The following is a 121,896-nucleotide window of genomic DNA, read 5'->3' as shown; positions in this document are numbered from 1 at the left end:
TGCGCAAGAATCGCGCATGAACGTCTACGTGGAAAATAAAACGATGCCTTTTGCACGAACTATTTATTCAGCTTCCCTTCTCCATCTCCCTCCTCCATTCAAATCATCTCACTCTCCTCCATCGGTTCTTCATTCTCACTGTCCTCCATCTCTGAAGTGTAGTAAGAGCCAAGATGGGTTTAGAGCCCGAGAGCCATCTCCCTCCCTCCTCCGTGTCGCGACCCGAGAGCCATCTTGATCCCTCAAAGGTACTCTTTGTCTCTCTCTCACACACACACACACACAGACAGAGGTTGATTACGTTTGTTCTTATTTAATTGTTAGCTATTTTCTAATCAATCTTTCACATAACCCTGAAAAATGTCTGCTTAGACTTAGTCTTCATAGCATAACTTCTATTATCCCTCTTATTTGTTGGAATTGAACTTTGTAGATTGGGTTTATCGGGAGATTGGACTACCAGAAAGGCATTGACTTGATCCGGTCGGCTATTTTAGAAATAATTGAAGACGATGTACAATTTGTAAGTGAATCTTTTGTGAAGATTTTCAAATAATTTGGCTCCACGTTGAAGTCATGCTCCCTTTACATTGCTCATGCTTTCTATATGCTTGAGATTATGCTTGGCTCTAGGGATCCGATGTTTGAATATTGGATGAGAGCAATTGATTGCAGTTTTTTTTTATGTGGATTTTTTTTGGGTAGCAATTGCTTGGCTCTGGGTTGGATTTTGTTTGTTTTGGAGATTGGGTTGGATTTAATGTCCCAATTTCTCATAAGATAATTGCAGGGTATTTCAAAATTTCTTTTTCATAGTTTATATGTTCGTTCAAGAAATTATGGCACCAACTCATTATGGTTTTGGAATGATAAGCCATGACATACTATTGATGCCCTCAAGGTTTGAGCCCTGTGGGCTAAATCAATTTGTATGCAATGAAATATGGAACTGTGCTTGTGGTTCATGACACTGGAGGACTCGGAATAAGTCTAAACAACCAAGAAATTGATTGCAGTTGTTTTTTATATGTATTATTTCTACTCAATCCTCCTCTTCTATTTGCTCAGGATAATACTGTAAAAAATTTCAATCCATATGCTCAAGAAGGCAAAGGTGAAGAAGGTACAAGGTATGTATGCCTCTTTTGGGCTCTTGTCTGTATGATTTTTTTTTTACAATGAGAGAAAAAAGAAATGTAGAATATCTCAACTTCACACTCAGACTTTCCCAATTATACACAGATGGAGGATAATAGAAGGGGCATCTTCTAGACTAATGCAGAATAAATTCAAGTACTAAGTTATAATGTTGTAATCATCGTCACCAAGTTCTAGTTTTATAGCCAATATTTCCTGGACCATTTGGTAATCTTACAATTATGTGGTGGACCCATTTGGTTGATATTGGAAATTGAGACTTGGGGTTTGGTCTGAGTCCAGATTTAATTCCTTCCCTTTCATCATAAATGGGCAGGGCATATTATTTTAGTTGGTGATGAGATATGTCCAAATATTATAGTGCTTTATTATTGAAGGTCAGAAGATATCAACTTGCTTGCTATTTTCTGCAGCTTATAATTTATACCAATTATTTTAACTAATACTTGCATTTTCTTGTACAGTTCATTTCACTTGGTTTTTTGCAGTGTGACAAAGAGAAAAAGAACTGATGTGTTTACATTTTCTTGTACAGTTCATTTCACTTGAGAATAAACCAATGGCATCTGATGTGTTTGCCATTAAAACTCATAGCCAAATGATTTGTGGGGTTGGGATGGCCAACAATTATATAAATTAACTTGCTTTGTTGACATGGTGTTTGTTTTTACTGGTTGCATGCCTAAATCATGGATTGGAAGCTTCTTTGGGCAAAGGGAGAAGTGCTTCAGAAAATAGGGGAAGAAATTGTGAAGAGGGAATTGAAAACTTGAAAGTCCACAACAAAGAAGTTGAAATTGGAAAGCAACAAGCATACATTCGGCTTGAACGCACACTACTTTGTGTCTATTGGGTTATTACCATACTAATAAACATGTACTTCATACAATCAAGATGAAGCCCCACTTAATGGGAACTTTGTACATTATATGTTAGGGACTATTTGGAATGTTGTGTATTACGGAACTATTTGAAACGTTGTGCACTATGAGAATATGTCACTGGACACAGGTTGATTTATAGAACCACAACAAAGCTTCTTTCATTTGTAGAAACTGATAAATCTTATATAACAAAAAATTTATCATCTTTTTTACAATCACTTGCTCACAATTTAGATATTGCAATCACTCACTCACATATTGTTTACAATCACAATACCAAAAGAGAAAATACACTCAATAGATCTCAAAATCATAAACCAAAATCTCCAAGATCTAGCAGTGCTTCACCCTCATTATCCAGCTGACTTTCATCCACCCAAAGATGCATCTATGAAGATAATAACACAAAGTTTAGCAGTTATAAACTAGAGATGAAATAAAATCAAGTACCACAATATGAAGTAGAGATGAAACAAAATGGAATCATTAAGTACACTTTCTTGAGTCGCAATCACTGGTTCGCCAAACTGGGTTCCACTAGAGTAAAAAATCTTAAGGATGTTTCCACGTGACTAATACCAAAAAAGTAGATGAAAGTAGCCCAATTACTTTCAAATAAAAATAAAAATGAAATATAATTTAAATATGAAGAGTTTGTAAACCTGAATGGGAACACTCTCTTGTGTCCCAACCAATTATTCGCCAAACAAATTCGTGTGTCAACAACTTCAATATCTCCTTCACGTGGCTACAAATAAAAAACAAAACCATGTTATATTTAAAAAACAACAAAACAAAATCTATAACAAAAAGTTAAGGATTAATTACTTGTCTACGTTTTCTCTTTTGTGTACCCTTTCTCGTATTGGCCTTGCACACTTTCTCCATTATGGAAGCTCTCCTCAGAGATGGTGGTCAGCCTTTGCTTCTCACCACAAGGGGACTGAGTACTTTCTTTGAACTCGTAACTATAGTTGTATCTACAATTGGAACTGCAATATTGGAACAATTTTGGATTGGTGGCTTGTCGGTGAGATAGACTTCGTTCATTGCATACAACTTGTCAATCATATTATGAGCATGTTCATCACATGAAGCTGCATTATTTGCGATGTCGCCGCATATCTTCATTATACGTGAATATCTACTCACGTCCGACCTCGCATTAGCTACGTCATAACTGCTACTTATCATGGTGTATTTTCTTTTTGTCTTTCCTCCATCGGTCCAATATGTACTTTTTAGGCAGCGAACGAACTTGGTTATCCTTCAAAGTGGCAAATACATGTCTACACAATATATCTCTCATCTCAAACAATCCGCATGAACACTTCACCTCGCACTCAGCTTCATTAAAGAACACAGAATGGGTAACCTCCTTAATGAAACCATCAAGGCGGACTTCATCTTCTACATGGTACATTGCAATTACACCATCTTTTTGATAAAAATTGGAAGACAACCAAGCATCCTCATTACTTCTTGTTGAAATTCTCTAAATTTAGAGTTTGTGTACAATTTCTGAAATATCTCCTCGAATGGAGAGACAGATACGAGTGGGATAGTGAAGTTGAATGAGTGGAGGTCTGCCCCATTTTCATTCTCATATTCTTCCTCAATGCATTATCGAACTGATCTACAAACTCTTTTAAGTTTATCTTAGCATGAACATACCCGTCGAAGAAAGCATTCATGCTCTCACTTCGTTGGGTTGTACTCATTCCAACCCTGAAAAAATCTTTAAGGAATACCAGTGTCCAATAAGTACGCTCCGTATATAATGATTGCAACCAGACATTCTCCTGCAAGTTGTATGTTGTAATTAACACATCCCAACATTTCTGAAACTCCTCAATGGTCTGTGAGTCATACACACACTTGAGCAAATGACTTTTCAACCCGGTTTTGTATGCATTGTGGGAACCCAACTTCTCAAGTACTTTTTTTAATATGTGCTACAAGAAAAATCTATGTCAGCTATTTGGAAAGACAACAACAATGGCATTTTTCATTGCTCTATCTTGGTCTGTGATAATAGCCTTTGGGGCATTACCATCTATACAATTCAACCAAGTCTCAAACAACCATATAAATTTTTCAGTATCCTTACTAGAAATCAATCCTGCCCCCAAAAGGATTGATTGGCCATGATGGTTTACACCCACAAATGGTATAAAAGGCATCACATACCTGTTTGTCAAATATGTGGTGTCGAATGTGATGACATCGCCAAAATATTTGTAGGCTATCCTACTCCGTCCGTCTGCCCAAAAAACATTTTTCAACCTGCCGTCATCATCCAAATCCAAAGAATAAAAAAATCCATCATGCTTGTATTGCATCCTAGCAAAATACTCACAGAGAGCTCCAGCGCCACCTTTCCCAACTCGAATGTGACGTGCCTTGTCAATATAATTACGACAGTCTTTCTCTAAAAATGACAAGCTTTCGTACCCACCCGCTCCTTGCACAAGAGAGGCAAAACTCTTATTCATTCAGATCCCCACCTGATCATTTGTATCTAAGACTCTCTTTACAGACTCACTCAATTCTCTATTACAGCGAAAGAACCTTGATTTCTTTGGACTTAGGCCATGGTTGTGCTCATTGTGTACACTCAACACTTTCAACATCCCATCAACAAACGTAGCATTTATCTTTACCTTACATTCTGTTTTTTTATGTCGGACGTGGCCTCGTGACATTTGACGTCCGATTCCGTGCCTTCCTTCCACGAGCACAACCAAGTGTGACATATCTGAGAGTTCCATCCTTATACCTCTTACTACTTTGCGTACTTACCCAAAACCACATTGTTTCCCATATTTCTTATAATAAGAATGTAATTCTTCGGATTTAAACATCATCCCAACTTGGGCTCCTCAATACTACATCCGCCTCAGTATGCACTGTATTCTGTGTCTCAAATTCATCGTCATCTTGGGATTCAATAGTATTAGGAACAGTTGGCGTAGACAAACTTTCAACCTCTCTAGAGTCAGGTGTGGCACTTTGAATTTCTTCCACATTGCTTGAACTTGCGAAGTGTAAACCAATAAAAAGATTAACTGATAAGTGAAATGGGGGTATTAGATTTTCCTGCAGTTTACACCAACAAAACAAATCAATGTTTTAAATTGATTAGAAGCATGGTGAAAAATAAGCGCACTATTTAAGAAACAAACTTATCACCTGAGTAGTCCATGTAGATGGGTTGGCATCAGGACGAGGAACACAGGGTGATAACCACACACGTGGCATTGGTGGATGGCAACCATGCGTATAGTTTGAGAAATACGAATAAAATGGTATTGGTATCACCTAACATTGAAACTAGTAATTATTATGAAACAAATATGTAATAATATAAATGTAGACATTATGTGTTCCAGTCAAATGAACTTGATTTAATATTCAAAATACCTGGGTTGCTATATTAGTTGATGGATTTATTGATGGATTTGCGGTATAAGGTATTATAGGAAATACGTGCTCCTTCCCTTTCTCCATCTATTTAGAGGATAGTAATGAGAATCTAGTAAGCTCATCAAACCTACTAGTTCAGGTATAAGGCTCTTTGAGCTGACATAACAATGATTCCAGTGACATATATCAAATTCATGAATGCAGGAGTTTTTGTAAAACTACACCAAGAATAAGGAACATAAATAAAAGAAGAATAGCTAATGATAAGATTGCAAAATAGATAAGCTCACAAGACCTGCTTAAAAAGTGCTCTGATGTACGATGCATAGAGTTATCAAACCATCTCCAAGGGCTTATAAATAAAATCACAAGTTCAAAGGAGGAAGTATGGCTTTGAAAATAAATGCTCAGAATAAATAAATGACAACCACAACTCAGGGAAATGACCATTATCGTAAGATCATAATACAAGATTTTTATCACATTATTCAAATAAAAACAAAACTGAGAAAACAAAAATCTAAATTTGAACCCTTCAAAATCAAAACATTAACATGGAATGTTTCCATAAGGATTCCTGGAAAAAAAAATTAAAAAAATTGTGGAAACCATTTCGTTTCTCAACGCAAACCTATAGCATTCCTTTAATCGAGACAATAAAAAAAAAAAGCAAATCCCATATGAACTAACAAAACCAACCCCTTTGGAAATGCTACAAATTAGGAGCATCATATCTATGAATAAATTTTTAAAGCAAAAAGGGAACCATTTAGACAGAAACAAAAGAATAATAAAGGAAAAACAGGTTGAGAGATTACTGACCTTGGGTGGAGGAGGAGTACAATGCAGCCCAGCTGAGGAACGAGTCGCGGAGGAACAACAAATTTGAATGAGTTTCAGAAATGTGTTGTGAAAATCAGTATTTTTGAGTGAATGAGAGAGAGGAACGTGAATGACAAGGAAATGCAATTCTTTTATGGGAATGATGAACACCTCTGTTCGTGTTTGTGAGTTTCACCTTCCCAGTTCAGTTCGTGGGCAATTGTCATCTCTCTCTCTCTCTTATTTTTTTGAGTTGTATGTGACGTGGCATAAAGACTTATTCGTGCGCAATCCCCTACGCCAACTTACCTGCCCGTAGAAGAACTGACAAAATATATTTAAAAGTTGTGAAAATGTTAAAAATGATTGATGTCATTTTTCCCAAATGTTCATGATATGTTTGGAAGTTTGAAAATTTTAAAAAATGATTGATGTCATTTTTCACATGTGCATGATATGTTTGAATGTTTGAAAATTTGAAATTTGAAAAACGACTAATGTCATTTTTTCAAAAAAAAAGCATGATATGTTTGAAAATATTGAAAAGTGAGTTATATTATTTTTTTTACATTTGTTAAAATAGAAAGAAGCTTTTAAATGTGAATAAGAAGTCCCTCTTATGTCTATAAATAACTTATTTGAGATTTTCTAAAGATACATGACAATTACAAACTTTTCAACACCCATTCATCGAAAGCTCTCAGTCCCACTTTTCTAGTATTGAGGTTTATCACTTATTCATTTTGAAATATATATAGTTTGCACTGTGTCTTTTCATTTCACTCACTGAACAGTGTACTCTAATGCACATTATCATCTTTTGTGTAATTGTAAAAGAGTGTGCATAATCTTTGTGATTATAGTATGAGTTCTACACGTAAAAACTGTTGAATCACCACTCAAACGGTGATTGTAAGTGTAGAATATATTCTACGAGAATTCCTTAAATCATGATTGTTTAAATGTGTAATAAGAAACCATCTCCACCTAATCTCCTTGAGGCAAGGACATGGGTAGTGGGGCTGAACTTTTTAAAATGTTGAGTTTCAATCTCTCTTATCCTTACTCTTTAGATATTCAACTACTTAGTATTTTATATTCATATTTTTATCATAAGAAAAATTCTCAACTCTCTCTCTAGAAGTTCAGAACCAAAAGTTAGGCGATTCTTGAAGTGAAAGATCTCTCTAAACTCGAGATAAATAAACTTATTAGGTCACTTAATACCCATGATACATTAAAAGGACGAGATGAAGAAGGCAAGTTGAAGAAAAACTTGACGCTGAAAGTTATTCCGCAGGAAAGCAAAAGTGAAGAAAATGAAAAAAACCATGACAAAGATGAAGATATCTCAATGTTAAAAAAAAGATTTTAGAGATTCTTGAATAGAGATAAAGACCTTTTCCAGAAAACTCCTCAAAGGTATTTTTCAACATATTAAAAGTATAATAAGTCTGGACATACCAAGACAGAATGTCCACTACTAAAGAAAGGTCAAAACAAAAGCAAAAAAACCAATGAAAGCTACTTTGAGTGATGAATCAAGTGGATCAAACAGCGAACCAAGCAATTAAGAAGCGGCAAATGTTTTTATTATGGCTTCAGATGACCTTGAGGTAATAACTCTTGACAATATTTTAATTGAAAATCCTTCGTATGAGGAATTGCATAATGCTTTTGAAGATGTAAATGAGGAACTTAAAAAGTTGGATATTAAATACACTGTTATGTAAAATAAAAACTCTTCTTTAAGAAGAAATGAAAATACCATTTCAGAAAGTAAAGATCGTGACTTAAAGAAAAATGTGACAAAATTAGAAAAGATTGTTGAAAATTTTACTGTATAAAAATAAATTTTGAAAATTTTCTTGGAAATCAAAGGATCATCTTGACAATGTAGGTCTAGAATATATGCTAAAACAAAAATCCAAACCTTACAAAACTTCTTTAATAAATCTTGTAAATCAAATACTAATACTCAAAAATCTCTTTATAAAAAAAAATTCTTCAAATAAAGATATTATTAAAATTATTCATGTTATTCATATATGTTACAAGCTATCTGCAGTTTTAAAATAAAAAAATAGTCATAATTATCAGGTAACTAAAAGAAACAAAACATGACTATTATGATTGTATGGGTAGCTAAAAATATATTTCTTCTAAATACTAATAAATGAAGGACTCAAAAGATCATGTGTACTAAGAAAAATCATTTAATTATTTTTGTGGGTATGCGTGCAGTTTTCTATAAGCAGAAATAAATAGTTTCTAGACTGTGGATCATACTCAAGACCTTTGACCAGAGATAAAATTAAATTCATCACTCTTAAAACCAAAGGTATGAGGCACTTGACATTTAGAGAAAACTCGAGAGGAAAAATTGTGAGAATAGGTAAAATTGGTAAAGAATATTCTCTCGTAATTGAAGAGGTACGTCTTCAAAAGGATCAGAATTTGAATTTTACTTACATTTTTGTGATAACTTTAAGATCCAGTACAGTGGTCGTTAGACTACAAATATATTTATCTTACTAAATAACTATAAACAACTGTAAGGGATACCGAAAGAGAGACCTCCAAACAACTCACACAACACCAAAAGCGATGGCATTTTTGGTAAAAGGACACACCTGAAAACTCATCAAACAACAGGGTAGCGATACCAAAAATTACAAAAAAAAAAAGGAAAAATTTGTTGCAGAACACTACAAAAACCATTAAAGACCTCAAGGGTAAATCCATCCATTCTATTACATGAATTACTACTAAGTAGGGAATATACTCCTTTTTTTTTTACAAGTATAGATATATCATGATGCTCTTACTAGTAACAAGAGCGCAAATGGGTGTTTTGACCAGACATGTACCTATAATTGCAGAGCTAAAGCCTAGAATCCTATTAGTGCAAGAAGGAATTGATTTGACAATGTATTTACTTAGCATAGAGTTTGCTTTTATCCATGCTAACTCTATTGATGATATGGTCACTATAGAGGTTGTTCCCATTGATTGTATCCGCCCAAGCTTAGTCTAGAAAAGCCCTATTTGAGTTTACCCAGACGCTCAGTTTAACCACAAAGACTTGGAGAAAGCTGAAGCCAAAATTGGTATTGACATTCACAGTGCTCTGACTCTGCTCTCTCAGGCTAATGGTTATCGACATTCCACCTTAAGTTTTTTTTCTTCACTTTACCAGTTTTCCTTTAGCGACTCTGTTCTTCCCCTAATAATACTAGATCTATCGTTAAGGAGTGAAATAAAAATTTTTCAGAAGGAATCCATGCTTTTCTTTGGTCAAAATGCCTTTCTCCTTCTTTTCTTTTCCTCAAACAAAAAATTTCTTTTCCTCAAACAAAAAATATATATAAGTAAAGTAGAGTAGCTAATAAAGAATACAAAAAAATGAGCTAAGGGGGATCAAATTCATTATGAGTCAACTATAGAGAGTCGTGTGACTGGGTCTTGGGTAAAGATGTTACATCGGAGTGAGTTAGTAGCCCTTTGAGCAAGCTCATGTGCCTTATGGTAGACACTCTAGGAAACATATACAGATCTCCAATCCTTGAGATGCTTGATATGTTGTCTACAATCCTCAATGATGGTTAGGATGGACTAATTGACTTCTTCAAATTAGTTGCTAAGAGCTATATGAACCAATAGGGAGTCTCCTTTTAGAATAATGAAATTGCCTTTGAGCACCAGAGCCTTTTTGATAGCTAATATTGCTGCTTGTGCATCTCCATAAAGGGGGGAGGATGCTTGGATGCTTTTGGCCCAGGACTTGAGAGAATATGCTCTAGCTGCAAATACATGTTATGATGGTTAAGCTTTCTCGAATAGCAGCATCATAGTTAATCTTCATAAAACCATGAGAGGGGGGGGGGGGGGGGGGATGGGGTGGTTGTCCATTGTGTTTATTGGAGAATTGAGAATTTTGGGTTTTTGCAACCAGGCTAGGGTATGTTATTTGGAAATGCAATCGACTTTAATTGAAATATCAACAGTAGAAAGGGATAGTTTGCCTTTGGTTGGTTTTGTTTTGGAACATCCAAATTTGATCCATGGCTATGGATGCAAAGATTTGGAACTAATGGATCAAATCAGGGGGGAGGTTTAGAGTGGGATTGGGAGAGATGATAATATTGATCCAAGTTTTGAGTAAAATGTATAGAGAAAGGTTCAATATTGATTGGCCATGGGGATTGGCGCCAATAACACAACAGTAATGGCAATTTAGAAAATTTTGTTCCAAGGTGTCTGGGGAGATATGTCACAGGGGACACAAGATGTCAGAAGTAGGTGGGAGTTGGAGGCGAGAGGCTATGTTGCTTTTTTTACGAAGGGAGTTCCAGTTGATTTCCCAAAGTAAGAGTTTGAGGTGAATTTGAACTTTGAGTTTCCAAAGTTTTTCCAGTGAGTTGTGTGGTTATCTAAGGTTTGAAGAGGGATTGTATGATTGGTGATGAGGTTGTAGGTGGATTTGATAGAAAACTTACCAGAGAAGGATGGGGCCCAAATGAGTTCATCATTGTTGTTATGTTGAGGAAGATGAATCTTGAGAATTAAGTTTACATCTATCTGATTGCTTTAGATTGTTTTGAAGGAAGGTAGATACTAAGGTTGAGGTGTTTGGGTTGGGATTGAGAGAGTTTGGAGGGAATTGGGAGATCTAATTGTCGATTAATGCTTTAATAGAACGATCATTCTTAACAATGTAGTGGGCTCCCTAAAAGATAATGGGCTTGGTTTTGCAAAATCCGAAGGCTTGACTTTGGATTCTAGGAAGTGTTCATTTTTTATATTGGTAGCCCAAAGTTTATTGCTACCTACATTGAGCTGCCAACTAAGTTTTGATAGGAGAGAGATTCAAGTTTTGCATCTTTTGAATACCTAGACCGTCCATTGGTTTTGAATAATAGATAAGAGTCCCAACTTTTTAAGAAAGGGTTCTTTTCATGGTCTAATTTGTAACCCCACCAGAATCTCATGAGAATAATATCTAAATCATTGCAAAAGCTATTTGAGTGAAGAAAAGAGGACATACAGTAGAAAGGAATGGTTGAGGCTACTGAGGTGATGAGTGTGGTTCTAGCAACTTGGGAAAGTAGTTTTGCTTGCCAACTTTCAAGTTTTGAAGTGATGAGATTTTTGATAGCTTTGAAAGTTTCATCTTTGTTTCGTGCAAGGACAAGGGGTAATCAAAGTTTTTTTTTTTTTTTTTTTTTTTGCGTGTAATTTTTTCAGATGCATTGTGTTAAGGAGGGACAAGGCTGTCTGGGGGAGCGTTGTTGCTGATGAAGACAATGGATTTGCTATTGTTGATGCTTTGACCTGACTATGACATGTAAATGAAAAGAGTGGATTGGATAGTGTTTGCTTCTTGCAGGTTGCTTTCACAAAGAGGATGAGATTATCAACAAAGAGGAGGTGACTGATAGAAGGGCATGATGGTGTTATTTTGATTCCATGGAGAAGGTTTGAAGTTCCTACTTTGGTGAGTAAACGGGATAAAACTTATGTTCCTATGATAAATATGAAGGGGGATAGAGGATTTCTTTGTAGAATGCCTCAAGAGGGAGAGAAAAAAACAAAGGAAGAGCCATTGAGGCGGATGGAATATTTGGGGATGGCGATGCATTTTTTAACCAATTGGGTCCATTTATGGCTGAAACCAAGGCATTCTTGGGCATAAAGAATAAAATCTCATTTCATTCTATCAAAAGCTTTCACCATGTCCACTTTAATAGTCATGGTTACACGTTTGTCTTGTTTGTGGCGAATTTTGTGAAATATTTCATGAGCTATAATAGAGTTTTCTTAGATTACTCTCCCATGGACAAAATCTCATTTCATTCTATCAAAAGCTTTCACCATGTCCACTTTAATAGTCATGGTTACACGTTTGCCTTGTTTGTGGCGAATTTTGTGAAAGATTTCATGAGCTATAATAGAGTTTTCTTAGATTACTCTCCCATGGACAAAAGTAGCTTGCAAAGGAGAGATTATTTTGTGAAGCACTGTTTTGAGTCTGCCCCCATGAATTTTTTAGATCATTTTGTAGGTGACATTGCACAAGCTAATAGGGCGGTAACTACTCACATTGATTGGGGCTTCATTTTTGGGAATGAGAGTAATATGAGTATGATTTATCTCATGTAGAAGATGGCCATGTTGAAAAAAGTATTGCACATCAGCTATGATTTCTTTGCTTGTGATCTACTAACTCAATTTGAACAAATTTGTTGTCATACCATCGGTCCAAGAGCTTTGTGATCTCCTTGATCTCAGAGCTTTTTAGGATGCTACAAAGAAAAGAATTATCAGTTATATCAATGACCGATGTGAGGAGCAGAGAAGATTTAGGGTTGCTAAATGTAAATATCTTTTTTGAAGTGATTCAAAAAGAGTTCTCCAATGTCAGTGCATCCCAATCTCCAATTTCCTTCTTCATCCTTGAGCATATCAATGAAATTTCTGTATCATCTTATCACCGTGGTTGCATGAAAGTATTTGGTACTTAGATCACTAGATGAGAGCCATTGCTGTCGTGACTTTTGCTTCCACAAAGCTTCTTCTATTTTTATCCATTCTTGGAGGGCTATCTACAGACCTTCTTCTCTGGCTTTGTTATCATATATGGGGCCCAATCACTGAACGCAATCTCTAGATTGAGCACTTTGATTTTCTGTTTATGTGACCAAAGTGATTGTAGTTCCAAGCTTTAATGGGTTTTTTAACCGCATGGAAGTTTTTCCGTGAGGATATAGATAGGGGTACCATGAAGTGGGTGGATTCCACGCAATGAATATGGTTGTTAAACAACTTGGGTCTCTGAACCAGAAGTCGTCATATTTGTTTGGGAAGGTTTGCAAGTAGGGGTGTTAAAAAAATATATATATTAAAAAAAAAAAAAAACTGGTTGAGCCGAGCCAGACCGAACCCTCCCAGTTTGTAAGCGGTTTGGGGCGGTACTAGTTCTTAAATATTGAAACCGGTCCTAAATCGATGTGGTACCAATTTTCATATTTTGAAAATAGATTTAAACCGAATCAAACCAGTATATATATTTATAGTTTTTTATATTATATATATTATATGCTAAATTGTTAATTAATATAATATATAAATTTTAATCTTAAACATAACATAAATATTAAGTTATTAATATAAATATACTTTAAATATATACATATAGAAAGGATAAATACATTTTTGGTATAATAAATTATAATATATACTTTTTTTGTAAATACATTTTTACACATTTGACCATATATATAAAATGTCTAGAACTTATATAGACTCTAGTTAAATTCAATACTATACTAATATATGTTAATTAGTATAAAATAATGTACTTATACTATGAGATAAATAGACTAATTATTTAATATATGTAAACATCATATTATTCTAACATATATAATCCGTAAAACTGGAAAAATAGGACCGAAATTGAAAAAACTGGAAATTCAAATTTCGCTAGTGAATTAATCCGGCATCGGTTTTTAAATTTAATACCAGTATATACCGGTTCGATTCTAAAAAATGTATAAAATTGAACTGATTACGCTCCTATTTGCAAGAGTACTGTTGGTGTTGAGAAAACGAGGTGATGGTCAAAATGAGGTCGTGGGTACGTGGGTGATATTGGTGTTGGGGAAAATACTCTCCAATGGACATTTGCCAACCCTCTGTCTAGCCTCTCACTGATGTTGGCCTTCCCCTCATATTTGTTAGACCAAGCGTAAGGAGAGCCCTGAAAACCTAAGTCTATTAAGCCTTCTTTATGGATAAACTTCGTTAGGTGTTTATGAGTTGTGAAAGGGGAGAGGCAACCTCCTCTTTTCTCATTTTGGGTGCAAATATCATTCATATCTCAAATACAAATCCAGGGCCCTAAGTAAGATTTGGAAATAGCTGACATGTTTTTCCAAAATTGATCTCTCAGTTGCCAGTAACTGGACCGTAAACCAGGGACAAGAAGTAACTAGAAGTATTTACACCATACTACACCAAAACATAACTGATAATATTATTAGAAATGTTTACTACATCAAAGTGAAACTCAGGTCTCCAAAAAAATAGGAAAATGATAGGATTACTACTCTTCTACTATCCATTTACTACTCTTTTTATATTCGATTTTTTTTTAATTTTTAATTTTATTTAATGGTTAAGAAAGTGGCTATTAGTAAAATTATATATTTTTTTAATTTTTTTTAATAATTAAGGATGTTAAAAAAATACTTAAAAGAAAATGATAAAAATATAAAAAATTTCAAATATAGTATAAGTAGTAAAGGAGTAGTGAACTGGTTGCAAGGGTATCATTACCCCTCCAAATAAGCAAAAGCCCTCCATGTTTTCCTTCTGGATGGGTATATTAAAAAATAAAAAATAAAAAATGAGAACCTATGCTTCTAACAAGCTCTTCGGTTTCCTCAATAGTGGTTTTGGTTTCACTCAAAAAAATAGCATCTGGATCATAGTCCCTAATAAGAGCTCGTATTGTTCTTGTTGCCAAGGGGTGAGCTAATCCTCGACAGTTCTAGGAGACTAGCTTCATGTCTCTGATGGGGGCATTTTCTGGTTTGCCCCTGCCACCATTTCAGTGATTTTCCATTCCACTGTAGTCCCTGACTTGAGAGTATGAGCTGCAGTTGGAAATTTCCTTTTGACTCTATGAGTGTGTTTTTTCTGTGCTCCACTTTTCTTCTTAGTTGAGTATTTTTTTATGCTTTGTAGAATCTTATCTAGATGAATGTTTTCGCTTTTGAGTCCTTCCGGTTCCAGCCTTCTTTTCTTCCTGGCTGGTTGGGGACCCTCCTCCTTTGCTCCTCCATGTTCTTTGCATTCAGTGTGTTGCTCATGGCAAAGAGGTGATGGCCGATTCAGGGGATGGGGAGTTGATAAGGGGTCGTGATGTCAAGTGTTCATTGGTGGTGTGTGCTGGCAGCATTTTACTAACATTAATGCGAGGGGAAAGCTGACTCACCAAGTTGGAGGAGAGTGGAGAGGGACTCGAGTTGCACAATAGGCTTGGTCATCAGTGGAACAGTAGAGTGGCTCATCTCCATTCATTCCTCTATGAATTTCTGGTGATGGTTTGTTCCTGTCCAATGCTTCTTTGAGGCTGTGTACATTGATGGGGCTGTTTTTATCAATTTGCTTGGATGGACTCGGTTCCCAGCAGCAAGTTACTTATTCCGAATCCAACTGTGATGTAGAAGCTTTTCCCTTGTCAATCGACTTGCATTGTACCATGGGGCCGGAGGATGAAGTTGAGTAGCTATGGTGATTCGGTTTAGTTCCAAGTCCTTCAGCCTTCATCCATGGCTCTAATTCTCTATCCATTGCTGAGAATGGCTCTTAATTTCATACATGTGTTTCGGGGAGGCGCTAGAGAAGGAGAGTCACTTCAAAATTTTAGCTCTTTAGGGAGTTTTTACTATAGATGCCTCTCTACTTGGAATATAACTCACCACCTTGCTTTTGAAAAGTTCATGTCATTTTAAGTTATTTTTGGTTTAAATACCACATAGACTGGAAAGTATTGTATTTTGTTATGTAGATTCCGAAGTCATGTCATTTTACTGCTAATTACCAATGTAGGAGATTCAACAACATTTTATTTCCTTCTCCATTTCCAGCATGGCAAAAATTTCAACGCCAACAATGACAATAGAAATTAGGTTATGCGAGTAAATTTGCAAGTATCATACTATTAGGTTATGCCAACAAAGACAAATTAGAAATGTGTTGGGTTTGTAAAAATGCTAATAAATAATAGCTTTTTTTAATTTGCAATAATTCCTTTTGAGGAAAAAAACATAAAACTCAAACCTAGAATGAACGATCAAGAAGACAAAAATGCCAAATACTTGCATTAGTCTAGAAAATGGGCACTAGGGCTAAGCAAAAAATCAAAAATTCAACTCCTAATCCAATTCTACTCCATCTCCAACAAAACGGAGTCAGAGTTGGATTTTTTTTTTAATTTTTCAATCGAAGTCGAAGTTGGAGGTGTCGCTGGACCGACTCCAACTCCGATCCAATCCGACTTCGACTTTAGGCTTCGACTCCGACTCTAACTTCGCCCTCTGAACTCGACTTCGGCTCTGATATTGTACATATGTTATAAAAATATTTATTTATTTATATATTTATCATATATACTAGTATATTTATATAGTTATATAACTAGAACTTATATAGTTAAACTTAAAATATACTAGTATGAGCTAATTATTATAAAATAATATACTTATACTATAATGTAAATACACTAATAATAGTTTCGTATATATAAACATCATAGTATTACTACTATACATAATCAAGTATAGAAATAAGTTAGACACTAATATTGAAATAAGCCTAGTATAATAAGTTAATAATACAAAATACTAATTTGACAAAGTATAATAACATGTAATTAGACACTAGAAATAAGTCTAGTGTAGAAAAAAATTATAAATAAGTTAGATACTAGTATAATATAATAACATGTAATACAATAGTATAATAACATGTAATTAGACACTATAATATAAGTCTAAGTATAGAAATAAGTTAGACACTAGTATAGAAATAAGTCAAATATAATAAGTTAATAACACATAATACTATAGTATAATAACATGTAATTAGACATTGAAATAATATGTAATACTATAGTATGATAAAATGTAATTAGACACTATAGTATAAATCTAGTATAAAAATAAGTTAGATAATTAGTATAGAAATAAATTAGCAATCAATGATTTATTTGTAGTCGTTAATTTTTAGAAAACTAAAATTTGAAAGCTAACAAAAAATTCTTTTTTAAAAATGGGCTAAATATGAAACTAAAAAAGAAAACCCAAATCCGACTCCGCTTCGACAAGTAGGAGTTAGAGTCAAATCGGAGCCTATAAAAGTCGAAGTCGGAGTCAGATTTAGGAAAATCCAACTCCGACTATGTCAATACTCACTGTGCACTACACAATGAGAAAATTTCACAAAACTCAAATATGAGTTTTATCTGCTCGACCTCTGAGGTAGATTTTGGAAAAATGAATGTAAGCCCTAGCACATTTAATGATGTCCAACAAATCATATCAAGACTCGAAAAAAACGGTTTGATTCAGGCCAATTCAAATTGAATCGGTCAGAAATCAAACCAGTTTTAGTGAACTTTTTAAATCGTTCACCGAACCACTTCAATCGACCGATTCAAACCGATTATAACCAATTGAACCAATTTCAACCAATTCAAAACTATATATATTTTTTAATTGCCGGACAACTAAGTTTTCTTTTTAATTTCTTGTACAACAATACGATAGAGCTAACATATATTAACTATTTTATTATTGTATTTAATAAGAATCACAGAAAAATTGAAAGATAAAATATGTAGTTCTTTATTTTCAATCATACTTTATCATTATAAATACTATGCAATAATTGGTGGATTCACAACTATCAAATCTCTCAAAAAGTTAAAACCATCTTATCTCACTTCAATATTTGAGAGGAAGCTTAAACATGACTTTTCGGAATCTGAGATGTTCTTTTTCTCTCTATAATTTTTTTTTAAAATCTCAATTATTAATAATTCATAACTCGGATCATGTAATTCCAAGATGCAAAATATTATCATGCACCATTGGGTTAAGAACAAACCATGTTCAACCATAAACAGTATGCAAGTCAAGACTTGTTTTTTGAGCTTGCTCTACATACCACACGTCTACAACGTTCAAGCTTGAACTTGTTATTAACCAAGCCTCAAAGACGTTTTCACTTGATCGTTCAGAACGTACCACAAAGTACTACGTTTATTTATAGCCCAAAAGATGCATATGTGATTTGGTCTAGAAGGGAAAATATCATAATATATATATATATATATATTTATATGTAAGAGGAAAATCTCCCAATTATAGAAATGGAAGTCGGGAATCGAATTCATAATAGGACCCTACTCTTTTATAAGATGCCATGCCACCACTAGGACTCGAACCGAGATGCTCTAGCACTGCTTTCTAAGAGCAGCCTGTCTACCGATTTCAATGATGTTTCATAAAATCAAACGAACTAGACACATTTCTGTGACCAGATAACAGTACATGTCTACTAGCGTTCACTGCATTTGAGTCTCCTCAATCCCTCTGAAACTGAGCAGCCATCTTAGGTCCTGATGCTCCTTTAATAAGAACCCTCATACAGGGCCTGCTGCCTCCATAAACAGCTTTAATTTCAATGTTCCTCATAGCTTGGCTTCCCATTTCAGCCCATGGCCCATTTTTTTATGAAAAAAAGTATAGTATACTTGGATGCAAATTATATTTGTCTACCACCCAGCCTGCAGCGAAAGCTAACACAAAAGGCTAGATCACAACGTGAAAACAGTTGCAGATCCCTCCAGAATGAAGAGGAAATATGAAATCTTTTAATAGGAACAAATGAATCGTATAGCAAGTACTCTCTTGCTTAAATAAAAGCTATATACACAGTAAGGAATCAATTAATTTATGATTACAGCGGGAAACAGTGTTAAAATAGAAAGCAGGCAGATGCTCACACACAATAATCAGAGATTAATTATTTGAGAGGAGATAGTAGTACATTGGAAGAATTCCATCCAAAGCCCCGAAAGAAACACCGATCATTGAGTCTCTCCACATCAAGTTAGAATTCCCTTCTGCTAGAGTCTGATGTAGTCGAGTTAATTTTCCGGTCCCCAATTACCAAAGGCAGCTGCATGCTGAACAGGAGGGAATCTTGTGGGCCAAAAGATGTGGCCATAGCACAGAAATTTCATCACCAGCGATTTTGTTTCCTTAAACATGCCCTGAGGGTCCTGTCATAACTTTGAGTGTTGTCTCCAAGGGCACCCATCTTCAAAAGCCTGCTCCAACACATCTTCCATTTGCTTAGCAAGTAGTATCTGCAAAAAGCAGGATACAGGCATTACTCATTCATATGTTTTCATACAACAAACACAAAGACCTAATTTGATACAACAAATTATGATTAATGCATGCAAGTTTTGGGGCATAATTTATTGCCTTCCAAAAGTTTATATAAATGTAATATCCTTCTTGCATGCACTCATACGCTATTTCTCAAGTTAAGGACCAAATAATTAAAACTGGAAAATGCATTCCCACGATGATGTGTGTTTTGATTCACACATGCAGTAAAACTTGAAGATGACAACTGGCCAAAATGAAAACAAGATTACCTCCATATTGGCAAGAACTTCAGTTGGTACTTCAACCAAGTCTTTCAAATTTCTCTCTGGCAGGATAACTCTCTTGACACCACAACGGTGTGCTGCCAAAATCTGCAGTGTATTCAAATAAGTAATTAGAAAAATGAACTTCGGTTATACAAAGATTTGTTTCAACTCATTGACTACAAACACAAACACCTATATATTTCTATGCATGTACATATGTCTATAGGGATGTATGTCTCTACAGTTTTTGCCGTTAAGTTCCATAGGCAAGAGATCTAATTCCATTGAGAAGGGGGAAAAAAGTCTTCATTCAAGTTTATGACAAATGACATCATCTCATACGGATAGATATAGATGTGTGTGTATATATAGGTACATATGTACATATGTATGTTTGTATACATGAGTTTCTAAAGTTCATTTTCACACATGGTGTACAACAATAAGCTTTGAATTATCAACGGTCACCTGTGCAGTCCCCCAAGCCATGCTTTCACAATGAGCACGTGTCAGACATGCACATGGGGCATAAGGTGATGTATGCATAGAATGAACGAACATGTATTCATTAGATGTCTACAAGCTATTTCACATTGATTAAACTTCATGCGTCTCATTTCAAGGAACTCTGAAAGTTGAAACAAATTTTGCATTTTACACATAATCTCCGATTGTTATGAAAAGAAATTCAAACCACTGAGCTATCTTATGACTAAAAGAAAACGCAATGAATTTACATCTTCCCTACTTATCAAAAAATTTACATCTTCCCAACTGCTTGGGTGGATGATGGTTAAAAAACCTTTGCAGAAGAAACAGACCTGACACAAGTAATTTGACTGAGACATCATTACGTGCCGTTCAATAGTGTGGATCATATAAAATGAAAAAAGAAAAGGTCCAACAACAAGTAATAAAGACCAGGATATTACACGAGTTTCCCCCTTTGGAAATGAGAATAAAAGGATATGAAAGGCATGGAGTAACAAATACCTTATCCTTGACACCTCCAACAGGTAGGACAAGACCCCTTAAAGTCATCTCTCCAGTCATTGCCGTATCTGCTCTCATTCTTTTCTGACTGAATAGTGAAACCAGTGCTGTTACCAAAGTCACACCTGCTGAAGGTCCATCTTTAGGGACAGCCCCAGCAGGAAAATGTATATGAACATCCCGGCCCTCCAAGAGACTGATTCCTTCAGAAGCTGCTAATTTAAGATCGGTCGCCCTAGCTCTTACCTAAGAAAAATGAGAAAAAGTTCGAATGTCCATAATTTTAAACAACCATTTGAATGAGTAGGAAACAGGTTGCTTATCAGTCAAACAGAATTTCATAAGTACAATCCGCAATCAGAGACTACAGTGCACATGGACACATGCTACCGTTTAACACTATATTTGGTTCACAGCAAGAGAAGGGGTTGAGCAGGGATGTTTTTTTTTTTTATTTTCTTCCTTTTTCTGGTTGTGGGCAAGGGGAAGGGGGGATTACAAATGTTCATTAGTAGTCATCAGTTATCTCTAGGTAATAAATTTCAGAAGCGTACACAATTGTGAGATAGGAAAAACGGCAGGATGCCAAAATATATCTAAGCAGTCACTAAGTTCAGTGAAACAGCCATACATGTGGAACCCCCAAAGCTTCAGGAAATAAGCTGTTCAGTGGATATTGCCAGTGGTAAATTAAACAAAAAAATGAAGGGGGAATAGTTTTTGCTCATCTCTCAAAACAAAATGACAATAATCTGAGAATATAATATTTTTATGATGATAAAGAGAAGGAAAACTTCTGCAAAATCAGTTAGAGATGTTATTTGAGAAATTTACACTAGATGCAATTGATCTTGAAGAGTATCAATTTGGATTCTTCAAAAACTCACCTATTATACGGTTATATTTACATATATATATATATATATATATATATATTATATTTACATTGGTTATCATAGCTTATGAAAACACATACTTTGGTTATTATAATTAATTCGAACATCGGATATATATAAATAATCAATCAAAACAGTTTAAGAGCACTCGAAAGGAAGAACAACAAGACTGATAGCTGGTTAGGAACTAAATAATTTACAATGCAAGTCAGAAGAATAGATTACCCATGTTAGTGCTATTTGTGCTGATTCTTTGATAACATCACCGAGTTGCCCAGTGAGATGTAATTCTCCCTTTCCCACCGTAGCTGTAGCCTCTACAAACTGGACCTCTCCACCAAACGCAGTCCAAACAAGCCCAACAGATACCCCAGGAGTCGCAACCCTCTCTGCTGCTTCTCTATCATCAAACCTTGGAGGCTGCATTACAGTACGAACAAACCCAAATGCTATTTAGAAATCAAGAAAATCCAAAAGTAGTTTATAGCTTCTGGACTGCATTAAACATGATGTGCACATGCCTATATCAACAGAATAGGGCATGATATGACCCAGAGCAGCAGAGAAAAATAATGCTCTAACATATCTTTTTAGCTACAAGAATTTTTCTTCAATCCTGTGTTGAGGTAAATTATATACCACACCAGCTAATAACGGTTTTTAGACACCAAACACATTCTACAGGCCACAGGAACAAAGATGAACCACCTATATGCCCACAATGCATTTCCCATCCTTCAATAAATGTTTTCCTCCAAACATAAGCCTTTTTATAATTTATTAAACGTTGCAAAATACAGATTAAAATTTTTTTATACCCAAAAGAAGGTTACCTAAGCAGCCATCTAAGTTTAATGATCTTCAAATTGAGCCTGCTGCAAAGACTCATCATCATCAAGAACAACTTCAAAGTGAAGTTGCAGCAATAAGGACTTAGAATACCCATCCACACAGTTCAGACCAGTCCAACGGTGCATGATCCAGTTTGAATGTGATACAAATTGACTGACTAGTTATGAGTTCTACAAAAATCTAACTTAACCCAAACATGAAGTATTTTAATGATGGAAAAAGAAAGGAACAAAAAAAAAAATTGAAACAATGATAAGATCATTACCCCCAGTACTTTTTCCAGCATAGCCTCATCCACAACCAAGGGTGAAGCAATCCTAAATGCACTTGATATCTCATGATTATTTACAGCCATTGGAATGACCTCCATTTCCACTTCACCTCCATCAGCAAGCCGGTTTTCCAGCAGTGGCGAAGCAAGCCGGTTTTCCAGCAGTGGTGAAGCAAGCCGGTGCACATCTTTGCTTAGCGGGACAGCTTGCTCCTGCTCTGCAACTCTCACTGCCGCTGCACGAGCCAAGGCAGCCAAGTTCCTTTCGAGATTCCTGACACCAGCCTCTCTGGTGTACCGCTGAATGACATGTTTCACCATAGCCTACCACAACAGAATGCTATTGATAACATATACAGTAGAGAAGTCTACGGAACCAAACAGAGACTGTAAAAGATGATAATGGTATACAATATGATCTTGTAAAATAAAAAAGCTGCTGCTTTTTCATTCTGAAATAAGATGTGATAATCATGGGAGTAAAATTTTTAACCTCCATGTTACTCGATAACTATATAATGAGTTAATTACCTCTGGAATTTGAAGTAACTCAGAACTCAACCCATGCTGCTCCAGAACTCTGGGAATTAAATGTCGCATGGCTATTTTAAGCTTTTCTTCAGGTGTATATCCAGGCAACTCAATGACTTCCATCCTGTCTAAGAGTGGTGGAGGTATAGGCTGCAGCCTATTTGCAGTTGCCACAAAAACCACCTTTGAAAGGTCAAATGGAACATTCAAATAGCTATGGACATTCAGTTAAGGAATCGTAAATACTGTACAACAATAAGGCTTTATAGTGTGGCAATGCTTTCAGCACATCTATAGTCTATATGATGCATCACTGTAGAATTTACATAGTTTTTTCTTTTTAATGTCCATAAAATTTACATGGTTAATTTTGTCGTACACTATATCTAACATTTTAATCGTCTCATGAGTTCTAACTTTTTTAGCAGTTCTATAACATGATACCCTGTATTGAGATTAGTAGCAAGGCAATATCAAGCAAAAAGAAATTGTCAAAAATCATAATGGCAGTTGAAAACTACAAAAAAGATTGGGCAAAAGTGCCGTTTTAGGTTTGTACCAACAGATCCGTAAAACATTTTTTTTTTTTATAAGTAACAGATCCGTAAAAAATTAGTCACCAAAGTCGCAATTGGAGATCACACAATATTTGTAAGACATATTCAAGGGTTGGAAAGCAAGATTACATTTTTTTTCAATCTGACCTATTATCAGGTCACTGAAAAAATGTAAAAGCAAGATTACATTTTCTCAGTGACCTGATAATAGGTCAGATTCAAATAAAAATATACACAGCTAGCTACTCATAAGAAAAGCGCCACAGAAAATAGGATACTGATCATTAAATGCATTGTTCTGTTCTGGATCAAGAACCTCCAGTAGAGCTGAAGCCGGATCCCCACGCACATCAGAACCTGTTTTGTCAATCTCATCCAGCAGCATGACCGGATTACAAACTGCTACTCTCTAAAACAAAAAAAGAATAAGAAAAATTTCTGTCTAAGTCAATCTCATTAAATTGAGATTATTAAATAAAAGAAGGAAAAAACAAAACTGAATGGTAAATCATCACTCTGCATGGTAAAAACCATCACATATAGACACCTTGCAGCTCGATGCCCAGAACTATACATGGTCCAAAGACAGGATCTACTTATCCTCATTAAACTGTCAAATCCAGATAACTTGTTCATATAGAACAGCTCCAATGCCAAACTAAACCAGGTTTTCATATGGCACATGGATGTATTACTCTAAGCTGTATAATTCCAAATATTGAAAAACTAAACAATCTATCTGTAGATGATACAAATCTGAACAACCCATTTCATTCCTCAGCAGTTTCCAAAGAAAAGTTTCTTCGACCGAGTTGTAAGCCCCTCTGGGCCCTGTCAATCCTTGACATGTAAATAAGGGTGCAACAACTTTCCTCCATGGTTGTACGAATAGAAATAGAGAAGTAAGGATACCTTCATGGCTACACATATCCTATTGCCTGTATGACTAGACATGATATTTACAGTAGGCATTTACAACCTCTAAACTGAAAGAGGAAAAAAACTAAGGCTTGACGATCAATGTATAAATCAGAGCTGACAACAATTACAATGAATGAACAAGGTTGAGTATGAAGATCACTAACTAGAGAGAACAAAGCTCATTTACCCATTCAGTAGTTCTAGAGTTTTCCGAGGGTGAATGTGCTACACATTTATCAGTACTTCCATAACGATCAGCTGCTTGTATACTTTGCACAATCCTACATTGCCAAATAAATAAAATCTGGGCATTCTTCAATCTAAACCATCTGCATTATATCTTTCTAAAGGTTGGGAGGATGAACCTAGTCCTAATTTGAAGATGTTGACTCACTGCAGTTTTTCTTCTTCTTTTATTTTGGTGGATTTCCTTATTTTTATGTAAATTTTCTCAATGCTGTAGGCCCACTTATAATTTAGAAACAGACAATTAAATTTCCTCAAACCATTGCAGGCATATGATTAAGCATAAAATAAGTAGCAAGAAGTCCAGGATACTATTCGACTTAAAAGAAAATTACCTTTAAGCCATCAATCAGACGCCCAGGCATGCTACCAATGTATGTTCTCCTATGCCCTCTAATATCAGCCTCGTCCTTAACACCACCAAGTGATATGCGTATAAACTTTCTGCCCAAAGCAGCAGCAATAGATGAAGCCAAAGATGTTTTCCCAACACCTGGTGGGCCAACAAAGCACAATACTGGACCTCTTGCATCTGGTTTAAGCTGCAACCACCCCCCAAAAAAATCATTCCAAATAACCATCAAATTCAAGAAGAACTTCAAGCCTTAAAACACTCATGACAACAAGACTTCGATGATTGTTAACCTTGCGAACAGCTAGATATTCAATAATCCTTTGCTTGACCTTGACTAAACCATAATGGTCGCTATCAAGATGTTCTTTTGCAGCTTTCAGATCCAACTCATGTTCTTCACTGGCCTTTTGCCAGGGCAGATCGGCTAGAAGCTCCAAGTAAACACGTGAACTATTATACCCAGGCTGCTGAGGTTGCATCTTTTTAAGCCGCCTGAGATTTAAAAAAGAAATGGAGAAAAAATTGAAAGTCTGACACTTCTGACACGGGCATGCTTAATGAGTGAAAATTTTGAGCTGTTTTGTATTGGGTTTTGTCAAAGTTAGGAAAGAGTAATTTGGGAAAAACAATTATGCGTTTTGAATTGGGGTTTGTGAAAATGGGTAGGTAGATTTGAGAAGTTGTTTGGATGAAATTTTTGTAAGTTTTTTGGGAAATTGTAATGGTTTCTGTGTTTCTTTGTTTTTTTTCTTGAAAAACCTACGCCAATGATTAGATGAAATTGTTTTTTGAGAACTAGAAATCTTTTTTTGATGTCTAAAAGATGTTGGATTAAAATTGATTTGTTCTTTGAAAAAATTAAAAAATATATTGGAAACCAAACATGGCCTTAGTTTCTATAAGTTGAAATATGAGAACTGTGTCACTTATCAAAGAAGAGACGGTATGTGAATATAGAGACAAAAGTAAAAAAACATCAGGAATTTTTTTTTTTTTTTTTTTTTTTTTTTTTTTTTTTTTTTATCGGTAAACAAATTTTTATTGATCAAAAGAGAGACATAGAGTGTCCAAGTATACGGGACATATACATGACATCAGGAATTAAGCAGAGCTAATCATACCAGGTCCTTTAGATATGGTATCTTATGATATTTCAAAAACTTAAGATCCCTTACAAAAATTCAATTACTAAATCAAGCTTACCAAACCATCCCAAGGAAAGTAGGCAAATCTTTCTTGAGTGAGAAACAGATGTGAGCAATGTAAATTTAAACATAACCATTAACTAAAATTATTTTCATTACATCTTGAGGTAGCTGACAATTATAGGTTCTCAACCAATATAGACTAGTAAATTGTTCAGTATGATGCTTGCATAGTAAGTGGAACTTCATAAAGAACTAAGTAGTGTGTTGTTGGAAATTTCTCTCTTTCATAGGGGCGAGCTAGACTCCAAATATCTGACCCAACAGGATACCAGCCAAAATCAGTCAGTTACCAACAATTGCAGGTCAACATTAGTTATGCAAGCCAAAACACCAAAGCTGTTGATTCATTCATCAAAATTTTGACGAATTCTGACCCAACCAGCACCTTACAAGAAGTACCCTTCTTAGTCTTTCTCTTCTCATTTCGAACAAACAGAGACCACCTTCCAACTTCTTCTTTTGTGCCAAGCTCACTATCAGATCCAAACCCTCCCTCCCTCCTTATGACGAACCACCAACTAAACTTATCCTACAAAGTCACATTGGCATTGGTGCCCTCACAGCCTTCCACAACATCTGGCTCCTGAAACAGCTCTCTCTCACCTTCATGGCATTTCAATCTCTCTTACTAATTCTCATCACTCACTTTCACAACCTGTCAAGGCCCCAATCTATGGTGATTGAGCTTGTGAAACATCACCAATATGTGAAGGGTGTCACTTACATCTCTAGCTCAATGTCAATCTGTGAATTCCCCAATCCAAGATCCAGCAGTTCAAAAGCACCTCCTAGTGTTGCCACCACTCATCGAGATGGTGAATCCACTACTTTGCATGCTCCAAGCTGACTCCCCCGCCTCCCACTGGATCAAGGTAGACAACCACCAGGTTCAACCATCAAGGTATGTTTGCCCATCTCATAATTTAAAGTTGAAGATCAATGCTACATAGGGTCAATACTAGCAACAGCTAACAATGGGAAGAATTGGCCGGAATCCTTAGTTGGTGGGAATTACCAAGTTGTATAGGGGGAGACTTCAATGTATCTCGTTTCCCGAGTGAACGGTCAGGTACAACCCACATCACTCCCGCTATGAGGGAATTCTCTAGTTTTATTTCAGAACAAGAGTTAATGGATATTCCACTAATGGGAGGCTTATATACTTGGTCCAACACTCGAGATATCCCTTGGTCGAGAATCGATAGATTCTTGTTAACTTCAGATTGAGAATCACACTTTCCTGAAGTTATTCAAAGACGATTACCTAGAGTTTGTTCCGACCACTTCCCTATCCTTTTGGATTGTGGAGGCATCCAAGGAGGCAGAAGGTATTTCAAATTTGAAAATATGTGGCTTAAATCTGATGGTTTTGTAGACAGGGTCAGGCAATGGTGGTCTTCGTATGAATTTCAAGGATCTCCAAGCTACATTCTAGCAAGGAAACTAAAAGCGCTGAAATATGACTTGAAGTTATGGAATGAACAAGTGTTTGGCAATATTATATTACAGCGACGTTCCCTTACGGAGGAGTTACAAGGCCTGGAGGGGGAGGAGGAGGCAAGAATTCTGAACGAAGCTGAAAAAGTTCGCAAGAGACAGTTAGTTACAGATCTTGAACGAGTATTACTAATGGAAGAGACCTCTTGGAGACAGAAATCTAGGGCTTTATGGCTTAAGGAGGGAGATAGATGCACAAAATTCTTTCACAGGGTGGCTAATTCGCGTTGGAGGATCAACGCTATAGATACTTTAATGGTTGATGATGTAGTTTTTTTGGATCAGCCAAGTATTGAGGAGCACATGGGACAATATTATGAACATCTCCTAACCGAACAACAATCTTGGAGACCGTTAGTAGATGGGTTGACTTTCTCAGCTTTAGATCAAGAGGGTGCGGAGTGGTTGGAGAGGCCCTTTGAAGATGATGAAGTATGCAAATTTGTTCGTGGCATGGCTAGTGATAAGGCCCCTGGCCCTAATGGTTTTACCATGGGTTTCTTCCAAACTTGTTGGGAAGTGATCAAAGGTGACCTTATGCGGGTCTTTCAAGAGTTTCATTTTTATGCTAGTTTTGAAAGAAGCCTTAATGCCACCTTCTTAGCACTCATACCAAAAAAGGTGGGGTCAGTGGATGTTCGTGATTATCGTCCTATTAGCCTTGTGACTGGGATATATAAGATTCTCTCCAAAGTGCTAGCAAACCGATTGAGTACGGTGATGGAGAAGTTAATCTCGAAGCCACAAAACGCATTTGTTAAAGGTAGACAAATCCTTGACTCGGTTCTAATTGCAAATGAGGTGTTGGACGGACGTCTCAAATCTCGGGAACCTGGGTTAATCTGCAAACTAGACATGGAAAAAGCCTATGATCATGTCAACTGGAAATTTCTGCTCTATTTACTTGAAAGATGTGGTTTTGGAGAGAGATGGAGGAAATGGATAGAGTTTTGTATCTCAACAGCTCGATTCTCTATCTTGGTGAACGGTTCTCCAGTGGGCTTCTTTAACTCCTCTCGTGGGTTGAGACAGGGAGACCCGCTATCGCCATTACTCTTCCTATTTGTCATGGAAGCCCTCAGTAAGATGATTGTAGGTCTTGTGGAAGGCGGCTCTCTCCACGGTTTCCCGGTGGGGAATGGTTCTCTTAATATTTCTCATTTGTTGTTTGCTGATGACACTCTTATATTCTGTGGAGCAAATCTTGGGCATATCCAATCTTTGAGGGCTCTACTTCTTTGTTTTGAAATCGTTTCGGGTTTGAAAGTTAATTTGGCAAAGTCTGAGATGGTGCCAGTGGGTAATGCTCCTGATGTGGCAACTCTAGCCTCTCTCTTGGGGTGTAAGGTATCTTTTCTACCTCTTCAGTACCTTGGATTACCATTGGGTGCCTCCTTCAAATCAAAGCAGATTTGAGATCTAGTGGTTGAAAAAGTAGAGCGTAGGCTGGCATCTTGGAAGAAGTATTTATCGAAAGATGGTAGGCTTACATTGATTAAAAGTACTCTCTCTAACCTACCCACCTATTTTTTATCATTGTTCCCACTCCCAGCAAAGATTGCCAACCGTATTGAGAAATTACAACGTGATTTCTTGTGGAGTGGTTTGGAGGATGAGTTCAAGTTCCATCTGGTCAATTGGAACACGGTATGCATTCCAATTTCTGGGGGTGGTTTGGGTATTCATAATTTGATGAAATTCAATCAAGCTTTATTGGGTAAATAGCTGTGGCGGTACCAACAAGAACGGGGGTTTTTGTGGAAGTCTGTTATTGATGCACAGGTTGGGGAAGCATGGGGTGGTTGGTGCTCGAATGAGGTACGTGGTTCACATGGGGTAGGGTTGTGGAAAAACATTAGGAAGGGTTGGGAGATTTTTAGGAGACAGACACATACTGTTGTGGGCAATGGCTCTCGCGTCAGATTTTGGCATGATAAATGGTGTGGTGAAAGTTGTCTCAAAGACACCTTTCCCACTATTTTTGAGTTAGCACGAGTAAAGGATGCAGCGATAGCTGACCTTTTGACTTTTTCTAATGGCTCCCCTCAATGGAATGTGGACTTCACTAGGGCAGCCCAAGATTGGGAGTTGGAGGTTATTTCAGACTTCTATGCAGCTTTGTATTCAGTACGTATGACTGAGGGTATGATGGATAGGATATTTTGGAGCCCTTCCAAAAAAGGTAAATTTACGGTCCAATCATTTCACAAAGTTTTATCAGACCGGGGTAGGCTCTCATTCCCATGAAAGAGCATCTGGCAGACCAAAACTCCTTCAAAAGCAGCTTTTTTTGTTTGGACAGCAGCTTTGGACAAAATTCTCACCACGAATAATCTCAGGAGACGTCGATTAATGGTATTAGACTGATGTTATATGTGCAAGAAATATGGTGAATCTGTTGATCATTTGTTTCTACATTGCGAGGTGGCTAGGACTCTTTGGGATGATTTTTATACAGGACTTGGTTTATCATGGGTTATGCCCGGCAGATTGTTGGACTTTCTAGCATGCTGGAGAGGCCTTCGAGGAAATACACAAGTTGCAGTAATATGGAAAATGGTCCCTATATGTATGTGTTGGTGTATTTGGCGGGAGCAAAATGATAGAAGCTTTGAAAACCAAGAGAGAACAATGGAGGAGCTGAAAGTTTGTTTCTTTAAAACATTGTTTTCTTGGGCGGGGGCTATTGTTTGTAATGGACTTAATGTCCATGATTTTCTTCTTTCAATTGTAAATTATAGATAGATATTTCTCATCTTCCTGTGTACTTGGGCTTTGCCTATTATTATGAATAAAACGTCTTGATTACTTATAAAAAAAAAAAAAAACAGCTAACAATGGGCCCAAACAGGCCAAGATAAAACCAAAACTCTACCCAAACCAACTAACGGACCGACAATTTACCAGCAGCAATTTTTTTTTAAAAGTAAAATAACAATTTATTGAAAGAAGTAAATAGGCATAGTCCGAGTACACAGAAGGTAAACAAGCAGCATATACCTAATTAAAATATTAGGAGCTAGAAAGTGATACAAGAATATCATTTAAGCAAGCTCCATTAGAAACACAAGATGAGTTCCAAAGAAATAAATTATGGAAGAAGAAACTTCTAAGCTCATCTAGAGAACGCTCCTTATCTTCAAAACTTCGACCATTCCTTTCAATCCAAAGAGACCACATGATGCATAGAGGAATCATTCTCCATACACCTGCAATAAGTGAATTGGTCTTACACCCTTGCCAACAAGCAAATAAATCAACCACCCGCTTGGGCATCACCCAAGTAATACCCATTCTATTAAAGATCTCCACCCATAGCATCCTTGCCATCTCACAATGAAGTAAAAGGTGATCCACTGACTCCCCACTCTTCTTACACATATAACACCAATCCATTACGACAAGACCCTGCTTCCTCAAATTATCCAAACTCAAGTTTTCCCTAGAGATGCAGTCCAACCAAAGAAAGCAATCTTTGGTGGCACCTCACTTTTCCAAATACACTTCCAAGGGAACAAAGAATAATTTTGACTTGACAAAGATCGTACAGTAAACTTCCTACTCCCTGTCCAAAGCATCCTATCCACCATATTATTACCAGCAGCAATTTGTGGCGATGCAATTTGTTCATCTCATCTTCATCATGGCCCTATTGGTTCAGTCTGGGAGGACATTTCCAATGGTCTACACCATCAGTTCGACAATTAGAAACAGCCATAAGTTAACATGACCATAGTGTTTAGGCCTACCCTTTCATTTTCTCCTCTTGATGTCACTTGAAGATTTACAAAGCAACAAGATAATAAATAAAAAGGAGGAGAGCTCCTTAATGACAAGGAAATGGAGAAAGTACCTATAAAAGCTATTTATGATAGCTTGGCTCTAGAGGAGCATCACAATCCTGCCACAAGATCACTCTATAAAGGCCTAATGTCTCCCCAGAATTGACTGATTACAATATCCTAGATGATGAAAGTATACAATTAATGATGTTCAAAAGAGAGTTGTGCCGAATTGCGATATGCACAATGAAAGGCCATGTTTGGTTAGCTTTTTTTTCAAAATTCTTCAAAAAAAAAAAAAAAACAACTCCAATCCAAACATCTTCCAATCTCAAAAACCTTTTCTATTCAACTTTTAATCCAACCATTTGCATAGATTTCAGTGAAGTAAAATACACAAAAACCAAAATAATTTCTACAAAACCAAAACAAAAACTACCCCAAAAAAATTTAGCCAAACAACTTTTCAATGTTACCCATCCCCTCTTACAAACCCCAAGACAAAACATATTTCAAAAAAAAATTATATATTTAAATTTTCCTATCTACTTTCACAAAATCCAATAAGCAATACATCTCAAAAAAATTCTCAAAATTTCTCTCAACCAAACACACCCAAAGACTGTAGTCAAAGCTCAACTAATTAATATGCATGGCCTGAAACGAATCTACTACTTTTATTGCCACACTGTAACGTTATTTGGTCCCTTGTCAGAAGACTAAAGTCCTCTTTATACACATTTCTTCATAGATCATACCTTAGCTCCCTCTGTGCATGCTTCCAGATATTTGAAGGCATTCCTGCACTTTGCATCTTTCTCTCCAAGGCAGCCACGTCATCCTCATCATCATCATTGTCACCAAGCTCCTCTTTTATAGCTCTCATCTGGAATATGTTTCGGATGAAGTAGCCAAAATAGAGGAATAATTAGGGCAGATAAAGAAAAGTAACAATATAAATATTTTCTACTGCAGAACTAAAGATAAACAAATACAAAATAGAAATGTTAATAACAACAATGATAAAATAAAATAAGCCAAAAATGCGAGGTTGCAACATACTGAAGGGGATAAGTTTAAGTTACTCTTCTCTTGTGTCCTCTGTAAGTATCAGTGGTCTTGATTGCAATCTTTCGTCAAGAGAAAGTTCATTCAAGCTTTCTGATTACGGTACAGGGCCCCACTAAACTGTCAACAAATGGCTTTTGGCCTGGGATCTCATGAAAGTGCACTTACTTTCCTTTTAACTAAGCCTTCCCGCTCTACTTGAAAACATCCTTTATCAGAAATCTCAATATCACACAGGTTTTTAGTTTTGCTCGATCAATCGAGAAAAAGAAGGTCCACAGGTAATCAACTATCAGATACATGTGTCACACATACCTATGAAAAATGGAACAATACTGACTTTAAGTAGGCATGTAAGAATTTTGTCCGGATGGAAAAACCAACCAGACTGACCGGTTTCAATTGGTCTGGACCGGACTGGTAGTTATATAAATTGAAAGCAAGTAATTATATAATTTTCTTCTAACCTAATTGTTTATGCTTAGATTATATAAAATATTAAATGTTATGAATTTTAAGATAGGCTATTAACTATTAATTATTGATGATACACATGCTATTAACATTATTAATTTAGAACACTTAATTAAAAACTTAATAGTTAAGTATATACATAGTAAGAAAACTTAGACTAAATCTCTCACTTAATTACTTTTTTTTATCATTTTATACAATTTTTTGTCAAAAACTTGAACAAAAAAGGGGGAAAAGTAGCCCGGACCAAAATACACCAATAAGACTGACCAAACAGAACCAAAGTGGTCCAGTGCAGTCTTAATGCCTTGACAGTCTGGTTCGGTCTTTTGGTGGACCAAAAGAATCGCTCCAGTCCAAATTCTCCTCCAAGATCGATCGGGCTGGACAAATTACACCTCTAACTGTCAGCTTTCATCTTTCAAAGTCCATTTCTTTTTTTTTCAAGAGTTAAATACTAAACTTAAATTAATATCATTTAGAAAACAAAAAATTAGAAAAAAAAAATAGAAAAAAAAATGGGCAATCCTCAAGCATTGCCTGAGCCCACTCAAGCGTGCGCCACACCTAGATCACACCTAGGCAACGTCTGGGTTGTGCGACCCAAGTAGTGCCTGGGCATAACCTACAGTATCCCACCTAGATGGAAAGTCCCAAGCCTTTTTTATTTTTTCTAATATTTTGAAATAATATTATTAATTTTTATTTTTTTTCATTTTTACACATGGCACCAATCATTGGTGCTGACATGGCATTTTAAAATGTACCAAGGGAGGGACTAAAATGATCAAAATTAAAAGCATAGGGAGCAAAAAGTTCAAAACTAGAATATAGGAACCAATCTGTCCCAAGGGTAACCAATAGGGATTATTTTAGTATTTAACTATATTCTTAGCAAGTAAGGCAAATGCTGAAAAGTAAGTTTGATACATGTATCTGATAATTGGATGTGTGCCTTAAGAGATATGGGAACTCTTATGACTATATATTTTTCCTAAAACTTCTATATGGGGAAAACCTTCACCCATATTAAGACATTAATAATAATGACTAAAAAATAAAGTCGAAATAAAATTATCCTGCAACCGTTATGGGGATGGGCACTGTGAGGTAACTTCCATTAAGAAATGTTGGCACAAAACTAGGGAGTGTGGGGGGCACAACCTTGTAGATTTTCACATATATTCTTTCCACTCCCATGTCTGCATTTGAAAAACAAACTAAAACCATAATTTCATGAGAGCTAACCTGCTGACGCAAAAGGAATTCTTTCTGTGATTTTGATAACTGTCCCTCGACCTTCTGTGTAATCTTCTCTGCCACACGTATTGACTGTCACAAGTAACCATTATCGTGACTAAAAAAAGCTGAAGGAAGCGTCAAAGTGACCAGGATGCAAAGGCACAAGATGTCAACCACAAATGAGTGAAGAGTACCTGTAAATGCCTATCAACTAATTCAATAGCTTTTGAAAGCCTTACTTTCAGATCAACTGAATCCAACATGGATAGTTGCTCTTCAAAACTTATCTCAAAGCTGGCAACAAAGATATCAGCCAATTTGTGAACAGGAACTGTCTCCAAAAGAACTTTTGTCCTTCCTTCTGTTTTTTGTTTCTATGAGCGGATATAAAGACATGAATTATTGACAGATAGAATAATAACATAAATGTACATGCAGGAAATAACAAGATGATACTTTTTCCAACTTTGAGAAAAGAGAAGTGCTACATGCACTTCTAATTTTATGTACAAGCCTAATTTTTTTATTTTTCTTTCGAAATTCAAATTTCATAATTCTCATTATATTAATAGTTGACAAGTGGAGAAGTTTTTTGTAAGTTTTTTTTTAAGTACAATTAGCATTTATCTTGAGCAAAATCAGGAATCTTACTGAATACATCATACAGTCAATAAATCAACCAAGAGTATAAATACATGCATATTTGTGTGTGCGCGCGTGTGCGCGTACCAGCCAAGAGTATCTACATTTTCCATTGTCAATGCTTCTCCTATTGCTGTCAACATCCAGCAAAGAAAAAAATCATGGAAACCAAAAGATAATTGGCCCAAGGTCTTGTGCTCCCCAGCCTCCATAGATGGTTTAGGTATAAGTTGATTACATTCCAACCAAACCCTATTGAGGAACTGGCTATGGTGGCAATGCCAGCAAAAGAGAGCCTCTGGAGAGCAGTTAATCATCTCGTAAATCTCATTTGCCGATGGTGATAGACACAAAGATGGTAGTGTTTGGGGTAGATGGAGCTCTAATGAGGTGAATGAGGTTTTTGAGATTGGACTATGTATAAACATAAAAAAAAAGGTTGAGAAAGATTTCCCAGCACAGCAGATATGAGGTTGGAGTTAGATCCATGAAAAAATTATGGTATGATATGTGGTGTGGAGATCAAAATCTTAAAATTTCTTCTCCGGATTAAGGATTAAGGATTCATAGGCGGTAGATAATTTACAGCTTTCATACAGTTCCCCTCGATGGGAGATGGACCTATATAAACACATTCTATGCTCGGGTGTATTCTGCTTGCTTGAGACAAGACGGGTTAGACAAAGTGCATTGGGCCATATACAAGAGAGGAATGGTCTAAGTTGAATGGTTCTGTAATACATTGATTCCTTACAATAGTATCACTTTCCACGGAAGTGCATCTTGAGGGACAAGGTCGGTCCCCTTGAGAGCGGCTTTCTTTATTTGAATGGCTACACCAGGGAAAACCCTTATCTTGGTGAACTAAAGTAAGAGACTTCTTGTGGTAATCATGGGGTGCTGCATGTATAAAGGGCGTGGGAAAACCACCGATCATCACTTACTCCATTGTGAGATAGCTAGTACTTTGTGGAAAGATGTTTCGGTCCTTTTAGGCGACTGGGTGAGATGCCTAGATGGGTGGTATACCAATCAGCATGCTAGAAAGAACATTCGAGAACTACCGCATGGATATTTGGTAGAAAATGATTCAAATCTATTTAATGCGGTGCATACAGAGAGAAAGATATGATCAGAGCTTTGAAGGCAGCACGAGAACAATGGAGTATTTCAAGGCTTTCTTTAATAAATTTTACTATAATGGTTGGCCAATTATGTTTCTTTAGCTGTAACTTCCAAATTTGTCCGAGTCTCGTTAATTTCTCCATTTAGGTATATCTGATGTATTCTCCAAGTGTGCTTGGATAGTTCTTCTGTTTCACTCATTAATAAAGCTTATCTTACTCATAAGAAAAATACCCACATGGATCTCTAGCTTTAGCTCCTTGAATTTTCAGGACTTCTTTACCTTCTCTGTTTTGGTATATCTGATGCATACTCCTTGTGCGCTTGGATAGTTTTGCTTTGCTCATTAATAGAGCTCATCTTACTTAGAAAAGAAAATTACTCCACCAAACAATAGATCAACCGGTGATGACATGTTGGAAAGTTTCCAAAAATCTGCCTAGTCAACTCTGCTGTATTCTAGGAGATATTGGCTGTAAATGTGTGAATATTCTAGGAGATTTAGTTTCCTTAGAAGTTAGCATTTAATTTATTCTTTCCTTTTTTTTTCTTCAGCTGTAATCTATATATATTGCCTTGTACCTATATTACGAATTAAATGAGAATAATTCCTACAAATTACTCTCTCATTCTAGATGGTATCAAAAGCAAGGTTCCTTTTCTGATTCATCTAAAAACCCTATTCCCTCTGGCAGCTCAAATCAGCCCCTAATATCTTGGGTTTTTCTTCCTTCTTCATCTTTGCCTTTCTCTTATGTTGCTGTCAAGCCTTTTTACCATAGTTGATACTTCAAACAAGGCCAAATCCAAAAAAAAAAAAAAAAACCAAAACCAAAACCTACTCATTCTGAACCCTACTCTGTCCAAATCACAAACATACGACTGAATGAGGCTAACTTCCTACGATGGTCACAATCAGTCAGGATGTATATTCGAGGGAGAGGGAAGATAGGGTACTTGACTGGTGAAACCAAGGAGCCCGAGAGAACAGACCCATCCTATGCTGTATGGGATGCAGAAAATTTCAGAGTGATGGCGTGGCTTGTGAATGCTATGGATGAAGAAATTAGTGCCAACTACATGTGCTATTCGACTACAAAGGAGCTCTGGGACAATGTTAGTCAGATGTATTCTGACCTTGGAAATTACTCTCAGATATATGAATTGTAGCAGAAAATCAGCAATACTCACCAAGGAGAAGGCAGTGTGACCAGGTATTTCAATGTTCTTAAGGGACTTTGGCAGGATTTAGACTTATTTAATGATTATGAATGGAAAAATTCTGATGATTGCAATCATAATAAGAAGATGGTGGAGAATGCCAGAATTTTTAAATTCTTGGCTGGACTTAATGATGAATTTGATGAAGTTAGAGGAAGGATTCTAAGGAGACAGCCATTACCTCCACTTGGAGAGGTATTTTCTGAGGTGCGAAGAGAAGATTGTCGTCGGAATGTCATGATGAAAAAAAAATGAGGATGAAACTATGGAAAACTCTGCATTAGTTGCTGCCAACCCTGCTCCTTATTGTGCTACTAGCACATATATGTCCACTGCCAATATTTCTACACAACGGTCCTATTCTAACCAAAGGAGGTTTGAAGATAAGCCTCGGATATGGTGTGATTATTGCAATAAATCACGCCACACTAAAGAGACTTGTTGGAAACTCAATGGAAAGCTTGCAAACTGGAAGAGCAGCAAATCTAGAACCTCTGGCAGCAACTATATAGCCCCTAGAGCCACTGAAGCAAAGGCTAATTTCCTAAGTGCTGAGCAGGTGGACCTATCAATGGACAGCTTTACTGTCCATATTTGTTTCCTTATTTATTTCCTTGATTTACTCTTCTGTACAATTAGCATAATATTTGACAGATTGTATAGGGATACAATTAGCATATACTTATTTTCTTTCCATGTATAGAACTCTTGTACAATTTACATAATAAACCGAGATCACAAGGCCAATTGATTCGGCCATTCATACATAACTTTGACTTAATTTGACAGGATCATCGTCTTCAATTGCTGAAATCCACTCCTACATCCGGTCCTCATACTGGTTCCTTGGCCCAAACAAGTGATACCCCCTAGTACCTACTCTTGTAGCTTAACTCTTGCACCATGGATTATTGATTCTGGTGCATCCGACCATATGACTAGTACTTCACAATTTTTTCAATCTTATTACCCTTGTTCTGATAATAAAAAAGTTAGAATTGCAGATGGAAGTTTCTCATCCATTGCAGGAACAGGTTCTGTCCAAATCTCTAACAAAATTGAACTAAAATCTATCATTCATGTTCCTAAACTTGCTTGTAATTTGATGTCTGTTAGTAAACTCTCACGGGATTCTAATTGTAGTGTCATATTCTTAGATTCCCATTATGAATTTCAGAACCAACTCTCGGGGAGGATGATTGGCAATGCTAGGATGATTGATGGACTCTATTATTTTAATGAGACCCTATTCAACATTAAACAAGTTCAGGGTTTGAGTAGTAGTAGTACTAGTTCAATGCATGTACGAGAACAAATTATGCTTTGGCATCTTAGACTTGGACATCCTAGCTTTCTCTATCTAAAACATATGTTTCCCAGCTTATTTAAAATTGTTGATTGCAACTCTCTTCATTGCGATACTTGTCATTTATCCAAGAGTCATCGGAACACTTATCAATCAAAAGGTTATCATGCTTCAAAACCTTTATATTTAATTCATAGTAATGTTTGGGGTCCCTTAAAAATCACTACTGCATTTGGAAAAAAATGGTTTGTGGCGTTTATTGACGATCATACACAATTGTGTTGGGTGTATTTGATGAGTGATAAATCTAAAGTTGAAAAATTATTCAAGGATTTTTATCATATGGTTGAAAATCAGTTCCAAACACAAATCAGTATTCTAAGAACTGATAATAGTACTGAATACTTTACAAATGTTTAGGAACTTTTTTGTCAGCCAAAGGTATTCAACATCAATCTACTTGTCGTAACACCCCACAACAAAATGGTATTGCGGAGAGGAAAAATCGTCATTTATTAGAGGTTGCATGTGCCCTAATGTTTTATATGCATGTTCCTAAATATTTATGGAGTGATGCTATTTTGACTGCTTGTTATCTCATTAATAGGATGTCTACTCGTGTTTTAAAATACATCACTCCTTTAGCCTCCTAAAGGAGCTTTTCACTACTTGTCGAGTAACATCAGATTTAGAACTAAAAGTTTTTGGGTGCACTATTTTTGTTCATATACCAACCCATCTTCGGTCCAAACTTGACCCTAGGGCAGAAAAATGTGTTTTCCTCTGATATGCTCCTAATAAGAGAGGGTACAAATGTTTTAACCCTATTACAAAGAAAACTCACATCAATATGGATGTCTTTTTCCTTGAAAAATAGCCTTACTTTAGTCATAACTATCTTCAGGGGGAGAAAGAGAAAAGTGAAGATGAGTTCTGGTAAACTTCTAAATCTTTTTCCTAATGTTTTCATTGACATTGACATGAACATCCATATTCCTTTAAAAGGTCCGGAAACAGAAAATTTATCTAGTGAAAATAATGGAATTTCGAGTACCTGTACAAGGCATAAGTGATTCACAACCAAAGGAAGAAATACTACCAGATATTACCTCATCTGAACTTCATGTTTATACTAGAAGAAGAGATCGTCAGAATAATAGAAATCCTTCTTCCAATCCGGAGCAAAGCCAATCATCATCACTTCTACAAGTTGGTCCTTCCAATACACCAGGTAACTCTTCCACTCCTGCTCCTTTTAAAGACAATTTTGCTGATCTAGACTTACCTATAGCCCTTAGGAAAGGAGTTAACCTGCACCACACATCCTATTGCCAAACATTTATCCTATCATTGACTCTCTGATATTCATAAGGCCTTTACATCCAATATTTCTCACTTGTTTATTCCAAGAACTATTCAGGAAGCCTTGGATCACCCGGAATGGAGATTGGTTGTTCATGAAGAGATGAATGCACTAATTGCTAATGGCACTTGGGAAATTGGTGATCTACCAAAGGGGAAGAAGACTGTGGGCTGTAAATGGGTATTTACAATCAAATTCAAGGTTGATAGTAGTGTAGAGAAGTACAAAGCAAGACTTGTGGCAAAGGGGTTCACTCAAACATATGGAATTGACTACCAGGAAACTTTTGCTCCTATAGCCAAGATGAACTCAATCCGTGTGTTACTATCCCTAGCAATCCATTCCAACTGGCCCATGTATCAATTAGATGTGAAGAATGCCTTCTTAAATGGAGACCTAGAAGAGGAAGTTTTTATGGATCTACCACCAGGATTTGAAGGCAAAGAAGGCAAAGGGAAGGTGTGCAGATTGAGGAAGTCTTTGTATGGACTCAAGCAATCTCCTAGAGCTAGGTTTGAACGCTTTGGGAAGGTGATAAAGAGTCACGGCTACTGCCAAGGTCAAGCTGACCACACTATGTTCTATAAACACACTGGTGGAGGCAAAGTAGCTATACTTATTGTCTATGTTGATGATATTATTCTGACAGGGGATGACAACAATGAAATTTGCAGATTAAAGAAGATTCTTGCTAAGGTGTTTGAAATCAAAAACTTAGGTAACTTGAAATATTTTCTTGGCATGGAGTTTGCAAGGTCAAAGAAAGGTATATTTGTTTCCTAACGAAAATATGTTCTTGATTTACTTGGAAAAACAGGTTTATTAGGGTGTAAAGCTACAAAATCACCTATAGAGCCGAATCTAAAGACTCCAACCAACTAAACCTGAAGAAGTAATCAATAGAGAACAATACCAAAGATTGGTAGGGAAACTCCTGTATCTATCTCACACACGGCCTGACATAGCCTTTGCAACAAGTGTGGAAAGCCAGTTTATGCACTCACCAGGACCTGAACATTTTGATGTATACAAAATCCTAAGGTACCTAAAGGGAACTCTAGGTAAAGGCTTATTGTTTGGAGGTTATGGGAGTTTACAAGTTGAAATATACATTGATGCAGATTGGGCTAGAAGTGTCACTGATAGAAGATCAACTTCTGGCTATTACACATTTGTTAGAGGAAATTTAGTAACATGGCGCAGCAAGAAACAGAATGTGGTGGCAAGGAGTAGTGCAGATGCTGAGTTTAGGGTTGTTGCTCTTGGAATTTGTGAAGCATTGCGGATTAAAAGATTGCTGGAAGAGTTGAAAGTTACTAGTTCATTACCAATGAAACTGTATTGTGATAATAAAGTTGCAATAGTTATTGCTCACAATCCAGTTCTTCATGACAAAACAAAACATGTGGAGGTAGACAAGCATTTTATCAAGTAAAAAATAGATAGTGGGGTAATCTGTTTGCCCTATATTTCTACAGCTGAGCAAGTAGCAGACATACTTACAAAGGGGCTTCCTAAGAAACAGTTTGAAAACTTAATCAACAAGCTAGCTATGGAAGACATCTTCAAACCAGCTTGAGGGGGAGTGTTGGAAAGTTTCCAAAAATCTGCCTAGTCAACTCTGCTATATTCTAGGAGATATTGGCAATAAATGTGTGAATATTCTAGGAGATTTAGTTTCCTTAGAAGTTAGTATTTAATTTATTCTTTCCTACTTTATTCTTTCCTTTTTTTTTTCTTCAGCTGCAATCTATATATACTCCTTGTACCTATATTACGAATTTAATGAGAATAATTCCTACAAATTACTTTCTCATTCTAGATGACAGGATCACGCATTATTCATGATAATTTCATTACACGGTAAGCAAAATTCATAAAAAGAAGGGAGTCTTGTGAAAAACTAGATACCATATAAAAGATCCCAAACATCAGATTTAGTACAAGAGATATCTGTCATCACAATTCATAAGCTGCTAATGATAATACCAATATCTTAAAAATTTCCAAAAACACAAAATCAGGATAAACATTATCATGGAGAGTAACTGCTTCCAGAAGATTCCCCTGAGCATGCTTTTAGGATTATACAATTATATAACACAACCAAAAGAGAAATATTCACAGACATTTGCAAATTTCACTCTCAACAGAGTTTCCAGAGATGTGAAAAAGAATCTAGCCAAAAGTCTACCTGCTCAAGAATAGAAATCAACTCTGTGGCAGCTGCTTTAAATTGACGAGACAATGTCATGAAATCTGGATCTTGCCCCACTTGCTCCATCTCTAGTTAAGATTTCAGCATTCGAAAGGAATTCAGCATTCCAGCAGACAAATAATAGTGATCTCATCAGAAGCTTAAAAAATTTTGTGACTGGGAATAAAAGCATAAACTGCACAGTGGAATCTAAACAAGAAGTGAAGTAGGCAGGATATACTGCACAAATCACCCATCCTAAACAGTAAGCAGCTAGCATCTTAAAAAATTTTCATGTAAAACCATGAGTAAAGAAACATACTGTATATTAACAATTTGAAAACCCCTTTTCTAATCTATGTTTCATGTTTGGACGTCCGAGTATAGAGTTAGAAACGGTCAGGATTGGGGAAGGCCTTATTGGGTTAGACAAGGGAACAATTCTGTTCCAATTATCTGTCAGTATGTCAGGATGCTCTTGATATCCAATGCTAGCCTACTTCCTAATAGTTTAGTCTTTTGGGACGGATGGTTTCCAACATTTAGAACCAGTTTGTAGAAATTGGTCTTGTATTCCAAATAGGGGGAACCTCCCTTGTCAAATTCTATTATAAATATTTGTCTATTGCAAATTCTGATCCTGATCCTATTCCTGTTTCAGGGTCCATGTAAAGTTTGGGCATGCACATGAAGGGAATTAGGATGTTGGTGTGCACTTGATATGCATAGACGCCATGTGTCCAGATAGTTTAAACTTATTGACGCCTAGCTAGCCTTTAATTTGTGACCATATATGAACTCAAAGCGAAATTCTTCCTTTAAACCACGACTAAAGAATCATAATGTTTGCAACAGTCAGCTTTAGGGCCGACGCTAGTGTGTCACATTCATATGCAATTATTAAGTTTATGAAATGATTTAACATATTATCAAAGTGATGATCGTTAATTCAAACTCCAACTCCATTCTATACTAATTAATAGTCGAATTCACCTCTTCTATTCAAACTTTTATAATGATTGGTGATTAATACACAATATCAACAAGTGTGTGTGTGAGTAATTGCGCGCTTGCATTTGCACACTAGAAAGATTATTATGGATGCCAGGAAAAATAAAAGTAACAACACATTACTTATGTGTTAAACTTGATTTTAACCATCAATTTAACAGCCAAAAATTAAGCATAGGAATAAAACCAGGAAAATAAAAGTTAAAAAACAAGAGATTGCTAAATATTATTATCTTTTATCTCTTGTGAAACAAAAACTTACCAGCCTTTGTCATTTCAAGAGGAGATATCCGTGCAGTGTAATACGTTCCTCTGGTGCTAAGTTCCTGGACACTGAATCTGCACAAACCTTCAAGAACGACTATGTATGTAACTCTACCGCTTGGCTTCTCCACTCCTCTTGACAAATGTAAAGCACGAGCTGCGACTCCCTGAGAAATACGATATCAAAGCACTATGAGCTCACAGTTCACATTCTGGTTTGTGTAAACACCTAGCTTTATCACAGTTAACCAAAACATTTCCAGTGCAGCACAAATATATGCCAAAGTGAACCATACCTGGTATGCCAATGCATATTTTCCTGCTGATTCTTGGCATCAAGCCTGTGAGAATCGGATGCGCCAACGTGAACTCTCGAGCTTCTCTCACCAGAATCACTTCCGACATCTAACAATTCAACAAATAAAAACAAAAAAAAACAAAGAAACATAATTGTTTGTCATCAAGCAACAGACGGACAAGTATGTACTCAAAGAATCAATGGATCAAAAGATCACCTTGAGATAGCACGGGGCCTATTGCTGTTGTTGTCTCGGCAGCATCACGAACTGGAAGAATACCAATCAACCCCTTCTCTTCCCGCTGCCACAGCTCTTGCTCCACCAATTTCACACTACATATATCAACACTCACATTAAGCGATATATCTATATATACATATATATGTTCCTCCACTCTGATTGCATAAAGAATGTGAGAAAATCTAAGAAAACTTGGCCAATCACAAAAAATCCTCGTTGAAATTAGAATTTTTAAGTTTCACGTTTTCTTTCTATCTCCAATCACTGCCGAGCAATCAAAATCAGAATTACCGCATATCTCAACGACAGGGTTTCAAATACAGAAAATCAAACAATCGACTATTGAGAAGTGCTTTTCACCAGGGAAAAAAAAAAAAGGAAAACCATGACCACCATTTGATTTCCGAGAAACCCAAAGGAAAAGAAAACGAACCCAAAAAATTAAAAGAAGTTGACTTCGAAGCCGATTAGTTGTGTTACGCCCAGCTTACCGAAGCTGGAGGTCTCGGTTTCCTCAAGTTCCCACTCGACAAAGAAAAAGTTTGAATCATCGACAATCTAGTTTTTCCAGAAGTTCCCTCAGCAACCAAACGGAAAGTATAATAAAAAAAATAAAAATTTTAAGCTGAACATAAATCCAGCGGAGAAATTTGAAAGCAAAAAAAGAGAGAGGGAGGGAACCTGCTGGGTGAAGTGCATCGAATCCGAATGATGGCGCCAGGCAAGAGAACCTTGTTACGGAAGGGAAGGATGCCGAGGCGACTCGGGAGCTCTACCGACTCAGCCATGTTTGCAGCTCAGGACAGACTAGAGAGAAGAAAAGAGGAAAATGGAAGCTGGGGGTACGTAACGAAACCGCGTTGAGTTGGTTGAAGAAACAAAGTAGAACCTAAATAAACAAGCTTTTTCGATTTTTGTGCACAATTTATACTCAATTTGCCGTCAACCCCCTTGTCTTTTAAGGGTATATCCATTTACCCCTCCACTTTGAGCTTTTTTTTTTTTTTTTCTTCTCTCTCATGTATAATCCCATGCCACCTCACCTTAAGGGGTAAAATGATACATATGAATACAATTATTTATTTATATAAGTAGAAGAGTAAGATACTAAGATTGGGTGGTGGCTTCCTAGGTATAACAATTACAAAAGGGGTGGGGCAGTCTTTGTGATATGAGAGTGCATCTAGCGATATCATTAGAAGTCATTTTTGCAAAATTATGTGCAAGAAAAGTGACACCATGATTGATCTTAGTCCAATAGAGTTGGTGTTTTTTTTTTTTTTTTTTTGAACGGAGCAATCTTCCAATTAGATATAGATGAACGATGTTAACGACATTAATAGAATCATTTTCAGTGATGAAATTATCACTGTGTAACTTATTCACATTAGTGAAACGACTGGATGTATAAGGGAAGTGCACGTTTGTGAGACCTTAGTCGGGATGCATAGGGAAGTATTAAAAAATATAACTCATCAGTTTAAAGTTTATTTAAAAGTATCAGAAATTTAATAAATTAAAGACATGATTAAATTATAGTAAATATGTGAACGTTTCATGAAAATTTACTTAAAATAAATTTCAATAGAGTTAGAAATAGGTGGTATATGCTTTTACGTTGTGGATTGTGCATAGGGGTACGATTATTACCCCTTGTATTTTAAGTAATCAAAATTACCTTAGAGCTAACTATTGAAATAAGTTACATGTATGGGAGAAAAAGAGACTTCAAAGACGTTGTAAAGTTCTTTCCTTTTACCATGTTACATATGGGGTACACTAATCAAACAAGAAATTAGTAAATTGTTTTCAACAATTCCATTATTCACCAAAAGTTTAAAAACACAAATTTATCCACCGATATTTATAAAATCCTATCATTTTAGGAGGATGATGCGATTGACATAAAAAAAAATGCTACTACATTAGGACGAATTTTTATAATAATGTTATATTTTAAAACATCCGATGATATGTAAAGTTGGAAAAATTATTATACATTAACCCGCGGTTATGGACCCGAACCCATTAATATGGAATATTTTACTTGGAACAAAGTAAAATTTCCTAGTATATGAAAGAGTGAAAAAATACTTTTATTATGTCGAAATGGTCATTTGATCTCTTGAAATATAAATCAAGAGATGTGTTATAGGAAGTATGAACTCTCAAATTTTAATGGAGGAAATAAATTACAAATGATTTATAATTTAGGAATGTAAATATAGGTTTATCCATAAGACCCAAATAGAGAAATGGTAAATTGACAACCAAATAACAACTTGTATATAACTCTGTAATAAAATAATATTTTTTTTTAATTTTTATTTGAACTTTTACTTTTAATTTTATGTGTTTAAATATTTTTTAAAGAAAAACTAATCATTTTATTTTGAAAATGTCTACTTAAGAGCACTCTCAATAGATGTTGTAAAATATAGTTGTCTTTAAAATATAAAAAAAATTTGTACAAAAGTGAGGTCCAATGGATCTTTATATCATCTTTATTTTGGATTTTGCTACAGTAATTTTGCTACATATAAAGGACAATATTTATGGCTATAAACATTTTAAATTAACTTCTCTCTTCAGCGGCTGATTTTTTCCATTTCTTCCAAATTTTTTATTTTCATTTCAGGCCCCTTTTTCTCTCTCTCTGTTTCTCTCATTCCCACGCTTTCCTCTGTGTTGACTTGGGTGACTCCAACATTCGGTCTATTTATATAAAAGCAAGCTGCATATAAATAAAAATAAATAAATAAATAAATAAAAAGCTACATATGACTCAAATAAGAAAAAAAAAAAAACTGCATATGACTCCAATCAGTTTGTATATCCTTATAGACGTGCAACAATCCCATTGTATATACTTTGAGAATATTTTTATTATATAATATTTTTTTAAAAATTAATTTATATTTTGATTTAGTTTATAAATTTAGATTAATTTAAAATAAGACATAATTATATGAAATTGTATATGGAGAGGTATTGTAAATATTAAAAGATATAAAAATATTATTGGTAATTAAATAATATATTTGAAATGAATAAAAAATATTAAAAAATATAATATTTAAATGATATAAAGAAAAAAATAGATAAACTGATGGATGACATATTATAAAAGTTAATATGTAAAATATAAAAAATAAATTTTGATAATATATTTTAAAAAATAGGATGAAAAATAATTAAAAATAGTTATGAATGAGTCGTTACTCTTCCACTGTTAAATGCCTTTTTCTTGATAAGTATATAAGAAAATGGTGTTGATGAAAGTGTGAAAAAATCCAGAACTTTCCCCTTGAGATTCTCTTAGGTGGTAGTGGCGCAATATCCCAAAGACAATGGGGTGCAAGAATATTAGAATAACAACAAGAATGAGGGTTCTTATGAAAATAGAAAAAAGGAATAGAAAACAGCAGACCACATGAATGATTTCAATGGGGATAATACGGCAACGTCGTCGTCGTCTTTGAACAGTTCTGAACGGTCGGATCCCCGGATAAGGTGGATGATACGCGTCAACGTGAGGGTGGGGGTAACGGGCTTTGTTGCATCAACAAGGCCGACGTCAGCTCTGGACGCGTTAACTGTTGCGACGGCAAGGTAAGTTACGACGCAACAAGCTCGTCTGCAATGGGCTACGTGGCAGATGAGGATAGGGAATGTGAGGATACAAGAAGTAGTAATAACAAAAATAAACTAAAAAAAAAAAAGCACTTTGCTTTAGCGACAAGCTATTGGAGTAACATCATTATCATCTAGTTCCCTTCAAAACTTTTTATAATTTAATTAAAAATTATATTTTTTAAGATTTTATTCATCTTTTAAAAATCTCATAAATCTCATTTCTTATCATTTTTCTCTATTATATTAAAATAATATTTCTCTATTATTTTTTTATTATTTTTTTTCTTTCACTTCTATATATAAACTTGACTACTCAATATTTTTTGTTATGTTTTGAACTATTACTCTAGTGAATATTTTAAACAAAAATTTAAATTATTTTTCGGATATGATTATATTTTTAAAATTAATTTTTTTATATTTTCGTAATTATTTAAATTATTATTTAAAATTATTATTTAAAACTATAACAAATATGAATATGACAGAAAATATAGATGATTGAAAAAAGAATTTATTTTATTTATTAGAATAAAATATTGATAAAAAATAATTTAGGAGATGAATAATAATTTCTTATATTGGAAAACCATTATTCATCCCTTAAACATTTTCTTTAAAATAAGAATTTAGATGTATGGGAGATTTTAACCAAATCTCTAAACTTTTTCTCAAAATATAGAGAAAATATACCTTTGTGGAATGTTCTAAAAAGTAACGGATGTGCACCTGTGGCGTATTTGTTTTTTTAAATAGTAATGTTTATTATTAAAAGTTTAATTTTTTTATACGAATCTTATATTTATTTAATTTTTTTAAAAATAATATATATAATTTACATATTTTATGACTGCAAATATCATTTCTCCTAAAATAAATTGAGCCCCTCGACAATCTTTCTTCACGGTAACACAATGGGATAGAACATATTATCAAAACTAAAAAATAAAAGTTTTTTTAATTTTTTTTTTTATAACACTGGCTTAGAATCTTTAGAGCAATGCAAATGCTTGAATAAACTAATGTTAAAAAATTATAATATGCATGTTTATAGTAATTTAATAATACCTTATACTTGCCACCTCCGTAAGTTTTATTGAGAGGAAAAGATATCATCATTTGGATGAGCACAATAGAGAAAAAAAAAAAAGTGCTCGATATCTTAACGAGCATTGTACATGTGAAACCTGTCACCTCAACAAGTAACGTAGAAAAAGAAAGTGCTCGCACCTCAAGAAGTAATTGCTCGTCACCTCCATGAACAACGTAAAGGAGCATGAAGCTCACCATTGATCCCAGCAAGCAACATTGAAAAAAAAAAGGTGCTTGCCCTTGGGCCAAATACTATAAAGAGCACCACATGAAGCAAATTATTCACCACCTAGACGAGTACTGTGAGAATAAAAGTGCTTGCCACCTCGACGAGTACTTAAAAAGACAAAATATTCGATACCTCGGTGAGCATCAAGAGGCAAATTACTGATCAGTCAATCAATATAAAAAAGAAAAGTGCTCGCCTCCAAAAGATAAGATCGCATGTCTCCAATGAGTATTGCTATAAAGCAGTTATTGTAGTTGTATACACATTGTATACACTATGTGGTTGCTTCTGGTTCTTTAGTTTTTTTTTTTTTTTTTTTTGTGCAAAACGCACCAGACCTTCCTCTCTCTCTCACATATATCTCTTATCCCTCTCTCTCATTGACTTTCTCTCTCATCTCGGACTCTCTCTCTCATCGACTCTCTCTATCATCTAGGTCTCTCTCTCATCTCGATTTCTCTCTCTCATTGACTCTCTCTCATCTCAATCTCTCTCTTATCAGCAGCTCTTGTATACACATTGTATACACTACGTGGCTACTTCTGGTTCTTTAGTTTTTTTTTTTTTTTTTTGGTGCAAAATGCACCAGACCTTTCCCTCTCTCTCACAGATCTCTCTCATCCCTCTCTCTCATTGACTCTCTCTCTCATCTCGGATTTTCTCTCTCATCGACTCTCTCTATCATCTAGGTCTCTCTCTCATCTCGGTTTCTCTCTCTCATCGACTCTCTCTCATCTCGATCTCTTTCTTATCAGCAGCTCTCTCTTGTTGGGTCTCTCTCTCATCTCAACTCTCTCTCTCTACAAAAAATGAATTCAAAACGTCAAATGGATCGTACGTAGACGCCAGTCAGTTACTCAACGAAATGCACCATTTCGGACACGTCAGGTGGATTGTATGTAGACGTCAATTAGTCACTCAACGAAATACACAATTTCTGACACGTCAGGTGTGCACCGAATGCAACTGCACAGTAACTACTCTCAAGATTTATCCGTCTCAAATTGGAGTTAGAATTCAAAATAGACTTGAAACTCTCTTGGGAGAGAGAATTCAGAGTATTGGACACCGACTCCAACCCCAGGTTTCTCGTCTTTATCTATATTCTTCTAGAGACATTGTGAAGAAATACTGGCCCATCGTACACTCTCCCTCTTGTCGTGTACCTGGAATTTTTTTCCCCTCGCAAAAATCAACATCATCTAGTCTCCTTTTTTAAGAATGAGTGGTATAATGTACCATGATATGACAATTGACAAGGATAAATTATTTATTTTATTTTATATAAAAATTTAAAAAAAAATTACTAATTAAATGATATAAAATAATATAAAATAAAAATCATTGAGAAAGCTTGAAGAGTCATGAGTTTACATGAAAATAAGAGGGATGCTAGCTCCAACTTATTAATACCAACCTCTTTTACATAATAATTTAATAGTAACCATTAATCTTTATATAAGTACAAACATTACTAATTATTTTTCTTACATATTGGCCGATTTCTAAATAATATTAGTGAACAGTTAGACGTTTAATGGAGGTCAGTATTAATTGTTTTACGAAGAAATAAGGGAAGAAACCAAAGTAATAATTGGTAAATCTTTCCATTCCTTCCACGAAACTTCCGCTGTCTAACAATAATAATAGATATTTTAATTTGCACTCCGAAATGCCGACATCATTTGATTTGTGGCTGCAAAGAAATCAACGCACCAACGTTCATAAAATAATTAAATAAACGTTTCTAACTTTTTTATTCTCTCTATTGGCCGCTAAAAAGAGAGGCATCTTTCGCATGTTTTTAGTGATGTATATTGAGTTGAGTAAGGTTAGAAATTAACTAGGGTCACGGTCTCTTTTTGTCGGCATGTTGATGTCTAGTCTATAGATTTTTATCATTTTTAATAAAAATATATTCATGTAGGTTTTTCCTTATTTTGTGAGACTTATCATGTTTGAATTATGAAAAACAATGGGTTTTAGATAGTATTGGTGAGAAATGGGTTGTATCAACTCTAAAATTGAGAAAGATGAAGCTCTTCGTCATGTAGAGAACATAGGAGATTCATCAAATTGGCCATTGATTCAAGGCACTTCCTTATAGCTACGAGAATCAATTTCATTTCAAATGGCTCCCCCAAGTTGAGAAAGAAATGTGCTATTAATAATCAGAAGTAATATTTGTACTGCAGGTTCAATCGATACCAATTAGTATATTGGTGTGCTTTATATATAGAGAGTTACAGGTTTATTCAAAGTACATAATAGGATACGGATAAGGACCTCCCTAGATACAACATCAAATCAGTGCAGAATTTAAAAGTGTTTACATTAACTACAAATATGATAGGTATTATCTAAAGGTTTAAACTTTAAATAACAGTTATCATGATCTTTGATTTGAATCTTCATTAGGTGCAATAATCTCGGAGATAGTTGTAGCTTTAATCTGACTGAGATGGAGTTGATCATCTATGGAGAGTAGTGTTTGAACATTATGGTTAACATCCCTTTGTAAGATGGGGAGTTGGCGCACCATTAGCTTATCATGTAACTGTTAAAACCAAGAGGTAGTGAGGCCCTTGGTGATGCTATATTAAGGTTGATAGACAATGGAGATGTAGTGTGCAAGAATATCTTCGTTAAAAGCTCTCTTTAATGAAGTGATAGTCCACTTCATATGTCTTACTGAACAACTAAGGCCATCACAAGCCTAATTGTGGCAGGCTTAACAATAGGATTAAATGTTTCTATAAAACTGGTTTCCCATCCTCTTAATCAAAGCTCTTTACAATAAGTTTGGCTTTGTATCTTTCAATAGAGTCATCTGAGCATTGCTTGAGTTTAAAAATTCATTTATTGCGAACAATATGTTTATTAGATGGTCAAAGTGTCCAAGTTTGGTTAGTAAGAATGACAGTGTAATCCTCTTACATAGCAGCAAGCCAGCTAGGGTCCTTCATAGCCTGTGAGAAAGTCTTTGGTTCCAAGGGAAGTAGAATGGGAGATAAAGCTCTGATAGCGTGAAATTCCTAATTTTTTTCATGTGTTTTAAATCCCTAGTTTTTATTTAATTGTATTGTTTTATTTTATTTGTGTTATTTATTTATTTTATTTATGTTATTTTAATTTTTATAGGTGTATTTTCGATTTGGCATTTGTTTTTGTAGTGTTTTTATTTTTGGTAGGCTTTGTGTGTGTTTTTAATTATGTTGTGTGTGAGGAGAAGGCCAGCCCGTGTGTTTTATTATTAGCCCTTTCGGTTTTGACCCAACTCGTATGGTTTGAAGGCCCAAAACGTGTGCAAGCAAAGACCAACCCATGCGCCATGCAGGGCCCAACCCGTGTGATTCATTCCAGCCCTCCCCTTTATTTCAAACAGCGTCGTTTTGGATGGAACTTAGGGTTCCATCACTTTCTCCTTTGCGCCGTGCACCACTTTCTTCTTCTTCTTCTTCCTTCTTCTTCTTTCTGGATTCTTCTTCTTCCAGCAGTTGTTGCCACGCTGTGTGGTCTTAGTCGCGCACTTCACACTCAAGCCATCACCTCCTCCTTCCATTTTCTTCTCGGTGTCGTTCGGCATGGGACTCCGAAGGCTCGCTGTCCAGCTGTCGCTCCACGCGGCCACCATCTTCCACCTCATTCTTCCACTTTCATCTTCGTGTCGTGCGGCAGTGAACTTTGAAGAGTTGCTGTCCAGCTGTCGTGCCACACGCCTGGGCCTTAGCCTTCCTCTCCTCCACGGCTTGTGCTGTCGTTTTCACCTATCTTCTACTCGTGTGACACGCATGCCTCGCAAATTGCCGTGCTTGGCCTATAAATAGGCCACGGCTTCTGCAAATAAAATCTTTTGAGATCCTCATCTTCTCTCTCTCGCTTAAGCTTTTCACATCTCTTGGCATTTTGAGTGTTGTTCTATAATTTTTGTGTTGAATCCGTGAGCTTGTGAAGATTTGCCTAGCTCTGTTTGGTTCTAAAAACTATGAATTTCACTCGATTTCTTAGTTAAATTATTGGTCTGTAGTGAGTTGAGTTGAGTTTAGTTTTCCATCCACTTGTAATTTTACCCAAACCCGTGAGTTGAGGGCTCTTTTTGGGCACTGAACCGCCGTGTACCGCCGTTGTGCTGCCGCCTTGAGCAACACTTCCTTTCGCGTGATCTTTCAGAAAATTTCTCATCTTCGTGTGTCTGTAATTTTTCATCCCAACTCAAGTGATTTAAATTGGCTTTATAACTGATTTAATTGTAAACTGTTGGTTTGTTGGAAATTGGACCTTAGGTCGTTGAAGTGTTGCGTTGTAATTGTAATTGGTGTTGGTATTGGACCTTGGACCGGATTGGAGGACAGGATTACGCGTGTAGTTGGTTGTAAATTGTATTTTTATAATTAGTGTGAATTTGTAAATGAGATATTTAAATGTATTCCAATAAACTGTTGAAATGCATATTTATCGTTTTTAATAAATTATGCTGTGATGTCACGTTGTTTGTTTGGAATTGTGACTGATTATGTGGGTGCGTGTATATCACGACCCCAAGCAAGATGGGGCATTATCTCGGTGGAGCTCTTCTGGTCACTCGGGAGCGTAACAGACTGACGTGACATCCCCTGAGTTGTCGCAGGGCGACAACAGGAACGGACGAGACGGTAATGCTCTCGTACCAATTCCGTGACCTTTTGGCTAGCGAGGTTAGAGAATGCTTGGCCATGTATGCGCTCGTTACGAAGTCTCATGCACGGACGTTATCCATGATGTGACGACGAGAGCTAGGTGTGTGCGGACGGTTCATAGGGGAGATCGTGGTGCATGCGTAATTTTGTAATAATGATTATGATTGAGCCAAAAAAATGAGATTTTTGGCGTGAGTATTAAAAGTGTATTTTTGGGAATAAGAATGTGATTTATTTTTCTGCATATTTGTCCGTATGGGGACGTGTGATTATATTAATGTGTTTTAAATATCTTGGATGTTGTTTTGGATAATTACTTGCTGAGATGTTATAATCTCATTGTGGTGTTTTACTCTACGGTTCCGTCTTATGGTGCCGTAGAGTCTGACGCAGAGCCCGAGTATGAATTCGATGGATCAGCTCCGCCATAGGTCTGAGTTGCTGAGATATTGTTTAGCGTTATGAGATTTTTTTCCCTTATGTTATTTCCTATCTTTAATTTATCTGTTGGATGACTGTATAATTATTGTAAAGTTATTTTACTGTTTTTGAACAATTCTGGTATTTAATAAAGAAATACCTTTGTATTTCTCCGCTGCGAATATTATTTTGTACACTTATTGCATATTGTACACACTCTGAGCACTAGTCATTGGGGTGCGTGATCCGTGTGGTCAACATATCGGTGTCACGAACTCTACAAAAATAACACGTGGAGGTCGATGGTGCCACAAATAGGGTGTCGAGTGGACTTATAAAGTTTGAAACTCAGGAATTGTTTAGGCTTAAGAGAGTGGTTGGGAATGAGTAACAATATGGTTAGAAGTAAGAAGAGGTGAAAAAGCTGGCAAGAAAATATAAGTGTAAGATTTAGAGGTAGTTGCATGCTCGGTGATAAGGGGTTAGAAGAGGAAGAAGAAAATGGAGAAGGATTGGAAGTGGATGCTATGTTTGGATAGGTAAAGGTTGACAAGGGCTGTGTAGTCCGAGGAGTAACCTCAATGGGTGAAACAAAGGGAGTCACGAGGGAAAATGCAAGTGGAACATAAATAGAAAGAGAGGAATTACATGTTGTACATGGATAAGAGTTATCCTTTGAGAGTCGAGGGAGGGGAGGAATACTTATTGTACCTGAAACTTGAAAATTTCTTTCATAAAAAACTATAAGTCTAGATACCTATACCCTTTTTGGTTAGCAACATATCTAATAAATATACATTTTTTGTTGTGCTAGGATAATTTATTTGAAATGTATGGTCTAAGTAAAGGAACAAGGTAAAATGAAAAGTCTTAGAAAGAGAATAGTCGGGTTGTTGTTTAAATAACTTGAAATAAGGTGATAGACCATCCAAAATAGGTGTTGGCATTCGATTGATCAAATAGACAATAGTGAAGAAGGCATCAACCCAATGTTCCCGGGGGGGGGGGGGGGGGGGGGGTTTAAGGGGGTCAGACTTGTCTATGTGATATATCAATGTTTTCTTTTTGAAATATCATTCTGTTATGATGTGTATGAGCAAGAAAGTCTATGGAAAATGCCATCGATGTCAAGGAATGTGTTGAAGGAGTGTGAGATGTATTCTCCTCCATTGTCTCTTTGCAAGAGAATAGATTTTCTATTAGGCATTTGAACTTAATGAAACATAAAGGAACATCAGATTTTTGCTTGAGGGGAAATAACCAACAAAATTGAGAAAAATTATCAATAAATAGGACATAAAATTTAAACCACTATTGGACATTACAAGAGCGATCCACATGTGAACAAGTTCAAGAGGTTGTGTTGTCCTGTGTGTGGAATCGACAAAGGGAAGCTTATGGCTTTTTGCCATCTAGTAAGACTCACAAATGCTAGTTAATTTAAAGGATCCCAAGACATGAATGGAGGAGTTGTGGATAGGGTTTTGCACTGTTGTTATTAATAGATGGCTTCATCGTGGATGCCAAACTTGGGCAGGTGCTAAGACTCCTAGAAATGCAGTAGATGATAGAAAAGTTTTCTTGGACGTTGCCTTTTTGGACTTTAGTTGTTGCAGGTAAATAGGGTATAATCTTTCTTTACTCGGCCCTTGGAGAATTTCCTTGGTTTGCAAGTCCTTAACAATAAAATGTGAATCAATTAGGAGAAAATAGTGCTTATTGTCCTTACAAAAATGTTGGATGGATAGAAGATTATAAGAAGCATTGGGATAATGTAGGATGTCTTGTAAGAGAGAAAATTAGTTTTAGGAGTCAAAATGAGGGAAGAACTCGTGTAAGTGATAACCAAACCTCCACCATTGCCAACTTTGACTTGATCATTGCCTTGATATGGTTGCTTGTCAAGAGTGAGATTTTCAAAAGCATAGGTAACATGATTGTTAGCCCCACTATCTAGGTACCACAGTTGTCCTCTTGGGTGGTACGTGTGTGAGCGGCCATTGCTGCAAGTTGTGAGGGTGGATGAAGCCTTTACAAGGAAAAAACGATATGATGATAGCAGTCAAGAGCTTGATGGTTTGTCCGTCCACAAATTTGACAAGGGGGCCTGTTGTAAGGTGAATTCTGGGGTGGTCTGCTGGGTGAAATGAGGAGCAACGGTATTAATAGACTGAAGCCTCAAATAAGGTGTTTGGGTTTAGTCTTACGGTGTGTTTTATAAGGGAAGGAAGGCAGCGTGATGATGCATTAAGTGAAACGTTACGTTTTGTCTTAATTATAATGAAACATTGCGTTTTGGATCTTAAGTGTAGATAGTGTGTTTTTCATTCTTAGTTAATATTTTGAGTTGTATATAAAGATGAATAGCTTGAGAATTTTATCTTGATCGGACTTGTGATGAACTGAAGTGGGAGGTAGGAGATTCCTCAAAAATCTCTTCCAAGAACAAAGATGAAAGTTCTTGGATTTTTCTTTTCTTTCTTCTTCTTGCATTCTTCCTTCCATCTTGTTCTTGTTGGTGTAAGGGAAGTGAGACCATGACAGTTGATATCAGAAAGTTTTATCCTCTTATGGCAGAAGGCACACATGTAGCAGCTTTGAAGTTACAGCATGAAGCTTCCCAGGAGCAATAAGAAGCATTTCAGAAACAATTGGGTTATCATCACAACGCCATCCAAGGCATTACCGACAGGTTAGACTAGCTAACTGATATGATTAGAACCATTGTTGAAAGTCGCCAAGTGAATTCTTCGGAAGAAAGTTCTCATGAGGCTAGAGTAGTGAATAATGAGCAGAAGAGTTTAGTACTACGTGGAGTTAGGCTGGAGTTTCCCCATTTCGATGGTAATAATCCTGCTAGGTGGATTTTTGAAGTCATCCAATATTTTGAATTCTATCAAACACCTTCAAACCATAGATTTTTTATGGCCTCTTACCCTATGGAAGTTGAAGCCTTGGTACGGTACCAAAATGTCATGGATTGTGGGATTTTCACTAGATGGGATTCATTTGTGAAGGCCCTGCAAATTAGATTTGGGCCAACAACATATGATGACCTTATGGAGGCTCTAACTCGCCTCAAGCAAACCTCTTATGATGCTGCCTACAAGGCTCAATTTGAAGAGTTGTCTAACAGATTAAAGAGTTTGTCAGAAAGACATAAACTGAGCTATTTCTTGAGTGGATTGAAGGATAAGATTCGTTTTCCTATACGAATGCTCAGTCTTATCAATCTTAATGCAGCTGAGGATTCTGTAGTGGAAGGGTTGAATAACTTAGACGAGGGACCAGAGGGTGATGATGAAAACTTAGAGATATCCATGCTATCTCGTGTGTCCTAGCAATAATGTCATGAGATTGCTTGGAAGGATTGGAGCATGTTCAGTGGGAATTTTGGTGGATTCAGGAAGCACTCATAACTTCTGCAATCCACTAGTGGTTCAGACAGCTAAATTGAGAATCAAAATGATTCCAGTTTAGAAGTCAGAGTGGCTAATGGAGATAAGGTGTTGAGCAAGGGAAGATATGAAGAAGTGATCAAGATCCAAGGCTTAAGTTTCTCAGCTCCTTTTCGTGTGTTGACTATAGGGAGATGTGACATTGTACTTGGGGTTCAATGGTTGAGAACTTTGGGGCTAATTAATTGGGCCTTCACCAGGATGTCAATGAGTTTTGTAGTGGAGGAGACAGGTGTGACCTTCCAAGGACTTGATTATAAAAATGTAGCAATGCAGACAAAAGGGAAACGTTTGAGGTCCTCTTTTGTCACAAGGCAATGTTGGTTCTTGCAGTTAGTAATAGTAGATTAGGGGAAACAAATTGAGGCACATCAGAAAAAAGTAACAGAAGTCATTGATGAATTTCAAGAAGTTTTTAGAGAACCAGTTGGGCTGCCATCCACAAGAACTTTTGACCATCAAATTCTCATGGAAGAGGGAACTTCTCTTGTGTTAGTCAAACTCTATAGGCATCCACACTATCAGAAAACAGAATTTGAAAATATTGTACAAGACTTGCTGAAGTCTTGGGAGGTGAGGCCAAACCAAAGTCATTTTTCTTCACTTATTCTATTGGTGAAAAAAGGCAAATGGAAGCAAGAGAATGTGTGTAGATTCTGAGCATTAAGTCAAGAAACCATTAAAGACAAGTTTCTCGTACCTATCATTGATTACTTGATGAGCTTTTTGGAGCAAGCGTGTTTTCTAAGTTGGACTTGAGGTTGGGCTGTTATCAAATAAGAGTTAAGGAAGAGAGTATCCAAAAGATAGCATTTATAACTCATGAGAGCCATTATGAGTTCTTAGTAATATCTTCTGGCCTTACAAATATCTCTGTTATATTCTAAGGGTTAATGAATGAAGTATTCAAGAACCCTTTATAAGGAGATTTGTATTAGTCTTCTTTGATGATATCTTGGTTTATAGCAAGAACCTTTATGAGCAATTGGTGCATCTAAGATCTATTTTGGAGGTATTGAAGCAACATAGTTTGTATGCTAAGTTGTCAAAATATAGGTTTGGGGTTGCTCAAATTGACTACTTGGGTCATATCATTTCTAACAGTGGAGTGAAGGCTAATCCATCACAAGTTACCTCATAAGTGGAGTGGCCTATACCTACCTCATTAAAACCATTCAGACGTCTTTTGGGCCTCACGAGTTACTATAGAAAATTCATAATGCACTATGGATCTATAATAGCCCTAATGACTGTGTTGTTGAAGAAAAATTCATTTGTTTGGTCTGAAAAAGTAACCAAAGTTTTTCTCTAACTGAAGCAGACTGTCACTCAGCCTCTTATTTTGAAGTTGCCTAGTTTTTCCAAAAACATCACGATTGAATATGATGCTACTGGGGTAGGTCTGGGGGCTGTGGTTATGCAAGAAGCCTAGCCTGTTACTTTTTAATAGCAAGGCTTTGAAGGGAAAATCTTAGTTGGTATCAACATATGAAAATGAGTTGTTGGCTTTGGTGTTCGCGGTCAACAAATGGAGGCCATACTTGTGTTGGGGCAGATCTTTAAAATTAAAATTGATTAGTAAGCTTTGAAGTATTTGTTGGAACAAAAGGTAGGGATTGAGGCAACAAAAGTGGATATTAAAGTTGATGGGATATGACTTTAGAATTGATTATAAAAGATGGAAGGATAATGAAGTGGCTGATGCACTTTTAAGGAGGGCTAAAGAGGAAACAACTAATGTGGCTTTAATTTCATTTTCCAACTCCGCTGTGGATAGAGGAATTAAAACAAAGTTATTTGATGTCTCCTAAAGAGATTTACTCCTAACTTCTGCAATGTGGAAAGGGTCCAAAGTACTATTCACTACAGCAAAGCTTATTGCTAAGAAAGGAAAAGTTAGTGGTGGTTCCTTCTTCACCATTTAAGACTAGAATATTGCAATATATACATAATAGTCCACAGGCAGGACATGTGGGCTACCATAGAATATTGTAGAAGGCCAAAATGGATTTTTGTTGGGAGGGAATGCATAAGGACATTAAGAAACTTATCAGGCAATGTGATGTGTGCGAAACTAATAAATATGAAACCTTCCATCCAATTGGATTATTGTAGCCATTGCCAATTCCCAACTCTCCATGCTTAGACATTTCCATGGACTTCATTAAAGGCCCCCCTCTCTCAAAAGTTTCCCATTTTTTTTCCTCTTTCTCATCCCTATACAGCAAGTAAAGTGGCTCAAGTATTTTTATCTGGAGTTTTTAAACTTTATGAGATGCCCAAGTCCATTGTCTCGGATAGAGACCTAATATTTACCAGTTCATTTTGGAAGGAGTTATTTCATTTACAGGGGATATTATTGGCTTTCAGCTTAGCTTATTATTCTCAGTTTGATGGACAAACTGAAGCATTAAACAAGTGTTTAGAGAGTTATTTGAGATGTTACAGCAGTGAAAAGCCAAAGAAATTGAGCATGTGGATTCCTATGGTAGAATGTTGTTATAACACTACAAGTCACTCTTCCATTTGGGTTTATTCCTTTGAAGCACTCTATGGCTATCCTCTACTTAAGTTGCTCACTTATATTCTAGGAATAACTACTAATGGTGCAATAGATCAGTAGTTGAGGTCAAGGGAGTAGTTTCTACCATTACAGAAAGAGAACTTGCACAAGGCCCTCATAGAATGAAATTATTTGCAGACAACAAAAGGACTTAAAGGAGTTTTGAGGTGGGAGAATAGGTATTTTTTAGGCTACAACCTTACAGGCAGAAGACAACCTTAATGCGCCATAATTTGAAGTTAGCCCCAAGATACAATGGTCCCTTTCAAGTGGCTGCAAAAATAGGGATTGTGGCCTATAGATTGAACTTACCCTCCATTTCTAGAACTCATCTAGTTCTCACGTGTCATATTTGAAGAAAAAGTGGGACAATAGATCAATCTATTACCTACATTACCTCCACTGTACCAACTGGGGCATATTCAACCCGAGCTTGAATCTATACAATAGAGAAGAATGAAGAAAGTTGGAAATCATCCAGTCACCAAGGTTCTTGTTAAATGGTTGGGAACACCAGTAGAGGACAATTCTTAGGAGTATCTGTTGAAGCTATGCAACCTTTACCCACACCTTGTGGGCAAGGTCCTTTAATAGAGGGGAAATTGTAAGTGGCCTTGGGGTTAACGACCTTAAGGGGGAAGGGAAAGTAAGGTGAATTCTGGGGTGAGTTTTGGAATGGCCTTGGGGTCAAGAGACTGTGGCATCTATTGTTAGAGAAAAACAGAGTATTGGAGGATGAGGATTTACCAGACTGCTGGTTAGGTAACATGGTTTCTTTGAGTAGTTCTGCTTGTTTCTTTGAGTAGACTGTGGCATCTATTTTAAGATTTCCCTTGTGAAGAATATAACATGGTTTCTTTGAGTAGTTCTGCTTGTTTTTCTATGTGAAGAAGACAACTTGCCCACTTTCAAGAGGAATAGACTTTTGTTGAGAATCAAGGAGCTGCTCATAGTTTAGTAACTTCGTTTAGAAACCATAAAAGGAAATAGATGTTTCTCTTGTGGCAAAACTAAGAGAGGTGATGAATGGATGATGTGAGGAGTTGAGACCTCCAACAACATAGGAGATTAAGTCTTCTTCATCAACAAGTTTGCCAACGACTATAAGCTGTTTAGAATAGCTCTTAGCCTTAAGCAAGTAATCAGTACAACTTTTGTTGCCTTGGTTCAAGGCATGTACCTGTCTTTTGAGATGAGAGATTCTGGAACGAGAGTAAGGAGCAAATCGATTTGCTAATGTTCTAGACCTTTCGAGAAGTAGCTTGTCCGTAAACTATGGACAAGGTCTTCTTTGCCAATGTGGCATTAAGCCAAACTAGTATAAACTGGTCTTTCTACTACCATAACAAATAAGCAAGGTTAGTAGTAGAAAAGGGATTACCATCAACATTGGCAAGAAATTGTGAAGGACATAGTTCCGAGCCAACAACAATATTGAGTAAGTCGTGGCTTCTTAACACCGGTATAAATTGTGTAGTCCAATTGAGATAGTTTGTGCCATCAAGTCTGACAGAAACTATCTTGTTTATTTTCACAACTATTCTCATTTCATCTCATCTAATCATTACAACTTTATCAAATTTTCATACAAAATAAAATAAATAATTAAACTTTTTCAAATCTCAAAACAAATATAATATTAAAAAAATATATTCTAACAATATTTTGTTTAACTTTCAACTTTTATTTCAACTCATTTCATCTCATCTGCAAAAACAAATGAGGCGTAAATGGATAATATTGGGGAAGACAGAGGTGGAGGCAGCAGAATCATATTTTGAAGAGGCCATAATGATTAAGCAAGGGTGTGAGCTGCTTGTGGCTCTGATACCAAGTCATAAATAAGATTTGTACTAGTTCAATTGATACCGATTAGTATATTGGCGTGTTGTATATATAGAGTTACAAATTTATTCAAAATACATGATAAGATGAGGATAATGACCTCCCTAGATACATATCAGATCAGTATAGAATTTAAAGGAGTCCAAAGTAACTACAAATATGATTAATATCATCTAAAGGTTTAAACTTTAAATAACATTTGTCATGATCTTTGATTTGAATCTTCATTAGGTGCAATAATCTCGAAGACAACTATAGGTTTGTTCACCTATGGAGCGTAGTGTTTGAACATTATGGTTAACATTAATATGTCCAATTGAGTCATTCATTTTCCCGAATTTTTATTTATTACTTGACGAAAGGTCCTTTCTATTATGAGAAATACTATGACGATAAAGTGATTACATAAAAATAATCCCGCAAACTGACATGGCTTGATGTGATTTGTCAGATTGTAAAGTTAATTTTATTATAAAGTAGATCTAACGGATCAGATAAAGCCACGTCTGTTTGTAGGATTATTTTTGTGTAATTTTTTTGTGAATGTAGCAATCCTATTTTATTATTGCTTGTAAGTGACGTTCTAGTATTGACCTTCATTGCCATGTTAGTCTACATGTAGCATTATTTTTCTTGTTGAGAAAAGAGTAAAAAAGTTACTATTTTGAACGAATCATACTTTCAAGTTTTTGTACACAATGAAATTCAACTTACGTAGGCCTCTTATATGGTGAAAATACTTGAGAAATATATAGCAAAAAATTGCTTTGATAACAACACTTATATTCAAAAGGAAATTACTAATCTAGTAGAAAATCTTATTACTTAATTGCTAATTAAAATATTGCTACCATGAATACCTTATTACATATTTTATTATTTAATACTTATGTAACACCCCCTTCCATTGGGTTAGGGATGTCACATGCTTACGTACATATAGCCCGATAAGAGAATTCATGATTTATAAATCAAACTAAATAAATAATTAAAACCTGGAACTAAATCCAATTGTTCCATCTAAGCCTAGCCCGCCTGGTTGTACTAATCATCCTCACCCGTGTGGTTAAAAATATAAAATAAAACTAAAACGAGTCAAATACTCAATGAAAAACTCATCACAACGTAAACATCATAAACATAAGGTTTTTCTTAGAAGTTTCATGTTGAGAGCATAAATTATGATTGCTCATATTGATACTTATGTTATGCATGACTGATTTATTTGAATTAACTGACTAATCTGATTGGCCAACACACTTAACCCTATGTTCGAGGTTATGCACCAGCCCCACATCCCACAGCCGCATGGGAAGCCGCTGATAGTATTCTAGCATACTATGGTGGACCACGCTTGAGTATGTTGCTTGCACATCCACTCTGAAATTGCATTAGTATCATGCATCTGAATGGTCTGATTAAATTGATCTGATCTTGAACTTGAACTTAAGATAGCTTACATGTCTTATGCACATAAGATGCATGACATAATACATACATAATTATAATTTATGAATCTGAACATGATGTGGAATGACGTCATTGTGTGTTATGCTGTATGACATGTTTGCATAATCATGACATGCGAGATACATAAACATTGACTTTCAAGAATTGACTTTAATAATAATTTATCTAGGCTGACATGTGATTATTCTAATTCGTGATCAAATTACTTACCTCGCTGTATTGCTTCTTGAATCTCACTTCGTAACTCATCTATACGAAATATTAAACGTCACTAAATCTATCTAGGAAAATGTGTCCTAATATCCCACTTCATTAAATTCATACCGTAAAAAATAATCAAATGAATATTCTATTTAATACGAAAGCCAATTAATACTGATATCTTAAATTATTTAAATAATAATAACATAATTTCACTTTCAAATTATAATTTAGTAAAGTATTTAAACTTTTTACAAATCCATTAAATAAGTCATGAAATCTCAATTCGTAAAATGGGCTAGATTTTCTTATGAATAATATAATTATTCAATTTTACAAGAAGTCTAATAAATAATAATATCATCTAGATATGCATAACATTTTTCTTTATTTTCTAGTTATAACTATAATAGAATCATTTTATTAAAGTGGACAAAATAACAACGGATATTTGTTCTTATAATTAGCTTAATTGTATTTAAAATTCAAATACTGGCAAAACTATTATTAAAATCTATCAATAATTTAACACTAATAGCATATTATAATTTAGTAGGAAATCATATTTGATTTAAATCTATTAAATAACACATAACTATTTTTTTTTTTTTTTGCCCAAAAGGAGGAAGGTACCTCTGACACTTTATTAATAAAGCCTCACTTATGGCGGAGGAATACCGTAGTACAAATAAAACTCAATGAAAAACAAAAAACAAAATTAACCAAATCTAACATACGGAAGACTCATCTTGTCCATCTTCAACATTCCTTCTAATAAATGAGGAAGTAGTGAAAAATCCTCCCAAATCATACAATTACCTTATACACCCATTTGAGCCAAAAAAATCCGCAGGAGCATTACCTTGTCTATACATGTGTAAAATAGAGTAGTTCAACGTACCAAGAATATCAATAATTTCTTCTAAAAAATATTCAAAATATCACAGACCACAATGAGATTTCTACACCCACTGGAAAACAATCATAGAATCAAGCTCAATATCAACATGAACTAAATCTAGGCTTTTCACAATTCGCAAGCCAAAAAGGAGTCCCATCCCTTCGTCATAATTACTCGAACCGAGGCCAATATGTTCCGCAAACTCTCTAATTAAATTCTCACTATGATCTCTGATTATCCCTCCAACACCCGAACGGCCCGGATTGCCTAAAAAACTTCCATCCACATTCAACTTCACACGACCTTGAAAATGTTTCAACCACTTGACAATGCGCATAGGTTTTGTTTTTGGAGGTTTCATAGGAATAAAATAACCTCATCATCATGAGCTATCGGGGACGTACATGCTTTCAATTTTTTGCCAACTCATCCGATCCAGTACAAGATCTCTCACCAAATTACACTGATCGAGTTGTTGATACATTCCATGCGGCATTTACATCTTCTTAGCTAGAGTCACCAAGTGATAATCATAGGAATTAATCCCAAAAGCTAGCCAAATTGAGAACGCGTAGAAGCCTTACGGAACCACATGGAAATAATGTTATGCCACCCTTGCCTAACAACATAATTCAAGCCGACAAGCACAACAACTTTCTTCCACATCTCTCAAGCAAAATCCCCGCTCACCAAAACATGGTTTTGATCTTCATAGCAACCATTCACACAACAATCACACTTGGAGGCTATGGAGATGCCCACCTTTCTCAACCGATCATCAACACTTAAAGAAAAATTGAAAGCCTTCCAAGCAATAACAAAAATATTATGGGGCAAAATAGAATGTCAAACCTAGTGTGACCACTGTACCTTGGGAGACCGAACTCTGAAATTGTCTCATGCATTATGAGTAGAAAATTTTCCATAAAAAATACCTGTCCACACTAAGATGTCTTCCCTTGCTTTTACATTACATAGCGTATGAAAAATGACAGTCGAATGTCGCTCTCCAATTAATCTTTGAAGCAAAGAGACATCCCAACCAGACTCCATTCTACAATCCTTCACTCTAAGATTCGGAAAATTAGAAATGAAAAATATTTTATCAAATTCTGTAAAATAACTGTGGAAAATGTTCAGCGCATGAATAGACTTAACAATACTTAATATTAAAATTCTTGTAAACTATTACTATGGTCTAATAATAATTTAATACTTGATAATATAATTTAAAAACCCTTAAATATTTTCTGTAAAAAGTAAAGTTTTTAGGCTAACACATTTATTCAATTAAAACTAAGCCCAACATAAAATAATGCTTATATCTCTTGAACATAACCTGATAAAAACATGGTTTAGTTTAAATTCAAACCCAGTCCCATGTATAAAAAAAGAAAAAGAAAAAAAAAAAAGAACACATCTAATAGCATACTGGTTGCACTCAGGATATGAATGTAATTAGAATAAAAAAAGTCTACCCTTATGTAAAACACTAGGGTTACGGGAGGGAGGTACATAAGTCCCTTTAGCTTGAGGGCAACAGACGTGAGGAGGAAAAATTGTTGGGTGATAGAGTCTTATCGTGGAAGGGAGAGTGCGGCGGAGTGGTGGTTGGGCTAAGGTCGATGGTGGATCTGGGAGGCCGGATGTGATCGACGACGAGGAAACCTTCAAGAGAAAGAATGATATGACGTCGTGAGAGGAGGACAAAACTCGTGGTTAGCCACGTGTGGCGTATTCTGAGTTTCGGTGGCGGCACGAGACTGATAGAGAGTGAACCAGTGACACTTTCTATGACTGTCCCGATGGATTCTGTCGTACGTGGTGATCAACGGAGTTTCAGGTTGCACAATTGTGCTATGTTTTGACAAGGAAGAATAGGGGTTACATTCACGTTGGTCTCTTAATGTCCATGGCGATTGCAATGATTCTAGGCTTCCCTTGACGGTGGTTGGGGTGTGGGTTTTCTAGTTTGCATGATCATCAGTTAATGTGTTGCTTTGGTTTTACATTGGAATGTTGCCGTGGGGGCGCATGGTTGGAGGGATCGCGAGGTGGGGCAAGAGTGGTGTGACTGTTGGTGCTCTTCCGTTCATTGCATCTGCAATTTCCAACACGGTTTGAGAGACGGTTATACCACCAGAACGTGGTAGCGCGTGCATGGGTTGGCCTAAAAAGGACATTGTGACTCTCGGTTGGCTTGCTGTGTAAGGCTTGATTTGATGTGCTAAGGGCTAAGGGAGGTGTCGTTTTCAGTGGTTCACGAGGACGAACACTTGTGGCTAGGTTCATTGTAGTGGAAATTGGTTTTCACTTTAGGGGTCTGGCCGTGAGAGCTTGTAAACGTGTGGGAGGAAATTCACGAGAAAATAAAAGATTTATTGGTGGAGGTTGCAGCTTGTAAGTCAGTTACAAATTAGAAAACCCTTCGAAGTAATAGATCACTCGATTATGTGATACATGGAAGAGTGTAATGCAGTAACGGTCTGACGAGGATACGAAAGCGATTAGGCCTTTTTAATGGTTTTGGGCCGTGGGCCTTAGGCTGGCCCATCACACATATGTGTGGGCTATGTCCAATAATATCTTTGGGCTCGTAAAATTATTATTGGATCCAACAAACTACTAATACACCAAAATAAAGTTTGGGTCCATGGTTATCCAGTAAATTGCAATTGGGCTTTCCAATATAGCCCATCAACTGTTATCTAGGCCTAATAAAAATTAGGCCTGAAAACCGATACCATGGGTACGGTTTTTATCCAAATTGAAACCACAGCGATAGTTGTTAAGATCTCTGATGCTGACCAAAACTGGCCAATAGGGAGGGAGAGAATTGGCTAAAATCTTACGGCTGATGTTGATTGGTTCGATAGTCAGTTTGTTGGTGATTAACCCATCCCCAAATTCACATCACAGATTCAAAACAAATCAACTCAAGATTCACAAAAGATTAAAAAATGTATAACAAATTAACTCGAAATTCACAACAAAATCACAAATTAAAAAAAAAAATGGACCTTCAGTCGCAAAGACATTGGAGATGACGGAGAGATGAGAGAAATTTGGCGATGCGTGGGTTTAACAAATTGAGGGTAGCGGCGATGTGGGGTTTTGCGGGGCTAGGGGGACGACTTCAGTTTTGTTAAGGGGAAGTGAGACAGAGAAACTGAGAATCGGGAGGGAGCTGGGACTTGGGAGGGAAGTAGAATGATAGGAAGAAGAAGAAGAAATTTGGGGCGCGGGGGGGGGGGGGGGGGGGGGGAGGGTTATTAAATCCTACTTCGAAATAGCATCGTTTGGTTTAAACCAAATGATGGCGTTTTGCCTTATTTTTCTTTTTATAAACTTCATGTCTAAAATGACACCGTTTCACTTAATTAAGTGAAACAACGTCGTTACATATATTAAAAAAATATATATATATCTACTATCAGCTGGTTCGACGGTTTGACATTGGTTCAAACAGGACCAAACCGCTCGACGTCAATTTTAGCAAATTCCTATCGTCGGCCGACTGGTTCTCCACCATCCGATTCTTGACTTCGACGACAATTCCTGTCGATGACGGTCGTTCTGGTCAGTTCTTGTACACCCCAAATAAAAATTATCCTTATCATTATTGGGCTGGGTCATTACAACTTATATTTTGGTAGGGTCATATTTGAAAACTAATGAGCATACACATAAATTTGGTTGCAATTAAACAGAACCCATTCAACAAAGATATGCAATGACGAGATATTCATTGGGCAAATTAGCAAGGATAATGATACACCCCCAACTATATTATAGCTCAACTACTATTATATATTAAAATATTAATATTTTCTACTTTAATTCATAATTTCTGTACTTGAAGCAGTTTAAAGTAAATAAAATAATAATTTTTTATACTTAGTTGTAAACAAATTGTAGTATAGTTGTTATTATATCATTTTTTGATTAGCAATTATTTTATTTCCACATAAAATTTTGGGTAATGATACACCTACAAATTTTTTACAATTATTTTACAGCTAATTTTAAATCTGCCAATGTAATTGTTCCACTTCATTAAAAAATAAATTTAAATTTACATGACTACCCTTCGCCTTAAGTAGAGTTGTAAAATAGTTAAAGAATAATCGTAAACTTATCATTTTCCTAAAATTTCTCCATATTTTGTCAACATATACAAGTGAGTTTTTGGTTATATTTTGAGTTGCACTTAGTCACGACCAGACTGCTAGCCCATTGAAAACCGAAATATAGTTTTTCAAAATCTATTAAAATGGAGCCCAATTGTTTTAAGCCACCATGCACCTAACACCATACTACCATAGTCTATCATAGGTAAAGTGGCAATGTCTACTATCAAATCTACTTTGCATCAGTGCTGACTAAAGAAATAGTTATTCTTTTGGGTCATTTTTTTATGTTTTTACAATTATGAGTTTTGTACGTGCAGTGTACTTTAAAAAAAACAAAAAAGAATTTATCATTAAAAAGTTAATTTTTTTATATGGGTCTCATATTTACTCATTTTTTTTAAAATGGAGTGTGTGGTACTTGCGTATGTACTTTATAACTGCAAATATCATTTCACTTATCATTATTAATAGTTTGAGAGAATAATTCCAATTTTGATAATAGTTTCATGGTGATATCATGTGTATTTTCTTCTATTGATTCAAAGAGATAATTAACTATTTTGATGACGATCACAAAATTAAAAAATAACAATGCAAGTTATCAAAATGTGGTGTAAAAACCCTCTCATGAAAAGTTAACACCTAAAAGTGTGATGTTTGACGTCAAACCACTTTAGTTTGTAGGTATACTTTTGTATAATCTCTTTGTAGTTGAAGTATTTTCTTTATATGGTCACTATGGATGCGTCGATGTAGGCTGCGAATGGAGGAGAAAGACACGTCGCTTCAAGCTTGTTGGGAGCAGATTACCTTCTGGTTTAGAAAAATATCTATTAAAATGAAGAGGAAGAAAAGACTCACTTGCGGTCAGATTGATATATTACAAAGGTGTCAGATACCAGTAGTTGAAGTATATAGTCGGAGGCTTGGGTCGGTTTTGTAAATTTTTATAGCATTGTTAGTTTCTTTTGAGAAGTAATAAGTTTATATTGTATTTCTTCACCATAAGTAAGGTTTTTTATGAATAAAACTGGGAAGGGGTCACTATTGTACATATGAATCTAACTCTTTATTAAAAAAAAAAAGAGAAGAAGTATTTTCTTTACGTAAATAAAAATAAGGAATTTGCAACCATTTGTTGATAGATATGTAAACCCAGATGCAGATCCTTAGCTATATCCGAGTTGGCGTTTGGATTTATAATGTGGTCTGGGTACTTGCCCAAGTTAACCTAGTTATAATCTGGGAGGGTACCAGGTTATAAGAATCTGGATATCCAAGTTGTAATTGGACATCTAGATTTGTCAAAAGACCATTTTTAATAGAAATGTTACAAACACGAAACCACGTCGTTTTGATCTTTAAAATGACTTCATTTCATCTCTAAATCAAATTTTATTTTTTAAAATGTGAAATCAAGTTATGTGTACCTAATATCCACAGTATATAACCATACCCACATTCAGATAGGGGTAGATACGAAATCTGAAAATTGCTAAGTCAAAAAAATGGGTCCATATAAATACCGTTGAATGGTTTGATCATCTTAGAAGTTGTGACCACTACTCTTCAGAGTGGCCACTTTAGGTTGTGTATGAGTAGTGAGGTATTCTCAGGTATTTTATGAATAGTAATGAAAAAGTAATGAAAAAATATTAAATAGTAGTGAGTAGTAGTGAAAAGTAAGTAAAAAGTAATAATAAAATAATAAATGGTAGTGAGGTATTATGAGAAGTAGTAGCCAAACTACTTATTCACCTTGACAGGCAAGGCGAAGTTTTTGTTGCCATCAACCAGCGCGTGCTAATTGCTAAAAGGGAGCAGCCTTTCCATCTTCTATCCGAAATTATTGTCTCTCAAGTAGGCATCTTGTTTATACATTTGATTTATGTCATCCAATCCATTACGAGTTGGTGCCCTTCAATCAATAACTGAACTGCTTGTGTGGAACATTCAACCCTCCAAATGTGTTGTACCTTTATCTTAGATCTCCTAAAATGAAAGGAAGTATCATGTGTTTATACTCTAAGAGTACCTAATAACTAGGGGTGTAAGCAAAAACTGGAAAATCGGTTGAACCAGACCAAACCAGACCTTAGTCCGATTTGTAACCGGTCTGGTGCGGTACCCATTCTTAAAAATGAAAACCGGTTCTAAACTGGTGTGATACCAGTTTTCATATTTTGAAAACTGGTTTAAACCGATCCGGACCGGTACATATATATTTTTAATTTTGTATATTATATATAACTTCTATATTATTATATATATATATATTATATGCTACATTTCTAATTAATATAACATGAAATTCTAATCTTATTATTCAAATCTATTGATCTTATAACATAAAATTAATATACTAGTATAATTAAACACTAATTATACTATTTTAATTTTATTATTCAAGTTTATTAATCTCACTAATAAGTTAGACACTACTTATATCATACTACTATAATTGAACATTGAATAATTAGTATTTGTTAATAATAAATACTAAATTCTCACAATTAAGTTTAGTATTAAAAAAATTATAATATTAAACATATATAGTGTCACACATGTAAATGGTAAACTGGACCAGATCGGACTGAAACTGGAAAAACCGAAAGTTTCAGTTTTAGTAATGAATCGGTTTGTAAATTCTCAAAACCGGTATATACTGGTTTGGTTCAAAAATTTCTTTAAAACCAAAACCAAACCGAATCAGTTACACCCCTATTAATAACTACTAGTACTTGATATGAAGGAAAAAAACTTGAGGGAAAACCAAACGTCTCATAAATGCTTGCAATCCTTGACTCTAATATCAATTCTAAATAATCCCATGGTAAAATTTTAAGTTCTATACCAAAATTGTAGCACCAAGAGAAAGAAGAACAATGTTTTCCAGAACGAAAGGGTCTATGCCTCATTATTTTCAATCAATGTACATGCAAAGAACAAAATTTTATAAGATTAGCAAGAGTCCTAGAAAAGCCAATATATTTGGTTATTTATCTTTTCCAATCTAAAGAGATAATTAACTATCTTGATAACAATAAATAAATTGAGAAATAGATGAAATTACATTACACATTTTTCATTCATAAACTATCGGTTTTTAAATTTTTTTTTTTTTACTTTGTACCTCAAAAGTTTTTATTTGCATGCCAAACTATCTATGCTTTTAATTTTTCTTTAAATAATAATAGAATAGAAATTACATTCATTAATAAAAAAAATCTTTTCAGCCATTACAATAGAGTTGGCACACACATGCACGACCTCATCCACATCAATAAGTTCCTCTTCCAAACTTACATTTTTTTTTGCTAAAGAGTGGACTACCATGTTTGCTTCCCTTCTGTATTGGAGATATTAATGTTGCCCTTGAATTAACTCATTTGCTCCTCCAATTTGTTGGCCATATGGACATATGTTCACTCTTGCTTCCTTAGTGCATTAACCACCTGTAACACATCTCCTTCCAGTATTACCTTTGACTAGAGCTAGATGGCAGGCCCTCACAACCTGACCCACCTAGGTGCCAGTGCGGACGAGTGCCTAACTAAAAAATACACATGCAGGTAGGGGCCATGTGGGTACCCCACCTGTGTACCCACCTGTCAAGCATCGTATAATATATATAAAAACGAGTTTAAATCTAAAGGCTATTGCAAAATCCATCTAGGAAAAAACTCTTCTGATCCAGAGTTCAACCCCAGATGCGGATGTTTCAACTCCAAAAATGATTTTTTGGAAAGATATAATTCTTCCCAAAGAATGGATTTTGGATTTTGGATGATGAGGTTCCTCCTATTCCTCGAAACCATGTTGACAGTTACCCAAGTAACATTCAACAGTATTTGGATAGAACCATTAAAATTAGTTTTGATCAGACTAGATCTCCAGGGCTAAGAAGAAATTCTTTTGCTGGATCTAGTTCTTTTGCAGGGTCAGAAATTCCAGTAAGAAGATACCAAAATCTCAAACAATTTCTGGAAGATTCTGTTAAAACTACCTAACTAGTTAATCCTATTTTAAAACTGAAAGGACTCTCTACGTCCTCTCAAGTTACTTCTGCTTTTTACTCTGCACAGGATGCTGGATCCTCTAAAGACCAGCCTATTCATAATGAAGCCGGTAAAAAAGATGACTCATCTTTATCACCTACAGCTTCAGATATGGTAGCTCCTGTTGCACCACAAGTTTATCACAGTTTAACTGTGTTGAATAAACTATTTGCGTATGATCTTGTTTATCTTTTTGAAGAATACAAACTTTCAAAAAACAGTACTAGGCGAAAAGCCTACCATGCAAAGTATTCTAAAAAAGAAAAAAGTCCCACATCGGCTAGTAGTGATCCTGCTAGTGGCTTTATATTGAGAGAGGCACCATCTCTTGCACAAGCGCTTTTATAGGATGAGTTCTACCTCAATTGGGACCAGTCCATTTTAATTGTTATCCTGATTTAACACTTGCTCTTGATGATAAACATATTTTAAAATGTTTAACCTTAAACATTTTAACTTCTGGATATGATATGCTTAAGGGTAGCAAACCCCTTACTTTGATTTACAGGATTTATTATCGTCTTTTAAAAACGAGTTTAAATCCAAAGGCTATTGCAAAACACATCCAGGGAAAAACTCTTCTGATCCAGAGTTCAACCCCAGATGCGGATGTTTTAACATCGACTAGTAGTGATCCTACTAGTGGCTTTATATTGAGAGAGGCACCCTCTCTTGCACAAGCGTTTTTGTAGGATGAGTTCTACCTCAATTGGTATCAGAGCCAAAATCGATATCGCTGGGGGGTAGTAGGGCCGCTCCTGGTAAGGGTCCCTTGGTTTGGTAGGCATGTGGGGCCGCTGCAAGGGACTCCCGAGGGGAGGGTCGAGTATGCGGGCTGGGATAGTCCCACATCGGCTAGTAGTGATCCTGCTAGTGGCTTTATATTGAGAGAGGCACCCTCTCTTGCACAAGTGCTTTTGTAGGAAGAGTTCTATCAAAACAGGGGAAAGAAGGAAAAGCCGAAGCTGACTGAAGAAGAAGAGAAAGAAGGGAATGGAAGAATAAATTGCACAATAATTAAATTATGCAAGCACAAAATAAACAGGCGGTTAAACCAGCCATATGCATGTATGAATATGCAAAATTAATTGTAAAAACATATAAGTTTTATTAAAATTAACAAGTTTAAAGTAATTACAGGTACAAGGTAGTGCAGATTTGCACTTACAGAAATCAGGATAAATAAGGAGACTCAAGGACAGGGTAGATAGGATCAGAAGTGTTTCTCTCGAGTGAGTTTTGGTTTGAGTTCTGCCTCAGTTCAGAATAAGGTTCTCCTTTTATAGCATAAGGAGTTCCTGTTTACAATTATTAAAGTAAAACAGTAAATCAATTCGTGAGTGAACAGTGAGATCTGTTTAGGCACGGGACTCAGGGTATCATCATTGTGTTTCTCCAACTGTCTTCATGGGTGGCTGCTTTAGGCACAAGGTGACAAAATAGCATTCGGTCGTCTCTGTGTCTTCTAGCTATCTTTGTGGGCGGCTGTTTTAGGCACAAAGTGACGAATATCTCAAAGAGGACTATGATGGTCTTCTTTGAACTTAAGTAGTAGTCAGTCATCTTCCGGCTTTGGAATGCCTTCTGAATCATGACCGAATATATTACTGTATGAAGCCTCTGAGAATGCTTCTAAATTCTCATCATTTTCAGAATTATCACTCGTAGACTTAGACAGTTGTTGCTCCAATAATTTTATTAAATCTTTTTTGCTAAGTCTGTTAAGGATATTATCTTTAGCAGACTTAGAAGATTTCTTTGAGGATGAGCTGGTGGTTTTTCCTCTTGATGAAGCAGTTGGTGAATTAGGGGCCCGAATTATTAGGGGATATTCTGGAACTGGTGAACCAGATTTGATTGCTGGGAATTCTTTCTTGTCTTGCAAATCAGGGGCGACTTGAGGGAAATATTTAATCATCTAGTTGATCACTTTTTTAGTATATCCAAACATATCCCACCATTTCGTGAAATAAGCTCGGTCAATTGTATCAGTATTTTTCTCATAAGTCTGTTTAAAGATCCACGGTAATTTGTAGTTCTTGCAAAAATGGAGCTCATAAGGAAACATCTGTGAATGCCGGTTCAGCTTTGTACCAGCAACCTGTTGATAAAATGTAAAAGCTCTGGCGAGCTGCTCAGGAAGATTCTGTGGAATTAATCCGAATTGGTCCCACCATTGGAGAAACCAGTAAGGAAAAGTTCCTTTGAATCTTGTATCAAAATTGATGAACCATGAATGGCTCATATTAGGTACCTGAAAGAACATGAAACATTTCCAGGCAGTTATGTAATCAAAATAATTATAACTCAGTGCAGAGTCTGAGAGTTTTTTGGGAGTCTATGAGTTTGTTCCCCATTCGGTCTCTGTCATGACTCGGAGGATATAAGCACTGTGGTAAATTAGTTTGGTGGAGTCATTCTTATCATAAATGGATTTTATGATAAGAAAGTTGGTGAGAATTAAAATACTAGAATAATACTGGAGATTTTTGGAGGAATCTTCAAGTATCCAGTGGAAATTAAGGGGAAATAGGAAGATGCTATTTTGAATGGATCTATTAAATTAGAACGGTTAGGTTCTATATGAAACAGATGAGTAATAAATGGCTTCTTCAAATATTCAGATTTTCCTTTTGGGAGGAAAAACTGAGGAGTAATCAAAGTAGGACCTTTTTGATGCAATTGCTTTCGCATATGTGTCAAAATGTGTAGAAACCGTAGACGCGAAGGTCGCCGGTTGTACAATTTTACCAAGAGGCGTGAACCTATTGGCAATATCCAGTGCTGTTGAGGAGACACTGGGCACAATGGAAGATCCAGACTCATTCTTGATGAGTTTTATACTCGGTATTGGAGGTGGGGGGTTCGCTCTCTGTTTCTCTTTTCCTTTCTTCTTGCTTACACTCATGGTTGGATGTCCGCAAAAACTCTTTGGTAAGAAAATCAGGGATAGAATTATCAGTGCCTTTGATATATTCAATATCAAAATAAAAAACACTTAAAATACATTGCCATCGTGCAAAAATATATTTTGATGCAATGTTTTCAACATCTTGTTCTAAAACAAATTTGGCACTCATGCAATCAATACAAAGTAAAAACTTCTTGTTTAACAAATCAGATTGAAATTTAGAAATACATAGTACTATAGATAAAATTTCTTATTTAATGGTACTATATTTTTCTTGTGCAGGATTCCAGGTTCCAGAATGGAAACGAACAATTTGTTCAGAAGAACCTGGTGAAACAGATTGTTTCAGAATGCCACCATAACCAATGTTTGAGGCATCTGTTTCTACGATTTTAAATGAATCAGAAGTGGGGATACCAAGGCACAGAAGAGTCTTGACGTGTGCTTTGATTTTCCTCACTATTTTAGTATGGATTTCTGTCCAAGGGGGAGGATTAGAAAGAAGTCGTTTGAACAAGGGACGACATTGTTTCCTCATATCTTTGTAGAAATCAGCAACATAATTAAGAAATCTTAAGAACCTCTGTAATTGTTTTTTATCAAGAATGACATCAGGAAATTTGTCGACAAAATCAATGGCTCTTTGGATGGGCCTGATTTTCCTTTCAGAAATATCATAACCAAGGAATCTGATCTTGGTTTGAAACAGTTTGATTTTTTTCGCAGAAATGACAAGACCATTGATTCTAATGATGTCTAGAAACGAATTCAAATGTTTCCAGTGTTCATCAATAGATTTAGAAAAAACAAGGACATCATCTATATAGACGATGGTAAAAGCAGAGAACGAGTTGAAGACATCGTTCATGATATGTTGGAACTCACTAGGGGTATTTTTGAGACCGAATGGCATCACATTTCATTTGAAATGACCAAAGGGTTACAAAGGCTGTCTTGTACAGGTCTGACTCGGCTATCTGGATTTGCCAAAAACCAGATTTGAGGTCAAATTTGGAAAAGACTACAGCATCATTCAACCTATGAATTAAGTCATTTTTGTTGGGAATAGGGTACCTAATCCACTGCAAGACTTTGTTCAAAGGTTTGTAATTAATGACTAGACGAGGGGTACCTCTTTCTAGTTTAGCATTTTTTCGGACATAAAAGGCTGGACAAGACCAAGGGGACTTGCTATCCCTAATTATGCATTTTTTTATAAGATCTGCAATTTCCTTTTTGCAGAATTCTAAAGTTTGACTATTCATCTGAATTGGTCTGACTTTAGTGGGGATGGTGCTTTCATCAAAATTTTTGATATAGGGAAGATAAACAATGTGTTTCTTCCTATGCCAAAAAGCATTTAGTAAATCAGAACAAACATAAAAAATAAGACGCTTGTTAAAATCATCAATTTTTAAAATTAAAATTGTCGAAAATAATTGTTCAGAAATCTTTTTGTATCTGATTTCTTGTTGAAGAAAATTCAGATGTTTTTCTTTTGCAAAGAGCAAAGATTTCAAACCTTTATCTTGATCAATCTCTTGACGAGATGTAAATTTGAATTTGACCTTTTGACCAAAAGGGTCGGTAGTAATACCATCTTTTTCAGTCAAAAAGGGATATAAAGCAGAAATAAATAGAATGCTTAAAATCACTTGTCAGACATGTTTTTGACTAAAACAGAAGGGATTTTAAAGCAAACATTGTTTTGACAGATATGAGTGTTGTTAAGCTCATATATGATTTTCCTCTAGGATCCATTTGCAGAAAATAATCTCTCAGATGATTTTTCAAAATATTTGCTAGGAATGAGTCATTCCTGAATGCAATTCAGGTCTGATCCGGAATCAATCATAGCAACAACAGAAAATTGAAAATCATGGGCGACCACAATGGTAACCCCTGAAAACCATTTTGAAGGAATGGTATGATGGATCAAATAAATCTGCTTATCAGCAGCTAACTCATGTTGGCTTGGACCAGAATCGTTTATTTGCTCATTATCAGAAGAAATATCCTGATCAAGTTGTTTATCAATTTTAAACACTAAAAATTCTTGTTTTAAAATCTTATTTTTAGACTTAAGGTTGTCAACCTCAGATCTGAGTTCAACGATTTCTTTTTTAACAAGATTTATTTCGTGTTGTAAATCATTTGTAGAAATTTCCTTAGATTTTTTCTTTTGGAATCTCTCCAAGGTTTCTTGAAAACTAATCATTTGCTTAGAAGACTCTGGTTCTTGGCGAGCCATAGTCTTTCTTAACTTAAGAAGATATTCTTCCTTAAACTCATGATTTGTTATTTGAGAAATCAAGGTTAGCAATAGGTTTTCTTGTTCTTCAGATTTAGACAAGACATGAATTGTCCTATCCTTTGTCTGGCAACAAGTATCATTACAATTGCAACCTAGCTTAGGACCAGTAGAATCTGGAGATTCAGTTTCTGAGTGATATTCTGAATCACTAGAACTGAACTCGAGAATATTAGATGATGAAGAAGAAACTATTTCTAGGAGTCGAAATAGTTATTCTTTATCATTATTATCAATATTCAACTGATTAAGCTTCTTTTTTAGTTTTTTTTTTTTTTTATCTTTTTTGGCTTTCTGGGGGCATTTATCAGCAAAATATCCTGGATTGCCACAAATAAAATATTTTCTTTGAGAAAAATCTTTAGATTTCTTTTTCTTAGAAAATGACTTAGAAAATAGTTTTTTATAAGTTTTCTTATAAAATTCATCACGGGATTTTCTCCTAATAACGCCATGAGGTTTAGAAAAATTATGCTTCCTTTTAGAGGGAGCTATAGCAGGGAGTCCAAATTGTTCACAAAATGTTCCTATTTCGTATTTGGCTTTCTTGTTATTTCTCATCTGCTCTCGGAGCATCCTTTGATCATTACACATACTAATATCAAGTTTCTTGATTACTGCACAAATATCACCATAGGTGTATGCGTCATAATTAAGAGACCCAGCAATAGTAAGTTCATCCTTCACTTTGTAAGCGAACAAGCGGGGTAAACCATCAATAAATTTCTTCTTCCAGTAAGGCTTCTGACTATCATTTCGAAGCATTACTTTGGAAATAAAAACATCTTGGTACTATCTATAATCAGACATCTGATGACTTCTAAGATTATTTAACTGGTCCCTGATACGGCTAGTTATGTCAGATGGTGTGCCAATAAAATGCTTTAAAATTGTATAAATCAAAGTATAATCTCCATTAGATTGGGCAGATCCAATGGATTCATAAAAAATAGGTAACCCTTTATCATTACACTTGACAACGTTCTAAATGGTTTCCTTGGCATCTCTGGTTAGGTGTTTTTCCCACTACTTTCTCAAAACACCAGAAAAACCTTGTGTTAAAATCTTAACAATATCAGGTTGCCTAATATTATTATTTACATAAGCATTTGCCACAAGAGACATTTTACTCATGGTATTCATGATTTCTTGTTCAGAGAAACCATCAATATTCCACTCGTAAACTTTGTCAGCAGAGTAAGAAGATTGGCTTTGAAAAACTTTTTCTTCAAATTGTAAATCAGTAGGAGTAGGCCTGGAATACCAGTTCTTCGTTAGACTCATTGGTTTGGGTCCTTTTGAAGAAAATCTGGCTATTTCAGGTTTTAAAACAATATCTTAAAAATTCTTTTCAAGTAAATCAAGATCCTTTTCTTCAGAAGAGTGATCGTTAGAAGACTCATCTGTAGTTTCAGCAAGAACTTCTTCTTCTATTTCTTTGTTAGTCAAAGCACTAGTAGAAGGCTGTTCTCTTTACAGATCATTAAGCATTTGATCAATCTTATCTAAAGTCTTTACCTGTGGATTTTTAAAATCAATTTTGGCTCGACTTTCAGGTAAGATAATCAAAGGTTTTTCAATTATTTTCTTTGGTTGATCTGTAGTCAAAACCAAAGGAATAGGATCAGGTTTTTCAACCTTTTCTTCAATCCGATCTAGCTGTTGTCCGATCGTTTGAAGAGCAAGATTCACAAAGTTATTTTGAGAAATAACTTTTTTTGTTTCTTTGAGAATCTTGTCATTCTCAGGATCTCTGGAAACAGTTTTTGAGATTTTGAAAGGTAAAGCAGATATCTCAATCCCTTTATGGGTGATGAGAACAGTCTCCAAATGTGGATGGCTAGACTGAACTACCATTTTACCTTCTTCCTTGACAAAATCAGTTTTAACAACATTCAAAGTATTGTTAGAAACATAAATATTATCAACAAAATCAAAGAAAAGAATATGTTTTTGTTGCTTATTCATTTCTTCTTTCCATTTCCGTTTAACACGTTATTTTTCTTTTTCAGAATACTTTGCATGGTAGGCTTTTCACCTAGCACTGTTTTTTGAAAGTTTGTATTCTTCAAAAAGATAAACAAGATTATTAAGCACTAGTAGAAGGCTGTTCTCTTTTCAGATCATTAAGCATTTGATCAATCTTATCTAAAGTATTTACCTGTGGATTTTTAAAATCAATTTTGGCTCGACTTTCAGGTAAGATAATTAAAGGTTTTTCAATTATTTTCTTTGGTTGATCTGTAGTCAAAACCAAAGGAATAGAATCAGGTTTTTCAACCTTTTCTTCAATCCGATCTAGCTGTTGTCCGATCGTTTGAAGAGCAAGATTCACAAAGTTATTTTGAGAAATAACTTTTTTTGTTTCTTTGAGAATCTTGTCATTCTCAGGATCTCTGGAAACAGTTTTTGAGATTTTGAAAGGTGAAGCAGATATCTCAATCCCTTTATGGGTGATGAGAACAGTCTCCAAATGTGGATGGCTAGACTGAACTACCATTTTACCTTCTTCCTTGACAAAATCAGTTTTAACAACATTCAAAGTATTGTTAGAAACATAAATATTATCAACAAAATCAAAGAAAAGAATATATTTTTGTTGCTTATTCATTTCTTCTTTCCATTTCCGTTTAACACGTTATTTTTCTTTTTCAGAATACTTTGCATGGTAGGCTTTTCACCTAGCACTGTTTTTTGAAAGTTTGTATTCTTCAAAAAGATAAACAAGATCATACGTAAATGGTTTATTCAACACAGTTAAACTGTGATGAACTTGTAGTGCAACAGGAGCTACCATATCTGAAGCTGTAGGTGATAAAAATGAGTCATCTTCTTTATCGGCTTCATTATGAATAGGGTGGTTTTTAGAGGATCCAGCATCCTGTACAGAGTAAAAAGCAGAAGTAACTTGAGAGGACGTAGAGAGTCCTTTCAGTTTTAAAACAGGATTAACTAGTTAGGCAGTTTTAACAGAATCTTCCAGAAATTGTTTGAGATTTTGATATCTTCTTACTAGAATTTCTGACCCTGCAAAAGAAGAATTAGATCCAGCAAAAGAATTTCTTCTTAGCCCTGGAGATCTATTCTGATCAAAGTTAATTTTAATAGTTCCATCCAAATATTGTTGAATGTTACTTGGGTAACTGTCAACAAGGTTTCGAGGAATAGGAGGAACCTCATCTTCCAAAATCCACTCTTTGGGAAGAATTATATCTTTCCAAAAAATCATTTTTGAAGTTGAAACATCTGCATCTAGGGTTAAATTCTGGATCAAAAGAGTTTTTCCCTGGATGGATTTTGCAATAGCCTTTGGATTTAAACTCGTTTTTAAAAGACGATAATAAATCCTGTAAATCAAAGTAAGGGGTTTGCTACCCTTAAGCATATCATATCCAGAAGTTAAAATGTTTAAGGTTAAACATTTTAAAATATGTTTATCATCAAGAGCAAGTGTTAAATCTGGATAACAATTAAAATGGACTGGTCCATCCGTTAGAGAGGATTGGATCATTCCGAGAATACTTGTTTCAAAATTATTAAATCTGGCATCCCTTAAACAAAATAATACGGATGCATTGATGCCTCTCCTTGTTAAAGGTTTAGCAGCAATTTGGACAGATCCAATATGAATATATCTAAAACCTTGTTCCAAGAATTTGATTATCTATTTTTCTTGAAAAAGATAACATTTTTCTTGGGTTTTGGAAATGGCATAAGTTTGTTCAACAGTACGCACGTAAAACTGTGTGTGCATAGATCTCTCAAACCAATTGGTTCGATAGATCGTGCTAACATCAAGTTTTAGAATCTTCCATGATCCCAGCACAGACGACTTTGATGCTTCAAAAGCACAGTTTTCCTCATTAACTATATCAGGCGGCATAGCCGACCTGGAACTAATTGTTGAATTGGATCTATTCATCCAACTCATTTTGTCCTAGGACAACTTCGACCGTCGCATCTCAGGGGTCTGCGAACTTACCACTCTCGGCCTTCGGGTTTGAACCTATAGCTGCCATATATATATATATATATATATTAAAAATTCTCTATATAAATACCTCAAACTCTAACTTCTTTATGTCTTTCCTCTCATTTTCTACTCCACATACCCACCTCTCTTCTCTTCTCTTATTCTCCTTCCTCTCACCTGCTATACTTCATCTTTTTTCTTTCTTCTTCTTTTTTTTCTCATCTCAGTCATTGTCTTCTTCCCCCCCCCCCCCAACCAAGACGGGGCTATAAGTCACGACCAAGTTGCAAGTTGGCTGTCGGTCACTACCATAGTTTGGTTATGGGTCGCAACCATAGTTTGGCTTTGAGTTTCTACGATCTAAGACCACTGTCGCCGTCGTGGATATGTAAGTTAAAGACCCACGAATGCTCATGGGTCTGCGAATTTTATGACCACGATTGTGGCTGTGGGTCTATGGGGTTGATGACCCACGATCATGGCTGTGGGTCTGTGTTACTATGCACAAATCAAGGGTTTCTTGTTGGTTTTGTGCGATTCTTTTTATGTCTTTACGATTTTGTGCAATTTTTTTGATGTATTTGCGATTTTGTGCAATTTATTGTTTGTGAAAAATTTGTTACTGGACAGGATGGACGGATGGTGATGGTGTTAATCCACCCGCTCGGCAAGTAGATGCGGATGTTCAAAGATGTGGGCGGAAAAGAGGTGTAGGGGTCAGATTTAGCCACCCGTCCGGATGGAGACGGGTTGTGGGAAGGTTGGGTTGTCCATCTCTAACATAGGTCACACCATGATCCATGGAGATTTCCCGTTTAGGGTGGGTAGCATCCCTACCTTTGACAACCACAAATCTTTACAATATATTATTGCCGCAAGTGTTGCATTTTTGTTTATTTTAAAGACTCGATCTTAAACAAGAATGCATATTGAAAAACATTGGTATTTGAAAGTAAAAAATGGAATTTGTGATAGTTTAGAGTGTAAAATGAGAAACTAAAAAGTGTAATTTCTCCTAAGAATATTACATTGAACAACTACAAACAACTATATAATAATTCCAATTACATATTGATAACTAAGTCTATACTAACTTCCTAATTCCCTTTCAATACATTACAATCTATCTACAATACAAGAGTGGGTTTAGAGCCTACTAAGTAGGAATTGATGTGATGACATGAACCAAAAAGTTCCACTACAGATCCCATATTGGACTAAAATACTCTTGCTACAGATGTTGATTTGACCAAAGTGTTCTTGCAAGAGACCTTAGTTAGGCTAAAATGGTCCTGCTTCACATCCGAACAGGCTAAAGTACTCTTACAACAAATCAAATTAGACAGAAACAACCATGATCCAAAACAAATCGAAAACTCTAAACTATCGACAACCAGAAATCTCTAGAACCAAAAATCTTCATAACCAGAACTTGTGACCATGGGCCACGACCGAGTTAAGAGATCCAAGGACCACATTGCAACCCACAGTAGCTTCGATCCAATAATCCATGGTAGAGATAGACCGTAACACCCATGACCACAAAAGGGATGGACCATGGGGTGACACACGGTAAAGATGACCACCCATTGGCAAGGATCACTATAGAGATTAACCATAATCTCCACAACTAGAAACTAGAAATCTCCAGAACCAGTGATCCACAATAGCGTTGATTCGGTGATCTAGTGATCTCACGATATCGTTGATCTAGTGACACACCACAAAGTTAAGAGATCCCACGATAGTGTCAACCTAGTGGCCCACATAAGGGATGGACCATGGCACGACCCATGCTAGAGATGGACAACCGCGTTGATATGACCCATACAATTCACCATGGTGTGACCAACAATATGCTTTCCTATACTCAAAGTTCACCTTACGTTGACATGACCCATTGAACACTTTTGCTACCCATTGTGTTTGTCGGGGGCCGAGGTGGCAAGCACTTTTGCTTAGTTGGGTGCAAGCACTTTATGGTCGACTTGAGGGTCGTACACTTTTGCTCGCCCTCCAAGGTGCTCGCACTGGGGGGAGCACTTTGCCATCATGTGCTTGCCTTGGTGGTAAGCACCTTTGCTCGCCTCTGGGTGAACCTTCATGCTCCTTCACGATGCATGTCCTTACTATTGCTCTTAATGTTGCTTGCCTCATCGAGCATTCTTTGCTTGCCCTGGGAAGAAGGGTAGGGGGAAGGGTATGTTTGCTCGCTCTTCCACCCAGTGAGCTCTTTTGCTCACCCTTAATCGAACCTTAATGCTCCTTCACGGTCATCGAGGGGGCGACCACTATTGCCAATGGGCTAAACTTTGTTGCTCCTCATGGTGCTCGCCTCAGGTGCTACTCGAGGTTGAGCTATTTTAATCGCACAAAGGGGAGCACTTTGCCATCCTGTGCTCACCTTGGTGGTGAGCATTGTTACTCTTCATGGTGCTCACCATGAGTTCGACCTATTCTTCGTCGCCCAAGGGTTCTAGTTTTTGTTGCTTGCCCTTTGGTTCGAGCATTCTTTACTCGCCCGGTGTGTGAGCTATCTTTGCTCGCTGGGTATTCTAGGTGGCATGCATTTTTGCTCACCCTCTGGGTTTTGAGCACTTTTGCTCACCCATCCACTTCGAACTCTTTTGTTCTCTCTTGGCCGAACCTTCATGCTTATTCATGGTGCTCGCCGAGGGGGCGATCATTGTTGCTCTTCAAAAGGGTGAGTTTTGTTGCTCCTCATGGTGCTCGCCGTTGGCCTTTGGCGTGAGCACTTTCACTTGCCTCTTGTCCAAGCTCTTGTTGCTCGCCCTAGGGTCCAAGCTCTCCTTGCTCGCCCCTAGGTCCGAGCATCTTTGTTCGCCTCGAGTTATTAGCATTTTTTGCTCACCCCTGGGTCCAAGCACTTACCTCCTACAGTGTTAAAAAACATCAATTCCTTCTTCTTCTTCTTTTCAAATTTCAAATAATTTTTATATGGGGAGCCAGGCATGTGCGTTGCATGTGCCCTCCTACCAATAATCTCATAAAGCATTACTTAGATTAAAAAAAGTCATTTATTTGAACGTATTAAATAAATGCTAGACATACATAGGGAATTATAAGAAAGTTACTTTCAAACTAATTGGACTTTATGTGACACTTATTTTAAAACTTTCAATCTTATTAATAATTAATAGGGATTAGAAAGGCCACAATAGGGTTCATCTTTGTATTTGTTAGTAATTCAAATCTCTATGTTTATAAATAATGAAAACATTTGTTAAGAAAAAACTACATTCACTCTTGGTCAAGAGTAATTCTTGATACAATTTTAGAATGTGCGAGTTCTATCCAATTCTTTTGATAAAAATGTGGGGTCATTCATCACTTTTGGTCAAAAGTGCATCACGTGAGAATCAACAATTTGTATGATTAAATAAATTACATAAATGGTATATTGCTGTCATTTTTTGAAATGTTTAAAAATCATTAAAGTCATGTCTTAACCCATCAATTCAAGGGAATGATAAAGAATTCTGGAAGAAATAAATACCGTTTTCGGTTCTCTCAATGAATAGATTATAATGAAGAATCAAGATAAATTCTAAAGGAGACCAAAAAAAAAAAAAAAAAAAAAAATGCGTGGTGAGAGACCGCTCAATAAATGAAATGCCTAAAGGTTTTCTTTTGTGTTATTTGAAAATTATCCAACTTAAGAAGAATTATTGGTTGATAAATAACTCATTTCTCTGCCTTTGACCCCCTCAGTCACTATGAACCCCCTAATCAGTGCAGTGGGATGTGTGTGTGTTTTTTTTAATCTATCTCTTGACTTGAAATGAAAGTATGTTTGATTTGAAAAAGGATCTTAGAGTGTCTAGGGTTGTGCTAGGAGGGTCTTCTTAACACCTTCTTTTTTCTTCTCATCAGAGTGATTTCACAAATACTTGTTGTGGTAAGGAAGAAGGAGGGAAACGAGCATACTTGGAGAGTGAAGTACACCGAAGAGGAATATATTGATGCTCTCCCAATTGGTTGGACCGTATGTGCGATGATTTATGTTGTTATTAACATCGATATTTCCATCTCTATAGTAGGATCCACAACTCAAATTAAAGTGATGAAATAAGTAGCCGACTAACTAAAATTGGAATTGTCGCAATTTGCAGAATTATAATCCTTTGCACAATTTGCACAATTGGCAAGAGTCAACAACTACGTGAGTTGCTTAAAACATCACAATTAGCCCCTAAAAAGTACTTTTTTTTTTAAAATTTTTTTTGAATGTCCCAAATATGCTGCATTTTGTTTTTAAAAAAGATGGTGTGAGAATTGCACTTCTTAATCATAGTTTTAAATTATGTTCCGTTCTAGTTAGAATTTTCATTCCGGTGTAGTATTCGATATACTATACATCCCCATTATGTTTTGGTATTTGGAACTTAAAATCATCTCAACTCATCATTACAATTTTTTTCAAATTCTAACACAAAATATAATAAAAAATTCAACTTTTTCAAATTCAAAAATAATAATAATATTAAAAAATAATATTTTATTATCTTAACTCAACTCTATTCAACTCAGTTCAACATTCAAACGCAACCTAATGTCAATTTTGTAACTTTTTGTATTTGGATGACATTTTTATCAATTACAGCTTTAGACAACATTCATGTAATTTTAAAATTTAAAAGGAATTTATATAATTTAAATTTATTTTTAACTTTAGTATTTAAATATCTCCACTCACTCTCTCTCTTTTAAATCTCATTAGTTTTAATGATTTCTCAGCTCTTTATTTTATTCTGTTTTTTTGTCTCGACTAAGTTTGTGATATATATATATATATATTTTATTATTATCTTTTATCACTAATATTTCTGTTTTTTTGTTAATGTTTTTAATGTATACTCATTTTAGAAATCTTCAATTCTTTTTTATATATACATATATATACATATATGATACACACCTACGTGTGTGTATATATATGTGTATTTTTTTTTAATTAATTATCAGTTTATAAGTACAGCTATCGGAACACATTTAAATCGAAATGATCGTATATAAGAAATTTAAAACATTGATCATATGTCTGAAGGCCGTACAAGTTATTTTGAATATACCGATCCGGCCCATAATTAGATATGGCCCGGCATACAAAAGAACCCCATTTCTGCGGTGCGGTGCTGCCGAACCCTTAATTCCAAATCGGCGCCTGAACCCATATCGAGTTCTCCTCGGGCGCCAAAAGCAACAAAAGCAAATTTGGTTTCAAATCCCTCTCGCTTGCTCGCTGGCTTCGAAGAAGAGCAGCTCGAGCATTCATACATGGCGGCCTCATCGCCAGCCCTAACCCATAACACCCCCGCCACCGCCGCGGCTAACAGTTCGGCGCACCGTACGGACACGCCGCCTAAGACCCTTCGCGGGCTCAACAAGCCCAAGTGTCAGATATGTGGCAATGTTGCTCGCTCCAGGTATTCTCTGACTTATTTTGTTTGTACATGTATAGGTTTCGAAACCCTACAATTCTGTCATAAGCCTGTGCTTGTGTTGGTGTATTGTTTACTTTTGGGGTTTCGGGTAGGTTTTGATTAACTTATGGATACAGTTTTTTCCTCGCTTGAAGCTTTAATAATTTCTTTTTTATTTGGAAAGCACGAAAATTAAGTGAAAAAGCTCGAAGAGTCGTGGGTTTGGGTATTGACTAGTGGTGTGCAGTAAAGCACAAAGAAGGTCTACTGAAAATGTGTTTTGAGAGGAAGGCCTTTCTTAGGCACATGAATTGGAGATTAAGCTCTGTAACACTGTTAGAAGTTTTTGGCCACATTGACAATCAGAAGTCAACACTGTTGGAGGAATTGATGGAGTTAGAGGGCAAGGAAATACTGGGAGATACCTCGGAGGAGGTATTATTGAGGAAGGGCACGGTTATGGCAAATTTGGAGAGGGTTTTGTTGTCGGAAGAGACTTCATGGCGCCAAAAATCCAGGGCTCTTTGGCTGAAATAAGGTGATAAGTGTACGAAGTTCTTTTATAAAGTGGCTAATTCACATCGGCGCAACAATGCTATTGAGTTGCTACATTCAGGTTCTCAAGTGCTATCTTTTCCTTTCGAGCTAGAAAACCATATAGTGCATTATTATGAGACCCTTCTCACAGAATCGGCTTCGTGGAGGCTGAAGCTTGATGCCTTGTCTTTTGGGCCAATTGACTCTCAGAGTGTGAGTGTTTTGGAGAGACCTTTTAATGAAGATAAGATTTACAAGGTAATCTCTGGTATGGCTAAGGATAAAGCACGGGGCCCAGATGGTTTTTCCATGGGTTTCTTTCAAACTTGTTGGGACATATTGAAAGGTGATGTTTTGCAGGTTTTTTTGTGAATTTCACTATTTTCAAAAGTTTGAAAAATCCCTTAATGCGACGTTCATTGCTCTCATTCCCAAGAAACTCAAGGCTTCGATTATTGAGGATTTTCGCCCTATAAGCCTAGTTAGTAGTGTTTACAAGATTATTTCAAAGGTTCTTGCCAACCGGTTAAGCCCTGTGTTGGAACGTATTATTTCCAAGCCTCAGAACGCATTTATTCGTGGGGACAAATTCTTGATTTGGTGCTTATTGCAAATGAGTGCTTGGATTATAGATTGCGGGAGGGAGGTTCAGGTATTCTGTGCAAGCTTGACATGGAGAAGGCTTATGACCATGTGAACTAGGAATTCCTTTTATACCTGCTTGAAAGTGTGGTTTTGGGGATAAGTGGATTTGTTGGATGCGTCATTGTATTTCAACCGCCCGGTTCTCAGTTCTAGTTAACGGTACACCTGCTGGATTTTTTGATAGTTTCTGGGGTTTGCGGCAAGGAGATCATTTTTCTCCTCTTTTATTTGTTATACTTATGGAGGCTTTAAATCGGATGGTGCAAGCCGCTGTTAGTGGAGGTTTCTTATCTGGTTTTTAGGTGGGTTTTGGCTTTGGTGGCCCTATTATCATCTCACACCTTCTTTTTGCAGATGATACTTTAGTCTTTTGTGAAGCGGATAATAGCTAGATCCAAGCCCTACGAGCATTGTTACTTTAGCAGTATTGGGGCTTAAGATGAATCTTGGTAAGTCTGAGATGGTTCCGATGGGTGCGGTCTCAAATATCCTCAGTTTAGCAAGCCTCTTGGATTGTAAGGTGTCCTCTTTACCAATGAAATATTTGGGTCTTTCGTTGGAAACAACTTTCAAAGCTAGAGCTATATGGGATGGGGTTGTGGAAAAGATAGAGAAAAGGTTGGCTAATTGCAAACGGGTGTATTTATCGAAAATGGGCTGTCTCACTCTTATCAAGAGTACTCTTACTAACCTCCCCACATATTTTTTTTATCTTTGTTTTCTATGCATGCAGGGGTAGTAAATAGGATCGAGAAACTCTTTAGGATGTTTTTATGGGGGGGCTTGGGGGAGGAGAAGAAATTCCATCTAGTTAGATGGAAGACAATATGTGCCCTGATTGTGTGTGGAGGGTTGGGAGTGTGTAACTTAAGAATTTTTAATAAAGCTTTATTGGGGAAATGTTTATGGAGATATCACTCGGAGGGGGATCATTGTGGAAGGAAATTATCGACGCTAGATATGGTGCTGCTTGGGGTGGTTGGTGCTCCAACTAAGTAAGAGGGGGGGTATGGTGTGGGTTTATGGAAGTTTATAAGGAAGAAGTGGTCATGCTTTGAAAAACAGATTTGCTTTGTAGTCGGAGAGGGCAATCAAATCAGTTTTTGGCGGGACGTGTGGTGTGGTGATCATGCATTGGAAAGGGCTTTCCCGGCTCTCTATCATATTGCAGTTAATAGGGAGCCTTTTGTGGCGGATATGCGGTTATCTTTTCATGATTCTCATTAGTGGAATATTCTTTTTAATAGGGATTTTCATGATTGAGAACTATCTATTGTTTCAGATTTTTTCAACCTACTATATTCCATGATGACTCCTATGGCACAGTGGGATAGATTGAAGTGGAGATCTAATAATCACAATAAATGTACAGTTAAGGCGTATTATAAAATTTTGTCAACATAGGATCATACTCCATTTCCTTGGAAGAATATTTGGAGGTCTCGTGTGCCTTCTAAATTAGTCTTTTTTGTATGGAATTCCACTTTTGGGAAGATCTTGACCACAGACAATCTAAGGAAGAGAGGATGTGTAGTGATGGATTGGTGTTATTTGTGTAAAAAGAATGGAGAACTTGTGGATCATCTCTTACTACATTGTGAGGTAACAATGGTGCTATGGGACGAGATCTTTCAAATGGTTGATGTTGCTTGGGTTATGCCGTTGAGGGTGGTGGATTTGTTGGGTTGTTGGAGGAAGATGCAAGGCTGTCATCAAGTGATAGCAATGTGGAAGATGATTCTGTTGTACATCATGTGGTGTATTTGGACAGAAAGGAATGCATGTTGCTTTGAAGATAAAGAACGTACAATAGCTGAGTTGAAGAATTTTTTTCTCTACACTTTATAATGCTTTGGTTTTCCACTATTGTATTAAGGAAAACACTATGCTCACAGAGGATTTCTACCGAAATTCTCTATCAATTTTTTTTTTAATTTTTTTTTACTTAGTGATTAAGTAAGTGTTTTTAAATGAATATGTGATTTTTTTTTATTTTAAAAAAATATTTAAATAGTTTAAAAAAATAGTGAAAGAAAAAGTAAAAAAAATAAGTAAAAAATTTGAAGTATTCTTTTGTATACTTCCTGTGTACATGGACTATGCCTTTTTTATTCAATTCAATAATATTTATCTTATCAAAAAAAAAAAAAAAAAAAAAAAAAAAAAAAAAACACTGTTAGAAGACGAGATCATTGGGTAAAGGGCGCTGCTTTTGCCTCGACCCTCTAGAACTCTTTAAGAGACAGAGAACATGTCATATGGACTAGTGATAGTGTGAAGAGCAACACTCACCCTTTTTTATGGTGGATATTTTGGAAGATTTTACATACCCGAGTTATCAAATGGTGCTCCTAGGTCTTTCTGAGTAAATAGAAAAAGAAGCATACATAGAAGGATGTTGTACAAACCCAAGTGAACATATTCGTTGAGTAAGAGAAATCCTACAAAATTGATGTATTGTAAGGATGGTTAAGGGTGAAAATTACTTTGATAGGTTTTTTTTCTTTTTTTTTTTTTTTTTGGGAATAGAAATTTTACAGAAGGTCTTTTTTTTTTTTTTTTTTTTTTTTTTTTTTTTTTTTTTTTTTTTTTTTTTTTTTTTTTTTTTAAAGATTTCTGTTATATTTTTTACATTGAAATAACCCTTAGGGGTTGGCTCAAGTGGTAAAGGCCTTAGACTTGGTGGTATGCTCCGTCCAGGTCTAAGGTTCGAATCCTCTTGGGTGCATACAATTTCTAGGGGCTATCGGACTAGGGGATTTTTTCCTTGAATTAACTGAGGTGCACTTGCGGGAAACTCTTTCCTGAGAGCTTGTGCACCTCCGGGATTAGTAGGGATGTTGTTCTTAGACACTTGGTGCCAATAAAAAAAATACTTTATACATTGAAATTATACCCTTTCCTAAGCAAAACTGACAATGCAGGTGTCCGTTCAAGTCATGCAAGAGTTGCTGTTCGAGAGATCAAAACCCTTGTCCTATTCACGGTATGCTAACTTGACGCATACATGTAATGTTGAAGATTGATATATTTTGTCCCAAGGTCATTGCTTGATGGCTGCATTGTTGAATTATATCTATTTTCACTGTAATATAATAGGAAAATCATACCCAACATGCTCACCATTGATGTTCTTTTAGATACGTTGTGTTTACAGTCTCTGGGGTGGGTTCCTCGTCATAAACATATATATATATATAAATAATAAGAAACCAGTACCCAACATTCTCACCATTGATGTCATTTAGGTGCCCATTCTGAACCTATTTGCTGCTTTCATTGATTCCTCTCTGCCGTCTGCATGTCTAACATAAAGACAGTTATTAGCTTTTCAGGGATCTGCATAATTTTTGCTCCAAGCAAAAAAAAAAAAAAAAAAAAAAAAAAAAAAAAAAAAAAAAAAAAAAAGAAAGATCTCTGACTGTATTAGAGGCCAGGCATGGCTTCCAAAGGGGTGCCCTGTCCTAAGGGAATTGTGCAATCCTTGGTTTTACATAAGTCAGTCATCTTGTTGTGGTACATAGGTTAGCATAGAAAGAAACTTTGTCCGTGTGCATATAGTATTTTTTTTTTACATTTTGGAGTTATCTCCCCATATGATTTACAATTTCTTTAGTTGAATAACAAATGTCAATTTATTTGTTAAAAGAAAGGGTTTTTGGCTATAAATGTTCATTTCTATAATGAGAGATTTTTCAAACTACTAAGAAGATACCTAAACATTCAAATAATTACACCTTGTATACGTGTTGGAGAACATACATGTTGGCTGAGCAAGAACATAGTGGTTTGTGCCACTACATAGGCTGTTAGAAGAAGTCGAACATACTTGGGGATCTTTTCTTTGACTTTTGGAATCTTCACCTTAAGCACTGTGATTCATTAAGTAGTTGAGGACCACATGAGATGATGGTGACAATAGTAAGTTTGAATGTAACATTGTTGGTTAAGCTCATTTATTTAAGGTTTTGGTTTAGAGAAGTACTACAGACACAGAGATTACACAAAAGTAAACTCACAAAGTGACCTAGCTTGATGTGGTACGTTAGATTGTAAAGTTACTTTTATCCTATGGTTACTTTTAAGTGGTATCACCACGTGTTGTATCAAATGGTATGAAAGCCAATGTTTCAGGGGCACAAGTGTTTGATGCAGTTGTGTTATTGATGTCTCTCACATAATAGTGATGCTAACTCCCCCGTTAACTCCATCAAAGGTTGGATAAACGCTTGAGCTTGAATGGTGGTGAGTGGAGGTGTTTATGCATGTGTGCTGGTGGTTTCCAAAGTAGCACGAGGTAACTCCTATGGTTGTTTTTATGACATGGAACCTCACTAAGCCAGGGTCCTTCAAATCCACCCTGGGAGTAAACCTCGCATACATGTTTTTTTTTTTTTGGATAAGTTTCCTCACATACACAACCCCACCTACCAGAATCTTGTATTAGGTGATTCGGAGGAACCCTTAGTGCAGAGTCAAACCTAGGATGTCGGAGTCACTCAACCAAACCCGCCCTTTGACTACTAGGCTGCACCTTGATTGGTAAGGTACTATGGTAAGTCCGTATATGATTGAGCAGAAAGCTTTCAAAGAGTAGTATTTTAGAGTGTGGGCCATGTCATCCAAACCAATAAACAAGAATAGTCGAAAATGGATTCCATGTTTTGTCTTTTGGTACAAAGAGCAGATGAGAGAGCCCTTTTGCTCTTTTTCCCTGCTATGAAAAATTAGGAATGAATTATTCTATTCGAGGAAAATCTAGGTATGTCCCATTGTCTTAGTGGCTTTAAAGAGTTGAATTTTTTTATTTTGGTATGCTCATGAAGTTTTCTATGTCTCTTTGGGTCTTGCCTTTCTCAACATTTTTCTTGTAGTTGTAAAGACGCTGGTTAGTGAGACCTAGAAATAAAAAGTTTTCTACAGTCTGCAAAATGAATAAACATTGAAGTTTTCATTTTGGCGAAGAATACCTCAAGCAAGTATGACAAATTAGTGAGTATAAATTCGGCGATTCAATAATGTCAAGTCTGCAAAATGAATAAACATTGAAGTTTTCATTTTGGCGAAGAATACCTCTAGCAAGTATGACAAATTAGTGAGTATAAGTTTGGCGATGCGGTAATGTCAAGTCTTTTCTGATTGTTGCAATATCCTGAAGAGGTTATCAAGTAGTTTGGCTTTCCCAACGCAAACAATTTTTCCTAAAACCTAGTCGAGTTAGGTATATATCAGATAATTCATAGAGGTTAGAGTTTTTTATTTATATTTATTCTTTTCCTTGGACTTTATAGTTTTCAGATCGTTATATGAATATAGTATGAATCTATATCATTAGCAAGCAAGATCAGAATTTGTGAGAGAAAATAAAGAGAGCAAATAACAGCATTAAAAGATATCAGAAAAATTGTAGTTTTTTTTATTCTTCCGAATTCCGATCAGGCATTTTTGGGGAACAACAAATGGGTTTTATCATTTCAATGTTTCAATTCTTTTATCCAAATGAAGTGTATGTACTGTAAAGAAGTATTCAAAGGCATTTCTACTCCTGCTTTGAGGCTGATAAGGAGATTTATGGCTTTTTTTTAGGTTTGCCCTTTTTTTTTTTTTGTGAGCATGACCTTATTCCTCTTTTCCTTATTTCTTATTAATGCAGTTTTGAAAGCACATGCAACTGTCCCAGACAAGACACTGAGTCCTAGCACTCCTATGTTTGACCAGCAGGCAACTGAGGCATCTCCCTCAGGGTAAGTATTGAGCATCAATAAACCAGATGTGCATCTGATTCCATCGCAAATCATTTCACCTATGTTTCCAGTGTTTAGGACAACAGCAACCTGGAAAATAATTTTTCTTAAAGAATTGCATTGCATTTTTTCATGTCTGACTTTATGGTCAGTTCTGAGTGCCTTTGTATTATCACCAAGTTATAAATATTTTCCACACGAAATTAATCACAATATTGCAAAGAAATAGCCTACTTAATCACATGCTCAACATCATTGGATTGAATGGTTGACCGAGCTGCTTGTTTGTATAAACCACTTCTTTAATGATTTCTGTATGGGATGTGATTAGGTTAAGAACTCTGTTTGCTCTCATTTCTGGTTTAATTAGTCAATTAAATTCGCATTTCATATGCAAAGTTTGTTTTTGCTTTTATTTCAATGCTTTCTTTTCTGAGGCTCCCATATATATATATATATATTTAGTAACTTCTTTGACATGCTTCTTGTTACAAATCACTTCAGTTGAATAATCAGTCTTTCAAGTTTTTGGCTCTGAACATTTTGTTTTGTTTTTGGGCTTTATTTCAGGTCTTCACTTAGAGTTACATCACTTCGGCAACTTTCCAACAATTTTGCCCAGTTTAATAATGTTCAAATACCACTACGATCAAGAAAGCCATTGACTAGAAAGGTGCAAGGAATGCATCAATATATTTTTGTAAATGTTTGAGATATTGTTGCTTTAAATTTACTTGTCCTGATATTTGAAGTTATCTCAGGATGCTGCAGCGATTAATGAATGGAGATTTTCCAAGTTAAAGGAATACAAGGACAGAAACATCGAAGTGGAGGATGAAGCTTTTGACCGATATATGCAGAATATTAGTTTACTTGAAGAAGTATTTTTGGTGAAATCTATTATTGAAGGGTCCATTGAGGACGAGTCCTCTGTTTCAAATCCCAACGCTACTTCCTTGGAGGCCAACACTGAGATGTTGGTCTCAGGACTGAAGTTGCGGCTAAGATCAAACGCAATAAGAGCTGATAACTTCAAACAGAGGATACAACAAATTGTTCATCAGGGATTAAAGAAGCTTCAGAAGCCTGATTTGAATGATGGCATTAATGAACCAAGTGACCAAGATGAACCTAATGAAGGACCAAAAAAGGCCAAAATTGGGAAGAAGGAGAAGGCTTCGGTCATGAGTGATCTGATTGATAAGTTGAACAAAGCTCGGAATGAGGAGGATCTTAAGTCTTGCTTGGAGATGAAATTACAGCTCTTTAATCAGGACACAGTCTCTAGTAAAAAAGAAATCCAAGATGCAGCCCCGAAGGACCAGATTCCTAAAGTTGATTCAGAACCCAGAAAAGAGTTGCCTTATTCTTTGAAAAAATTGATTAGCACGACAGAAATTGATGAAGAAACTCTCAACAGGATTGATGCACATTTCTCTTCCCTTGAGCAGATACATCGTCTATGATTTTTGGATGGAATTTTCAATTGGGGATAGACCTAAAGTTAGCTTGTCTATAGGATTAAATGTCGTAAGGTGATTATGAAATATTGTACTCTGTTGTAACATTAGTGATTTTTGTTTCCAAATACTCCTCAATTGTCCATTGATGCAAATTTCTTATAATGTTCAAATGCCAATTTCTTCTGATTTGTAGCACGCAGAAATCGAGAAATGAGTTCTGATTTGCATTCTTGTTCCACATCTATATAGCGGATATGCTTATTCATTTGTGGAGCCATCAACTGCTCATGATATTGATTTATGGCTAGGGCATCAAATGGCTAGATATTAGCCTGTGTTCATGGACCTAAAACCTCAACCTCACCTTTGAAAGTAGGTCAAGTACCACCATTGGACCTAACGGTTTTCTTTGGGTTGGGCCAATTTAACCCGTTGTGATTATCTTGCAACGTAGCAATTGCTTACTGCAGAGATATGAATTAAATTTATGGACCAGGATGTGGATACAGAGTTTGGGCTTGGGTTTGAATGTGAAAGCAAACCCTAGCTCTCCAGTACTCTAGTCTAAACCGTTTATTTTCCTAAAGAACGAATGCTACCGTCTCCACCCTAGAGCAGGTTCCATTGCTCCCTCTCTTTTTCATTTCCTTTTTTATTCATTTTTTTTGTGCTGAGATTTCCATGAGGCCCTCTCGTTTTTGACTTTTCCAAATTTGACTTTGAAGGCTACACATTAGGGCCGGGTACACCATATTCTATATTTTGGAAAAAGAAAATTAAAAAAATATATATAAAAAAGAAAAAGAAAAACTATAGGCAGCCTAGCTATTTGGTTAAGAAAGTGGGTCAGTAGCTGAAAGAGACCTCAAAGCAGGTCATGCTATATACAGAATATAGCCCGGCCCTTTGTTTTCGGCCAAGCATACATACAAATAATACTCTTATCTCGAATTGTCAACCCTTGCAAGAAACCTCAATTTGGAATATGTAGTTTTCAAGTGATCATCTATCGGAAAGCTAGCTAGCTCCTCCATTAAACATTGCTTTTTTATAACTTGGTCATAATTTACTGTTTGTTTGTTTGTTTGGATGCCAATGGAAATGGCACTCGATGATTCTCTTTTTTTCTTAGAGTCAGAAATCCACCTCTTAATTGGAATAAAACAATAGAAAAGAAAAGGATCACCATCTATATATATATATATATATAATGGGTAAGATTCTGACATGATGTTATACGGCCATTTTCTTTCATGCATTTTCTTAATATACTGTCCCTCTACATATGTGGTTCTTTCAATTGGGAAAAGGAAAAAAAAGAAAAAAAAAGTAATTCTCATGATCTCAAAGGGACATCCAAAGATTTCTTGATACATTAGTTGTCTTTGAATCAAAGTCATATTAATATTATATTTCATGAGATGGATTGCTAGCTGGTGCCTTAAAATTAAAAAAAAAAAAAAAAAAAAAAAAAAAAAGGAATCCTAAATGGGTTCTAACCTAAAAGCATATACCCATTATGACAAAGAAATCCCATCCGAGTTTCTTCGCCAACTTTTGTTTTTTCAAACAAATTTTGAACCATCAAGCTTCTTTGTGGGTTTCTTAATGGGATGTGCTTTTCCTTGCTTTATTCTCCTCCTACATTTCTCTCCTGCACGCACAACAACTTTCTTGGTGGATATCAATCTTTCTACACACCATTTTCCCTTGAAACAAGGCCATCAATACTTTCGACTTCAGTGGCTATACTCATCTCAACATCAACTTTTTGCAGTAGGGCCTTTTTCAAATTAATCAATCCCATTATCATGGCGAGTAGTACTGCTCTCTACCTGTTAATCTTAATTAATCATGATTCTTTCTAATTAATTTTATTAATTCATTTGCACTATATTATTATTATTATTCTCCCACCAAAATCAGAGATCAAGACATAAATATTACTCAAAATCATAATGCAAGGGCCACAAACGACTTCGAAGATTATTAAAAAGGACACGATTCTTATTTATTCCTTGATTCATGCTAAATTTTCCAATTTTCAACGGGGTATCAGTACTCCTCCTAATTAATTGGCATATATATATATATATATATATAATCCCTTTAATTTACAAGGAAAATTAATTCCAAATTCGATCTATTTACTGATCTCCAAGGACTTCCATTAATATTGATCATTCTGATCATCACATGCCATGATCCGATCCATTTGGAACCTTTCTTCATTTGTTTAACTTAGCCCACGATCACGAACTATAATTATGTTGGCAACAAGGATTAAAGAAAAGATAAGAATATCACATGGCAATGGTGTTGCCAATTAAAGCCCCATTAGTTACAAAAAAAAAAAAAAAAAAATGCAAGAAAGATGCAATATATGCCCCTAATGGCTATCAAGAAAGCTCACATAGATTGACAAGGGAAGCATCATTTTATCCGATGTTTCGTTTTACATACAAACATATAATAAATATTCCTCCTTTTAAAAAAGTTTTCCCCCATGTGTATGTGCGGCCAAGAATCATGGCTTCTCTATAATTGTGTATTGGTACTATTAGAGAGATCAGCTGCGCGCGATTTCTGCCATTCGGATGCCACTAGTTTATGGCCTAAACTGTGCTCCAAAAAAGAAAGAAAGAAAATTAAAAAGATTTCAGTAAGGTCATGTTTGCCTGTCAACTCCCACGTACAGGGCCATGTGGTTTTTTGCACACTATTCTAGAATCTCATAAACATTATCTCTCTCTCTCTCTCTCTCTGATCATCTGAGACATGCATGCGGAACCAGCAGGCTGAAAAGCTTCTCTACATGGGTAGCTTTTGATGCTATTCATGAGCATACTTCGAGGTGGTCTGATCTAGTGCCAATTATGTATCCATCCATTAATTGTAATATGGTAAGGGTTATAATAATTAGTTGGAGAGTTGAAATAATAATCAGTAGCTAATTCATTAGGGTTTTTAAATTACTGTTAATTTGGCATAAAAAGGTAGGGGGAATCGTGCCCATTAATGTTCGAGTTGCCCCTAAATCTGGGGCATGCAGTCTTGAGTAAAGTGGGACACACTTCTTTTGGGAGGTATATAGATATTACCTCCAAGAGAACTGATTCTAATGATTAAGGTCATTACTTGCATATATACATATAGATTACAAAACAATGTATGGCTGATCAAAATCAAGGGTACGTTAGCTAGGCAAGCTCAATCGAGGAGATGAATAAAAGTACTGAAAGAAAGATAGGTATCTTTCATGGTCCCTACTGGCCGGGCCGGACTTTATTATTAATCCCTCAACAGCTGCGATTCATGTGTCCCTCCTCAAAACCCATTAAGCCAAAAGAGAATGCTCCTATTAGCTAGCGAATAGATTGGTCATGTGTGTGGTGGCTTATCATGATCCCTTATAAATTAGGTTCAAGGAATTATGCGTATCTGAATATTAATAATGCTTTGGTAACACGGCACTACATGAGATCATGATCATATAGGGCTAGCTGTGGAATCAGGTCAAAAGAAAAGCAATTAGCAGCAGGGTGGAAATTAATCCATCATGCATAATTATATTGTTCCATGCATAAACTATTCCAAGAGACAAATCCAAAAAAGAAATGCCAACTTCCAACGTCTTAAATATTTTCTCAAAATCATGTAATTAGTACGTTATTTTTAACTTATATATATATATATATATATATATATATATATATATATATAGCTTAGCAAGCTAGATAGCTAGGTGCATGCAGGTTCAATTCCACCAGATAGGTCGATCATTACTGCATGCTATATATGATAATATATTATTATAACGTCGTCGACATGATCAAACATGGACGTTGAAGGTTAATTCCAATTTTTGTTGCTTAATTATCCGATCCTCCTAACTTTTCCCTCGTGTCGTTTCATGTTGAATGTTTTCTTTTCTTACCAAAAAAAAAAAAAAAAAAAAAACAATAAGTGGGACAGTTAGTAGATAGAGATTTGAGATCAACTTTATCAAAATTGCTTTGAATTCTCCATTATAAGCAAGTAGCTGCTAGGCCCTTCCAGGGTTATGCATGTAAGACAAAATATAATACATCATTTTGCAACTCCTCTTGCTTAATTCATTTTCTTAAATGGTGATCGATCGATGCATCCTATCTTACCTATATATATATATATATATTATATATCCTTAGGCGCCGCTACAAGATGATCAGTACCACTTTTTTTTTTTTGGGTTATTCTGGTGTCGTGTTTTGCTCATCTAGCTCTTACCTAAGATAAAGACACCCCCGGCCATTTATAATTAATCTTCCCAAAATACATCCTAAATATATGCATATAGTACCTTCTATTTTAATCATGTATTGCAATCAAATGCAACTGATCAACTTGAGATCAAAGGTCCTTCAGAGAAAAGAAGTAGCAGTACTAGTACTACTTTGATGAATGAAAGAGTTGACCGTTTCAGATAAATATCTGAAGTGGTTGGTGTGTGCATATTAATGTCGCACAAAAGTGTTTGGCCAACGTATAAAGACTGTCGGGAAACTTTGAGATAATTGAGAGAGATCAGCTAGAGCATCCTCTTTGGACCAGAATTAATATAGCAGCAAGTGGACAGTACTACTTTCGGCATGTTTAAAACGCAAAAAATTAGGTTAAAATTAATTAACTTAATTGGGTACTCATGTCTTGTTCCCTATTAATATAAGCTCATTGGCATGCATTATATATATATATATAGCCAGGTGCATGCATCAAATTTCATGACATTAATTCCAAATTCCTTTTTCTTACAAACTTTAATTATTTAATTAGGTGCTTCGATCACTTTTCACTTAGCTTGTTAATTATTTCTAACTCGTTCAGGTGATCTAAATTTATATAAAATTTCCTATTTTTTTTTAAATATATCTTTATTTGGCCTGCAGTGATCATTATGATTTAACAGGAATATAATGGCATATATATATATATATATATTATATAGTGTTTATGATCATGTCATGAGATTATAAAGTTCCTTTGATGAGCTCATGAACCATATATAATTTAATTTATTTATTTTTGTTCCGCCTTTGATTTCATCGTTGGAATAATTATTATTATTATTTTTTAACAAAAGCAAATTATTAGGTGTTTAGATTTATTAATTATTTAATTCTATATGCCAAAAGCAGGCGCGCCACTAGAGTTAATTAGATACCGTAAACAAGGATTTGATTATGACATAGTAGACTCCTGCATGATGCTGTGATTGGAGGGGCCTATGGATTTCATTTTCACATTGCTTAATGGACAATATAATGTAATTAATTACATATATATTATTTAATTGCTTGGAAAAATAGCTAGATAAAACCAAAAATGAGCACAGACCAGCCAATAAAAATGGGCAACGACAATTGCAATATTGCTGTCTAAGGCAACATCATCTGTATTTTCTAGACCAAACAAAAGTACTTGCGCTACTCTTGTCTGCATGTTACATGTCTCTTCTGTTTTTTTGTTTAATTAATATATTACGACTTATATGCCAATGGAAATATCCATATTCATCAACAGTGAGAGGTGCTGCTTACCGATCGAGAGTATAGTAGTACTATGTATTAGGGATAAGAACAAATTAGAAATGAATTAATAATGCCCTGAATCAAGTAGAATACTGTCAATTCAGTGTACTTATATATATATATATATATATATATATGAACTTCGGAATTTACTAGAATTATTAGTTTTCTATTATCTATGAAATAGAATTTACTAGCTAGGTTTATATTCGATGTACAATGATTTCGAATCGTATAAACACAGCTGGTTGTGTTGAAATTTTATAAATTTACTTCTACACCACCATTGGAAGATGATGATCATGAGGAGATCGATTAATATATAGCCTCAAGCTTCATAAATGGCTGTATTATGATTATATATACTATATATATATATATAATCCAAAATTTGAGGAGTGTTCATCCACCCATCATGTCTATGGCATAATCCCATCAATTATTTTGAATACAAAATTATTCTTATGAAGGGAGGGGGAGGCACAAAAAAAAGTTATTATATTTCTGATCACTAGTTATCTCTTGATCAATTAAATCAAGCAAATAATTAATTAAGCATCTGATTTTGGTGTGGTACTTGGCATAATAATCTAGACACAAACAAGAAGCAAGCCAACATAATGTAGCCAATAACAAACAATTTAATAACATGATCAAGCTGCCTAGCTACCATCTTTATAACTAAAAGAACCGACCCAGCTCATATATAGCTTGGGTTGTTGAAATGATAGAAGGTGGAAACAAGGTCTAATCCACCATGATGAAGGGGAGAAAAAAAAAAGAGAGAGAGAGAGGAAAATGATAATTAATCTTAAAGATAGAAAGAGAGATTAGGATCATGGAGTACTTAAAAATTATATAGAAAAACAACAAAATTGCAAGGAGCAAACAAGTGGCCTGGAGAATAGATTAATAATGGATACATATCATGCATATATGTACTAGATTCGTACTGGTGGTGGTAGCAGCTTTGTATTTCATGTGTGTCCTAATTAAGACACATGTAGAGCACATGATATGGTTGAATTCAATTCCTACCCATTTTTATAATTGCTCACAAAGCACATAGAATGGGAAAGACTTGGGGCCCCCTTATGGTAAAGATGACAACGTATACCCCATTGCTGAAGTAATGGGTGTGTCAGTAGTTTTACTAGCCAGGCCAGAAGAGAGAGAGAGAGAGAGAGAGAGAGAGAGAGAGAGAGAGAGAGAGAGAGTCTGTCAATGGATCGGGTACAAGAGTACCTTCATTGGTCCTAATAGTTTAGCCCAAATATAATGGCAGTGGGCCCATTGGTGTTTTGTCAAATGTCAGTTTCCGTTTTGGGTACTGCATGCAGTCATGTGTCTTTAGACGGTGAAAAACAAAAGAATACATAGTAAAGTGCTAAAGCTAGCCAACTACCACCTTGCTTTTCACTTTCTCTCTCAACTAATTATGAAAGCTTGCAGATGTTTTAATTCTTCCAAGAACTTAAAATCAAAATTTGCTACGGCCACCAAAGTTGGCCGGCTGGCTTCTTTTTTCATGAGCAAGTTTTCCAATAATATTGTAGATATATTAATCAAAAGAGTTATCTATGTAGATGGGGCCTGGGGGTTAGATATATAATCATGATCAGATAGATGATACCCTAGTCCTTGCAGTCTTTCAAACTTTAATATTTATATGAAAGATCAGTTGCAAATCCACCCACGTTTTATGGCACAGATCATGAAAGAGGATCAGAGAGAGAGAGAGGGAGGGAGACAGTTTCAAAGGATATTACATCGTGCATATGATCAAGGCAGGTTGGGCAAATTAAACTGGTGTGGAAAACCTAGAAGAAAGTTTAATTCATTAAAACCCCCCATCATCAAGAAGATTATAAAGATTGGAACCAAAAAGAAAAAAAAAACTATATATTCCAATATTAAATTAGCAAGGTCGTCGACGTCATCATGATGATGATCTCCATCTAATTTCAACATTATCTTTAATTTCTTCGATCGTCGTTTCTTTATGCTTTTTACTGAGCTGGTAGGTGAACCAAGTTAATTAGTTAGAGAGAGCAGAGATCGAGGTGATTTGAAATGGGGAGATGTGCCAAATAAGTGAGAACATGATGAATGATCATCGATGAATGATATATAGCTAGCATTAAACAGATCAGAGAGGTCAAGATCAGCGCAAGCAACGTGGAGGCAAAGGAAAGAAAACACCGCCACCACCATACGTTTTAATAGGGGGCCGTATGGACTCTAATTTCTTGGCCAATCTAATTTCTGCTGCTCTCTAGGCCAGGAGACTTTCTTTCCCATCTCCATCTCCTTTTTCCTACTAATATATATGGATGGATGGTGATCATGATGTGCATGCGAGGATGTGCAACAGTTGAGAATTGACCCAACCCACGCCTTCTCACATAATCTAGCTGTGGCCTGTTATATATATCTAATTCCAAGCCTCAGAAATTAATACAAAAAAAAAATAAATAAATAAAAGAGAAAGGAAAAAGGTAAAGCAAAAACATCTCCCCTCTAAAAGTTAAGTACATATATGCTCGCTACGATTCAAAATCTCAATGAATGATCTATCAGCTTTCAGTTGAAGTTTCTCTTTAATTTCTTGGAATAATAAAAAAACAAAAAAGTCGGAAGTTTCAAATCGTTCGCCATCACAGTAGTATATCAGTACTACTGATCTTTGAGTGCAAGATAGATATAATTAGGTATAAAAGTATAATGTTTCTTGTAGCTCATGTTTATAAGTACGTACGTACATACATGATTAATATTTTTATAACTGTAGATCCACTACCGATCGACCGAACTCTATTTAATTGAAGGGTTTATAATTCTATATATATATATATATATATAGAGGTAGGCCCATGCTTTCTGGTTAAGATACTAATTGCCATAAACGAAGTTATTTTCTACAAGCAAAGTATTTATAAAAATAAATTTATAAATTGACGTGTTTTTATATGATACGTTAAATCTTAATTTTATAATCTAATGTATAACATCAAATCACATTAGTTTATGAGTTTTTTTTTTGGTAGAGACTTTTGACTAAAGCATTTCTCTTTCTATTAGTTGATCTATGCATGCGCTTAAGATTTCAAATGTTGATTTTTTCTTTTGACATGTGTGTGTATATGTATATGTGTGTGTGTATATATATATATATATATATATATATTCTCAGATATATATTGATGGGTGACTAATACAAAAACACTCGAAGGTTAGAATTTCTAATACTGCCATAATTATTCCCAGTACTCCTTAGTACTCGATATTGTGGAGGAATTTCTAATACTCATTCGTTCGTTAATTAGAGGCATTTAGCTTATAATTAGATTAGTCAAAATTGGATGATAATCATTGAAAATGACATATATATAATATCAGGCAAGAACTGATCTGATCTATCTAATTAATGCATTGTTTTTGAACTTCTTAATTTGCTTATTAAAGTTTATATATAATCGAAGTTGATTAGCTGATCCATCACTTTTTCTTGGCATGACAATCTTGAATGGAATTTAAAGGAAAGTATATAATTTTGATATATGACAAAAAAAAAAAAAAAAATGCCCCACAAGGCATGGCTTCCAATAGTTTAGTGATTCAAGGTGGCCGGTGTGTACATGTTAATTATTTAAATCTCATCACTTCCGTGCCAAAAAAATATGGGATTTTTTTTTTGTCCTTTCAGAAAATGACTTGAACCAAACATCACTTACCCCAATATATACGAAAATGACTTCCACAATTTGAACATAACCTCTTCAAATCAAGCCAAAACTCATGGCCGGGAAAAGCCTATAACTTTAATAGAGGACCTCAACATTAAGAATCAATTCAAAGGAAACAAACAAGAGAAATGAAAGCTATATATATATGCGCGTTTGCAGCTTATTCCAACAAAAAGAAGAGGGATCGATTGTTTTCAATATGTAAATAGTTTCTTGTTACGTTTTTCAAACGCCAGCTTCGTAAAAGATGTGATTGTTTTTTTAAAAAAAAAAAAAAAAGAAAAGAAAAAGGAAAAGATGCCAAGATTTTTACGTAGCTAGGGTGCAGGAATTGAGTGATTATTATTTAATTGTTTGTTTGCAACCTTTGTTGGATTCTAACCAGAAAGCTGAGAGTGAGGCCATATTTCTTTGTTCTTTGTTGTTGCATCATGTGTACATGTACGTGTCTGACGCGTGAACGTTATTAATGCGTCTTGTTTTCCTAGAGGCAGAGAAAAGTATTAGAACACAGATCAGAGAGAGAGAGAGAGAGAGAGTGGGTAAGGGATCAGTAATAGTTTTTCTTAATTACTATTCACATTTTCACATGAATCCTCTATACATGCATTAATCTGATCGATCTTGGCAAAGCATATATCGTTGTTAGTGTTATGAGCAAGACTGCCGGTCGATCGATGTTCCATGGCATTACTCCTGCCCCTCGGAAGAGGCAATCAGGAATCCTATCCACATGCTGCAGCACAGCACCACTTTTGCATGGTCATGCGCATGTGGACAACAAAGTCTTGATGATAAAAATATATATATATATATATGTATGTACCTATTAATTAAATTTATCTTAACCTAGTGGCCTCATATACTGATAATCCTAATTTTTCCTTTATGCGCGCCATGAGTAATGTTTATCGATCGAGATTCATGATACTCCAGCTGATCAAAACGTCAGAACTGCGCGCATGCAGTAGTACTACGACTTTCATCCTCTTAACTTTAACCTAATGTGATTTTTCTCACGAAAACCCTTATAATTAATTTTAGTTTTAGATAATGGTTTTATTTGATGCTAATTAAACTTAACTACTATGGACAACTACTAGCTAGCTACTTGCAAAAGCCATGCATATATATACAATAATCGAATCTGGCTTTGCCAATAATAATATCGCCAGAAGAGAAAATCCATTAATATATATTAATCAGAAAACGCAAGTCTGTAAGCTGCCATATATATATGAGCTGGTCCACCCCGGCAGGCCAGTTGTTTTTCAAAAGGTTAGGTCTGCTTGATTTCTAGGCACGAGCCTTAGATGCAGTGAAATATATATGGTGGAACGACAAATCAGAAGAAGGGCGGTACTCTAAAATTAAAAGCCGAAGGACGTACGTTTTGCCCATTGACAAAGTTTTAAAAGGGTTATTATATATATTGCAATATTATTATTGCCTCTTTTTCTTCTATTGTTTATTCCTTTCGATCGTTTTCAAACTCATGTATTTACCAGCTTTTAGGCTAGCTAGCTTATCGTGAAAAACCAATGACAATGAAAGAAAAAGAAAAACCCCGGAACACATGACGTACATCGAATCCACATGATCATGAGGTTGATCAGTTGGTTTGTCTTAGAAGAAGAAGTACTATTGTTTCATTTATAGAAGGTAAAACAGATCATTGATATATCTTGAATTTTAAAACAAGGCTTGTTGGATGGATGATCATCACATTGATTGATTGATTGATCTATCTATGTTTTCTTTGAATATTAGTCTAATTTATATGGCTACGGGTCCGACTTTCCCATAGGAATAATCTAGGTAGCTTTTCTTTTTCGAATTATTGACAATTATTTTTTTTTTATAAAAAAAAACTACCTCTAATTAATCTGATCCGATGATCTGATAAAATGATGATTTTCTACAATTGGGTCCTCATTATACGTTTGAAAATTAAAGTTAAGGTATGAAAAAGACAATGCCTGATGATCTCTCCGGCCCATCCCCCAACTCCCAAGGAAGGAATGGTAAAGAGATAAAGAGGGGGAAGCTAATTTGAAATAATTATATTCCACTGGCACCTTTGAAAGGAGAAGAGAAGCTAATTCTCTGGTTTGCATCCAAAGTCAATATAATGCCAATGAGCATGTTTTCCATATATATAAGTGATAATTCCAAAGAATGCCAACCCATATTGGCAGCTTCAATGCTTTGATTCCTCGATCCCCCATCAATCCCTTCCTTATATATGGCCTATCTGGTCCCCATGATGGAGAAACTTTCAGAGAGAGAGAGAGAGAGAATCTGTACGTGTTATAGATAATTAGTGGCATATATATTTTGCTTCTAAGTGTGGACAAAGGCAGGCTAATTCAAGAGGGGGTGGGGGTCATGGGTCGTGCCACATGCTTGTTAGTGGTGAGAATGAAAACCCCATGAGGTCATATAATGGTTGGCTTTGCATCATAGTCGTGGGTATAGCTAGCTCGATCATCATTAATTATCCAATTTCTATTTATAATATTATATATAGCTCCAAATCGCTTTCTCTATACTTGCTCATCATGAATATTGTGTATTATTGACCCTATATTATTGATCTCATGACATAATGTGGTTTGTTCACCTAAAAGATAGAGGGGAAAGGGAAACTATTCATTTTACTCTTCAGAAATTTTGATCTTTAATAGTTAATATGATAAGATTGCATTTCGCGCGTTTATTTGCAATTATATATACGATATATATCTATATATCTATATATACACACACACATAGCATATAGTAGTACCTATTCCTTGCAATTTTATACATGACTTTGAGGATTGCACTTCCATAGCTCAAGGCGGGCTCAATAGGTTCCGGGACCTAAGGTTAAAATTTTGAGTGAGGTTTTTTTCTTTTTCTTTTTTTTAAGAAAAATTAAATAAATTTATTTTTATTTAAAAATAACTCCTATCGTTTTGTAAAGTAAAATTATTGATTAAGATTTTATACTACATTTTCAACTAATAACTGACTTAATCTTTTATTAGGAAATTTTTAATTTAGAGAGAATTTTATCAAATCTAGTTTTACAAGTACTTTAGACTCTTAGACACAATTGTAATCATTAGATAAATTATATTTACAACCGTAAATTGTGTAACCGCCGCGTAATCATTTTGAAAAAAGTCAATAAAACATAGGACCCACATGAAAAAAATTAATTTTTGATAGTGGACTCCACTCTTTTTCAAAGCGATTACACAGCGATTGCACACTTCACGATTGTATGTAAAATTACTCTAATCATTATTTTCAATAAAGTTCTATAAACAACTTACACATTTGAAAAAAAATAGGCTCTTGCCTCTTCAAATGATTATACAAAAACCTTTTATGAATATTGAAAAATTAGATTTTGCTACTTATAATTTTTACATTAATTATATATTAAACTAATAATGACAAAAGAGAAGTCATGTATTCTTAGAAGAAGAACAGATAAAATAATTATTATTTATGATACTTTTAAAAACTAATAATGACATAATATATATTTGATCTTGATTATATTCTCATTCTCATTGAGTTAATTAAAATTTTTTATTGGGTATAAATTTTTTTTAAAAAAATTCTACTTTATATAATTTTTTTTTTTGGGGCATTCTTCCTGCATTAGGGGACAATTGCTTAACTTGCCTAATGGAAAACCGCCCTGCAATAGCTGTCCATGATATATGCCTTTAATTTCCTTGCCATCTGATCATCACTACTACTGCAGGCGTTCATACCATAATCTATATGCAATATAATTTCTGAAGCACAAAGTTCATCTCATATATATATATATATATATAATACAAACCTAATTTATCTTTTCGCCAACGTACGTTATTTAATTAATTACCTTTTATTACCAATATTGCATTATTGGTTATTATTACTTCCACCCTTATAATTATACCATTTCATTATCTCGATCGTCAGCTACTATATTTTACTTATTATAATTATTATTATATATAACTTCTATCATTTACTACCAATTTAATTATTATATATCCGGGTGTGCGCGCGATGACTAAGAATGCGTTTGGATGTTGAAGTGAGTTGAGTTGAGTTAATAAAATATTATTAGAATATTATTTATTATTATTATTATTGTTTTGAAATTTGAAAAAGTTGAATTGTTTATTATATTTTGTGTTGGGATTTAAAAAAATTGTAATGATGAGTTGAGATGAATTATGTTTCCAAACGAAACAATTCTATTCAATAGAGATCACATCTTGGTTAGGAAAAAAAAAATTTCATTTTACATGCAATACTAATTATTAATTTACATCATCAATTATATAAAAATAAAATAAAGAAAGACCTAAAAATATTGTTAATATTGTTATCATAATTGCAAGAATAATATCCAATATTGCTTGCAAAATTTCAACCTAGATCTGATCTCTAGTTTGGCCACCAGAAAAATACAAAACAAAACAAAGACGCTCTCTTTCAAACGCTAGCTATATATATATATATATATATATATATATATATATAAGATTTTCAAAGACATCCACATTGATTCATCAACATGTAAGGTGTCCCAAACCAGACACAACTAGTCACTTCTGGTGTCATTATTGCATGATCAACTGCGCACCAGCCAGCATGCAACGAGTACGTCTCTTTTATTGTCCATGGTATGCACTGTGCACGCTAGCTAGCTAGCTGCTTCCTTGGTTAAGAGTTCATCTCATTATAATTTTTTAAAATTTTTTACATAAAATATAATAAATAATAAACAAATACTAGTACTGATGTAAAAAAAATAAACAAGTACTAGTACTGATAATAATTCAATACTTACGTACCTTAAAAGAAGATATAATTTGAAGATCATGTAATGGGTAATTAATTATTTATCCCTCCATATATTAAACACAATTAGCCTCGTAATTAATGATTTGAGATAGATGCTGTAGGAATAATTTATAGCAAAATTATACTCCAATTAATTAATTTCCATTTTACACAAAAGGACGAGATCGATATATCAGAATCCAGATCGATCATGTGACATGTCATGGTAACTCTACCACATGCACTGCAAAGTAATTGGCACCCCCACAAATGCATCGATCAAGAATTAGTATTACTTTCCTTTAAAAAAAAAAAAAAAAAAAAGAACTAATATTACTTTCTCAATATTTCACTTATTCAAAATTTAAAAATAAAATTAAAAATAAAATTTGTATCCCTCAAAGTTGGTCCCGACACCCGAGATAGGACCCTTAGTTAGGAGTGTGTGTCAGATTAGGCAGCAAAAAAAAACACTCTCTCTCTCTATAAGACTATATATATATATATTGGATGGCAATTCACATTTGAATGGCCATGGAAATTGGTGACCTGTTCTGAGAGTACTTATGCTTTGATGTGATCGATGTGCAGTGCGCAGAGTTAGCTAGTAGCATTTCCATTATTTTGATACCTCTGCTGAGATCCGTTTGATTAGGGGGACCGCTCATGATATGAATATTTCTCTCTTTCTTTCTTTCTTTACATGAGTATTTATTACTCTTGTTCTTATATAACCAAAATTACTCCACCTTGCTTGATCATGATCCATGCTCATGTGCAACAGCCAGTACTGTTTTCTTCCTCTTGACAATGCAGCAAAATGATAAAATTTTGGAGGTTTTTGCTTGAATTGCAATGGAGGAGGTGCAGTCAGGATCTACTACCCTTTTTTGTGGGCCAGTACTTTGTGTTTATTTTCCCACCATTTAATAATTTTTTGGGGCCCCGATTCTAGCTAGATTATAATATTCTAGCTGCAGCTGCATGCAGGAAACTTCGATCTCAAGATGAATTCTCTTTTGGCCAATTTTCCAGAATTTTCAGAAAATTAGGCAAATGGAGTAGTTTCCATGTCACTTTGTGATCATCTTCCACATTTTGTTTTTATTTTATATTAAGTTGAAAAACATATGTGAAACAGTACTACTACTGCTTAATTCAGAGAAGAACATCAAGACGAGTCGGGTTTTGTAATTAAATTATGTTACGTATAAGTTAGTGCGTAAACAAACCAGTAGTACTTACCATATAATTTGCATGTAATCTATATATTATATATATATATTAGTTATAAAATAACTCAAAATCAAATACTTTTTTCATATCAATATTTTTTTTTATTAATAATTTGTTTATAAATTAGTATGTGATCACTTGTAAATAATCAAATTGATCAGTGGTTTGGAATTTACCCATATGCATGATTCATTCCAACAACATTATTAATAGTGAGGCTCTTGTTTTCTGTACGCAGTGGAACCTGATCTACTTCTTCTTGTGGGTGGCTGGCCTGCAGGCTGCATGCAAATGCATTATCATTATCAGAAGCTGAGGCCAAAGTGAAAGTACTAGTACTAGCAGATAGGCTCATGATAAATTATAGCACCATCCACCCTCCTTTATAATTTGCTCCCACACTGACAATTATCATAAATAAAACTCTAACTCCAGTAGTACTCATACATCATTATTAAATATTCTTATAAATTATTTCTTCCATTTTTAAAATTTTAAAAATATCTATATATTTTTTTATATAAAATTATAAACACATTCTTCAATATCTTGTACACACTTCCGAGCTAGTACTGGATCATGATCAGTGATAAGTCCTTGTTGACTTGATGTCATGCAGTACTTGCATGGGTTCAACCATTCATGATAACTCTTTATGATTTATTTTCTTTTTTCTCGTGGCCCTAATTGATCGTTTCTTTTTGGATTTTTCTTCAAGTACTATCAAAATAATTAATTAATGCAAGATTTTATGATATAACAAGTCTAATATATATACACACACATGCACTAGTACTGAGTGCGCGCAAGAACAACATGCATGCAACATGAAACATTCGATAAATATATAAGTAGAACAAAATTCATCATATGTTTATATATCTCATGCACTCACATTTTTTTAAGTTTTAAAATCCGTATATATAATAAGTACTGATTAGCTAGAAGATCTTGATTAATTATGAAATTTGTCTACTTCCAATATCCCATTTATATACTATATATTGATTAACTCATACATTTTCAATTTTCTTAAAATAATTAATACCAATATATAATATGTAAGCTAGAGTTAATTATATTCTACCCATTCCATGCAGCTAGCATGGATAAGTAGTATTTATATATAGTATATATATCAATGAGATTATATATATATATATATATTAGAATATAAGTAAGTAGAAAGTGCTTTATTTATTTAAATAATCACCCTAATCTCATGCGATTGCATGGGTTTATAATCGAAAAAAATGAAACTAATTAATAGTCAAGTAGAAATGATACATGTCCAGCCTCCATATATGCATATATCTGATGATCTGACGGGTAGATCTGCAGTACTCAACTTTTGATTGCTTCAGGGCTAATAATTCGTACGTACATTACCTAATTTTGAAAGTGAAAGTAAAAGCTAGTGGAAGTAGAAATATATATATATATATATATATATATATATATATATATAATTATATAAAGCCTAGCTAGCTAGCTAGCGTTAAAGTTGTATATTAATCTTGATCAGCACTAAATATGGACATGTTTCAAAGTAACAACCATAACGCTTCGTATTTTATTATATTTTTATTGAATGATTATTTTAATAATTTAAAAAATTTATTCTCTTATTTTAAAATTATCGAATATTTTAAATAGTTTATTTTATAATCTTTAAATTGTAAAAATTAAATTTGATTTGTTTTCTTAATATTATTTATTATTATGCATTAAATTATTCTTCTTTTTAAATTAATTGATTGTTAGATTTAATTATTTTATTTTCATTGTATCATTACGTTTAAATTATTTTATTTAACTTGCTGTTTTGAAATCATTTTCGTTTTATTTTTGTGACTCAAGAGGTGAGGATTGGACCTCATTTCTTCTCCCTACTTTTCTTTTTCTCTTTTTCTTTCATTTTTCTTTCTTTCCTCCGCAATTTTCCCTCCCCGCGTGCTGCGACCACTCCTCTCTCCCTCCCCGTGCATTCCGTCGCTCTCCTAGCCCACCACCGTCGCGCCGCCATGCGCGACACCGCCCAGCCCAACCTCTCTCCCACCAATCGGCGACGCTTCCCCGTAAATCTCAGCTCCTATTTCGCCGTCGTTAGCCTCTACGAACCATCCAAAGCCGCAACCTTCTCTTCGTTCTAGCGCCGCCGTTGCACCACCTCCGGCCACCATCTCTTCACCACTTCATCCTCGACCTCATAGCAACCCAATGGACCAAACCCCAGCTCTGATCCGTCACCGGTGAAGCCTATCTATCTCCATTTCCGATTTGGACATCTTTGACCTAAAACCACGATTTGCGCCGCCACCCATGGCAAACCACCACCACCATTGGCTTCACCGACCTCTCTAAACCCTACCCTATCAATTTCGGGTCTTGGATTGTCTCCGTTGAAAAGTGGGTATTTGAGACCCACGGTCACAGTGTATTTTACGCTGTTTCATTGCTGAGCTACCACTTCTTGCACCTCCGAGATCCTTCGAAAATTATAATATAGCGCTGTAAGTATTTTTCCAAAGAACTATCATGATTTAAATATATTTTGCACTAACTCATATTATTGTGATCTAGTTGGACATACCGGACTGAGTCCGAAGAGTTAGGAGGTCGGATGGATTGTGGACGGAGTTGTTGTGTATTTGGTTTGCATTGTTGGTTATTGGTTATGGTGTTATTCATGTACATGGCATATTGCACGCATGATCATGTTTATAAAGGAAACTGAGTTTTCGTGTACATGCATTCATGTTCATGTGTTTCATGAAAACTAGGTTTTCATGTGTTAAAGAATTTTGGGTGCGTGTGTATCACGACCCCAAGCCGAGATGAGGTATTATCTCGGTGGAGCTCCTCTGGTAACTTGGGAGCGGAATATACTGAGTGACGTCCCCTAGGTTGTCGCTGGGTGACAACGGGATCGGACGAGATGGTCTCGTGCCGACTCCGTGGCCCCTCTGCTGGCAGGAGCTAGAGGATGCTTGGCCACGTATGCGCTGGGCGCGGAACTGGGCATCGCTTGTTGCGTAGTGGGTGCTTGGCCACGAACACGCTGGGCGCGGAACTGAGCATGGCTACGAAATCAGGACGTGCGGATGATCTCTAGGGGAGATCATGGTGCATTGGTTAATAGAATAATGGGCTGTTTTCTGGAAAAATAGCGTGTGTTGATTAAAAGGTTTTTATGTGATTCATTTTCTGGAAAAATGAGGTTTTATTGATTTGGGTCATTTTATGGAAAAATGACGGAGTATTATTTTTGGGCCAAAATGAGATTTTGGCGTGTGTTGAAAATATCTATTTTTGGGAAAAATGGTATTTTTGGATCTAATGCATATTTCATCATATTCATGCATGTTAGTTGCACTAATATGTTTTTATCTCGTGGTTGTTTGGGTTATACTTACCTGAGGTACCGTTCTATGGTAACGCAGATTTTGATGCAGAGGAGGATGAGGGTGAGCCTGAGGAGTCGGCTCCGCCCGAGGAGTGATTGGGATCATTCGTATTCTGGTTTGAGACTTATATATATTTTTATATTGGATGACTGTATAACTTTTTAAAGATGATTTGTTTTGAATATTAGTATTTAAAATTCTGGTACTTAGTAGACTTATGTATATTATCTGTTGTGTTGTTTATTGTACAATGTTGCATATACACATACTTGACACTATCGTTGGGAAGTGTGACCGTGTTGTCACCATCCTGGCATCTCGATTCTCGTGTCTCCTTACATTGGAGTCGGGGTGCCACAACAACTTACATGAGATCAGACCATGACTACTTCTTCACGATCAACTAATTTAATTGTAAGGCATAATATATATATATATATATATATATATATATATATATTATAGTACTAATTAATTATACGTAAAATGACCATATAGGTTTATCATGCCGAAGATTTAATATATATAATTATAATCAATTTGTAGGAATATTTAATAAAACTAAATAAATAAAGGCAGACATGACTACCATGCATATATATAATATGCCATTGGTTGAGGTTTCAAGTCAGTTGAAATCCATAATTAATTAACTAATGTTGCTTGCGGTGGATTATTAGGTGCATATATGGCCCCTAATTGAGGCAGACACTACGTATAACCATGGAATTATCGATGCTCCTTGTGGGTTGTGTTTTCACCATCCTCTCTCTCTCTCTCTCTCTCACACACACACACACACTATATAATATAATTATATATTCACCCATGCATTTTTCATGCACCTCCAATTAATGGGTTTTATATTTAGCACCCAAAAAAAAAATGCATTTATAATGTTGTTCGTTTTAATGGGTTTTATATTTAACAATTACTGATCCCCTAGCTCTAGCTCCTTTCCCTTTCAAATTATGGTTCAAAAGAAAAAAAATATATTAGAATTAAATAAATAAATAAAAAGCATTATGCATGGATGGTATGTGCTCATAAGCCACAATATGCAAATGGAAAGTTTTAGGTATTAGTTGATCAATCAGTGATAGTTGATTCTGTTTATAAGGTAGTAGTACTGCTTCTTATATATATATATATATAATAAGTTGCGCACCATATTGTTTGACAATTATAATGCATGGACTAATATATATATATATATATTATAATGTATAAGTTTAGTACTATATATAATCATCATGTTCATCTCCGTTACATTAATACAATATTGTTTGACAATTAGCTCCAATATGGAAGATAAGATATATAATATATATATATATATATATATATATATATATATATATATCATTATAACTTAGATGATACCGCTCTAAATCAGTAGTACTACTACTGTACGTAATTATTTTCCTTAGGAAAATTAGCTAGCTAGGGATGCAATTATAAAACGTACAAAATCTTCTAAAATGCAGTATGATCTCATGATCAGTATATTGTAAGTCCAAAAATAGAGGTTATATATATATAATCAATTCAGAATTAGAAATAATTAATTAATTATATATATTCTTGCATGCCGATCGAATACATGATAAACCTTCTAAAATAGCATTGCTCGATCGATCGTGCATGCATGCTTTAAGATTTTAATCTTTAATATTGCTACACTTACTGGTTTTGATTATTAGGGATGGTTAGGGGGGAGTGCTTTTAGTCTGGGAAAAAGTGAATAAAGAAAAAAAAAACAAGGAGTGTTGGTAGTGGGTAAGCTCATGTAGAGGTGTGGTGTTGTTGGTGGAGGAATTCATGAATGATCAATGAAAATAGTGCAAATGTTAACAAAAACAAAAGTCCAAAAAAACTGGCCTGTAGAAAAGGAGAAAATTAAGGAAAGTGAAGGGGGAAAAACTAGAAAATGAAAAGGAGTTTTGGGGAGGAGTGTCATGTGGAGGATAATATATGGGGGAATGGTTGGATTAGGATTAAAGAAATGTCTCAACTAAAGTTGGTGCGTCTCTTCAACCCAAGAAATTAATGCGCCTGATTAATTTCATGACTACTCTTCTTGGAAAGATGGCATGCAGCTAGCTGATCATGTTATAATATATATTTACATACGCTTAAGATATAAAATAAATAATAAGATCTATATCTTTCTATAAATTTAACCTTTTAAAATAAGTGATAATTTTACATAATATTAAAGTAGAGGTCTTGAATTCGAACCCTGACTCTACACTCTATTTCATTTAATTAAATATTCTACGTATTGTGCCACCTATTGAGGGAGAGTCTTAACTCACACGTGAGGGAGAGTGTTAAGATATAAAATAAATAATAAAATCAACCTCTTCCCATAAGCTTAAGTTTTTGAGACAATTGATGATTTCATACAGACTCTAATTGCATAAAACAAAAGAAAAAACAAATTGATCTTATTAATACTATAAACTTGTGTATATATATATATAGGACCTTTACAACAATATTATTCTTAATTTTAATGGAAACTAAAATTATATAAATAAAGCACACGTGGCCATATATTCACTACAAATATTCACGATTAAGAAATATTGCTAATTCTTTACTTAAAGAATAGACAAGATGCTTATTTATGGTCAGCTATTTGTTATAAAAATAAGAACTTCTTACTAAAATAAGTTATTTTTTATTGCAAATAATCATTTTTATTCTAAATAATTTGTCACATATAATCGTTTTTGATCTTATAGTCATGAAGTTCTTTTAAATATTGGTCAGTTGCAGTATATCATGAACGAATTTCTAGTTGATCTTTTACATGCAGCTTTATAATTAATGTGGTCCAATTCCTTAAGCATAATATTTAATTAATTATGGACTAATTTATAGTTTATTAATTGCTCGTACAAATATATCTATATATATATATATATGATCTCTTTAATTAGCAATAAAATTCACGTAATAATTAATATTAATTGGTGAACTGGATCGATCGATCCTTGTGATCCCAAACCCCAAGCACAAGTTCATTATTTCCCAGGAGATTACACCAAATCAATACAACAATTAAGGAGGATTCAAAAAAGGTTTTGCAGAAAAAAAGCTTGGTCATGAGGATCAGTATATATTATATATTATTCCAAAATTTGTACGATTAAACTTGATCACCAGCCAAGTTGACTTGACCCATCAATTCTCTACGACTTGATCTTGATCTTTGAGATAAATAATTACTATCTATAACTTAAATTGTGCGTGTGTGGGTGTGCATGTGTCATTAATTGTTTGCATCAATCTGTAATTAAGTGCGTAATAATAGATATAACTCAACGGTTTAGAATTAGGGTTTTAACCTCATCATTCTTTACTCCATATTAATGCACTTAATTATAGAATATTTATATATTTATTAATTAGTACTATATATATATATATATATTAGACGGCAAATCATGATACTTAGTTTTAGTACTGAATGATCATCTATATACGTACGTACGGGGTCATGTACATATATAATATAAAACATTATTAATATAAATATATACCTGCCAGTAAAACTAAGTAAATTAATGCCAAATTATAATACCAATTCAATCTGGATTTGAAAACATTATATTATAATTGGCCGGTTCTCGTAATTCCAGGGCTATATAATTAATGGGTCAACACATTGAGTCTTTTTCTAGCTGTTGATATTCTTATAATTAACCTAAAGAAATATATATATATATATATATATATTATATATAGAACGTCGAGGGTTTGAATACATGCATCGATATTCTGCAGACTGGCCTGGTAAAAAGAAAAGAAAGACAAGTACTAATTTGATTCTCTACATTATATATGTATTTGCAGGTACATGACAATAAACCCAAAAGACAAGCAAACAAAAAAGAGAGAAAACGAAAGGGAAAGGCTGTCTTTAGAGAGGGAGAAGAAAACAATGAGTTATGAGTTGTGTGTGTGTGTGTGTGTCTAGTTGTTAGGGAAGAGAGAGAGAGAGAGAGAGAGAGAGAGAGAGATCATATTTGCCGTGCAGGGCTCTGTTACCATCACAGAGAGTGAGAGAGAGAGATGATTAATATAGATAGATGAAGCCGAGCCTCAGTGGGACCAAAGCAAAGAAAAAATGCGTGATGCCATTCCAAGCACACTCTTTCACATTTGATCTACTGTTCATCGTGTTCCTTTCTCTCCTTTTTTAGTACTGGCTTCCCTCTTTCTTTGTCACCTCCTCCATTAACTAAAGTTAAAAATCCTTCTCGGTTTCGGGGAAGATCACCATTACCGATCGAATTCAAACTAATACTCTGATCGTCACATGCGATCGAGACTTAAACTTAGCCTTGTATATAGTACTGTCCTAATATCATATGTTTAAGATTAATGTATGATTCATTTGATGATGATCACTTTCTTTCATCTATTTTTCAATCATTTTAATGGTTAAAATTAGACGAATATTTCAATGTCTTAATGGTTAAAACTAGACGAGACTACGAAGTACCATGCATTTGCTAGTTTTCAAAATATTGGTGCCAATAATACTAGATACAATCATGAGCTGTACAAGTACCGCATACCCATTTTGAAAAAACTGAATGAGATCTACTATTAAGAAATTAAAAAAAATGATATTTGTAATCATAGAATGCGTAAGTGTCGTGCACACATTTCAGAAAAGTGAATAAATATAGGATCCAAATGATAATGAAAATTAATTTTTTAATAGTGGACCTCACTTTATTTTAAAAGGAATGAACAGGCCGCATCGCTTGTACAATTCATAACTGTATCTAACATTACTCAAAACTTCATTTTTTCATATGGGTTCCGTATTTATTTATTTATTCTGAAAATAAGTACTCTATGACTGCAAATATCATTTCTCTTAACCGTAAAATATTTTCGATCAAAAAACTAAATTGAGTGTTGAATCAAGGATATTTGTGCACAAATTCATGTGAAATTAAGTACTTGAAACAAAAATTAATTGAGTGATGATAAGAGAAATCATTTAATTTCTAATCAATCAAATTAATTATACCAACGGCAGTAAAGGAGCCCTAAAGATCCCGTCCAACCCATTTACCTGCAGCCATGTCCCTTATATTTGTTTTAGTAATTTTACTTTTCTTCCCTACATATAATATGTGGCCGGAGGCAGCTTTCTGATCATCATCAGCATTAACCTAATAATTCAGCCATGCATTTGAAGTACTGACCATTCATTGCTTGATCTAAAGAGAGTATAGATCATGATCCCTAATTATCACATATCATGTGTGTCATCTATTTATGTATGTTTTTTTATGGCTTAACTGATGATCTATATTTTGCTAGAATTAATTTCTATTATTTACTTTGTACCTACGTTTTAAAAAACTTTTCATGTAAGCGTTACCATGACATATTACAGTAAATTAAGTAACGCTAGGTACAAATTTTAAATAAATAAGCTCTTTATAAAACAATGGGTCCTATTAATAAATAATATTTTTTTTTACACTCATTTTAGGTGGGGTTCACATTTTTACAAGAGCTTGTATGAGACTTGTTTATTTGGAGTTTGTACAAATCATTTTTTACAGTAGATAAGTTCTAAATTAAAAATGTCAACTTTTTTTTTTTTTACTGATGTAATTATAAAGGAAATTAAGCTTTGAATTTTAGGACATGCATGAGTACGTACGTACTCCTTTCGATCGATCACTCCTTAATTTCTATATATATATATAAGCTGGCATTGGTACTAAGCCAATTGCTCTAATATCTGTCGACATTGCTAGCTTATAATATCTTCGCTGTAATGATCATTATGGAATTAAAAGAAAAAATTATTCTGATCCCTTAATTTGTCAAAACTATGACTTCTTTATCTCACAATATTCAAACTTCATAAAAAGGGAAAAGATAGGGATTAACTCAGCCATGCCAACCACTACGCATTTATTAGGTTGGAGGCCGTAAATAATTATATTATGATCCATCATGATCTGTAATTTCTAAGCTCGATCATATATAAGGAATATTAATATTAATATATATATGTATATATGTATATATATATATATATATATATATATATAGCTGCACGTTGGTCAGTTTGAATCTTCAAAACCAAGTGAATGTGAAAGTATTCAAAGATCTTCCACATGAAAATTATCATCTACGTACCAACAATGGCGTTAATACTACGTACATAATTAATAATGTTCACAAAAAATGTCCAGTGCGTATATATGTAGTTCTTTAAAATTATGCCCTCATGTATTAATTTCTTTAATAAAAGATGTATATATATAGAGTGATATATATATACACAAGGAAAAAGAAAAGAGAGATAGAGACGGGGGGCAAAGCTGGCGAGAGACGCATGGGCCATATAAAAAAAACAATGAATCCCAGCGGCAGTGGCAGAGAGACCAACACGCATAACCCCATCATCTAAACACGCAGTCCACACCAATACCTCACCCACATTCAACAAAGGGCCTCTACCACCATCATTCATTCATTCACTTGATCTTCACATCTGTGATCTGTTATCCATTATAATATATATATATATATATATATATATTTATATATATATATTAATTTTGTTTATTAATCTATCGGCCAGTTATTCTTTTTAGGAAAAGTTAATGATTAGAATTGGCAATTTAAGTGAATAATATTGGTATTGTGTTGGTGATAAGGAACAGGGAGGACGACTAATCCTGAAGAAAAGCCAACCCCACGCTAGGAGGAAGAAGAAGAGGAAGAAGCAAAGGTAAAGAAAGAAAGTAAAGAGAAAGAAAAGAGCGGAATAAGGTGTCTCTCTCTTGGACTGATTCGTTTCAATCGCATCTATCTCTTCCCCTCCCCTATTCTCTCTCTCTCTCTCTAAATCCTCCCATATATATAGAGAGAAAGAAATAATAGTCCCACAAGCATATATAGCAAAACAAGGCAAACATTAGAGAAAGAAAAGTAGGTAAAAACAAAGCGCAACAGAGAGAGAGAGAGAGAGATGAGAAGAATGGTAAGGATGGTGGTGTTGATGTTGGTGGTGGTGGTGGCCTCTCAACAGACATAATTTCCATCTCATATTCATTTTGATTCCCAACTCTCTCTCTCTCTCTCTGTATCTTTCCCAAGTTTTTTTTTTTTTTTCTTTTTTCAAAAATTTTCTCATTGAAGAGTCCGCCTTGTCTTTGGGGGAAGCATCTTCCTTCTCTTTCATGCTTCTTATGTGCTAGCGTTTATTGCTTGTCCCTTCACATTGCTCCCATACCACCCTCCC

The 121,896-nt window shown here is 35.2% G+C and overlaps 2 protein-coding genes, 1 long non-coding RNA gene and 1 pseudogene across 6 annotated transcripts; 3 read left to right on the top strand and 1 right to left on the bottom strand.

Annotated features, from left to right (window-relative positions):
• Positions 1 to 10,942: 10,942 nt before the first annotated feature.
• Positions 10,943 to 12,007, top strand: LOC121234107. The gene is made up of 2 exons (XR_005934304.1): positions 10,943 to 11,366; positions 11,538 to 12,007. It is a non-coding gene; the product is annotated as an uncharacterized LOC121234107 (long non-coding RNA).
• Positions 12,008 to 18,598: 6,591 nt separating this feature from the next.
• On the bottom strand, positions 18,599 to 45,039 carry LOC121234334 (lon protease homolog 2, peroxisomal-like). 3 transcript variants are annotated; one of them, XR_005934370.1, is made up of 18 exons: positions 44,770 to 45,039; positions 44,065 to 44,180; positions 43,846 to 43,954; positions 43,548 to 43,717; positions 42,272 to 42,363; positions 34,615 to 34,794; positions 34,427 to 34,510; positions 32,395 to 32,522; positions 25,440 to 25,641; positions 25,130 to 25,336; positions 23,906 to 24,036; positions 23,071 to 23,284; positions 22,534 to 22,863; positions 21,642 to 21,836; positions 20,521 to 20,766; positions 19,531 to 19,632; positions 18,868 to 19,233; positions 18,599 to 18,660 (listed from the first exon to the last, which is right to left on the bottom strand). XR_005934370.1 is itself a non-coding variant. In XM_041130239.1 (17 exons), the coding sequence occupies exons 1-17, from the start codon at positions 44,874 to 44,876 to the stop codon at positions 19,150 to 19,152; spliced, it is 2,697 nt and encodes an 898-aa protein (XP_040986173.1). In that variant the 5' UTR covers positions 44,877 to 45,039; the 3' UTR covers positions 18,714 to 19,149. The 3 variants fall into 3 exon arrangements, 1 of the variants encoding a protein (XP_040986173.1); XR_005934371.1 differs by having other exon boundaries at positions 18,599 to 18,648; XM_041130239.1 differs by lacking the exon at positions 18,599 to 18,660 and having other exon boundaries at positions 18,714 to 19,233.
• A 42,038-nt stretch (positions 45,040 to 87,077) lies between these two features.
• Positions 87,078 to 95,993, top strand: LOC121235616. Of its 2 annotated transcripts, XM_041131952.1 has the most exons (5): positions 87,078 to 87,412; positions 91,516 to 91,577; positions 94,245 to 94,335; positions 94,906 to 95,008; positions 95,097 to 95,993. In XM_041131952.1, exons 1-5 carry the CDS (start codon positions 87,264 to 87,266, stop codon positions 95,799 to 95,801), a joined length of 1,110 nt encoding a protein of 369 aa, XP_040987886.1. In that variant the 5' UTR covers positions 87,078 to 87,263; the 3' UTR covers positions 95,802 to 95,993. The 2 variants fall into 2 exon arrangements, with proteins under 2 accessions (XP_040987886.1, XP_040987885.1); XM_041131951.1 differs by lacking the exon at positions 91,516 to 91,577 and having other exon boundaries at positions 87,256 to 87,412.
• Positions 95,994 to 121,413: 25,420 nt separating this feature from the next.
• LOC121235260 overlaps positions 121,414 to 121,896 on the top strand; it is a 2,117-nt pseudogene continuing 1,634 nt past the window's right edge.

This window comes from Juglans microcarpa x Juglans regia, chromosome 6D (assembly GCF_004785595.1).
Source record: "Juglans microcarpa x Juglans regia isolate MS1-56 chromosome 6D, Jm3101_v1.0, whole genome shotgun sequence".
Taxonomy (NCBI): domain Eukaryota; kingdom Viridiplantae; phylum Streptophyta; class Magnoliopsida; order Fagales; family Juglandaceae; genus Juglans; species Juglans microcarpa x Juglans regia.
This window is presented reverse-complemented; position numbering and strand designations above follow the sequence as displayed.

Excerpts from the sequence above, each read along its gene's own strand:
- LOC121234334 (XM_041130239.1), bottom strand. The coding sequence starts at position 44,876 with ATGGCTGAGTCGGTAGAGCTCCCGAGTCGCCTCGGCATCCTTCCCTTC. Across the intron at positions 44,181-44,769 it reads CGATGCACTTCACCCAGCAG|TGTGAAATTGGTGGAGCAAG; the intron begins GTTCCCTCCCTC and ends TGATATATGTAG. Across the intron at positions 43,718-43,845 it reads AATATGCATTGGCATACCAG|GGGAGTCGCAGCTCGTGCTT; the intron begins GTATGGTTCACT and ends TCGTATTTCTCA.
- LOC121235616 (XM_041131952.1), top strand. The coding sequence starts at position 87,264 with ATGGCGGCCTCATCGCCAGCCCTAACCCATAACACCCCCGCCACCGCC. Across the intron at positions 91,578-94,244 it reads AAACCCTTGTCCTATTCACG|TTTTGAAAGCACATGCAACT; the intron begins GTATGCTAACTT and ends TTATTAATGCAG. Across the intron at positions 95,009-95,096 it reads GAAAGCCATTGACTAGAAAG|GATGCTGCAGCGATTAATGA; the intron begins GTGCAAGGAATG and ends AAGTTATCTCAG.